We start from the raw sequence: 144,179 nt of genomic DNA, 5'->3' as shown, positions 1-144,179 counted from the left end.
TGTAAAGGGAAACACTTGGAGAGAGAAGGGATGACATTGTCCAAAAACAAATTTACTCATTATTTGACTTATGTAACATAACTCCTCCCTACATCACGTTTTTGCTCTTAAAAAAAGAAAAATTAAAAAGAAATATAAAACAAAATAATATTGAAATTTTACCTGCTGCCAGGCATCAAGGAAACAAACAACAAATGCTAGTGAGAATGTACAGAAACAGGAATCTTCACACTGCTGGTGTGTATACAAATTAGTGCAACAACATTAAAAATATATGTGAATGTTATCCAAAACACTAATAACAATAATAATAATAATAATATGATATGATCCTGTTCTATAACTCCTGAGTATATACCTGAAACAAGCAGGCAACAGAGATACCTAAGCACCCATATTTTTCATTCTACTCTTTACAGGAACTACACTATGGAATCAGTCTTGATGCCCACCAACTGATGAAATGGATAAGGAACATTCAGTATATGTACATTAAGGAATATGATTTTTACCTAAAGAAGAATAAAATAGATAGGTGAACATGATCAAACATGATCAAACTATATTATAGGTACTGTTGGCTCATGATTGTAATCCTAAAAGGATTTGAACCCTGAGGATTAGGAGAAGCAATGTGACTCTTATCTCCAATTAATCACAGAAAAACCTGCAAGTGGAGCTATGGCTCAAATGGTAAAGTGCTAGCCTTTAGAAAAAAGATCTCAAGGACAGAGCCCAGGCTCAGAGTTAGTCTCAGAACTGACAAAAATTAAAATTAAAATAAATTTTAAAAACTTTATATATATCTGCAGAAATTCCTTTTAGAATTAATACACAATGCTTAAAATAGAGGAATGAAATTATGTCACTGGGGGAAAAATGGATGGAAAATGGAGAACATCATACTAAGTGAAACTGACATAAAAGTAACTTAAGTAACAGGTGGACCCATTGCAATGAGATGTACAAAGAGACGTACAAGTCATTATGTCAAAAAATGAACTTTACAACTTTGGTGGAAGGAGGGGAGGATTGGGTTGGGGTGGGGGGAATGAGTATGGGAAGGGATGGGAAGGGGAAACAAAGAGGAGGCAACAATGCTTGATAAAAATGTACTCGTTATCTTGCCCATATAATTGTAACTCCTCTGTACAGTATTCTCACCATCAAAAAAGTAACTTAAATTAGTCCCACAAAGACAACTACCTTACGCTTTATCTCATTTGAAACGAGCAGAAAACAACACACAAAATATACAAAAATAAGGTCGTGAAAACTTAGGGAAATTTTCCTTAGAAGAACAGTATTGGAGGAATATAAGCATCAAACTTCAAGTTTTATTAAAAAGCCATCATAATAAATACAGCTTAGTACTGGCACAAGAATAGACCTGAGGACCAGTGGATCAGCATAGAAGACCAGAAATAAGCCCACCTAATATTTGATAAGGAAGCCGAAAACACAGATTGGAAGAAAGGCAGCCTCTTCAACAAATGGTGCTGGCAAAATTGTATACATGTAGAAAACTAGAGCTAGATATTTATATTACCTTCCACCAGAATCAATTCTAAATGGATTAAAGACCTCAATGTAAATCAGATACCATGAAAATATTATAGGAAGGGATAGGGGAAGTTCTCAAAAACACAACAATCCAATCAATAAATGGGCTAAAGACTTAAAGAGAGATTTCTCTGAGGATGAAGTAAGAATGGCCAATAGATACATGAAAAAGAGTTCAACATCTCTGACAAAAAAGAAATGCATATCAAAATAACATTGAAATTCTACCTCACTCCAGTTAGAATGGCCATTCTCAAGAAAACTAACAACAAATAATGCTGGCAGGGATGTGGCCAAAAGGAAAACTAGCACACTGTTAATGGGGATGTAAACTTGTTCAACCATTGTGAGAAGCAGTATAGAGGTTCCTTAAAAGACTAAACATGGAACTTCCCTATGACCTAGCAATCCAACTCCTGGACATTTATCCAATAGACCACAAACAAGGCCACGCTAAAGCTACCAGCACAACCACATTCAATGCAGCATTATTTACCATAACCAAATCAGGGAATCAATCCAAGTCCCTCAGGGGACAAATGGATTAAGAAAATGTGGTATAGATGCACAATGGAATTGTACTCATCCATCAGAAACTGATATTGTACCATTCATAAGGAAATGGAAAGACCGAAAAAATTTTATGAAGTAAAGTAAGCCAGAGCCAAAGAAACATAAGCTGCATGGTTTGCCTCATTTGTGATCATGAGAATGTGCCTATATATCTACAAGTAAACACACTCAGTGATTAAACACAATGATTAATATATATATAATTAAGTGTAATGTATATATTAATATACACTTTATCATTCAGTATATATATTAATCTTTCATTGTATATATTAGTATACAATATACATTAATCTTTCAGTATATATATATATATTCACATACACTGGGACATAATAAATTATATAGTACTCTAGACATTCACTCACTGAAACCAAAGGAGAATATACTTAGGAGTATTTGACAAAGATTCAATAGCTATGTCAATAAGATCACATAAAACAATATTTTATGAAATGAATTCCAAGAAAATGAAACTAGATTCATTTTTAGTTGCTATTGTTTGTTTTTGGTTTTTTTGTCATGTTAGTTTGCTTATATGTGGGAGCACAAAAAAGGTAGAACAAATGCAACAGTGGTTCTTACTAGACACTACGTAGAAAATGAAGTGTACACCTTTTGGATGGGCATGGAAAAAACTGGGAGAGAGATAGAGGAAATGGAAGATATGGTTCAAAAAGAAGAGTATTTTACTCATTACCTGATTCATGTAACTATAACCGCTATATATCAACCCTACCTGATTCATGTAACTATAACCCCTATATATCAACCCTACAATAACAACGAATAAATTAGCAAAGAGTAATAAAACTTTGATTGAAGTATGAGCAAATATGGCAATATCATGATGAAATATTACAAATTAATATATGCCAGTGAATAATTTAAAAATCTCTCCTTAGTATGATCCATAATCACTCTCTTCAGCTGTTTGTAAACCATAAAATAATATAAATACATTTACCCAGGAATAATAATTTCTACCCTATATAACATCAGACATTACAAGTCATGCATGGAAGAGAATCAGAGACAGATACCGAAACTGAAATCAAGAACAAAGGAAAGGAGGAAACAAGGAAGAATGGAGGAAGGAAGAAAAGGAGGGAGGAACAATAGAAGGAAGGAAGGTAGCAAGGAAGGAGAAAAGAATGAAACTTCTGAGCCTGGCTGTGGTTGAAAAGCTATATGAGCAGGCAGAGGCACTAGTAGAGCAACTGGGGCAGGCCCATCTCTCACTTCTGCTTCCCTGGAAGGGTTTTGTTATGACTTGAATCACTGTGGGCAGATATCCATAATATTTGGAAATAATAAGTTGCAACATCTGCTGCTGCAGGCTGCTGATGGTGAGAGTGAAATCTGTGCAAGAGCCACTGTCACTGAACCTTGGACCCCAGGTTGTAAACTATTTTCAGCACAGATGAAGAGTTAGGGAGTTAGGGGCTTTCCCTAGCTTTTGCTCATAGCTAAATAGTTGCCAGTGAATTCACTGGCCCTGCAAGTGATGGAGACTGTGTCTCCTCAAGATGCAGACAGGAAAGTTGGAGACTGGGTCATCTGGATGACACATCTGGCACTTGGCAGGGAAACACACACACACACACACACACACACACACACACACACACACACACACACACACACACACACACACACACACTATATTTTTTTTGTTTTTACAAGGACTTCCCTAAAGGGGCAGCCAGCATTGATCACACTGAGATGATCAGACTTAGTGTTGTCCTTCCTTACCTGAGAAGCCAGAGCAGTAGGAGCCACAGTAGTTGATAAAGGGGCCTCATGTCCATGCTGTGTGCTGACTGGGATTGGCTCTTGCACAGAATGTAAGCAGCCTATGAAGTGCTCAGAGCAATCCAGTGTGTTGTGCTCTTGGCACATGCAAATCATCAATGCTAGGGCTGGACTGGCACAGCCCCAGAGCTGACTCATAACAGTCATCCAGCAAACGTAGAATCCCAACTCAGATTGACCTTTGGAGAACTTGTTTCTCTATGAAATATATTTTGTGGGGTTTTTTCTTATAGAGATAATTGTCAAAACTAATTTGGACCTAAGGTTAGAGTAATTTTTTTCTTAGTTGGGTTAGGGTTATATAGTGTCTATTGTTTCTATTAATGCTACTTAGTAAGATCTTAGAATATGTAAAATTTATTATACCTTCAACTTCCTGTTATTATTTCCATTGTATGGGAAGGATATGTTTCACTATAATTATGGCATTTCAGTAAGTGTAGTATTGTCTCAATTTTTAAAAAATACAACGGGTTCTTTATGAGACTGCCCTAAATTTATTCAAAATAATTTTTATAATTGTAATTAGGAATGAATACTTTCTATATAATGGGGAAATTTACTGCCTATGGACAGTTCCACCAATTTCAAAAGCTTTAAGTCACTTTATAACATGGACTAAATAGATCCCTTGGTTGAAAGACCTTCCATATTCAGCCCTCTTTCCTGATAATTGATAATGTGTCTCATACACCATTGGTACAAAGTGTGACTAGAGATTCAGACCTGGTAGTTTCAACACAGTCTATTTTGACCTTTGATCCTAGCAGTTTGACTCTCAGGAAAGCAGATGAGTGAGTGCTGAAGCTCTGGAAAAACACAGGTTTTTCAGTCTCTGTAGTGGGAGAGGGTGACTGTTTCTCAATGCTTGACTCCAGTGTGAACTATTAACACTAGATTTCATATTTGTTCCTTTGCAGTGTGTGGGAATATCATCCTGAACCAGACACCAAACACTATTTCTGAATCTCCAAGGGAGACACTCTCCATAGCTTGTCAAGCCAGTTCTAGTGTACATGGAGAGAGAAGTGGGATCTGAATGAAATGCAGACACAGCATTGAACCCCAGATATTTCATGTATTTCTCATGTGTTTCAAGTGTTTCAGCCAGTTTGAGCAAGACATGATAATGGGGATGACGATTATGGGGATCTCACTGATGTGTGGCTGCAGGTGGACTGACTATGGTATTGACTCTAAGCACAAGCTTCCTCCTGCAATCCTGGTGCTTGAACTTCAAGGGACCTTGATTTCAACACACATGCCAAGACCATCAGAGACAGAAGAACCCAGAAGTGATGCTCTGCTCTTCTCAGGGCATCCTGCTAGGAAGGGCATACCCTCATCAGCTCCTCACTGGGACATGCACTTTGAATTTGGAGCCAGGTGGTCTGCCAATTTCTGCTCTCAGAAACTTTTAACTTTTATAATAAAGAAGGATTCTGGATGAAATCATTTGAGAACTAATGGATACACAATTCCATATGAAAAATATTAGTATAAAAGTATGGATGCATCTTTTCCTTAATTGACTGTTATCCTTCAATATCTTCACATTCAAAATCCTCCAGATGTACTGGCTGTTATTCCATTCAGCTTGACTTCTACGTTTTTGGATTAGAATCCCCTCATTCTTTGGACTATTCTGAAGGATAGTTCAGGATGGTTCAGACCCATCTTGCATTTCCCTATTCTCCACAAAGAAATTGACATTTGTTCATTTATTAATAATTATCAAAGGAATAATGGTATTTAGGAATGACAGATGCATATGGACATAGGAGGCTCATATTTCCAGACAAGAGAGAATTATATAGCTACCTGTATTTTTGCATAGAGGTACAATCAAGTCTCTATGTACAAAAAATCTATTCCAAAACCACGGTTCATTTAATTACTCTCCCTTCAAAAAGAATACTCTCATAAGTGAATATTTTGGTTCTAATTACTAATAATGAATGTACATGATAGATATACTTCCCTGTTGGTAACCAACCTACAATAATCACCATCAGCTCCCCTCCCTCCCAGATCCTCCTTTGCAGAGAGTATGTCCTGGTTCAATTTCTGCAGTAATTACCATCCCTGTGCTCCTTCCACAGGTACCTTCCTCAGCCACCCCAGGCTATTCTTACACAGGAAAGCCATGTCAATGTGCGTGCTCATCTTAGCCTACCTCTTAGGTTTGGCAAATTCAACAAGTATCAGCCCTCTTATATAAGGCCGTGCTTTGGATCTCATGGAGGGTTTCTACACTCTCTTACATGTCCCACATTTCACAGAGCTTGAGACATGTAGTCCTAAATCCAGCCATCCACTACTGTTTTCTCTTAGCATGTGGGTCCTTGGAAATGGTATAATAAGTAGATTAAGGGATCATATTAATTCCAAGGCACAAATCATATTTGATAGGGAGGGGAATGCCGCTACTAAAGACAATGGCCTGTGTCAAGAGTGGAGATAGAGCAGCTAAGTACTTTCAAGGCATTCAGGGGATAGCAAGCAAGGATATGTGTGATTTCAAGCAGCGCATGGTGAAAGATTCATACATTTAAAATGGAAAGAGAAAATAATTCATGATGTTCATGTCTACATTGTTTTTCAACTTCATACAAAGGAAGTGACAGGCTGAGAAAAAGAGGAAACTTTCCTGTCCACAGTAATATTGACCTATGTCTCATGAGAGGACTATGCAGTTTCTGGTATTGTATTATAACTCAGCCTCTGTCACAGATGGAATGAGAATAAGGAGAGAAATGTACTAGACCTGGGAGAAATCAAAACTACATTCTCCTTGTGGACAATAGACAGATACTGTCCTTCAGCATCCAGAAAGAAACATGTTTGCTTCAAGCAAACATGCTCTATCCTCAACACTGGGGAATCTTGAAGACCCTGATCCCTAATAAAGGAGTTGATATAAGTCAACCCTGCAGCTGTGCCCAGCCCTGCTCAACCCCTGCTGATGTGCATGTGCCCAGAACACAGTCCACTGCTCTGAACACATCTTAATAGGCTGCTCATACCCTGTGCAAGAATCAGTTCTAGTCAGCACACAGCATGGGCATGAGGGCCCCTGTTCAGCTCCTGGGGCTCCTGCTGCTCTGCCTGCCAGGTAAGGAAGAATAGCACTAGGAATTTGCTCAGCCTAGTGTGGCCAGTGTTGCCACAGGGAAATCCTCTTATAACATGATTGATTGTGTGGATATTTGTTTTTATGTTTCTATCATCAGAGGCCAGATGTGACATCCAGATCACCCAGTCTCCATCTTCCCTGTCTGTATCTCTAGGATATAGAGTCTCCATCCCTTGCTGGGCCAGTGAGGACCTTGGTGTATTCTTACACTGGTAACACCATTTCTGGGGTTCCATTTAGGTCTAAAGACCATGGATATTAGACAGAGCAGAGTTCACTCTCACCATCAGCAAGCTGCAGTCTGAAGATGTTAAGACTTATTACTGTCAACAAGGTTATGATTATCCTCCCACAGTGATACAAATCATAATATAAACCACCATGAAAGCAGAACTAGCAGGCTGGGCTGCTCCAGTTGTTCCTCCTGGTGTCCCTACCTGATCATAGTCTTAGGCTCTGAAGGCCACTGCAATGTTATGGCTGAAGACTACAGGGGGAGTCCTCTATATGCTTGCCCTCTTTTTCTCTTCTTAGGTCAGGAGCATTGGTATGAGAACATCTCTTGTAATTAAGAACAGTAATATACTGAATGCCAGTGATGCACACCTCTAATCCTAGCTAAACAGGAAGCTGAGATCTGAGTATCATGGCTGGAAGCCAGCCTAGGCAAGAGTCTCATCTCCAATTAACCAAAGTGGAAGTGTGGCTCAAGTGGCAGAGCAGTAGTCTAGAGCAAAAAAAGCTCAGGGACAGCACCCAGGCCCTGAGTTCAAGCTCCAGTACTAGTAAAACAACAATAATACAAAAACAACAAAGATTTTCACACCCTTGTAACTTGGTTGTGCCATTATTGAGATTCATACAGTAAAACAGCTTATTCTTTTTTGCATTTCCCTTGTTGTGTACATCTTCCTGTTATAGGTGTAGCATTCTTTTATGTATATTCTCCTGACTTAATGGTGTCTCATTGTTATCAGATCTTTACATTGACCTGGAAGTGCTGATGAGTTCAGGGATTTTGTCTGATTTACTCAGAATACCTATATGCCCAGTAATTTCATAGTCCTATTAGTGTAAAATATTATTATTGTTATTTTGTAGAGGAATAAAATAATGCTCTACTAAGACTTAGGAGTTATACTTTTTCATCTTTACCCTCCACGGGACTTAGATGTATTAATTATAAGGAGGCTTTGGGAGACAGGAGTTATTACTTTAAAAATGGTTGACCTCTTGCCAGGCACAAGTGCCTCATACTCGTAATCCTAGCTACTTAGGAGGCTGAGATCTGAGGATTGCATTTCAAAGCCAGCCCAGAAAGAAAAGTATATGAGACTCCTAACTCTAATATACTGCTCAAAAATAAGCCATAAGCAAGATTAACATCGTGAAAATGGCAATACTTCCCAAGGCTCTCTACAAATTCAACGCGATACCTATCAAAATTCCACCCTCATTCTTCAAGGAAATAGAGGAGGCAATCCAAAAATTCATATGGAACAATAAAAGACCCCGAATAGCAAAAACGCTCCTCAACGGAAAGAACACTGCTGGAGGAATATCAATACCAAATTTCAAACTCTACTATAAAGCCATAGTAATCAAAACAGCTTGGTATTGGCATAAGAACAGACCTCAGGACCAATGGAATAGAATTGAAAACCCAGAAATGAACCTACAGACCTATAGCCACCTAATCTTTGATAAGGAAGCTAAAACAATAGAATGGAAGAAAGACAGCCTCTTCAGTAAATGGTGCTGGCAAAATTGGTTAACTACATGTAGAAAACTAAAGCTAGATCCTTATATATCACCCTGCACCAGAATCAACTCCAAATGGATCAAAGACCTTGAACTCAAAGCAGACACTCTGAAAACATTACAGGATAGAATAGGAGAAACCCTAGGTCTCCTTGGCTCAGGTCGAAATTTTCTGAATAGAGACCCGGAAGCACAACAAATCAAAGAAAGGTTGGACAAATGGGATTGCATAAGATTGCAGAGCTTCTGCAGGGCAAATGACATAGCTGGCAAGATCAATAGAAAGCCCACCGATTGGGAGAAGATCTTTACTAGCCATACAACGGACAAGGGTCTCATATCTAAAATATACTTGGAACTCAAAAAATTAAACCACCCAACAACAAATCCTCAAAGAAACAACTGCCCAATAAATAAGTGGGCGAAAGACTTAAAGAGAAGCTTCTCTGAAGAAGAAAGAAGGATGGCCATTAGACACATGAAGAAATGTTCAACATCCCTAGCCATAAAAGAAATGCAAATCAAAACAACATTGAGATATCACCTCACTCCAGTTAGAACAGCAAAAATCAAGAACTCTAATAACAACAGATGCTGGAGGGGATGTGGACAGAAAGGAACCCTACTTCATTGTTGGTGGGAATGTAAACTTGTTCAACCACTTTGGAAAGCAGTATGGAGGTTCCTCAAAAGACTTCACATAGATCTCCCCTATGATCCAGCAATCCCACTTTTGGGCATTTACCCAAATGTTTACAAACAAGACCACACTAAAGCTACCAGCACAACTATGTTTATTGCAGCATTATTTACCATAGCTAAGATATGGAACCAACCCAGATGCCCCTCAGTAGATGAATGGATCAAGAAAATGTGGTATATATACACAATGGAATTCTATGCCTCCATCAGAAAGAATGACATTTCCCCATTTGTTAGGAAATGGAAAGGTTTGGAAAAAATTATATTAAGTGAAGTAAGCCAGGCCCAAAGAAGCATAGGTCCCATGGTTTCCCTTATTTGCAATATCTAGTATAGGTATGAGTCAAGCGGAAAAGGTCAGATAATGTGATGTTAGGAAAATGAACCCTTAAATATGTATTTTAATGTTTTCGTTTCTTTCATGCATGTATTTCTAATGCATTTATAAGATTATTTCTTTGTTGCTTTGTATGTCCCTCCCCCACAGTGTAACCCCCGTTTTCACTATATTTGATGTCAGTATAACATGTGGAGTAGATGGGGACAAACAAGTCGTTTAAGGATTCAGGTGGACCTGTTGCAACAATGAGAAGTACAAAATGTCATGTCAAAACCAGCTTTACAATGTCAGTGTGGGGGGGGGGGGAGGGGGGTATAGTTGGGTGGGGGGAGGGGGGTAAAATTGGGTGGGGGGAGGGGGGAGGCGGGGAAGGGAAGTGAAGGGTAAACAAAGGAGGAGGCTGCAATGCTTGGTAAGAAATGTATGCATTATCCTGCCCATGTAATTTTAGCCCCTTTGTACAGTATGTTCTCAAATAAAATAAAATACAATTTAAAAAAAAAAAATAAGCCATAAGTAGAGCTGTGGCTCAAGTAGTAGAGTGCTAGACTTGAGCAAAAGAATCCCAGGCACAGCACCCAGGCCCTGTGTTCAAGCCTCAGGACCTGCACAAAGATACAAAAAGGCTGACCTGATGAACAGTGGCAAGGTAATTGTTACCTGCATGCGGATTCATTTCCTGTGATAGTATTTGTGATGAGGAAAGTATCAGAGACTGGTTGGGATGTCTTGAGGTACTTTGGAGTTGTGCAAGAGCAACTTCAAGTATTTACAGATCCAAAGGGAGTCAGAGATAAGAATATTGTGCACTCTGCATGGATCTTTACTGTTACATGAAAGCATTCCATGTATTGACACCGTCTATGTATAACCTAAGAAAGTTATAAATGATAGTTTCATAGTTACAATCTGCCATAAAATTAGTCTGTTTACAACCAGGCCCCAGTGTCTCAGCTTGTAATCCTAACTATATAGGAGGCTGAGATCTGAGACCCAAAATTCCAATTAGCCAGCAAAAAACTTCAGAAGAAGAGTTGTAACTCAAATTACTCAAAGCTGGTAGAGCACCAGCCTTGAGCAGAATAAGCTAAATGACAGTATCCTGGCCCTGAATTCATTCCACAGTACCAACACACACAATAAAAGTAATCTGTTTCTGTTGGCTATAATTAATTAAAGATTTTATTGTCAGTGTAAAAATATTTTGCATGTATAAATTTGTTGAAAAACACTGAATGTTGTAGTTTTGCTCTGCAGGATCCAATGGATCATGCTTTTTTGTTGTTTATCTACTATCTGTCCTCATGCTCACAGCTTATGAAGTTTTACTCCCATTCTTGATGCTTTGCAAAGGATCTGGAGGCTCATTTCTGCTAAGTTATCTATTTATTGAGCTTCCCAAGAGATGTTTCTTGAGTAATTCAGAGTAGTGAAGACAATACGAAGGTGTCACAGCACAAAATCTCCCTAAACCTGGTTCTGGGAGTCTCAAGTTAAAAGTTTTGTTGAGTCACACCTTTACAAAAGTAAAAGCAGATTTTACTATATAGAATGAAAGAAATCACCTAGACCAGAATGGAAATTGTTACCATAGATATTCACTACTTGAGAAACACAGTTTAATATATTGTGAAGCAATGTGTGGTCACATTTCACAATGTTTCATCATGTTTGTGGGTGTCTGGAGAAATCATAGTGATATAGTCTCCATGATCCCGGTCTGTATATGCAGGAGAGATTGTCACCTACAGTTGCATGGCCAGCCAGTCTTTATGAAGATCCAATCCAAAAAACTACTTTAAGCTAATGCCAGAAGAAACTGGACCAGGTTCCTAAATTGTACTTCTGGTATCCCTGACTGATTCTATGGAAGGAGCTGATATCACCCTCACCCTCAGCAGCCTCCAGAAGACCATGTAGCAGATTATTGCTCTCAGCAACATTATGAGATCCATATAACCCTTCAGCCTCCACCACAAAGTTTCCCAGACCATGGACCAGTGATTTTGCTGCATCAGTTGCTTCCTCTCTGCTCAGCCTTGATTCTGCTTCTCTCTTGGATCAATCAAAGACCATGTTGCTAATCATAAAAGAAAGCACAAGTCCCCGGGGAAAAATAGTATTACAATTTGTGCCGAGACTTTCATAATAGAAAATTTTACCATGAAGACTGCACTGACTTATCACGGGTGCTGTTGTATCTAATTTAGGATGTATTGCATTACTGAAACTGATTCCCATACAGATGGAGATGCATTTCTGACATAACTGGGGTTTCAACTGTATCTTGTGGAGACAGGATTTGTGGGCTTCTTTCCTGAAAAAAATGTGCCTTCCCAACTTTTTCCTCCCCTCTCTTCTACTTCTTTTGCTTCATTTCCCTTCCATTCCCTTCTTTCTTTCTTTTTCCTTCCCTCTCTGGTTAAAAGAAAACAGTGAGCCAGGTAAGGGAAAGAAAAATCACCATTGGGAGCCCAGGTCCACTTACTGTGTACAGATGAATGAAGGCCAGTGAATTGGACGTGAAGGAGCTCTTAAGGACAGGAGGAAACAGTGTGGTGGCTTTATCTGTCTGGCAGAAGTCTGGGGCCCTGGGGTGGTAACTCACCAGGTAAGAGGGCAACTAGCACAGTGGCAATTCAGAGCCAGGCTCTAGAGACAGCTCAGATGTTGGGTGGGTGGGATTCACGAAGAGCAAATTCACCTAGATAACACCTGGATCTGAGTCACAGCACCACTGTTGGCCCTGCCAGGGAATCATGCAGACATCCACACACATAGAACAAAGAAAGGTTATTGCCTGCAAAGGGAGGGGGAAGAAAACTTCCTGCAAAATGAGAAGAAGCCCTGGCCAGTATCTGAGGTGACCCTTATAACCTAAAGGACCTAGGAGACAGAGACTTTGGTGTGGATGTATGGTCATCTAGGGACTTCATCATGGCATGCTAGGATTTATGGCAGCTGCCCAAGTAGTAGACAAGGGGTCTGCAGATGCCCTGACTAAAGGTCACTTTAAAGGGACCTTGTTAACTTATATGGTTGTAACTGCCCTAAAGGAGCATCATATCAATGTAAAGGGGAAAGGAGGCCAATAATATGCTGCCTGTACCAAATGAGCCTGATACTCTATTTACTGTCTGCACCAAGTGAGCCTTAGGATGAACTCTTTGGGAAAGGTGCCTGCCAGATCCTAGGAAAGCAGCATAAACTGTGGGAATGGAGCTTAGTAAACTAACAAGCATGGAATCTGATGATGTTACAAATTATTACTGTCAGTAATGCACCTTTAGTTGTCACACATTGTATTACAATATGAAAAAAAAACCTTCACTTTCTGAGTCTGGACTGCTTTCTCTACCAAGGTTAGTGCTTGGTCAGGTATTAAATTAATTACATGTGATGGAGAACACAACAATTTTCCAGCAGAACCATTGCTGGATTCCATTCTAGAGTACTTGTATTCCCTAGAAAAGTAAATTGATTTGCAGAGTGGCCCTGGGATATTGTTACTAATGTGTCCCATTTTTTTCTGACAGCTTGGCCAGAGGAGTCTCTAAGAGCAGACATATAGCCCCCTCAGTTGGACAATTATCCTTAGGGAAGTTTTTTTTAGTCTTTGAACAAGTATACAGGGAATTGTGAGAATTCCTATATACAAAATTGTTTCCCACCTGTTGAGGAATAATCATGAAAAATATGAGCCTTTCGCTGACACCAATTCAGTCTCCAGAGACTGGTCATATTCCCCAGGATGAAGATCTGAAGAAGAGCCAATATCATCTCTATTTGGGTCATGCTGGAGTTATTATCTTTCTTACTGATCCTTTTTAAAAACGTATATCACTGTGAATGTAGCTAGTCTAGCTGGTCCTAACAAACAGAAATTTGTGAAGGTTTTAGAAGTTCCAACTATAACAAAGTGCCATTATTAGCATGTGTGTGTGTGTGTGTGTGTGTGTGTGTGTGTGTGTGTGTGTGTGTGTGTGTGTGTGTGTGTGTGTGTGTGTGTTTATGTGCTTGACTTTGGGCTTGAATTCAGGATCTGGGCACTGACAAACTGTTTTTGCTTAAGATAGCACTCTACCATTTGAACTACACCTCTATTTCCAGGTTTTTGGTAGTTAATTGGAGATAACCATGTCACAGATTTTCCTGCTCAGGCTGGCTTCAAACAATAATCATGATCTAATCAGTCTTCTGAGTAGATAGGATTACAGGTGTAAGCCCCCAGGGCCCAATAGAGGTCTCCTTGTTTTTAATATTTTTTAGTTTTTAGTTTTATTTGATTTTATTTAATTGCTTTTATGGTAGAGTTGATATACAGAGGAGTTACAGTTACATGAAATGGGTAATGAGGACAATTCCTTTTGAACCACGTAATTTTTATTGTAATTATCATGGTGATTTCATGGCTTAAAGTTACATAAGTCAAATATTAAGTACCTTCCTTTTTGGACAATATCAACCTTTCCTTCACTCTCTCTCAGATTTTCACTGCCATCGCCAACCACAAGATTTTTTTAAAATTTTAGCTATTGTAAATATAATGGATGTAGGGTTTACAGTTATATAACTAAGGTCACGAATACATTTTCTTTTAAACAGCTTTATTCCCTCCCTCATTTTCTCTTGTTAAGTCCCTCAACTCCCCTTCTCCCATATAAAGTTCATTTCTAACAGTGTTTAGTGAGCACCACTGCTGTATTAGTTCACCATATATCCCATGCTTTCTGTGATTCCCCTTTCTTTCCCAAACTTATGTAAATATATGTACAAGATACAATGTACAGAAATCAGAAACAGTGACAACAGGGGATAAACCAAAGAAACAAAAAAGAAGGAGAGAAGGAAAGAAAGAGAGAAAAGAAAGAAAGAACTGAAAACAATACACAAAAAAGTTAAAAAAAACTTTTTTCATTTCTTTGAGTTCATTTCTGTATTGTTTTATATTGTTATATAAACATAGCTATTGAACTATTGTGATCCTCTGTTAAACATTTCCTAGATGTATTTTAGTTGTTGCAAATGAGGAAAACGATGCAACTCGTTTCTTTGGGTCTGATTTGCTACTTAATGTAATATTTCTAAGTCATTCTATTTCCTTACCAATGATGTCATTCTTTCTGATGGAGGCATAAAATTTCATTGTGTAAATATATCATATTTTCTTGATCATTCATCTACTGAGGGGCAGCTGGGCTGATTCTATATCAGCTAATCTATATCTATATGGTGAATAATGCCACAATAAACATGGTTGTGCTGATAGTTTTAGTGTGGCCTTGTTTGTGGTCTTTCAGGTAAATGCCCAGGAATGGAATTACTAGGTCATAAGAGAGCTCTATGTTTAAACTTTTGAGAAAACTTCATACTGCCTTCCATAGTGGTTGAACAAGTTTATATTCCCACCAAAAGTACAGTAGTGTTCATTTTTGGCCACTTCCCTTGCAGCATATATTATTATTAGTTTTCATGATAATGACAATTCTAACTAGGGTAAAATATATCCCACTGTTGTTTTGATTTGCATTTCTTTATGGCCATAGATGTTGAACATTTCTTCATGTGTCTATTGGACATTTTAATTTCCTCATCAGAGAAGTTTTTCTTTAAGGCTTTAGCCCACTTTTTAATAGAGTGATAGTTTCTTTGAGGATTTGTTTTGGAGGGGTTTGATTTTTTGAGCTCTAAATATATTTTATATGTGAGTCCCTTGTCTGTTGTATGGCTGGTGAAGATCTTCTCCCAATCTATTTGTCTTGCTAGCTATGTCCTTTGCCATACAGCAGCTCCACAGTGTAATGGAATCCCATTTATCCAACCTTTCTTTGATCTATTGTGTTTCTGTGGCATTATTAATAATTTTTTGAACTTAAGTAGTGTGGTATAAAATTAACCCTCACAAATCAATGGCTGTTCTGAATGCCAACAATGAGAAGAGTGCAGCTGAAGTCAGGAAAGCAACTACTTTTGTAATATTCCACAAAAATAAAATACCTAGGAGTTAACTAAAGAAGTGAAGGAGCTCTATGATGAAAACTATAAAAACCTGAAAATTGAAATTAAGGCAGAATTTAGGAAGTAGAAAAGCCTCCCATGCTCCTGGATTAGCAAGATTAGCATTGTAAAAATGTCAATACTCCCAAAGACTATCTACAAAGTCAATGCAATACCTATCAATATTCCAACTTCATTCTTCAATGAAATAGAAAAAATAAGCCAAAAATTTATATGGAAAAATAAAAGACCCCAAATAGCAAAAACACTTTTTAGCAGAAAGAACAATGCTGGAGGAATATCAATTCCAAGTTTCAAACTCTACTACAAACCCACAATAATCAAAACATCTTGGTACTGGCACAAGAATATGAGGACAAATAGAATAGAACTGAAGACCCAGAATTGAACTCACAGACCTACTTTCTTAATAAAGACCCAGAAACACAACAAATCAAAGAAAGGTTGGACAAATGGGATTGAAGGAAACTGCAGAGCTTCTGCATGGCAAAGGACATAGATACCAAGATCAATAGAAATCCTCCAAACTGGGAGAAGATCTTCACTAGCCATACAATGGACAAGGGTCTCATACCCAAAATATACTTAGAACTCAAAAATTAAATCCTCCAACAACAAATCCTCAAAGAAACAACTGCCCGATTAACAAGTGGGCCAAAGACTTAGAGAAAGACTCCTCTGAAGAGGAAATAAGAATGTCCAATAGACACATGAAGAAAAGTTCAACTTCTCTAGACACAAAAAAATGCAAATGAAGCCAACATTGAGAAACCACCTCACCCCAGTTAGAATGGCTATAATCAAGAAATCTAACAACTTTGGTGGGAGGGGGAGGAGGATTGGTTGGGGGGGCCAGGGAGGGATGGGAAGGGGAAACAAAGGAGGAGGCTACAATGCTTGATAAGAAATGTACTCATTATCTTTCCCATGTAATTGTAACCCCTCTATACAGTATTTTCACAATAAAAATGCAAAAAAATCTAACAACAATAGAAGCTGGAGGGGATGTGGCGAAAAGGGAACACTACCGCATTGTTGGTGGAGTGTAAACTTGTTCAACCACTTTGGAAAGCAGTATGGAGGTTCCTCAAAAGACTCCACATAGAGCCCTGCTATGACCAAGCAATTGTGCTTTTGGGCATTTACCCAAATGATCATGAACAGGGCTCTACTAAAGCAACCAGCACAACTATGTTTATGGCAGCATTATGTACCATAGCTAAGATATGGAACCAACCCATTTGCCCCTCAGTAGATGAATGGATTAAGAAAATATGGTATGTATATAATGGAAATCTATGTCTCCATCAGAGAGAATGATACTGCCCCATTTGTTAGGAAATGGAAAGACTTGGAATGTGTGTGTGTGTGTGTGTGTGTGTGTGTGTGTGTGTGTGTGTGTGTGTTAAGTAAACAAACCCAAAGAAACACAGGTCCCATGGTTTCCCTTATTTGCAATAACTAGTACATGTCTAAGTCAAGCAGAAAAGCTCAAAAGCTATGTACATATGACCATATAAGATGATGCTAAGTGAAATGAACCCCAAGAGAGAGACACAGTAGTTTCATCTTTCTTGCTGTTGTTTTTAATGTACTTATAATGCACCATGTGAATTTTTTGTTTCCTTTGTGTGTTCTTCCCTCATTGTATAACTCGTTTTCACTGTATTTGATTCCGGTGCCCTGAAGGCTGTATATACATTTTTCTAAATTGGGGAAGGGAATGGAAATAACAAAATGCTGAAATAAGAATATAGGTTAACCCATTGTAACAGTGAGATGTCCAAGACACTATGTTGAAAATGAACTTCAGATAGGAAATGTACTCATTACCTTACTCTTGTAACTGCAACCCCTCTGTACAGTATTTTTACAATAAAATATATACAAAAAGTATAACTAAATTGCTACTTAAATAAGAAAAGATAGCATTACACAGCTTGACAACTTATGAATTGGAATATACACAGCCTGAATTTGTAATATAAATGAATCTTTTAGTATGTAGGAAAATATTTGATAGTCACCTAGCAGCTAATGAGGACAAAGGGTCTGAATATTTATAAAGCATACAAAATGAGAAAAGCTTAACTGGTCTTGCACATTAAATTTGCCAAAAGAACCAAACAAGGTGAGAACCAATTCAGTTATTAGTGACACAAAAACTCCAGATGTAAGCAGAATCATGTTTCTAAAATGTATGACAAAGAGCAGACTTATGTATGGGAGCAAGACAAGTAACAGGCAGAACAATAACTTTCTACATACATAGTACTCTACTGAACTGAAAATACAAGAGCAAAGGATATTTGGAGCAACAAACAGCTAAATATTTTGTACTAATAAAATCTGTCCATCTCTGGTGGAGTGCCTCACTTCATATAGGGGTTTGTAGGTTTCCAGACTGAATTAAATCTAAGACGAATAAGGAAGATCCTCAGAAGTAGATTGCCTGGATAGGTTACACCAGTGCAAGTCCCAGTTGTCCTGACAAACTCAAAATAAAAATGTGCATTCCAGGAATGGAGCTATGGCTCAAGTGATAGAGCCTTAGCCTTGAGCTATAAAGCTCAACACAATAAATGCTCTGAGTTCAATGTACATAGAAACACTCTCTTCCTCCCTCTCCTCTTCTCTCTTTCTCTCTCTCTGTCACACATATACACACAAAAAAAAACAACAGAGATTAATATTAGTGGTTAAGATGATCCTGACAATAGGCTAGAATTAAAAGTGGGTAACTATAGAAATAAAAAATTTACTACAAGCTTAGCTCTTAATCCTGAAAACACTGAAAACTCAGTGACAGTTTAGTAGGTTGTCACTCTAGGGATGGGAAGCTCTTCCTTACTGTGAGGTTACTATGGCCTTCCAAACTTGGTTACTCTTGATTCTGTTGCACTGTGATCCTGTGGTCAGGGTTTCTGCCCCAGGTAAGCTAAGTAAATTCTTTGAGGTACCAGAGTTTGGTCTTGTATGCCCCGCTTCCCCTCTGAAAAATCACTCACTCACAGATGCAGATGCTTCATGTGATCAGCTATTGTTGCCATAGTATCTGACAGAAAAGATTACTGTAGTCCAGCCTTGCTGGATGGTTCAGACTGACCTTGAAGAGCCCCTACTGCTCATTTATTTTCTCCTCCATTACTGTCACATTTCACTGTCCCTACCCCCATAGGACATTTGCTACTTTAAAGACAAAATGTTATATTTACATCTGCAATGTCACTCACCTCATATCAGCTATGAACCTCCAAAATATTGACTTGTATGATTCTGTTTCCCTATAGACACTAAGGCATTGGTTTGGTTCCTTGGACTCCTGGTGGTAAAATATGGTTGTTATTATTTTTTCATACAATCTATTTTTTGCACAGGCCTCCATCACTATTGTGGACTCTGCTTACAATTTTAACAAATGGCCTCCTGCTAGGCTGTCTACCCTATACTAAAACCTCTCATGGACTCAGGAATTTCACAGAAGTTGAGGTAAGGGAATACGCTGGTAAGGTCAAGTCTCATGAACTTGACACAATTATTACTGGACTCTAGAATTAGCTAGAATGGAATAAAATTCCTCTTTTTTTTTTTTTAAATTGTATTTTATTTTATTTGACAACATACTGTACAGAGGGGCTACAATTACATGGGCAGGATAATGCATACATTTCTTACCAAGCATTGCAGCCTCCTCCTTTGTTTATACTTCACTTCCCTTCCCTGCCTCCCCCCTCCCCCCACCCAATTTTACCCCCATCCCCCCACCCAATTATACCCCCCTCCCCCCCCCCCACACCGAAATTGTAAAGCTGGTTTTGACATGACATTTTGTACTTCTCATTGTTGCAACAGGTCCACCTGAATCCTTAAACGACTTGTTTGTCCCCATCTCCTCCACATGATATACTGACATCAAATATAGTGAAAGCGGGGGTTACACTGTGGGGGAGGGACATACAAAGCAACAAAGAAATAATCTTATAAATGCATTAGAAACACATGCATGAAAGAAACGAAAACATTAAAATACATATTTAAGGGTTCATTTTCCTAACATCACATTAGCTGGCCTTTTCCGCTTGACTCATACCTATACTAGATATTGCAAATAAGGGAAACCATGGGACCTATGCTTCTTTGGGCCTGGCTTACTTCACTTAATATAATTTTTTCCAAACCTTTCCATTTCCTAACAAATGGGGAAATGTCATTCTTTCTGATGGAGGCATAGAATTCCATTGTGTATATATACCACATTTTCTTGATCCATTCATCTACTGAGGGGCATCTGGGTTGGTTCCATATCTTAGCTATGGTAAATAATGCTGCAATAAACATAGTTGTGCTGGTAGCTTTAGTGTGGTCTTGTTTGTAAACATTTGGGTAAATGCCCAAAAGTGGGATTGCTGGATCATAGGGGAGATCTATGTGAAGTCTTTTGAGGAACCTCCATACTGCTTTCCAAAGTGGTTGAACAAGTTTACATTCCCACCAACAATGAAGTAAGGTTCCTTTCTGTCCACATCCCCTCCAGCATCTGTTGTTATTAGAGTTCTTGAATATAGCCATTCTAACTGGGGTGAGGTGGTATCTCGATGTTGTTTTGATTTGCATTTCTTTTATGGCTAGGGATGTTGAACATTTCTTCATGTGTCTATTGGCCATCCTTCTTTCTTCTTCAGAGAAGCTTCTCTTTAAGTCTTTCGCCCACTTATTTATTGGGCAGTTGTTTCTTTGAGGATTTGTTGTTGGGTGGTTTAATTTTTTGAGTTCCAAGTATATTTTAGATATGAGACCTTTGTCCGTTGTATGGCTAGTAAAGATCTTCTCCCAATCCGTGGGCTTTCTATTGATCTTGCCAGCTATGTCATTTGCCCTGCAGAAGCTCTGCAATCTTATGCAATCCCATTTGTCCAACCTTTCTTTGATTTGTTGTGCTTCCGGGTCTCTATTCAGAAAATTTCGACCTGAGCCAAGGAGACCTAGGGTTTCTCCTATTCCATCTTGTAATGTTTTCAGAGTGTCTGCTTTGAGTTCAAGGTCTTTGATCCATTTGGAGTTGATTCTGGTGCAGGGTGATATATAAGGATCTAGCTTTAGTTTTCTACAAGTAGTTAACCAATTTTGCCAGCACCATTTACTGAAGAGGCTGTCTTTCTTCCATTCTATTGTTTTAGCTTCCTTATCGAAGATTAGATGGCTATAGGTCTGTAGGTTCATTTCTGGGTTTTCAATTCTATTCCATTGGTCCTGAGGTCTGTTCTTATGCCAATACCAAGCTGTTTTGATTACTATGGCTTTATAGTAGAGTTTGAAATTTGGTATTGATATTCCTCCAGCAGTGTTCTTTCCGTTGAGGAGCGTTTTTGCTATTAGGGGTCTTTTATTGTTCCATATGAATTTTTGGATTGCCTCCTCTATTTCCTTGAAGAATGAGGGTGGAATTTTGATAGGTATCGCGTTGAATTTGTAGATAGCCTTGGGAAGTATTGCCATTTTCACGATGTTAATCTTGCCAATCCAGGAGCATGGGAGGTTTTGCCATTTTTTAAGTTCTGTGTTGATTTCCTTTTTCAAGATTTTAAAGTTTTCATCATAGAAGTCCTTCACTTCTTTGGTTAAGTTAATTCCTAGGTATTTTATTTTTTGTGGGGCTATTACAAATGGAGTTGCTTTCCTAATTTTCAGCCACACTTTTCTCATTGTTGGCATATAGAAAAGCCATTGATTTTTGGGGGTTAATTTTATAACCTGCTACTTTGCCAAAGTTTTGAATCAGTTTGAGTAATTTGGGAGTGGAGTCTATGGGATTCTTTAAATACAAGATCATGTCATCTGCAAAGAGGGAAAGTTTTATTTATTCTTTCCCTATTTGGATCCCCTTTATGTCTGCATCTTGCCTTATTGCTGTAGCTAGGCATTCTAATACTAGATTGAAGAGAAGTGGAGAGAGTGGGCATCCTTGTCTTGTTCCTGAGTTAAGAGGAAATGGCTTTAGTTTTTCACCATTGAGTATAATGCTGGCTGTAGGTTTGTCATATACAGCCTTTATTGTATTGAGGAATGTTCCATGGATTCCTAATTTTTCCAGAACCTTCATCATAAAGGGGTGTTGGATCTTGTCAAATGCTTTTTCTGCATCTATTGAGATAACCATGTGGTTCTTGTTCTTGCTCCTGTTGATGTGATGAATAATATTAATTGATTTGCGTATATTGAACCAGCTTTGCATCCCTGAAATGAATCCTGTTTGATCATGGTGCATGATTTTTTGGATGAATTGTTGAAGTCGATTGGCCAAAATTTTGTTGAGAAGTTTTGCATCAATGTTCATCAAAGAAATGGGTCTATAGTTTTCTTTCTTTGATGAGTCCCTGCCTGGTTTTGGGATGAGGGTTATGATGGCTTCATAGAATGTGTTTGGTAGTGAGCTTTCTCTTTCAATTTCATTGAAGAGTTGGAGGAGTATTGGTGTGAGCTCTGCTTTGAAGGCCTTGTAAAATTCCGCTGTAAAACCATCTGGTCCTGGACTTTTCTTAGCTGGGAGGTCTCTTATTGCTGTTTCTATTTCAATGCTTGATATGGGCCTGTTAAGCTGGTTTAACTCATCTTGGTTTAGTTTTGGCATGTCAATATTTGCTAGGAAAAGGTCCATTTCTGTCAAGTTCTCAAACTTATTAGCATAAAGTTTTGAGAAGTATTCCCTTATAATGTTCTGAATCTTGGTTGTTTCCGTGGTGATGTTTCCATTCTCATCTCTGAGTTTATTAATTTGGGTGTGCTCTCTCCTTTTTCTGATAAGGTTTGCTAAGGGTCTGTCAATTTTGTTAAGTTTTTCGAAGAACCAACTCTTTGTTTTGTTGATTCTTTCTATAGTGTTTTTGGATTCTAATTCATTTAATTCTGATTTAATTTTGATTATTTCTTTCCGTCTACTGGATTGGGGTTTATCTTGCTGCTCTTTTTCAAGGAGGTTTAGATGTGTCATTAAATTGTTAGTTTCCGATCTCTCCAATTTGTTGATGTAGGAGCTCAGAGCTATAAACTTGCCTCTGAGTACTGCCTTTGCTGTGTCCCAGAGGAGCTGGTAATTTGTGTGTTCATTTTTGTTGAATAGCATGAACATTTGAATTTCCTTTCTAATCTCTTCCATGACCCACTCATGATTCAGCAGTGTGTTGTTCAGCCTCCATGTGATACCGGACTTTCTTTGGTGGCTTTTGGTGTTGAGTTCTAATTTTATTCCCTTGTGGTCAGAGAGAATGCAAGGTATAACTTCAATGTTTCTGAATTTAGACAAGTTTGCTTTGTGGCCTAAAATGTGGTCTATTTTAGAAAACGTTCCATGTGCTGCTGAGAAGAACGTGTATTCTGATGCTGCTGGGTGAAATGTTCGGTAAATGTCTGTTAAGTCTAGTTGATCTATGCAGCTGTTTAGATCTGCGGTTTCTCTGTTGAGTTTTTGCCGAGTTGATCTATCTAGTGGGGAGAGTGGTGTGTTAAAATCCCCAACGATTAATGTCTTTGGATCTATCTGGGATTTGAGGGAAAGTAGTGTTTCTTTGATAAATTTGGGTGCTCCATTGTTTGGCGAATAGATATTTAGAATTGTAATATCCTCCTGAAGGAGAGATCCTTTAATTAGTATGTAGCGACCTTCTTTATCTCTTCTCACGAATTTTAATTTGAAGTCTATTTTTATCTGATATTAGGATTGCAACTCCCGCCTGTTTATGAGGGCCGTTTGCTTGGTAGATTTTGTTCCAGCCTTTAACCTTGAAAATATGTTTGTTTTTACGGGCAAGATGTGACTCCTGCAGGCAGCAGATAGAAGGGTCTTGTTTTTTAATCCAACTAGACAGTCTATGTCGCTTAATTGGAGAGTTCAGTCCGTTAACGTTAAGAGATAGGACTGAGAGGTATTTGGGAGTTCCTGCCATGTTATCCACCTTCTTGGGGGCTGTGAAAACTGGGTTCTTCCTAAGGTTCTTGGATTCTCAGTTTGTGTGCAGTTTCTTGGCCTTTGTTGCGTTCTTGTTGGTTTTCTATGTGTAGGACATCTTTAAGAATCATTTGCAGGGCTGGTTTGGTGGAGATGTATTGTTTCAATTTTTCTTTGCTATGGAAGGTTTTTATTTGGCCTTCAGTTATGAAGGAGAGTTTAGCTGGGTACAGTATTCTTGGTTGATAGTTGTTTGTTTTTAGGGCATGGCATACGTCATTCCAGGCTCTTCTTGCTTTGATTGTCTCTGCTGAGAATCTGAGGTAATTCTAATTGGTTTCCCTTTATAGGTGATTAATCTTTTCTCCTTGACAGCTTTAAGGATCTTTTCCTTGGTCTGGGTTGATCCTGTGTGGATTATAATGTGACGGTGGGATGTCCTATTCTGGTCTGGTCTATTTGGGGTTCTAAAAGCTTCTTGTATCTGAATAGGCCTATCTTTTTGTATGTTTGGGAAGTTCTCTGCTAGGATCCTGTTAAACAAGTTTCCTAGACCATTAACTTCTGTTTCTAGGTGCTCCTCTACACCCATTATCCTTAAATTGGGCCTTCTGATGGTGTCCTCCAGGTGTTGGATAGACCTATCATATTTCTTGGACTTGTCTTGGATGGTTGTATGTTCTTTCTCTATAATATCTAGGCTGTCTTCAATCCCTGAGATTCGATCTTCTGCATGGTCTAACCTGCTGTCAAGACTCTCTACTTTGTTTTTTATCTCTTTTCCTTCTAATTGGTCAGCTTTGATGGCTTCAAGTTCTTTGTTGAAGCTCTGTTTTAGGTCTTGTATGAATTTCTTTACTTCCTTAATTTGGTGTTCATTGTTTGTTCTCAAATCACTTAGTTGATTGGTTATGGTTTCTTTGGACTCCCATTCCTTCTGTTGGGTTCCATTCAACATTCCCTTTGTGGTCTCCCTGACTTCCTTCAGCTCTTTGTTAATGGATTCCATGAATGTCTTTAGTGATCTTTGTGTATTCTCTACCTGGTCTCTTAATTCGTGAATTACTCTTTGATTAGTTTCCTCCCTTCTGTGGGATTCCTGCAGTTCTCTTTGAGTGTTCTCTGCCTGCTCACGCCATTCCTCCCTTTCTCTTTGAGTATTCTCAAGTTGTTCATGCAAATCCTGTATCAGTTTTTGAGAAGCTTCCTCACGCTTATGATATTCCTGTATAAACTTCTGGGATGCCTCCTCTCTCTCCCTATCACGCTCATATAGAGTCCTTTGTACATTGTCAAACTTCTCATTTATCATGTTTGCTATTAGTGTTTGTAGAGCTATTTGGGAACTCTCCTCAGGGTTATTCTTTATCTGTTCTAATCCCTGATTATCAAGGTTGGGAATTGAGATACCCGAATTTGCCATTTTTCTTGTGTTTTTCCGGCTTACTCGGCCCATTTGAGATAAAGATTGCACCAGTTTTGTGCTAGAACACTATCTTAAGGCAACCATCAACCAAAGTTTGCATTTGTACAGTCAATAGTCTACAGATACAATCTAGTTCAACAGATACATCTATTCAACATCAAACGACTATATGTTAAAGGACTTCGAACCGCAGAAAAGAATTTGGAAAACCAGAAATTATTAGGATTAGGGAGAGATGTGGGTAAAAAATAGGAATAGATTGGTGTGGGGAGGCACAAGGAGAGTTAACTATGTTCTACTCACAGTGCAGGAAATGGGTTGGGTAGGATGCAAGTAGAGAGAGAGAGAAAAAGAAGAGACGGAAAGGGGAATAAAGAGAGACCAGAAAAAGAATAGAAACGTAAAAATTACTGTTATTATAGAGGTTAAAAGACCGTCTATTTAGAGAGGAATGTGAATATGTTCAGAGAAGGGGAGGGACATTGAGGAGATGTGAAAAGCTTTAAGGGAGAAGAAAAGATCAGAAGTTCAGTAGAGCTAGATAAAAAACAAAAAGATAATTAAGAAAGAAAGAAAAAGAGAAAGAAGACAAGAAAAGAAAGGAAAACTCTCATTCACGTAATTCTGAAATAAAAATTATAAGATGAGAAAAAAAAGTTACTGGAAAACAATTATTTTTTCAGAAGAGGCAAAAATTAAAGATTGATAAATGTTTTAGAAGGGAAAAAAATTTATATACATATATATATATATATAAGGTAACAAAAAACAAAAAACAAGCAAAAAAAAAGAAAAGAAGAAGAAGAAAAAAAGAGAAAAAAAAAAGAAAAAAAAAGAAGAAAAAAAAAAAAAGTCTTTTGATTTTTTTTTTTTTTGGGGGGGGAGGAGTGGGAAGAATCCTGTATCTCCCTTTTGTCTGCAACCAGTCTCTTGGAGTCTCTGGTCAGCTTGAGGTCCTGTGGCTTGATTGGTTTCTTAAGTCGGTTGGTTGGAAGAGGCAGAAAAATGCTCTGCTTTACCCAAGATTTTGAGATCCCCCTCCCAGGTTAGTTTTCTGGGAGGGTGGTCTGCTTTGAGAGTCACAAAAGAGGGGGATGTGGTGATGAGGCTAGGTTCTGGGTGGAGTTGAGGCCTTTCAACAAACAGTAGCTTTTCCCTGGGGCTATTTTGTGATAAAGCTCACAGCGCCCAGCCTGGAGCCATTCTCAGGGTTTCTGTTTTTCAATTGATTGTGGTGGCTGCTAGAGGGAGGGGCAGCCTCTGGCTCTGGTTACCCAGTGAGGCTAGGCTGGCGTCTGAGCTGGGTGACTTTTCCCTGGATGTAGCTGAGTCTGGCAGGTCACTTTGGCGTTAAGTTCTTGTGACCTGCTAAATGACTCATTTTATTCCAAGGCCTGAGCTGAAGCTAGCAGCAACTCCGAGCTTTGTCGGTATCCAAGATGGAGATCACCGGTGCTGGGGGGGAGGGGTGGCCTTCCTTCCTCTGCTCCCTGAGGAGTGAGGATGTCGGGCTTGTACTCACGCCGAGTCTTGGGTCCTGGGTCGTCTCTGGTGCCGAGTCTTGGATCCTGGGTCGTCTCTGGTCTGCAAGCTGCAGGGTGAAGATGTCCGCTCTTTGTTGGTTCTTGCTGGTGTTGAGTAGAATCCGCTTGGCCGCTGCGTCTGGCTCCTTCGTCCCGGACTCTCTGTGTGAGCTCTCAGGTATGGCCCCCGGCTGTGGTCTCTGCCGCTTGCGACCCTGTCGGTGCCGCCGCCGCCGTGGCGGCTGCTGGCGACCACTTGCCTTGGCTTCCCCTCTCTTGTCTAACTCTCTGTCCTGTGATGGCACACTTGGTGTGATTCTCTGGCTTAGGACTGTTCACTGGAACTCTAAAGCTGCTTTCTATGCGAGAGTTTTTTCAGATTCCAGCTTCTCCTCCGCCATCTTCCCGGAACTCTCTCTAAAATTCCTCTTGAAATTTAACAAGCATAGTTGTTCAATGGCAACACTAGTTCTTTTTCCCTGAATAGTTTCCCAGGCAATGGAAGCAGACAAACCAATAGACTGGTAAGTGGACCTTTATGATTAGATCCTGGCCCCAGAATATGCTTGATATTTTCATGTTAAGAAAGACCAGTTATCTCCAACTAGAATGATGTCCTTTTTATCCTATACTTCATCTTTACTCCTATACTACTGACCCAAATTGTGGGGACTTAACAAGTCTTGTTGCTACAGGAGCATTCTTCTATCTGTTGGGTCCTCCAATAAATTTTCACCTGGGAAATGGATGGGCCCAGGACAAATCATGTCAAGTAAGGTAAGTCAAATTCAGAGAGACAAATAGTACAAGTTTTCTCTCATATGTGGAAGCTACATCTAAAATACAGCAGTAATGATAAAAAAAAAAACATACAGGACTCTAGGCATTCATACACAGTGAGACCAAAGGAGGAAACACATAGGGGAAGAACACAAAGCTACAATTCCTCTGTGATTTTGCTCATATAAAATAACATTTATCAAAATGAACTCCAGGAAACTGAAGCAAAAGGGATTTTTTTTCTGTTTCTTTTTCTTTTCTTTTTTTTTGTTCTGTTTCGTTGTTTTTCTATTAGAAAGTCAAGAGAGGCACAAAAATGAGGGACATAAGGTTAACAAAGCAGCAGTAATACCTAGAAGAAACTATGTTGAATATGAACTTTATGCAATATATGATTGGGGGTTGGAATTAGAAAACTGGAGAGAATGAGGGAAGTAGTGATAATGTCCAGAAAGAAATGTGTTCATTACCTGACTTATGAAGTGGTAACCTCTCTGTAGATGACCTTTAACAATCCTGAAAAAAACTAATAAAAATTTTTCTTTGTTTTATTCTTCCTTTGGTTTATCCCCTGTTGTCACTGCTTTTGATTTTGTGTCTTGTGTATGTGTACATATTATATATCTCTGATTTGAGGAAGGGAAGGGGAATAACAAAATGGTGAGACAAACATCAAACTGTGAACCAGTAAAACAGTGATTCTCAAGACACTATGTTGGAAATGAACTTTACTACTTGGGGGCAGACAAGTCGAGAGGAGGAGACGAGTGGGGGGAAAATGAGGGAATGCATAGCAATGTTCAACAAGAAATGTATTCATTATCTTCTTTATGTAACTATAACCTCTCTGCATATCACCCTTACAATAAAAAAGTAGAAAAGAATAATGAAAGAAAACAGATACAGAAAGTGGGGACCAGGAAAAACTAAATAACATATACCTAAATAGATTTGAAAGTTGGACTTCCATGGTTTATCTCCAGGATTTGTACAGTAACAGCTGGCTAGCATAGCACATTCCTCTGAATCTTATATTCCTTCCTGTAGTCGTTATAGATTTCTTTGATTCCCATAGACTAACTAAAGATTGATCTGGCCTGCAGATATTAAGTATATATTATTAGTGTTATGGAAGTAATCTACCTGGGGTATGAATCTACATGAAGAGCAAAACAAAATCTTGAAGACTACAAATACTTAAGCCACAACTCTACATTGTCAGGCCCTCCAAAACTGTTCTCAAGCTTCACTAGGCCCAGTATTATTAAAAGAATTTATATCACCAAATAAGTGAAAACAACACTAGAAGACGGTAAATTTGATCTTTCAAGGCCTATGTTATTATCTTCTCACACGTTCTTAGCATTTGTGTGTGACTTGTAAGTACACCAGCACTATCACAGTACTCAGCTAAAATGATCTAAGCATCTCTTTTTTTTAAATTTTATTTTATTTTATTTGAGAACATACTGTACAGAGGGGTTACAATTACATTGGCAGGATAATGCATACATTTCTTACCAAGCATTGCAGCCTCCTCCTTTGTTTACCCTTCACTTCCCTTCCCAGCCTCCCCCCTCCCCCCACCCAATCATACCCCCCTCCCCCCCCCCCACACCGACATTGTAAAGCTTGCTTTGACATGACATTTTGTAATTCTCCTTGTTGCAACAGGTCCACCTGAATCCTTAAACGACTTGTTTGTCCCCATCTCCTCCACATGTTATACTGACATCAAATAAAGTGAAAGCGGGGGTTACACTGTGGGGGAGGGACATACAAAGCAACAAAGAAATAATCTTATCAATGCGTTAGAAACGCATGCATGAAAGAAACGAAAACATTAAAATACATATTTAAGGGTTCGTTTTCCTAACATCACATTATCTGACCTTTTCTGCTTGACTCATACCTATACTAGATATTGCAAATAAGGGAAACCATGGGACCTATGTTTCTTTGGGCCTGGCTTACTTCACTTAATATAATTTTTTCCAAGCCTTTCCATTTCCTAACAAATGGGGAAATGTCATTCTTTCTGATGGAGGCATAGAATTCCATTGTGTATATATACCATATTTTCTTGATCCATTCATCTACTGAGGGGCTTCTGGGTTGGTTCCATGTCTTAGCTATGGTAAATAATGCTGATCTAAGCATCTCTTAAAGTTTACTATAAAAACAAATTTTGTCTATAGATTTCTTAACCTATGAAAGCTTAACCTAGGATAGCTTTTGCTCAGTAACTCAGCCTAACTCAGTTTATCACAGCCCAAAGGAAGTTAGTGAATAGTAAGGAGAGAAGTCACAAGACAAACACCAAACACAGTATAAAAAGGAAAGCAAATGCAGATTGAGCTGTCTTGGCTGCAAAATTTGTTCCTTACCCTTGGGTACACAGCATAATTGACAACACTGAAGTTTCCTGAGCCTTTAATATTAATAAGAAAAACACGGCTGGTCAAATTTGTTCAAGGTTCTTCAAAATAAATAACATCATAGGAAAAAGAAAAATGTTCAATTGGCAGTAGGAGCTGCAAGCTCGAGTGGTAGAAATGATCCAAGAGCAGAAAATGACAAGCAACCATGAGAGAATTTGTTTTAAGCATCAGTACCAAGCTCCTCCAAATAAGAAAACAAAGTTTGCCAGATGCCAATTGCTCAGACCAATAAACATAGATACACAGAAGACTAAGGTCTAAAAACAACAGTTTCAATGCTTTCCCAGCAGGAAAGTCCATGACACTCTTATAAACAAAACTTTCTTTAAAAACACCTTTAAGTAAAACAGATAAGGGTCATTTCCAACCCCTAAGTTCAAACCTGGATATAGGAATTTTAAAAATGCAGTAAATCTGACCAATGTTACATTCCTTAAAAATAACAAGAAAATGGGCAGCTGGAACAGAAACTTTGAAAACCATCAATAATCTACAAACAAATTCAACAATGGCCTGTTTCATGTCAAAAACAAAATGAAAACTCTTAAATATTTTTGTGAGATTGTTTTCCCTTTACTATGCAGAGTTCACAGAAAATTCTGAATAACAATACTGAGGTATAGCATCTGTTAATACAAAATAGGACTAAATTGTCTTGACTTGCTTAACGAAAAAACCTCCACATGGATCTTTCTCCTGTGCTTTCACTTTCCCTCTATTTTGTTCTCAGTGTTTTTCCTTAGCCTTGCTCCAAAGCATACCAGACCCAGAATACAAGAGGCCCAAGATTCCATAGTGGCTGTGAGGAGAAGGAAGCTTCCATAACTGACAAATTGGTTTCACTTACAGAACTGAGAAAATAGCTTCCATGCTTCTAGCAGATGAAAGAACCAGAGGATGGGTGTCTGCATGACCCAAAGAGCCAGGGGGAGCAAATAATGGGCAAAAGAATTGTGCCCCAAATCAGGAAAAAATCTGAAGTCAATTGGGTTTTTCACCTCTCTGGAGTCTTTATAAGACTACATTCCAATGCATCAAAACACTGAAAAGAAGACCCTTAATTAGAGGAGTTGCCATCCAGGAGTATAAGAATGCAAAATCTAAAGGGGCATTAGTGGCTCATAGCTATAATCACAGCTACTCAAGAAACTGAGTTTTGAGAGTCGTAGTTCAAAGCCAGCCAGAAAAGAAATTCCGTAAGATTCTTTTTTTTTTCGGGGGGGAGGGGAGACCCGGTCGTGGGGACTGAACTCTGGGCCTGGGCGCTGTTCCTCAGCTCTTCAGCTCAAGTATAGCGATCTACCACTTGAGCCACAGCGCCACTTCTGGCTTTTTTCTTTTTGCTTATGTGGTGCTGAGGAATCTAATCCAGGGCCTCAGGCATGCAAGGCAAGTGCTCTACCACTGAGCTACCTTCCCAACCCTTCCATAAGATTCTTATGCCCAATTAATCACAAGAAGTGGAGCTATTGCCCAAGTGGTAGAGCGCTAGCCTCCAACTCAAGGCTCAGACACAATATGCTGGCACCCAGTCAAGCCTCAACACCCCCCGAAAAAAAAGAGAATGCAAAATAAAAGTTTCTCAAAGAACCAGTTTCTAACATGATGAACGTAAAGAAAGACTGAACAAGGGATGCAATCCAGTTTGTTCCAGTCCAGCCTAGTCCCAGGAATTCAAAGAGAAGAAACTAGAAGTGCCTTGGATCACATCATTCTTTGCAAGGTACTCTCAAAGAACCTCACCTCACTTGGCAACCAATAACAACAAACTCTTGAATTCTTTTTTTGATGTGTGAAACTTCAAAAGGTTCATTGATCAGACCAACTAAAATGGTTTCAGAATAACTCTCATGGCTAAGCCTCACTGTCCCTATTATTCTTCCCCGAAGTTATTAACTTTATATGTTTATGTCATTATAATAATATTTCTTATCATGTAAAAATGCAAAGCACAATACACAAATGATAAATAAAAATAGTAATACACCCAAAAGACAGAGATGATGTCCTCAACAAAGAGCTTAGAGGAAAGGGGATACCATGTCTGCCACCACATCTGTCTGCTAGGACCTAAGCTCCTCAGAACTCAACCATTCAGCAGGTGCTAGATATCTGACATTCTCTACCCAATCACATTTTCTCGTTCAGAAGCTGGCATTGTGACTGGTTACTTTCTTACCATTTAACTGCCCTGATCTATGACATCATTCTCCCATCAAACCTATCACCACCTAGTAGGATCTTAAGGTTCCCATGGAGTTGTCTGTAAACAAACTTGGGTCATCACAAGTGACCAGTGGCCAGTAGGAAACTTCCAGTGAGCTTTCTACTGGGCATATGTGTTCTTTAGCTTCAGCTACCCACACATCGTCTTGTGTCATTGTCTCATCCCTTGTGTCTCCAAATGCTGTTACCTCTTCTCTCACCATGTCAAGTAAGAAAAGTTTTTAAGATATTCCCTAAGATTACCCCCACTCCCTACACTTAGTACTAGAATGAAAACAGCTTCATGTAATGGGTGCAGATATTAAACTGGCAGTCTAGAGTCTTGATTTCAGTTTTGGCTGTGCTATTTAATGGATGGGTGACTTGACTAGATCTATTATTGTGAGAAACAGAGGCCTGCTGGCTAGTTCATCAGCTACATAAGGACAAGGGACTGCCCAGCCTCTGATCCCTTCTTTTTCCATTACTAAATCTTAAAGGTTATGTGTGTCTGAAGAATGAAGCCATAGATTTCTTCAGTGTCAATTTTAAACTGAAAGAAAATCAGATGGAATAGAAAACTGTACACCAAGGTACTTTATCCACAAAAGTCTCCTTCCAGTAATATTTCCACTTTACTATTTTAAATTTAGTGCTGTTCAAAGAATATTTATGCGTTCCATTTTCCTGTCCAAAATCAGTCAAAAGTGAAATAGGGAGAGAGAAGTTATGACCAGCATTCTAGAAGAAGAAAGTTCAACAGGATCTAGAGTAGGGAGGAAAGATAAAGATAAAGGAGGAGAAAAATAAGAAGAAAGAGATTACAAACACTGATAGATTCTCAAGAACAGAAAGGTGGTTGGGAATGGAATGGTGAAAGGAATCAAAGGTTGTTAAATTAATGTACAGAAAGCATAGAGTGAAATCTACTCAGAACAAAACAAATGAAGTTAGTTTGATCCAAAGCTTAAACAGGCTAGAACAGAGTGTCATTAAAAGCAGTTTCAGAGCAGTTCCTTTAGTTGAGTGTAGTTGTATGTTTGTTTTTCTATGTTTTTTCAGTTGATTCTGAATGAAGAGGGTGACAGAGTTTTGTTTTGTTTTGTTTGGAGCTTTAGTTCAGAAAGCCTTAAACAATGACCCTCCTACCTATGTCTCCCTTGTACTCGGGAACTGAAGAATGATCCACTAATAGGGTTTATTTCATTGAGATGAGGTCTTAATAACATTTAGGCTACACTGTTCTCAAGCCGCAGTCCTGTTCTGTTTTCCAAGTAGTTAGGATTATAGAAGTGGGCACATAACCTTGCCTTGACAGATTTCAATATGAACACTTTAGACATATATTTTAGAAACAATTTTTCCTATATAGACAGTAAGAAATAAGAGTATACAGACGGGTGGGAAACAGTATTTTCCTGTGTTGTATTTCATTCTGACTTTAAAATTCTGTGACCCTTTGTGTGTGTGTGTGTGTGTGTGTGTGTGTGTGTGTGTGTGTGTGTATGTGTGTGTGTGTTGGTACTAGGGTTTGACCTCAGGGCCTGGGTTCTGTTGCTGAGCTTTTCAGCTCAAAGCTAGTGTTCTACCATGAGTCACAGCTCCACTTCCATTCATTTTGGTAGTTAACTTGATATAACAATTTCTCTTACTGTCCTGCCTGAGCTGGCTTTGAACTGCAATCCTCAGTGTGAGTATTGATTATTCAACTTTAGATCCCTTCCTACTAGAGGCTGGCATGACAGATTTAGGCACCAGCTGTGCCCCATAGGTTGTGTTTTGGTTTGTCTTTTTCTTTTTTTAGTGATGTTTTCCAACTTTATCAGAAATAGGTTTCAACTAAAAGCTGCTTTTTATACTTACAATTATTTTCTAGTCAAAGCAGTATACTTACTCAAAGTAACTTTAGACCTTAAAAGTAAAAAACAAATCTGTAAGTAGAAAGCAAAATTTCATCTCCTTATTTGCAGTTTGACATTTAAAACAATTTTGAAGTTTGTTAGGTTTTTAAATAATTAAATGAATTGTATGTGTCTGGGTATGCAGCCCAGTTTCACAGTACATGGTTAATATATACAAGGTCTTGTTTCTATTTCTTGTACAACAATTGAGCTGTTTGATTGAATTCTTATGGTGAACTTTATTTATTATTGATCATAGGAACTAAACTCTGGGCCTGAGTACAGTCCCTCAGCAATTCAGTCCAAGTCTAGCACTCTACAACTTGAGCCATAGCTACATTTCTGGCTTTTTCTGTTTATATGGTTCTGAGGAATCGAGCCCAGGGCCTCATGAATGCAAGGCAAGCACTCTACCACTGAGCACCTGCCCAGCCCCCATTTCTTTGTTTTTAAGCTGTGTTGCCCAAACTAGTCACAAACATCCAACACAATTGATTCTCAACCTCAACATCCTATATGTTATGAATAAAATATGCCCAGCTTCCTACCCATTTTTATTGAAATATTAATCTACATGAATGATGACTTCTGAAATATTGATATTTGCTGAATTTGGTTGTGCTTTACATAATATTAGAGCTAGAGCTTCCTGTCAGTATATTGCCAGAAATTTAATCAAAAACAAGGCAAGTAGAGTGGTTTGGAATTCCAAGCTATTTGGAATTGCAGCTACCCAAAAGTTTGAAGTGGAAGGTTACAGGTTCAATGCCAGCCCTGTCAACCAACAGAAATATGGTCTAAAAACAGTGCTTAGCCAAACCCCAGTGATACATACCTGGAATCCTAACTACTCAGGATGCTGGGACTGAAAATCACAATTTGAGCCAGTCCAGGTAGGAAAATCTGTGACACACTTATCTCTGATTACAAAAGAGCTGCTGGAAGTGGAGCTGCGGCTCAAGTGATACAGATCAGCATCAAGCAAAAAGCTCAGGGATAGCACTTAGCATCTGAGTTCAAGTCCCAGGACCGGCGCACACACAAAAAGTTCTTCATTGAAAATCACCTGCTATTGGGTTTTGCTAGTTTTAGGTTGAAACAAAGTAATATTCTCTTTCAGAATATTGTATTATAAAAACATAACTTCTTTAATACGCTGTGCTTGGATGCCTGACACACTTTTAATTTTTTCATCTGTCGCTTTCTAATTTTCTGTATGTCTTACATTTTAATTTTCTCTACATTTTCAGAACTTACAGTATTTTCCTCCATATCAGTCATGTATAATATGTCACATGTATTCATTATTTCTGGTATTATTTTTATTTTCATTATTATTTTTATCATATCACTGATGAGTAGATGGAAGTTAAGAAAGTTTAACATTTTCATTCCAAAAAGCATGTCTTGAGAAACTTTGTTTGATACACTGTGACTTCGTATCAGACAACAGACCTGAGGAAGGTAAACAAGGTCTTTTATTGAGCATCTTGTCTGGGTTAAAAGTGAAGTCTACAAAATGGTAACAGCAGCACTGTTTCTAATGAACTGGCTTAGATAAAAAAAAATCCATTCCTCCCGATTTCTGCTATTTCCCCAGAGAATGGAGTCCTACCAAAGAAGTCAGGTTTGTAACCAGAAGCAATCTGAGAGTCCTAACAGAAAAAGCCAACCATGAGCAAAAGGCTCTGAGGTCAAGCACCAAAACCCATGCATAGTAAACATATGAAGATAGAAACACACATCTCCTCTACACAGAAGCAGATAAGTGCTCTCTCTCTCTCTCTCTCTCTCTCTCTCTCTCTCTCTCTCTCTCTCTCTCTCTCTCTCTCTCTCTCTCTCTCTCTCTCTCTCTCTCTCAATTCATTATGAGACATATACTCACAGGGTCACGGAATAAATCGACTTTTCTTTATAAAAGTCTAAGGATCACAGTTCCAAGCCAGCCCAGGCAGGAAAAGTACAAGAGAATCTTATCTCCAATAAAGTACTCCAATCAGAAAAAGGCAGAAATAGAACTGCAGGTCAAGTAACAGAGCACTAAGCTATGAACAGATGTGTTTAGGACAGCAATGGAACCCTGAGTTCAAGCCAATACCAGCTGAAAAGAATGGTCATGGACAGCACCCAAGTCCTAAGTGCAAGTCCCAGGACACACACACACACACACACACACACTCACACACACACACACACACACACACACATACACACATACAGATATGAAAATAAATGTTTTTATTGTTCATAGCTTTGAACCCAAATCAAAGAGCATTCTAAGCAAGTATGCTTATGCTGATCCATACCCAAAGTCCAAATCATTTCATACTTTTAAAAAACATCTTAATATTTGTTTCACTTAAATTATGAAATTTAAAGAAAGAATGAGTTTAAATAGCAGTAAAAATGAAAACAGTCACCACCCATTTTCCAACTCTTAATTCTTTACATAGTACTTAAGATCAGCTCTTTGGAAAAGCTTGCCCAGTGTTGAAAGATCCCTAGTTAATTTGTTGGTATGTGGTAGAACATCTCACCTACTAAGGACTAATTTATTCCTCAATTTCTTTTCTTTTTTTGGGTCCGGTCATGGGGCCTGAACTCTAGACCTGGGCGCTGTCCCTCAGCTCTTCAGCTCAAGGCTAGCGCTCTACCACTTGAGCCACAGTGCCACTTCTGGCTTTTTTTCTTTTTTGCTTATGTGGTGCTGAGGAATCGAACCCAGGGCCTCGGGCATGCAAGGCAAGCACTCTACCACTGAGCCACCTTCCCAACCCTTCCTCAATTTCTTCATAATGATAGAAACATCACCGGGAATGAACTCTTCCCTAGAACTACAAATTCCAAGTCAGATGTTCTGTCTGTCAGAAATTCCAGAAAAAGTTAAGTTCAGCAGTAGCATAAATACTGAAACACTTGAAAGAAACATGCTACCTGAGAATGGGACATAATAATAGCTCTAGGGCAAAGTTCTGCTAATCCTTCGGCCTGACTTCTTACTCAAATCCAGAAACAAACAGAATAGCATTCAATGAAAATCAAATGAAGCTTCGATTTTCTGTATGCCTCTTTTTATCTGGATGCCTTCTAGATAACCATAGAAAATCCAGATCATACAATACTCCCTATAGAAATCCCTGTAGGCAGCACAGGTCCACATGGAAACTTTGGGTTAATGGGATAAGTATTATTGAAATAGGGCCAATTTGAAATAGAGCAGCCTGAGTCATGAGGAATAGGGGATGCTTGAAGAAGAATTGGGTGTAGCAATGGTCTGGCAGACACTGCTATGCTGGTGGAGGATATTCACTCTAACCAGATTTTCAATTCAGTGACAGATCCTGAAAACGTGAAAGCTTCCACAATTCAAACCAAAGATATAGGAATCATCAGTGAGATTCACAGGCAGGAAAAATCAAGTGTCACCAATGGTCTCACTGAACAGGTACAAAAGAACAGGCAGGGAGCCTTTGAGATTGTCCATGGAGCTGCTAAGGCCAAAGTCCAGCATTCAAACTCAAAAGACCTTTTGGAGGATGAAGTGATTGTTTGCACTGTCCCAGCCAGTGATAAAGCTTCTGTGAACGCAGCCAAGCATTCTACCGACAAACCACCAATAGCCAAATCCAGCAGGACCAGCAAAATGAAGAACCATGGGCAGAGGGCCAGAAGGTTCCAAATAAAAACACCCTAAGAAAGGTGAAGAAAAGACCCAGTCAGGAAAAAATGTACAAACAGATTCAAAGACAATCATGCTGAAAACAAAGCGTAAAATAAATCTACCAGACCTTAGCCATGAAACCTTCAAACGTCCTTGAACCAAGCTAGAGGTGCATATGTTATGCACTGGGGAGGAAGAATAATTATACTAGGTTGTCTTGCTCCAGAGCCTTGGGAAATGCAAGCACCACCAGAGACACCAAGATTTTCCCAGCCATCAACTCATGGTGGAATAGTCCACTGGAGGATAAGGCTTCTAAGAAAATTCAGTTCAAGAAACCTGGTAGTAGTGCTCTAAATGAGTGTCCACCAACATCCCAGGAAGAGCTGCCTCCACCTTGTTAGGTTAAGTTGGTTCCTTTGCCTTTTCTAAACCCAGAAAAGCCTCAAGATCGACCTATTTCTTACAAGCCAGCCTGGTCTGGCTACCCAGACTGGGCCCACACTAGCTTACCATGCCTGTACCAATTTTAATGTAATTCAGCCCACACTATTCAGCCTATCTCAACCACCTACTGACAACACACATTTGATGAGTCCTAACAAAATATCTCAGCCAATTGAAAATGGTGCAAATCTACAGAGATTGACCAACCCTAACCAGCCTGATGTGTGTCAGTCTGTTATTTCTAGACTTGTACCCTACAAATCATCTGCTGACACTTCTCTCCACCACACTCCTGTTTCTACAGCAAGGGCAAAGCTCCACTCAAAACCCGAGCCTCAAAACCAGTATCTACTGCAAGACTTCAGCTGCGAGACAATTCCTTGGAGAAAACCTGATATTCTTGGGCCAATAGTATCAAATCCCATCACCAAGGAGCAAAAGGCCAATGCGGAAAGCCATGAAAAGGCGGGCTCAGAAAGAGTGAGAGATGCTGCCAAATGCACCACTTTGGAGAAACTGCAGGGTATTGCACAGAGAAAATGAGAAATGGAAATTGCTCAATAATATGGCTATGCAGTGTAAGAGCTGCTCAGATTGTGGGTACTCATTTCAGTACTAGATGTTGTTCCACATATACGTGAAGTTAAATATATATATATATATAAATATATTGATCTGAAATAGGATAGAAAGGCTCCTATTCTGATATATCAAAACTTAATAAAAGTGAATATGGGACATAACAGAATTGATTTGCATATGATAAAGAAGCCATTTGTGTTTAAAATATGGCTTGAGTTTGTGCTGTTTTTTGATAGCTGTGGGGATCAAAATCTGCATTGGAAAAAGAAACAATGTTGGGCATGAAAACAAGGCAGAGGAAGAAGAATTAAAAACAGAGGACAAAATATGGGACAAGTCTAGCCAGGCCAAAAGTGCGAGTATGGTTAGGCTTATTAGAAAATCCATGAAGGGATAAAATTATAGATGTAAAATATGAAGTCTGAGTTTCAAATTGAAAGGACTAGACATAGAAAATGTTCCAATTTTAATCTGCAATACCTGCATGTGCAAACACACACACACACACACACAAACATACACACAGAGATTAATAGTAGTTAAGATGACGCTAGGGCTTCAAGTATAGTGCGTGGAAGAACAGAGTAGAGTAAGAAGAGTTAAGGATAGGGGAATAGAGGAAGAAATATGGTCCAAGAGTAGGTATGCCCAAAAGGAGAGATTTATAGGCTTAAAAGTTTAGCCATGGCTGTACAAAAGGTCAGAATTAATACATAAATTCTAAGGTTGGGATCCAAAGAACAAACAGAAAAATGCTGAAAATGACAGAAGATAAGTCTAGGTTGATGTGAGAAATGTAACTCAATTACTTATACAGAATAGGCTTATAGCTCATAACTCACCCGAAAGCAATACTACGAACCTAGACAGTGGTGCCTTATGCTTGTAATCCTAGAGACACAGGTGGCTGAGAACTGATAGAGATTCTTAGACACCATTGGCAGACAAATACATCATACATTAAGCAACTGAGAGCCAGAAGGAGAGCTGTGGCTCAGGGAATGGCACTTCAGTATAGAATGAAAAACTAAGTAAGAGTTCCCTGCCCCTGAGTTCAGGCCCTGGTACCACCATAATCACATATAAACTCACAACAACCAAAAATAAAAAATATAACTCTGGAAGTAAGACTCAGTATACAAAACAAACAGGTTTGAGCTATATAGGATTACAAATGGAAAAGATAAATACAAAATGCTGGGGTGGGGGGGAGGAATCTACTACAGTACACTCTTAGTGTCCTGGTAATCATGGCTCATGGTCAAGCGACATACCACAGCATGGGGTTCACTCCAAACACTATCTGAACATAAAACACCATTTACTCTACAGCCATGCACAGAGCAGCGAGATAGGCAACTTCAATTAACTTTCAAACATACCACTCCAGAGTCACCATCCTACTTGACTAGTGAGGTTTAGTTGTGGACTGGAATCACAGTATATGCAAAGACTCAAGGCCTTCAAGGAGGCCTGAGTCACTGAAGTGTTCAGAAATTACAAGTACTCTTAGGTGTCTAACCTGACTTTCCAAATACAGAATCCAGAGCTTATGGGTGGACAAGACCAAACACCAAAAGTGCCCTAAATATAAATTGAGGGCCTGTGTGTCCTCATCCTGGTGGATATTGCATCTCTCAACCATTTTCAGCAACAGAACCAAAAGACTACATTCTGATCCAGTTGTCCATTCCCACCCAAGAAGATCAACATTCATGCATGCGCAGTGAGTTCCTGCCAAGTAGAGGTCTGTATCTAATCACAGAGGTAACTCAAGGTATAGCTGGTGGGACAGTGGTTGGTGGGAACTGAGGAGGACAGGAAAGCATTATAGAGCAGGAGAAAGAGTTGGTGGAGCATCATCATTGGAAATTATGAAATTGTATTTATAATTATTTCTTGGGATATAATTCACCAAATTCATGATTTCAAGTATCGAAATGTGAATAAAAAAAACACATTTCACAACAGAAAATACCACTACACTCTCTCTCTCTCTCTCTCTCTCTCTCTCTCTCTCTCTCTCTCTCTCTCTCTCTCTCTCTCTCTCTGTGTGTGTGTGTGTGTGTGTGTGTGTGTGTACAACTTGAACACAGGACCTGGGTATTTAGTGTCCTTTAGCTTTTTCACTTAAGGATAGCACCCTTCCACTTAATCCATAGGGCTACTGCTGGCATTTTGCTAGATTGTTGGAGTTAAAAGTCATGGATTTGTCTGGGCTATTTGGCATGGAATGGTGATCCTCAGATCTCAACATCCTGAAGAGTTAGGACTAGAGGCATGAGCCACCAGCACTTGGCTAGTTTCTAGCTTCTAAATGTACCTCATATTCACTGATCATCATCTTCATACCAATTTTACAACTGGTTAAACTCACAAAACAAATCTTACTTAGGAAATGAATAAAGCAACAAAGGAAAGAGCAAAGACAACTACCTTTAACAATTTCTATATAGTCCTATTCCAACCAATCTTAGATCCACAAACATTTACAATCCTGACATTTTCCCTTAATGAAAAAGGACAATATTAGTAAATTGTGAATTAGAAAAAGAAAGGATAGAATTTGCAAAACACAGTTTGACATCTTATGATTAGGCACATTCAAAGCCTAAATCCTACTATAAATTAGTCTTTTGGAATATAAGAAAATATTTGATAGTGTCAAAATGGTTAAAATTTGCCTGGCACCAGTGGATCATGCCTATAAACCTAGCTATTCAGAAGACTAAGATCTGAGGCTTGCAGTCCAAAGCCAGACCCAGAAGGCAAGTCGGAGAAACTCTTACCTCCAATTAACAGCTAGAAAACCAGAAGTGGAACTGTGGCTCAAAGGGGTAGAACACTAGCCTTGAGCTGAAGAGCTAAGGGACAGAGCCCAGAGGCAGAGTTCAAGCCCCACGACCAATTAGAAAAAAAGACATAAAAGCACAAAAGCTCTGAATGTTTGCAAATGTGACTGAAACATAAAGAATGTGGCATCAATGTACAAAAAACTAGAAAAGCTAAATCAGACTTGAGCTGCAAATTTGATTCAAAGAGCAAAATTATCAATGGTTGACATGAAAAAATCCTGACCTAAACTTGCTTCAGCAGCACATATACTTACAGAGAAGAATCTCTTTGCCCCTGTGCTAGGATGACATATAAATTTGTGAAGGCTTCCACATTTTTTGTACTCTGCTAAATGACCAATCTACATATAATTGGAATAGGTGAAGGAGAATAATTCATTTTTTCCTTTTTGAATTATTTGTTTCTAGTCTAAGATTAACAAATCAAAGTGACACTTTCATGCATACAAAACTTCAAAGTACCCTATTTTCCTCAAATATATTTTAGAGGCTTATTTTTCAACTAATATACTAAATTTATTTTTTAGGATTTTTTTATCTTTAAGGAATTGTACAAGAAATTGTCATTTACCAAGTCAGATTATGAATATACTATATCTTGATCAATGTCACCACTTCCAAAAGTCTCACCCACCCCTTCCAACGCTCCTCTTATCGTCATTTTAGGAATATGTATTGATTTTTTGCCATTTACCAAAGCAGTTTATATGTACAATGCATCTGGATCTGTGTCATTACTTCCTCATCTTCATCCACTCTTAGACCAACCCCATCCCCTCTATTGATCATTTCTGTGGTACACATAATGAATTCCTGCCTTCATTTTCCCTCCTTCACCTCTTCATTCTTGGCAGAAGAATTTAAAACTAAAGGCCTTGGGAACTTATTCAACAAAATAGTGACAGAAAACTCCCAAGATTCTCAAGAATGAGAATCTCACCCATCTGGCAGATGAGTGAGAAATCTTAATCAGACAAGACCAGAGAAGACACATTCACACTGTTGTGAGATTTCTAGACTTACAACATAAGAAGTTAGTGATAAAGACAGCACAATCAATGAGGGAACTTTATTTCAATGGAAAGAAACTTAGAAAAACTGTGTATTTCTCAACAAAAACTGTGACTACAAGGAGAACCTGTATATATAATTCAAGCTGTGAATGACAACTGTCAGCCTAAATTAGGGTCATCAACAAAGCTATTCATAATGGATGAAGAAACTAAAACCTTCCATGATAAAAAAAGAATTCATGAATGCTAAAGCAGCACTACAAAGGATACTAAAGGAAAAAATACTATTAGAAGAAGAATATCTGGGGCTGGGAAGGTGGCTCAGTGGTAGAGTGCTTGCCTTGCATGCATGAGGCCCTGGGTTCGATTCTTCAGCACCACATAAGCAAACAGACAAAAGCCGAAAGTGGCACTGTGGCTCAAGTGGTAGAGCGCTAGCCTTGAGCTGAAGAGCTGAGGGACAGCGCCCAGGCCCAGAGTTCAGGCCCCATGACCAGACCAAAAAAAAAAAAAAAAAAAGAAGAAGAAGAAGAATATCTGTATTAAAGAAATACATTAATGAATAAATCTACTAGAGGATTCATTTAGTAAAAGAGAAGAAGAAAGAAGTAATGAAGACAAAAACAGGAATTTACAGAAAATATGGCATTTATCCTCATGATAAATATGTTAAATGATTAAATAAAAAAGTCAACAGTCTCCATTATTCAATCATAGATATAGAGCAGCAGCCTTCATCAACAAACAAAATCCAACCACTTGTCTTCTTAGAAACACATCTCTCTCTCAAAGAGAAGCACAAATTCTGAGCGAAGAGAAGGAAAAAGGTATTCCAAAGCAAATGCATCTTCAAGCAGGTAGAAGTAGCCATATTGATATCTGATAAACTAGATTTCACATTAAAATCAATAAGAAGAAATGAAGAAGGCCATTACATATTAATAGAGGGAATGGTCCATGAAGAAGAAATTACAGTGGTCAATATAGATGCACCAAAGAGTGGAGCATCCAAAAACATTAAACAAGCAATCTTAAACTTAAACTTAAACTAAAAACTGACAGATCCAAATGCAATAATAGTGGGGGATTTTAACACCATGATCTCACCAAAAGACAGATCAACCAAACAAAAACCAGAAAGACACTTCTGAATTAATTGAAACCATAACCCAAATGGACTTAATGGACATCTACAAAGTCTTTCACCCAGCAACCACACAATTCACAGTCTACTCAGGAGCCCATAGAACCTTGTCCAAAATAGATCTTACCCTAGGATACACATCAAACTTGAGCAAATATAAAAAATTATATAACTTCCTATATACTAGCTGATCACAATATAAATAAACTAGAACTCAGCAGCAAAAGATACAACAGAAAATACTCAAACAACATGGAAATGTAGCAACATACATCTTAATAACCACTGGGTTACAGAAGAAATAAAGGTAGAAATCAGAATGATCCTGCAATCCATTGAAAATAAGTAGACATTTTATCAGTACCTCTGGAATACAGCAAAATCAATGTTAAAAATAAAACTCATAGATCTAAACATCCACTTAAAGACAACAGACCTTGCTCAATTAAATACTTCATGATACAACTAAAGCTTCTTTTTTAAAAAAAGGGAACAAACCACACTCAAACCTTCTAGATGGAGAGTGATAATAAAGATCAGGGGAAAAAGTAGAATCAAAAAACCAAAACTGGTTCTTTGAAAAAAAACTAATAAATTGACAACTCTAGCTTATTTCATCAAAAAGAAAAAAGGAAAAAAAACAAAATCAACAAACTTACAGATGATAAAGAATGAAAAGACCCAAAAGATTATGAAGGATTACGTTCAAAACCTGTGTTGAAATAAGATGGGAATTTAATAGAAACAGATAAAATCCTAGAGACATATGATCTGCCCAAGCTGAACTAAGAAGATACAAATCATTTAAACAGAGCCATGATAAGCAATGAGATTAAGGAAGAAATACTGAGTGTTAAAAAAGGAAAAAGTCCAAAGTTGTTATGTTAAAAACAAACTTTACAACTTTGGTGGTGGGGAGGGGGAGAGGAGGATTGAGGGGGGGCCGGTGGGAGGATGGGAAGGGATGGGAAGGGGAAACAAAGGAGAAGGCTACAATGCTTGATAGGAAATGTACTCATTATCTTGCCCATGTAATTGTAAGCCCTCTGTACAGTATTTTCACAATAAAATAGTAAAAATAAAAATAAAGGTAAAGTCCAGTTCCTGATGGATTCACAGTTGAATTTTTTAAGACTTCAAAGTACTAACACTAAAACTAGCACTCCTCAAACTTTTCCATGAAATTTCAATGAAAACTGTGGACCAATCTCTCTGGTGAACACAGATGAAAAGCTCCTTAATAAAATACTTGCTAACAGAATTCAACAACTAAGAAAGAAAATCATTCATTACAATCAAGTCCAGGTCTTTATGTGTGCCAGTCCTGGGGCTTGAACTGAGGGTCTGGGTGATGTCCTTGAGCTATCTTGGCTCAAGGTTAGCAGTCTACCAATTGAGCCACAGCTTCACTTCCAGCCTTTTAGTGCCTAACTGCTTATAAGAGTCTCATGGACTTTTCTGCCCAGGCTGGATTCAAACTACAATCCTCAGATCTCAGCCTCCTAGGCAACCAGGATTATAGATGTGAGCCACTGGTGCCTAGTGACCAAGTTGGTTTTATCCCAGATATATAAAGCTGGTTTAATGTATATGAATAAATGTAAAAACCATATTAGGAGAGCCAAAGACAAGAATCACACGCTCATCTTAATTGGTACTGCAAAGGCCTTCAACAAAATCCAATATCCATTTGTAATAAAAGCTCTGGAGAAATAGATGAAAAATTCCTCAACCTAATATATACTATATATGACAGACATAAAGCCAACATCATACTAAATAGTAAAAAAACCATTTCCTGTAAAATCAGGAAGAGCACAAGGATGCCCACACTCTCCACATCTTAATATAATACTGGAATTTTAGCCAGAACAAGAAGGTAGGAGAAAGAGATGAGAGAGATTCAAACAGGGAAAGAAGAATTCAAACTCTCCCTTTTTGCAGATACATGATCCTATACCTAAAGTACTAGAGATTCCATCCCTAGGCTTCAATAGCTTTTCAATAACTTTGGCAAAGTAGCAGAATAAAAATCTAAACTAAAAACTCAACAGATTTTTCTGAACACTAAAAGTTTGCAGAGAGAAAAATTAGGAAAACAATTCCATGTCCAATAGTCTCAAAAATTAGGAATACATCCTTTGTACAACTATTAATACTATTATATGCACTGAGGAAAGAAAATCTCATCAACAAGAAGTGCTCAAGAAATGCTGTGAACTCTAGAAATCCACATGAACAAGATTAAATCTCAAACGCTACTTTCCCCTTACACAAAAGGGATAGTGGGAGAACAATAAAGGGGTGGGTAACAATGGTCAACAAGAATTGTACTCATTAACTTATTTATGTAACTGTAATCCCTCTGTACAACACCTTTAAAATAAAATTAAAAATTGAAAAAATAACTCAAAATGTATTGCAGAAATTAAAATAGTCAAACACATCAAACTCTATTAAAAGGAAATGACTTTCTATTCAGAACTATTTCTGAATAGCTATTTCTAATAGTTCCATAAATAAATGACTCAATAAATAAAAAGAATTAGAAAATGAGAATGTATCATGCTTTGATTTCTGGTAAAGAAACCAGGTGTGCTCTAAAGACACATAACCAAATGAAGAAGAAGGGGTGACATTCACCAAGTAACGTTATAGTCAAAACCTGACTTAGAATTGTAATCTGTTTATACTATTGCATAATAATAGTAATAATAATAATACACTTCACCTTTAACAAAAATTATTGTGCTGAAACTTGACAAGATCAAAAGAAGATAGTCCTTAAATGCCTGTGGGTCAAAAAACATTTTACATTTTACATTTTTGATCAGAACAAAATTATAGCTGTTCACCTATCAACTCTGTCATACATCCATTACTGTAGATAATCTTTGAGATTTATCTAGAGTTTTTAGTGGAAACTACCGTACTCTAATGACCTCTTCCATCCAGACACATAATAACTACTTTCAATCAGAAAATGAGCTCTTTTTAAAAACTTAAAAAAAAATCTTCAAAGTGGCATCTTGTTGCAACTATGATTTTATATTAAAATATTATTAATTTTATATGAATATATTTTATATATTCATTGGCTATTTTATGTCATCTTTTTAGAAATATCTGCTTTCTGTTTTCTAATTTTAAATAGAATTATTTTTGTTAGTGTGCTTTTTAAAATTTTATTTTATTGTAAAGGTGCTGTACAGAGGGGCTAGTTACATAAGTAAGGGAAATTTCTTATTGAACATTGTTCATTTTTACCCACACCATTGTTGTCCTCTCACTATCTTTCTCTCCCCACCCCCTCTCCTCTCTGTCCTCAAAGTTGTAAAGTTCATTTCTGACATGTGGTGTCTTGTGAGTATCATTGTTGCAATGGGTCATCCTTTCTTCATTCTTCTTGCATCATTTTGTTATTTCCCTTCCCTTCCCCAAGCCAAATAAAGATGGAAGGTACCAGAATCTAAGAAAGAGATTGCCAGGAATATACCAATGGAAAAGGAAAAGTGAAATAAAATGAGAGAACTAGATATCATAAGTTTCTTATATATTCTAGTTATCATCTCCTTGTCAGATATGTAGTTTGCAACTACTTTCTACAATTATATGGGATGTCAATCACTCTGTTTGTTTTCTTTGATGTGCAGATTTTGTAATCTAGTATAGTTTCATTTGTCTTTTTGCTTTTGTATTCTCTGTTTCTTATGTTTTGTACCCAGTTCCTTACCAATTTCAGTGTCCTAAAATATACCCTCTATTTTCTTCCATAGTATCACAGTGTTAGCTCTTACACTTAATGCTTTAATACATTTGAATTGATCACTGTAACACGTGAAAGATGAGAATCCAATCTTATTCTGCTGCATCCAGCCACCATTTATTGCTAAGCTTGCCCTTTTTCCAATGAACATTCTTTTCCAAAAATAAATTGTTTATAAATATGTGGTTTTTGATCATATTCCATTGGTCTATGCTTCTGTTTTTATACTAATGCCATATATGTTGATGAATTTGTAGTCAGGTAGTGCAATGACCTCTTTTATTCTGCTCAACCCAAGATTGTTTTAAATATTTGAAATTATTTGTAATTTCATGCAAATTTTGAGATTTTTTTCTACTTCTGTAAGAAATGTCATTGGCATATTGGGCAGCCTGTAGATAATTTGGAGTAGTGTGGAGTTGTTCATGATACTGAGATTGGTTTAACCCATGGACAAGTGTTAGTTTTCCAGTTTTGTGTTTTTAATTTAATTTTATTTTAAAGATGTTGAACAGTACATGGTTACATGGGAAAATTAGAGTTACATGGGAAAAGTATTGAGTACATTTCTTCTCGAGCATTTTTACCCCCTCCTTTGTTGTTCTCCCATTACCCCTTCCCTCTCCTTTTAAAGTTTTACATCAATGTTTCAATTTTTTTTAATTTAATTTTATTTTATTTGTGAACATACTGTACAGAGGGGTTACAATTACATAGGCAGGATAATGCGTACATTTCTTACCAAGCATTGCAGCCTCCTCCTTTGGTTTACCATTCTCATCCCTTCCCAGCCTCCCCCCTCCCCCCCAATCCCAATCCTTCTCCTTCCCCTCCCTCCCCCCACCCCACCCCCCCACACCGACGTAAAGCTCGTTTTGGACATGACAACTTGTACTTCTCATTGTTGCAACAGGTCCACCTGTATCCTTAAACAACTGGTTTTTCCCCATCTCCTCATCCAAGTTATACTGACTTCAAATATAGTGAAAGCAGGGACATACAAAGCAACAAAGAGATAATCTTATAAATGCATTAGAAACACATGCATGAAAGAAAAAAACATTAAAATACTTATCTAATGGTTCATTTTCATGACCTCACATTATCTGACCTTTTCCGCTTGACTCATACATATACTAGATATTGCAAATAAGGGAAACCATGGGACCTATGTTTCTTTGGGCCTGGCTTACTTCACTTAATAAAATTTTTTCCAAGATTTTCCATTTCCTAACAAATGGGGCAATGTCATTCTTTCTGATGGAGGCATAGAAGTCCATTGTGTATATATACCACATTTTCTTGATCCATTCATCTGCTGAGGGACATCTGGGTTGGTTCCATATCTTAGCTATGGTAAATAATGATGCAATAAACATTGTTGTGCTGGTAGCTTTAGTGTGGTCTTGTTTGTAAACATTTGGGTAAATGCCCAAAAGTGGGATTGCTGGGTCATAGGGGAGTTCAAAGTCTTTTGAGGAACCTCCATACTGCTTTCCAAAGTGGTTGAACAAGTTTACATTCCCACCAACAATGAAGTAAGGTTCCTCTCTGTCCACATCCCCTCCAGCACCTGTTGTTAGAGTTCTTGATTTTTGCCGTTCTAACTGGGGTGAGGTGATATCTCAATGTTGTTTTGATTTGCATTTCTTTTATGGCTAGGGATGTTGAACATTTCTTCATGTGTCTATTGGCCATCCTTCTTTCTTCTTCAGAGAAGTTTCTCTTTAAGTCTTTCGCCCACTTATTTATTGGGCAGTTGTTTCTTTGAGGATTTCTTGTTGTGGGGTTTAATTTTTTGAGTTCCAAGTATATTTTAGATATGAGACCCTTGTTCTTTGTATGGCTAGTAAAGATCTTCTCCCAATCCGTGGGCTTTCTATTGATCTTACTAGCTATGTCATTTGCCATGCAGAAGCTCTGCAACTTTATGCAATCCCATTTGTCCAACCTTTCTTTGATTTGTTGTGTTTCCGGGTCTCTATTCAGAAAGTTTCGGCCTGAGCCAAGGAGACCTAGGGTTTCTCCTATTCCATCCTGTAATGTTTTCAGAGTGTCTGCTTTGACTTCAAGGTCTTTGATCCATTTGGAGTTGATTCTGGTGCAGGGTGATATATAAGGATCTAGCTTTAGTTTTCTACATGTAGTTAACCAATTTTGCCAGCACCATTTACTGAAGAGGCTGTCTTTCTTCCATTCTATTGTTTTAGCTCCCTTATCAAAGATTAGATGGCTATAGGTCTGTAGGTTCATTTCTCGGTTTTCAATTCTATTCCATTGGTCCTGAGGTCTGTTCTTATGCCAATACCAAGCTGTTTTGATTACTATGGCTTTATAGTAGAGTTTGACATTTGGTATTGATATTCCTCCAGCAGTGTTCTTTCAGTTGAGGAGCGTTTTTGCTATTCTGGGTCTTTTATTGTTCCATATCAATTTTTGGATTGCCTCTTCTATATCCTTGAAGAATGAGGTTGGAATTTTGATAGGTATTGCGTTGAATTTGTAGATAGCCTTGGGAAGTATTGCCATTTTCACGATGTTAATCTTTCCAATCCAGGAGCATGGGAGGCTTTGCCATATTTTTAGTTCTGTGTTGATTTCCTTTTTCAAGATTTTAAAGTTTTCATCATAGAGGTCCTTCACTTCTTTAGTTAAGTTAATTCCTAGGTATTTTATTTTTTGAGGGGCTATTACAAATGGAGTTGCTTTCCTAATTTCAGCCCCACTTTTCTCATTGTTGGCATACAGAAAAGCCATTGATTTTTAGGGGTTATTTTTATAACCTGCTACTTTGCCAAAGTTTTGAATCAGCTTGAGTAATTTGGGAGTGGAGTCTATGGGATTCTTTAAATACAAGATCATATCATCTGCAAAGAGCGTGAGTTTTATTTCTTCTTTCCCTATTTGGATCCCCTTTATGTCTGCATCTTGTCTTATTGCTGTAGCTAGGCATTCTAATACTAGATTGAAGAGAAGTGGAGAGAGTGGGCATCCTTGTCTTGTTCCTGAGTTAAGAGGAAATGGCTTTACTTTTTCACCATTGAGTATAATGCTGGCTGTAGGTTTGTCATATACAGCCTTTATTGTATTGAGGAATGTTCCATGGATTCCTAATTTTTCCAAAACCTTCGTCATGAAGGGGTGTTGGATCTTGTCGAATGCTTTTTCTGCATCTATTGAGATAACCATGTGGTTCTTATCCTTGCTCCTGTTGATGTGATGAATAATATTAATTGATTTGCGTATATTGAACCAGCTTTGCATCCCTGAAATGAATCCTGTTTGATCATGGTGTATGATTTTTTGGATGAATTGTTGAAGTCAATTGGCCAAAATTTTGTTGAGAAGTTTTGCATCAATGTTCATCAAAGAAATGGGTCTATAGTTCTCTTTCTTTGATGAGTCCCTGCCTGGTTTTGGGATGAGGGTTATGATGGCTTCATAGAATGTGTTTGGTAGTGAGCTTTCTCTTTCAATTTCATTGAAGAGTTGGAGGAGTATTGGTGTGAGCTCTGCTTTGAAGGCCTTGTAAAATTCCGCTGTAAAACCATCTGGTCCTGGACTTTTCTTAGCTGGGAGGTCTCTTATTGCTGTTTCTATTTCAGTGCTTGATATGGGCCTGTTAAAATAGTTTAACTCATCTTGGTTTAGTTTTGGCATGTCACTATTTGCTAGGAAAAGATCCATTTCTGTCAAGTTCTCAAACTTATTAGCATAAAGTTTTGAGAAGTATTCCCTTATAATGTTCTGAATCTTGGTTGTTTCCGTGATGATGTTTCCATTCTCATCTCTGAGTTTATTTATGTGGGTGTGTTCTCTTCTTTTTCTTATAAGATTTGCTAAGGGTCTGTCAATTTTGTTAATTTTTTCGAAGAACCAACTCTTTGCTTTGTTGATTCTTTCTATAGTTTTTTTTTGATTCTAATTCATTTAATTCTGATTTAATTTTGATTATTTCTTTCCGTCTACTGGATTGGGGTTTATCTTGCTGCTCTTTTTCAAGGAGGTTTAGATGTGTCATTAAATTGTTACTTTCAGATCTCTCCAATTTGTTGATGTAGGAGCTCAGAGCTATAAACTTGCCTCTGAGTACTGCCTTTGCTCTGTCCCAGAGGAGCTGGTTGTTTCAAAATTTTTATTGTAATGACTTTCCCCCTTTTGTTAAACTTATTGTTAGGAATTTTATTTTTAAGAGTTGGTGGAAAAGAGTTGATACACATGTTTGCATATTAATATTTTCTCCTATAATATTCATGTATGTATATACTTAACTTAATCAGCCTGCAACTTCCTATATGTTCCCTCTTTTGGTGAGGTTGGATGAATTGTAGTTTCAAAATAAATCTAAATATGAAGCAAGTTATTGTTCCTAATTTGTATTTCTGGCTTTATTGTGCCAAATAGAAATATTGTTACCATAGATAATGAAGTTGCTCAACTTCTCTGGTACTTAATCTACTTTTCACACATGGAAGACATTTCTAACAGGAGGGTACTGAAAAGCTGGAAGCGATTTTAGACATGACACATTGCCTTCTGTCACTTACACAAGAAGACATAAATGATGCCTCTCAGATCTTCACTTTCTTTCCAAAGCATCTCGTGGAATTCTCTTAATGGCTTGTTGCTTCTAACACTAGCTCTTTCTTACTCTACAAACCGCTCAGTACAGGCTTGTACAACCACCAGAGCCTCTTGGGTTCACAGAAATACAGAGCAGACTGACTTCAGTATGAAGTGATCCCCAAGGTCTTTGCTGGACTATGATGATATTATGGAAGCTAAGGGACAAAGTCCAAAACATGTTTTTCCAAAGTGTTTTTTTACCATGATGGAGGGTGGCAGGTGCTGAGCCTTCGGGCAGAGAATCCCTGAGCTTCTGACTGGAATTGAAGCTCAGAAGACAAAGCAGGAAAGACAGAACTGAACACAGTGCTATCAAGCATGAGGTCTCAGCACCATGTCTCCCTTAAAAATAACTCACCTTTGCTTTTAGCAGTACCTTTTCCTAATATGCCAGCACACCAGTCATATATACTCTATCCATATGTCAATAGTGGCATATGTCAATAGTGGGTGCCCACAGTATATGAATATATATTCTTCCTTTAGAATCCTGAAGCTTGGAGCTACTATCCACCCTCACCTCCTCAGCTTAGCCTAGATGCAGGATTTGGATTCCATGTTGGGCTGAATGTGACATGTCTTTGTCTCTGGTTTTTTCCTTCCTGTTCCTGCAATTTTCACATACATCACAGCATGTGGATATTCCAAGCTATTTAAAACACTTAAAGCCAAGTGTCTTCAGAGATGGAGACTTGGTATTGGGTGGGTTTTTACCCCTTTACCACTTGGCCCAAGAAGCCTCCGTATCCCCGCGACCTTTTACACTCCCTGAATATTATACAAAAGTACCTCAAAGGTAAGTTCTATGTTGGATACATTTGTTATGGTAATGACTGTATTTTCATATGTGTTTACTCTCCTTTGACACTGGAAAACATGCCCATAAAATGGACAAACTAGCAATCAATAAGGTCTAACGTTCTCTTCCTTCTTAATGCATTCACAACTCTTTTTTTTTTGCCTTTTGCTTTCCACTCCTAGAGAGGTAGAAAAGAGAAATCAATGTCCTTATGCCTACATCATGAGCCTACTCATCATAATCGGGCATTAGGGGAGGGATATTTCAGAATGTGTGTGACTGTTGGACCCCTTCCACTCTACTATCAAGACAGATGCACTTGGCCACAAAGGAATTTGAACCACTGAACCCTGACTTGAGGTCAATGTTAGAGTCAAGGAGCTCATGCTGTCTTGCCCACTGCTGTGAAAGGCATTTTAAAACAAGTTAAGAAAGGAGTATCTAGTCTACAAAGGATAATAATGAAATCATACCATGTAAGAAGTTTTTGATGCTAAAAGTCAACAGAAGAAAAGTCTTTTGTAGGGGTGATGATGCTCTTTGTTTCAATCTTGGTAACTTCAGAAAAAAATTTCATTGATTGGCTTCAGGAAAATAGGGTGCGTACATCTCTGATTGTTGAGTTAAAACACTGATGCTTAATGACAGCTCACCAGCAGACAGCTTGTGCTATGTGAGTGGTGCACTGATTGCAATGAATTAAATCATTCTTCTACAACATTCAATACATCAGTAGTCCCATATCCACAGATAACATTTAGGCAATATGGAATTCATTTTCGTGAATATCATTCCCCTCATTGGATCTTTTTATTACAATTTAACATATTATTTTTACATGAGGTCTTGAAAGTACCAGGAGTGGTAGGCTAATGATCTTTGAGCTTGATTTTCAGCCTTGTCTTTCATTTGTAGGAGGATTTGCATCCTCAACACCTTCCCCTCCTATCTATTATGACTTTAATTCTCTGTGTCTTTACCATTCACTGGAATATAAAATGAGATATTTTATGGCAATAACTTCATACATGTGAATCAGAGGTTAGGAATTCACTGCTGATTGATCATACTCTACCCAAATAGAGAAAAAAACACAAGCTTATCTGAGGATGAAGGGCTCTCTAACCTCAGATCCAATGTAAGAAACTCCTTTCTTCATGAGACAAGTTTCAGGAGATGGATGATAGAATTCAACTCATTTCACAAACCTAGATGTCAGACTGCAGTCTCCCTTCTATGGTTCTGCTAGAAATGTTTCAGGCCACCTTTATTTTTGGCAGTAAAGGGCCATGTATCATGTGATTTTTCAGTTTCATCCTGCAAGCGGGTTTCTTATACCTAACAATTTAACATGAACTTGTTTTCCTGTAAAGAATGCATTATTCCCTTGCCTACTAAGTGTCATCTGACATGGATGCACTACACATGCTCACCCACTGCTGCACATTCAAGATATGACTCAGGTTGTGTGATTGTTACACTGAGGTGATCAGTCCCTTATAACAAATTTTTTATATTACACTAAGATAAATGGAAGGAAATTAATAACAGATGGGGAGATAGGCTCATTCATAAACTCTTGGAGCTTATTTCCAAGTAGCTGGAAAGCCAGTGTGTTTTCATGTTCCCATTCCCCTTGTATCTGATTGCATTTTCTCTGATTCTTTTTTTTATTCTTATCTTCCTCTAGCTTTAGCAAGCAATAATCTGATTTGTGTCTCCCTGGATTATTAATCTGACTATTTTGTATTTACAAACCTATATAATTTATGATCATTTTTGAATGTCTAATTTTACATTATGCAATGTTTTCCAGTTTAATTCATGGGGGTAACATACACCAATCCATTGTCTGCTTTTTTCTTGTACTATTTGAACATTAATCTCTTAAGTGCAATATGCTACTTATTCAGAATAAGATGCAATGTATTCTATTTCATTTAGACCCAAATTGTAGGCCTGAAGTTATCTCAAACCTAAGGGTTTGCCAAAATTTCTGAATAAAACAGTCACATATTTTTTGAGGATTTTCTCTTTTTTTAACTTTTATTATAAAGGTTAATAAGGTTACATATTACAATGGTTACATAAGTAAGGTAATGAATACATTTCTTTTTGAACATCATATATTTTAAGGCTTTATATTCTCAAATTAATCATTCCTTATCATAAAGTTTTCTCTTTTTTGCCAGTTGTAGGGCTTAAAGTCAAGACCAGGGCACAAACTCAGGACCAGGGCACTGTCCCTGAACATTTTTACTCAAGGTTAGCACTCTTCCACTTAAGCCACAACCCAAGTTCCAGTTTTTTCAATCAATTCAAATTCCTTTTCCTTCTTTTTTCATATTTAAGTTTGTTAATTGTTATTATAGAGATGATACACAGATGGGTTACACTTGCACAAGTGAAGTAAAGATGACATTTCGTTTTGGACAATGTCATTCTTTCCCTCACTCTCTCCCAGGTTCTCCTTCCCAGCCTCACTCACAAGTTACATGATAATTTTCTTTTTTTAATATTATTTTTTGTAAAGGTGCTGTACAGAGAATTACAGTTATACGAGTAAGGTAATGAGTACATTTCTTTGTTGAGCATTGTTACCCCCTCCTTTATTTTCTTCCACACGATCCCTTCCCTCACACACCTCCCTCACTCCTTCCCCCTGAAGTTGTGAAGTTCATTTCCAACATAGTGTCTTGTGAGTATAATTGTTACAATAGATTGACCTGTATCCTTGTTTCAGCATTTTGTTATTCCCTTTCCCTTCCACAAATTAGAAAAATTTGCATACAAGATGCAGGTGATATACCACAGAGGGAAGAACATACAAAGGAAACAAAAACAATCACATAGTACATTTAAAACAACAACAACAAAGCAAGAACTCTTGTGTCCATATCTTGGGGTTCATTTCACTTAGCATCATCTTATATGTTCTTATGTACACAGCTTTTGAGCTATTCTGCTTATCTGCTAAAATTATCCTAGACATATACTAATTATTGCAAATGAGGGAAACTGTGTGACCTATATTTTGGGGTCTGGCTTACTTCACTTAATATGATTTTTCCAAGTCTTTCCATTTCCTAAAAAATGGGGCAATGTCATTCTTTCTAATGGAGGCATAGAATTCCATGGTGTGTGTGTGTGTGTGTGTGTGTGTGTGTGTGTGTGTGTGTGTGTGTTGTATATATATATATGTATATATATGTATATATATATATATATATATATATATATATACTATATTTTCTTGATCCATATCTACTGAGGGGCATCTGGATTGTTTCCATATTTTAGTTATGGTGAATAATGCTGCAAAAACATAATTGTGCTGGTAGCTTTAGAATTGTCTTGTTTGTGATCTTTGGGATAAATGCCCAAAAGTGAGATTACTGGGTCAGAGGGGATCTCTAGATGGAGTCTTTTGCAGAATCTCCATATAACTTTCCAGAGTGGTTGAACAAGTTTACATTCCCACCAACAATGCAGTAGGTTCCCTTTTGGTCACATCCACTCCAGCATCTGTTGTTATTAGATTTCTTGATTATAGCCATTCTAACTAGGGTGAGGTGGAATCTCAATGTTGTTTTGATTTGCAGTTATTTTATGGCCAGAGAAGTTGAACATTTGTTCATGTATCTATTAGCCATTCTTATTTCTTCTTCAGAAAAATCTCTCTAAGTCTTTGGCCCACGTATTAAGGGGATGGTTGTTTCTTTGAGGATTTGTTTTTGAAGGATTAATTTTTTAATTCTAAGTATATTGTAGATATGAGAACCTTGTCTGTTGTATAGCTACTGAAGATCTCCTAATCCATGGGCTTTCTATATTGATATTATTAGCTATGTCATTTGCCATGCAGAAGCTCTGCAGTTTCATGCATTCCCATTTGTCCAACTTTTTTTTTACTTGTTGTGTTTCTGGGTCTTTTTAAGAAAATTTCAGCATGTGCGAAGGAGTCCTAGTGTTTCTCCTGTTCCTTCCTATAATGTTTACAGGGCATCTGCTTTGACTTTGAGGTCTTTGATCCATTTGATATTGATTTTGGTGCATGGTGATATCTAAGGAGCTAGCTTTAGTTTTCTACAGGTTTTTAACCAATTTTGCCAGCACCATATACTGAAGAGGCTGTCTTCTTTCCATTCTATTTTTTTAACTCCCTTATTGAAGATTAGGTGGCTATAGGTCTGGGGTTCATTTCTGGGTTTTCAGTTCTATTCCATTGGTCCTGAGGTCTGTTCTTGTGCCAGTACCAAGCTGTTTTGATTACTATGGCTTTTTAGTAGAGTTGGAAATTTGGTATTGGTATTCCTCCAGCACTGTTCTTTCTGCTAAGGATTGTTTTTGCTATTTGGAGTCTTTTATTGTTCCATATGAAGTTTTGGGTTGCGTTTTCTATTTCATTGAAGAATGAAATTGGGATATTGATGGGTATTACATTGAATTTATAGTCTTTGGCAGTTTTATCGTTTTCTTGATGTTAATCCTCCCAATCCAGGATTGTGGGAGGTTTTTCCATTACTTTAGTTCTCCTTTCATTTCCTGTTTCAGGTTTTCAAGTTTTGATCAAAGAGTTCTTTCACTTGTTTGGTTTATTTTCTGTGGGTCTATTATAAAAGGAGTTGCTTTCCTAATTTCAACTACGCTCTTGTCATTATTGACATACTGGAAAACCATTGATTTTTGAGAGTTAATTTTATACCCTGCTAATTTGCCAAAGTTTTCGATCAGCTCAGGTCACTTGGAAGCAGAGTCCATGGAGTTCTTTAAATATAAGATCATGTCATCTGCAAAAAGGGACAGTTTTGCTTCATCTTTCCCTATTTGGATCCCCATTATGTTTGCATCTTTTCTTATTGCTCTAGCTAGGCATTCTAATACTAAATTGAAGCTGAATGGAGAGAGTGGACATCCTTGTCTCATTCCTATTTAGAGAAAATGGCTTTAGCTTTTTGCCATTAAGTATAACGCTGGCTGTAAGTTTGTCATACACAGCCTTTATTACATTGAGCAATGTTCCATGAATTCCTAGTTTCTCCAGATCTTTCATCATAAAGGGGTGTTGGATCTTCTCAAATGTTTCTTATACATCTATTGATATAATCATGTTTTTTTTATCCTTGCTCTTGTTGATGCAATGAATTATATCAATTAATTTATTTGTATATATTGAACCAGATTTGCATCCCACAAATGAATCCTGTTTGATCATGATGTACAATTTTTTGGCGACTTTTTGAAATCAATTGGCCAGAATTTTGTAGAGAAGTTTTGCATCCATGTTCATCAAAGGCATTGGCATATAGTTCTCTTTCTTTGATGAGTCACTGTCTGGTTTTGAAACGAGGGTTATGATGGCATCATAGAAAGAGTTTAGTAGGGAACTTTCACGTGCAATTTCATTGGCGAGTTGGAGGAGTGTTGGTTTAAGTTCTGCTTTGAAGGCCTTGTAGAATTCAGCAGTGAACCCATTTGTCTGGGTTTTTCTTAGATGGCAGGTATCTTACTGCCGTTTCTATTTTGATGCTTGCTATGGGTCTGTTAAGTTGGTTTAAATCATGGTTCTAGTCTAGTGACACTATGTTGAATAGTATTGAATAGCACAGCTACTTTTGTTCACCCTTTGTCCTTCCATTTCTGTGCCTCCATTTACCATCCCAAATACAGATAAATGAACAAAGAATAAAAAGGAAAAGCAACAAAGAAACAAACAAAGAAACCTCTTGTTTCTGTTTCCTGGGGTTCAATTTGATAAATATTATTTCATACGTTCAGAGACACATAAGGATTGCACCTTTGTATTCTTCTCCTAAGAATATGGTCCCTTGGTCTCACTGTGTGTGAATGCCTAACATCCTGTATAATTTAACATGCTTCAGCATACATTAGGTTTAGCTTCCACATATGAGAAAAAACATGTGCTGTTTGTCTCTCTGAGCTTGGCCTACCTCTCTCTACATGATTTGTTCTATGTCCATTCATTTCCCTGTAAATAACATAATATTAATTTTTCTTAAGACTGTGCAAAATCCCCTTGTATATATGTGCCACATATTTTGGATCTACGTATCTATTGTAGGACATCAGGTCTGTTTCTATTACTGGGCTATTGTGGATAGTGCAGCAATGAACATGGATGTATAAGTAATTTTATGGTATTCTGGCTTGTGATGTTCTGGGTAGATGCCAGGAATGGTGTAGCTGGATTGTAGGAACTCTAAGTTTTCAGTAACCTTCAGAATGCTGTCCAGACTGGTTGTACTAGTCCACATTCTCACCAACCCTGCAATAGAGTTTTTTATCCCCACATGCCCACCAACATTTGAATTCATGATTTTGGCCAATCTAACTGGGGTGAGATGGAATCTAACAGTTGTTTTGGTTTGCATTTCCTTTATGACCATGATTGATGACTATTTCTTCAGGTGATTATTTGCTATTGTTACATCTTCTCCTGAGAAGTTCTTCCTTAGCTACTTTTCCCATATAGTTATTGGTTTATTAGCTTTGGGAAGGGTTGGTTCCTTGAACTATTTGTGCATTTCACTTCCAGCGTTTTGGTGGTTAATTTGAGATAAAAGTCTCCCATACTTTTCTGATGAGGCCAGCTTTAAATCACAATCCTCAGATCTCAGCCTCCTAAATGGCCAGGATTACAGATGTGAACCACTGATAGCTGGCTTTTGAAATGGTATTAAGTGACACTGGCTTCTGTTCATTGTTGAATTTAGATTCATATATGGATTAAAATAAATATGTATGTACATGAATATATATTCTAAATTTATATCAGGTTCATTAGAGGTTCATCAATTTAGAGAACTTGTTGTGTTCTCTGCTTCAGACTTTATTAGTGACCTTTGATATATATAAGAGTAGTAAAGAACATTGGAAAACAATCCATAACTGGGGCTGTGAGTGCCATGGAGTAACAAGCTTGCAATATAACTTTGCTGTGCATGAGCTTCCCCAATGCCTACCAATTTTATAGAGAGTTAAGAACTTAATCACTGTTAGATCTGGGGTTTTGGTGGGGGAGGGTTGAAGATAATTCAGCTAGTCGACTTGAAGCTGACACCAGCTATTACAAACACCATAGTGCTGAATAAGCAATTCACTACCTAAAGGAAGATCATAGGAAATATGCAATGCTAATTGTAACTCCTCAGTATTTTCACAATAAAAAGGTTAATCTAAAAAACAAAAAGAAAGAATCTTCAATTAACATTTCTTAATTTAAAATAATTCAAGTAGACACAAACATTAGACAGGTATTGATAACACAATCAATATAACAGGTACCTTTGGCATATACCAAATTGTTCCTCTACATGAACTGTAAACATTTTTCTTTCAAGTACTTGTTGCAAACTAACCAAATGGGACATTTTTTAGGTAATGAAAGAAAATTTCAAATTCCATCAATAGGAGTGATATGAACAAAATCGCTGAACACAATGGGAAATACATTTCAATTAAAAGTAAAACATTACCCTTTAGGAAATATTTCAAAATGTTTTACAGATATTTGTATATATTGAGTATCTGTGGCAAAAAAAACATTCATAAAAAACATTCAAGCCCAAGTATCAGCACACACACACACACACACACACACACACACACACACACACACACACACGCTCACACACAAACACAAACATTTTTTGTTAAAGCATTACTAAAAAATGGTATAGCTTATTACATAGATAACAATACTGAGAGAAAAGAAAAAATAAAACCAACTAAAGCTACAATAAACATGGTTGTGTTGGTGGCTTTTGTGCAAACTGGTTTCTGGTCATTTGGATAAATGCCCACAGGTAGGATTGCTGGGTCATAGGGAAGTTCTATGTTTAGTCTTTGAGGAACCTCCATACTGCTTTCCAGGGTAGTTGAACCAAGAACAGTGTAGTAGCTTTCTCCACTAGCATGTTATTACTAATGCTCTTGATAATGGCCATTTTAACTGAGGTGAGGTGGAATCTCAATGTTGTTTTGACATTTCTCCCTTTGTCAATTGGTCAGCATTGTTTACCATAGCTAAGACATGGAATCAACCCTGATGCCTCTCAGTGGATTTTTGGACCAATAAAATTGCATATATACATACATACACACACACATACACACACACAAATGGAAATCTATAATTCCATAAGAAAGAATGAAATTATCCCATTCATAAGGAAATAGAAACCTTTGGAAAAAAATCTATTATGGAACATAGGCTCCATGATTTCCCTCATTTGTAATAATTGGAATGTGCCTACAAATCTGCCAGTTAATCTAATGGATAGTAAAAGATTAAAAAATTGCAGTTGGACATTATTAGTTATACAGCACTCTAAATATTCACACAGTGAGAACAAGGAAGATATTCTTAGGAGAGGATCTCAAGGGCTCAATAGCTATGTGCATATAATCATATAAAATGATGTTTTTGAAATGAACTCCAAGAAATGGAAACAGGCAGTTTTTTTGTTTGTTTGTTTTTTGTTTGGGGTTGTTTTATTTATTTATTTAGTCAGTCGTGGGGTTTGAATTCTGAGCCTGGGCACTGTCCCTCAGCTCTTTAGCTCAAGGGTAGTGCTCTACTATTTGAGCCACAGTGCCTCTTCTGGTTTTCTGGTGGCTTATTGGAGATATGAGTCTCACAGACTTTCCTGTCCGGGCTGATTTTGAACCACTATCCTAAGATCTCAGCCTCATGAGTAGCTATGATTAAAGACATGAGCCACTGGTGCCCAGCTCAGGCAGTTTTTAATTGCACTGTTTTCAGTTATTGTTTTTCCTTCTGTTTACTCCCTTTTGTCACTGTTTTTGATTTCTGTACATTTTTGCTTGTATACAGGTTTGGGGAAAGGAAGGAGAACAACAAAAATAATGGGACAAAAGGTGAACCAATTCAGCAGTGATACTCACTGGATACTATGTTGGAAATGAACTATACAACTTGTGGTTTGGGGGTCAGAAGAGGGAAAAACTGGGAGAAAAATGATGGAGTAATGCTATTCAAAAAGAAATGTACTTATTACCTGACTTAGGTAACTATAACCCCTCTGTACATCAATATTACAATAAAATTTAAATTAAAGAAAAGAAAACAACTAAAGGATAAAAATGAAAGTTGATACTCAAGTGTAGAAATTTTTAGAAAGGGCACACTAAAAATACTTCTGGTATATATAGTTAAGAGAAAATAATCCACCTGAAATGTTAGAATACCTGGTAAGTTGGATGCTATTTAGGCTATTCCAGAAAACAAAGGTAAAAGTTATTTGCATCTTGGCCTCTGCCTCCGAGATTAGAAATAAGATGATATGTTTTGATTTACTAATGACTTAGCAAATGGCATATAGAAATGAGTGCATAGTCCATTCTCATCTCCCTCAAGAACGATGCATTGTTGATTTGTCCATAGACTGATGTGTTACCAGCTGAAAGACTTTAAAAGCATATGTCTCCAGTAATCAGATAAATAATTTAAATAAGTGCTATCAGACACCATTCACAATGCCTTAAATATCTAACATTGGTTTGTAAGCAGATTACTTCATAACAGGCTGAGACTCCTTAAAAAAATCCTCTGAAGATTTTGGAAACTTTTTCACCATCTCCATAGGCCAAAAGAGGAGAATCTCGGAATGGAAGCCTCAGGACAACATCCTGCCTTGTCTAAAGAGTTGCCATTGCATTGCATTTTTGATCATTCCTACTAACACAGCTTTCTCTGTTTAGATGGTTTTGGAAGAACTACCAGTATGCTCTAGCCTTTCACTTTGCCATTGAGGAGATCAATAAGGACTCTCATCTACTCCCCAATCTATCCTTGGGTTATCATATCTACAATGCCTTTCACAATAATCGAAGAACCTTAGAAAACTCTCTGATGTGGCTGTCTGGGGGTAATGAGATTCTCCCTAACTACAAATGCACTATGCAAGACAAATCAGTTGCCATCATTGCAGGAACCACATCGGCATTCTCAGTTGAAACTGAAGCACTTTTAGAGCTCTACAAAACCCCACATGTAAGTGGATCATGAATTCTGGGTAGAATTGTTAAGATCTCCAACAATACTATTTCCTTGCATATAACCAAAGGGAAATGTAGTTGAGAAAACATATCCTATGAGGGTTAAAATCTGGCCTCTGTGAATAGCCTGGATTCTGAGATTATCAATAGTGGAAAGAGAGGACAGAGAAAGCAGTGGATGCTGAGAATCTCAACCAATATTGCTTTCTAGAGCCAAAGTATCCATTAGCTAACACTGACTGCTAGCATCTGTGTGGCTCAGAGAAAATGTCCACATCACAAAAAAATACCCATTCTAGGATGTAACTAGCTCACGTGTACCCTGACACTACTGATTGTCACATGGGGAGAGAATAACACCTGGACATCTGGTTTGTTTGGTAAAATACTGAGGGTCACCACAGTTCCAGTGACCCCTGGGAATGATAGAAACTCAGATCTACATGCTTTGTTTTGCCTGCTCCTTCTGTCCAAACTCTTGCTCATATCTACCCAAGTAGATCTCAAAAGCACTCCCAGTGAACTTTCCCCACTGAACTCTCCAGATCACAGGCTTTTCCCAGAGGATCAATAATAATGCTAATACTACCCTATGAGAGTTCATTTCTTTTTTTAGTGGTTATTTTTAATAAGTTGCATTTTTACAGTTGCATGAGCAAGGTAATGAGTGCATTTCTTATCAAGCATTGTTGCGTCCTCCTTTGTTTTTTCCCTAACATCCCTTCTCTCCCACCTCCACAACTATACTCCCCCTGCCCTGCCTAAATTGTAAAGTTGGTTTTTCAACCTAGTGTCTTGTACATCTCATTGTTACAATGGGTCAACCTGTATCTCTATTTAAACACTTTGTTTTTTTCCCTTCCCCTCCTCAAATTATACTGACATCAAATATAGTGAAAAAAGGGGTTATACCATGGGGAAGGAACATGCAAAGCAACAAAAAAAATCACATGGTACCTTATAAATAGGTTAGAAACAATAGCAAGAAAGAAAACATCTTTTGTGTCCCTATCTTGGGGTTCATTTTCCTTAACTTCATCTTTTCTGATCATATGTACATAGCTTTTGACCTTTTCTACTTGCCCCAGACATATACTAGTTATTGCAAATAAGGGAAACCATGGGACCTATGTTTCTTTCAGCCTGGCTCACTTCACTTATATAATTTTTTCCAAGACTTTCCATTTCCTAACAAATGGGGTGATGTCATTCCTTCTGATGTAGGCATAGAATTCCATTATATATATATATATATATATATATATATTATATATATATATATAATATATATATATATATATATATATATATATAACATTTTCCTGATCCATTCACCTACTGAAAGGCATCAGGGTTGGTTCCATATCTTAACTATGGTAAATAATGCTACAATAAACATAGTTGTGGTGGTAGTTTAGTATGATCTTGTTCGTGATCATTTGGGTAAATGGCCAAAAGTGGATTGCTGGGTCATAGAGGAGCTCTGTGTGGAGTCTTTTGAGGAACCTCCATGCTACTTGCCAAAGTGATTGAACAGAGAGTTCATTTCAAGAAAAAATTAATATTTCAAAAATTAGAGAGTGTAAGAATGACAATGCAGGATGTTATGAAAATAAATTAAAACTACCAAACAACTCATAGAATAAAAAGTTATTGATGTTTGTTTTTAATGATATTGACATACCAGCTTAATTGTGGAGATATGTCTCTACACTATACGCCACAGGGTCAATGAGGCAAATACCACTATCTTGGTAATAAGTCATTCCAAGTTGATGTCTTCTCATATTTCTACTGCAAGAGATGAGGAACCAATGAGATTTCACACATTTTCTTCCATGTGTTGCTCAGGAAACCAGAAATTTTTTTTTTTTTTTTTTTTTTTTTTTTTTTGTCGGTCGTGGGCTTGAACTCTGGGCCTGAGCGCTGTCCCTCAGCTCTTCAGCTCAAGGCGAGCGCTCTACCACTTGAGCTACAGCGCCACTTCCGGTTTTCTGGTGGTTTATTGGAGATAGGAGTTTCACGGTCTCTTCTGCCCGGGCTGGCTTTGAACCGCGATCCTCAGATCTCAGCCTCCTGAGTAGCTAGGATTACAGGCGTGAGCCACCAGCGCCCGGCCAGAAATATTTTTTTTGAAAACAATGGTACTGTGAAACGTGGTCTTCTGTGTGCTCAGAATGAGAGAAGCTGAAAATCTTTGCAGCAGCCCTTTCCTTACTGAAAAGTATTTTTTTTCAAATAATCCTTGTGCTTTTCTCCTCCAGGAGAGAAAACTCAGAATCCTTCTAAGCTCAGAATTGTATTTTTTCTTTCTTTATTCAGATTACATATGGACCTTTTGATCCCATGCTGAATGACAAAGACCAGTTTCCATCACTTTACCAGCTGGCTGCTAAAGACAACTTTCTTGCTCATGCAATGATCTCATTATTGCTTCATTTTGGTTGGACTTGGGTGTCCCTTTATATTTCTGATGACATGAAAGGGGAGCAATTCCTTCAGATTCTTAAAGCAGAGATGGTAAAGGAAAGTATTTGTGTGGCCCTAACAGAAAAGCTGCCTACCACTAGGACAATATATGTACCGAGAGAAATCACTTCCATGACTAGGATCAGAGTTTCATCTGCAAATGTTCATATACTGTATGGTGAAGTAGGGAGTCTCATAATCATTGACATTTTGGCAGAACACTTTTTAGTCATGGGAAAAGTGTGGATAATGACATCAAAGTGGGATATTGTTGTGTATGAGATGGACCACATGCTACACTCCTTCCATGGAAGTTTTTCACTGTCACCTCATAAGAAAGAAATTCCTGGCTTCAAACATTTTCTCAAGACAGTTAAGCCTTCCCAATACCCAGAGGATTTTTACTTTAGCATTTTGTGGCTTTATAGTTTTGATTGTCTTCCAGCTGTGTCACTTTTTGGAAAAGTTGGAGTCTGCCATCCAAATGCTTCCTTAGAGTTTATGCCAGGAAATATTGACATCATGAAGATATCTGACTCCAGCCATCACATCTATAATGCTGTCTACACAGTGGCCCATGTCCTTCATGAAATGCTTCTACAGAAAATAGAAATGGGATCTCCAGGAACTTCTGACCAGACTAAGGTTCTTCCCTGGCAGGTAAATCTTCTGCAACAAGACAGACATTGAGCACCCAATGACATATACAACCATTTCACTTAGGTACAACACTGTGATTATTTTACAACAGGCAAAGTATTTTCTTTTCACTAGTTATAGGGACATGTGTAATTTTTCACTGTATTTGAAGAATTCTGCTCCTAAGGATTTCCATTTTTAACTACTAAAATAAAAGTAAATCATAAAAGTAATTTCCATTTTAAGATAAAATGTTGTAAAATGCCCAACTACAACTCATAGTAAAGCAAAGGAAATTCAAAACATAATCAGATTTATATTTTGCTTTGGAATGAGTCCAATACCAAAAAATATAGAGACACAAATGACTGTATATATAATTCTAGGTATTTCAGACACAAACTATTTATGTGGTGGCTCATCCCCTACATGACCTACTTTTAGTAAAAGTAGCAATAGATTCTCTGAAATGTCCTGAAGTGACTATAGTAGATGAATAACTTAGGCATCCCAGTTCTCCCCAAACCTGCAATAATCACGGAAAAATAGCCTGTGTTCTCATTTTGCAATGCAAGGATACTAATGATCCATATACGTTTATGATAGTCAGCTGGGTTTGATAAGATTACAAGTGATTAAGAGTTCTTCAAGTGACTGAATAGTTAAACAAACATTGTCTAAACATTATAAGATTATTTCCCACAACTGTCTCAAAAAGTGAGAAAGTAAAATATGCTTTGTTAGAAACTTCATTGGATCCATATTTTTAAATATGTTTTTACTGTAAAAATAGTATACAGCACGGTTACAGTTACATGAGTAAGGTAATGAATACATTTCCTATCAAGCATTACCTCCTTCTTTGTTTTTCCCCTACCATCCCTTTCTTCCCCACCTCCCCAACTCCTTCCTTCCTCCCTACCACAAGTTGTAATTCATATGCCGCTTAGATGTTGAGGTTTTACCATCACCACAGCACAGTAAGCTACTAGAAGTCTTAAAACAAAGGAAAGCTTCTAAGAAGTTTCAAACAGTCTTAGTTTTCTATGATAACTCATGCCAATGCCACTCAGATGGCAAAATTATAGAACGTTTTCAATCTGGATTCACTTACTACCCTTACTGTTCTTCCTGAGAAAGAAGAAGAGGTCGTTTTCCTTTGACTAAGCAAATTTAACTCTCTGTCTTGAAATGTACTCCTCATTTGTAAATTATGTACCTCCTCCAGCTTCATCCATTTCTGAGGAAAATTCAGTTTACAAGCAGTGCTGGGGAACACATATCCTTAGATGAGAAGATAAACTCTGTTGTACAGTATGATGTTCAAAACATTGTGAATTTTCCTGCTGGTCTTGGGTTGATGATTAAAGTCGGAGAATTTGTCTGTAGGAGTCCATTTAATCAAGACTTGATCATCAAAAAGGAGATGATAGAATGGCCTATTGGATTCATACAGGTATGATTTCACTTCCGTATTGAGTTAATATGGAGGGAGCTAATTGGAGTCCTGAGATGAGATGAAATAGGATGTCTTTAACTTTGCACTAAATTCACCCTCTCCATCTTGACTTTGCTCTTGATTTTTCCATAATCTTGGCTAACACCTATAAAAATAGTAAGTCTGTAGAAGTAATTTTTATAAGTTTGAGTACATTTATTTAGGCAACAGTTAATAAAATATAACAATGTCAACAAATCGAGGTACAAATGAAAATATGCATAAATAAATATAAGCTTTCATATATCCTAAAACCTTTAATCACATGTGTTCAGTATCACTTTTATATTCTGATATATTATAAACATACTCTATATACATACAGTATGATTCTCATTTTTCTAAGGAATTTTTGGATACCACTTAGTTTTTTATACTTGTTCATATGTATTATATAGACCCTGGGTTAAATATCTCAGGAAATGTTGTAGATGATTCCTATTACAATTATTCCCTATATCTATAGCATGTTCTATTTTCTGCAAGAAAATGTCCCACCATGTCTTAAGAAATTCACACCTGGATTAATCACTATCTGTGATTTATAACTCTTTCTTAGTGTTATCCATTACTGTCAGTAGTGTCCCTGTTAATCATAAAGTTACTTTTGTACAGACTAAAGTCCTATTCTCAACTTTTAGTTAACTTTCCATTACTACAAACAAGCATATGAAAAATAAAATTAACTCTATAAAGATCAAAGACTTATACCACTCTCAGTTTTGAAGTTCTCCGTCCAAATTGAGTAGCCCAAATCTTTTCACCTCTGGTGACTTTAACACACCATGGAGGGACCAAAACCAGAGCAAACTAGTGATGACCAATGAAGAAAGAGAGAGGTAAAGAAAACAGATGAATCCAAAAATCCCCTTCACAGAGACATCCCCAATGACCTAAAAGACTTCTAATTAAATCTACCTTCTAATAATACTTCAATAACACCTCTCAAGAACACTTTGTGTATTTGTTTTTGTTGGATTTAGGTTATTTTTGCATTCTAAGTATATTTTAGATATGAGACCCTTGTCCGTTGTATGACTAGTGAAGATCTCCCAATCCATGGGCTTTCTATTGATCTTGCTAGCTATGTCCTTTACCAGGCAGAAACTGCATTTTCATTCAATCCCATTTGTCCAAGCTTTCTTTGACTTGTTGTGTTTCTGGGTCTTTTTAAGAAAATTTCAGCATGTGCCAAGGAGCCTTAGAGTTTCTCCTATTCCTTCCTATAATGTTTTCAGGGTGTCTGCTTTGACTTCAAGGTCTTTGATTCATTTAGAGTTGATTTTGGTGCGGGTTGATATAAGGATCTAGCTTTAGTTTTCTATGGGTTTTTAACCAATTTTGCCAGCACCATTTACCAAAGAGGCTGTCTTTCTTCCATTCTAATTTTTTAGCTCCCTTATCAAAGATTAGGTGGCTAAAGGTCTGTGGGTTCATTTCTGGGTCTTCAGTTCTATTCCATTGGTCTTCAAGTTTGTTCTTGTGCCAGTACCAAGCTATTTTGTAGTAGAGTTTGAAATTTGATATTGATATTCCTCCAGCACGGTTCTTTCTAATAATGATTGTTTTTGTTATTTGGGATCTTTTATTTTTCCATATGAATTTTTGGATTGCCTCTTCTATTTCATTGAAGAAAGAGGTTGGAATATTGATAGGTATCACACTGAATTTATAGGTAGCCTTTGGCAGTATTGCTATTTTCATATTAATCCTCCCGATCCAGGAGCATGGGAGGTTTTTCCACTTCCTAAGTTCTGCTTTTATTTACTTGTTTAAGATTTTAAAGTTTTCATCATAGAGGTCCTTCACTTCTTTAGTTAACTCCTAGGTATTTTATTTTTTGTGGGACTCTTACAAAAGGAGTTGCTTTCCTGATTTCAGCTGCGTTCATCTCATTGTTGACATACAGAAAAGTCATTGATTTTTGAGGGTTAATTTTATACCCTGCTGCTTTGCCCAAGTTTTATATTAGCTTGAGTAATTTGGGAGTGGAATCCATGGGATTCTTTAAATACAAGATCATGTCATCTGCAAAAAAGGGGAGTTTGCCTTCATCTTTCCCTATTTGTAGCCCCTTTATATTTGCATCTTTTCTTATTGCTGTAGCTAGGCATTCTGATACCAGATTGACACATAAATAAATGCTCAAATTCTCTAGCTATAAAAGAAATGCAAATCAAAACAACATTGAGATTCCACCTCACCCCAGTTAGAATGACTAGAATCAAGAAATCTAATAACAACAGATTCTGGAGATGATATGGTCAAAAGGAAACCTTACTGCATTGTTGGTGGGAGTGTAAATTTGTTCAATTACTATGGAAAGCAGCATGTAGGTTCTTCAGAAGACTACACATAGAGCTCCCCTATGACCCAGCAATCCTACTTTTGGGCATACAAGACCACACTAAAGATACCAGCACAACTATGTTTATCACAGCATTATTTACCATAGCTAGATATGGAACCAACCCAGATCAAGAAAATGTGATATATATATATATATATATATATATATACATATATATGTATATATATACATATATATATACATATATATATACATATATATATATATATATATATATCGGAATTCTATGCCTCCATCAGAAAGAATGACATCAGCCCATTTGTTAGGAAATGGAAAGACTAGAAAAATATTATATAAGTGAAGTAAGCCAGGCCCAAAGAAACATAGGTCCCATGGTTTCCCTTATTTGCAATAACTAGTATATGTCTGGGGAAAGTAGAAAAGGTCAAAAGCTATTACATATGATCAGAAAAGATGAAGTTAAGCAAAATGAACCCCAAGATAGGGACACAAGTGTTGTTTTCTTTCTTACTATTGTTTCTAACATATTTATGAGTTGATTTTTTTTGTTGTTTTGTATGTCCCTCCCCCACGGTATAACCCATGTTTTCACTGTATTTGATGTTGGTATAATTTGGGGAGGGGAAGGGAAAAAATTGTTTAAATAGGGATTCGGGGGACCCTCTGCAATAATGAAATGTACAAGATGCTATGTCAAAAAATTAACTTTACAACTTTGGTGGGGGGTGAGGATGGAGAGATGGGAGAGCAAGAATGGTAAGGGGAAACAAAGGAGGAGGCAAAATGCTTGATAAGAAATGTACTCATTACCTTGCTCATGTAATTACATTCCCTCTGTACAATATTTTCACAATAAAAAATTATTTAAAAATAATTTTTAAAAATGCAGAACCATGGTCAACATTTTTCTTTTGTCTCTCAGACTCCTCAATCTGTGTGTAGCCAGAGTTGTGGCCCAGGATTCTGGAAAATTCCACAGGAAGGAAGACCTGTATGCTGCTTCATTTGTAACCTTTGTCCAGAAGGATACATTTCCAATCTGACAGGTAAAAATCATAAGCCCACTCTAAAGTAATTCTTCCCCTTGTTTCTCACTAACAAGAAACCACAGATATTAGCAACTCTCTATTCATAATCCACCCATCCTCTCAATCCATTTTGCTTATTTATTTTTCACTTCTGGGTTTGAACTCAGGGCCTAGGTTCTCTCCCTAAGCGTCTTTGGCTCAAGGCTAATGTACAACTTAAGCCACAGCTCTACTTCTGAACTTTTTTTAAAAAATATGTTTTTATTGTAAAAATAGTGTACAGAGAGGTTACAGTTACACGAATAATGTAATGAGTACATTTCCTATTGAGCATTGTTACCTCCTCCTTTGTTTCTCTCCTACCATCCCTTCCCTCCCCACCTCCTTAACTCTTCACCCCCTCCCCCCCACAAGTAGTAAAGCTATGTATATATGACCATATAAGATGATGTTTAGTGAAATGAACCCCAAGACAGGGTCATAAGTGTTTTTTCTTCCTTGCTATTTTTTTAACTTACTTATAATGTATTATGTGATTTTTTTTGTTTCTTTTGTATGTTCTTCCTCCCTGGTATAACCCCTGTTTTCACTGTATTTATTTCTGGTGCCCTGAATCTTGTATATACACTTTTCTAATTTGGGGAGGGGAAAGGAAAAAACAAAATGCTTAAATAGAGATACAGGTTGATCCACTGTAACAAGACACTATGTTGACAACGAACTTCTGACCTTTTTCAAGTAGTTTACTCAAAATAAGTGTTTCATAGACTTACTTTCTGGGCTGGCTTCCAACTATGATCCTCAGACTTCAGCCCCCTGAAGAGCTAGGATTACAAGTATGTGCCACTGAAGCCTCATTATATATCCATTTCTAAGATAACCATTATGCACCTGTTAGGTAAAATGTTTTCTTGGGAATGACTCATAATATTAAGTTCAATTGTAGAACTGGTTCCATTGACCACATTTGTTCACCATGCAGAGCTGAGTACAAGTCTCAGTGTGATAGTTCACTATGGTAAATATACTCATGAAATGTAAGAGATATATAACCCTCACAGCTACCTGTAGGTTGTCAATAATAAGCACCGAGCATGTACTCCTAATTTGCCATATAAATATTTTATTATAATTTGGCCCATGTCCGAAATATAGTACAACATCTTAAGTCCAAATAATTAATATAAAATCCTGATATTTTAAATATTATGGTATAATAACCAAAAGCATAAATGCATGAGGACACATTATTTTAATAAATGGTGCTATCTAGTATCCCTAAAAGTAGTATTTACTCAAGATCTGTAAAGAGTTACATATCAAAATAAAATGTGTTATTGACAAACCAAAGTACTGGTAACCTATTAAAATTTACTTTGCTTTTCAAAATATAAAAAATGATGATTGGAATACCTGCATAAATACTATATAATTTTTGTCATTTTAGCAGTTGTAATCATTTGGTGAAAATTCTATCTTCAGGTATGTATAAATGAACAAAATAATACCCACCTTGTGTGTGAAAGACATGAATCACCTAACAATGTGTAGAACAACTGAGAGAAAGAAAAGGCTGTGGTGCCAATAGCTCATGCCTGTAACCCTAGCTACTCAGAAGATCTTCAGATCTCAGTCTGAAGCCTGCCTTGGTAGAAAAGTCTGTGAGACTCTCATGTCCAGTTAGCCACCAAAAAGCCAGAAGTTGTGCTTCAAGTGGTAAACTTGAACCAAAAAGCATACCATATTCCTAACCTGCCACTTGATAAAGGGTTAACAACCCAGGATTTGGGTTATACAGGAATAGGAAACTTGAAAATATAATCAATTCTTAATTTTTAAATTAAAACATCTATTATGAAAACAGTTAATTATGTCACCAGGCAACATGGCTCATACCTGTAATCCTACCTAGTAAGGAGGCTGAGATTAGGAGGATGGTAGTTCAAGAACAATCTGAAAAAAAGTTCCTGAGAGCCCATCTCAATCAATAAAAGCCTGAACATGATGGTGTATATCTGTTGTACCAGCTACACAAAAATGGAAAATAAGAAGACTGCTATCCAGACTGGCATAGGCAAAAAAATGAGAACCTACTCAAAAAAATAATAAATATTAGTGGGCATCAGGATAGGCTCAAGTAGTAGAGCATTTTTCTAGAAAGTTCAACATCCTGTGTTCAAATCCCAGTGCTGCCAAAGAAAATTAACACCAATTCAACCACATTCAAAACGAAAATATTTTTGATTCAACCAAACTAATTTCCATACTTATTTGGAAATATTCACAAGTATAGTCTCAAGAAGAAAGATATAGAGTATTGAAAAACACACTCTACTACATATCAAATTATATAAGAGGTAACAATGCTCAATAGGAAATGTACTCATTACCTTGCTCATGTAGCTGTAACCCCTCTGTACAGCATTTTAACAATAAAAATTACAAAAAAAAGAAATACAAACCAATACAAAGTTCAGAGGTCCCAAAAGGTTTAGAAATTTTAATTTCAATTATTTGGATAAATATTAGAAGTATGGCCTTAGAACAGTCATAATGAGAAAGAAAATGGGGAGAATAAAGGATTAGGATGAATACACATCCTGGGTAATACCACTGAGACATAGGTTAAGGAAATTGAGAACACCGAGATCCCAAAGATTCCTCTGGTATGGGTCTAGTATCATCTGTAGCTGAAGAATATAGAAACTCCCTCTAGGGTGTCTCAGAAAACATCACAAATGGTCTTTGTTTGCAATGACAATAGAGATGACCATTTTATTCAAAATGGCAACAAGGAAAATTTTGTTATATTCAAATACTGATTTATTTATTTTTTCCTCTCCAGATACAGTGCAATGTATTCAGTGTCCCACACATGAGTACCCAAGCAATGAGAAAAATCACTGCCTCCCAAAAGTCATAACCTTTCTGGCATTTGAGGATTCTGTGGGTATGGCTCTCACCTGCGCAGCTCTGGGCTTCTCGCTCATCACAGCTGCCATATTAGGAGTTTTTGTGAAGCACCGTGACACTCCCATAGTCAAAGCCAATAACCGCACTCTCAGCTACATCCTGCTCATCTCCCTCCTCCTGTGCTTCCTTTGCTCCTTGCTCTTCATTGGCCATCCTAACACAACCACCTGTACCCTCCAGCAAACCATGTTTGCACTTGTATTCACTATGGCAGTTTCCACCATTTTGGCGAAAACCATTACTGTCATACTTGCCTTCAAAGCTGTGAAACCAGGAAGAACAATGAGGTGGTTTCTGATCTCAGGAGCTTCTAACTCTATCATTCCCATTTGCTCCTTCATCCAACTTATTCTTTGTGGAATTTGGCTGGGAACTTTTCCTCCCTTTATTGACAAGGATGCACATATGGAACATGGCCACATCATCATCACCTGCAACACAGGCTCTGTCACTGCCTTCTACTCTGTCCTTGGATACCTGGGTTCCTTGGCCCTCACAAGCTTCATTGTGGCTTTCCTAGCCAGGAAGCTGCCTGACACATTCAATGAGGCCAAGTTCTTGACATTTAGCATGGTGGTGTTCTGTAGTGTCTGGCTCACTTTCCTCCCTGTCTACCAAAGTACCAAGGGGAAGATCATGGTGGCTGTGGAAGTCTTCTCCATCTTGGCCTCCAGTGCAGGACTCCTAGGCTGCATCTTTACCCCCAAGTGCTATATTATTCTTATAAGACCTGATAAAAACTCTTGGAAAGGTTCAAAGAACACAATAGCATCTAGAGAAAATAGACATACTGAGGGTCTAACTCATAAATCTTTATCACGTATTTGCCACTACTAAAACACCTCCAGTTTACATTTCAATATCGTAAGTAAAACCAATGTACCATTTTAGATCTACCTACTTGTTTTTAAGCTCCATCGTGTGGATCTCAAAAAGAATTGCATTAAGTAAGCCAGGCATAGAGAGGCAAAAGGTAAATGCTTTCTGTAGTATGTGGAAGTTAGACTTAAAATACAAACCTACATGATAACATATACAGGATTATATGCATAAATAAACAAATGAATTGACTAAAGGCCTGCGTACTTAGCGGATCAGTGCAAGAGTATAACTTGCTTTAAACAACTAATGAACCATTTAACCAAATGAATACCAAGAGATAAAGCACGTTTGGGTGGGAGGGCAACAAGATGGGTGTACACAAATGAAGGGAGGAAGGGTGAGTAAATATGTTCATTATATTCAACATATATTATGTAAAAGTCAAACTTGAGGATAGGTTTGGGAGGGGGAAAGTTGGGGGAAGAACAATTGAAAGGGTACAATTGATCAAGATACATTGTACTCAAAACCTGACTTCTGGAATTGAAACTCATTTGCATAACTACTAAATAAGAATAAATAAATATTTTAAAAGGAGAAGAGAAATATGAACTGTGTAAAACCAACATTAACTACTCATTAAGTTATTATGCAAATATGAATACTACCAACCTGATCTAGTGTTCGTGTTTGGATAATAGTTGTAGTTAATTCATCAAGGTAATGAAATTATATATGTTGAATTAATTTTAATTTTGTTAATATGTTGACTGACAGCTTTAAGTATGCATTTTGATAAAGTATACAATTTAGATATTCTGTCTTCCCTGGAGTCTCCTAGACCACGTTACCTTATCATTATATTGTATATAGAAATTTGTGATAAGTAAATTAACTAATTATCAAGTTAATGTTTATATATGTATGCTTTATTGACAATTGTCTTACTCATTATCCATCTATTTTGAAATCTTCCATTTTTTGAATTTTCAGCAAATTCAGTAAAACTTTTTCTAGAATACAAGAACAGATTTGCCTAGGGTAGAGTGTAATGATAGTTATTTTTAGAAAGTCAATGATTTCATCTTGGCAAAAACATCATGTTGAAGGAAAAGGTTGCTCTGAAGTATTAATTAAAAATGGAAGCTAGGTTTTACTGTTCTCTCCTGAAATACATATAAAGTTAAAATCATCTACACCTATGCCAGATCCAATCAGAAATTCTTTATCTCATTCCTGGATAATTTCAATGTATACATAAAACAAATTGTAAAAATCACATGCTGTAATAAGTTACTGGGATTTGTTTTGCCTTTGCTTGAACTTTTCTTCTTTTTAAATTACACCTGAGAGATAACTTTCTTCTTTTGAAGTGAAATTCATACAAAAAATATGAACCATCGTTTGTGTTTGTGCCAGTCCTGTAGCTTGAATTGAGGGCCTACCTGGGCATTGTCCCTGAGCTTTTGATCTCAAGACTAATGTTCTACTTCCAGTTTTTTTTTTTTGATAGTTAATTAGAGATTAGAGTTTCACAGCCTTTTTTGCCCAGGCTGGATTCATGAACCATTTTAATACAAAAACAAAAACAAGTGGCATCTATTACATTTACATTATGCAGAACACATTCATAAAGTTGTGTCCTCATTATTTCTATGCAGTTCCAAAATATTGTTATCACCTCATAGTCAAACTCTGTACCAATTAGTCAGGAACTAATCCTCTTTACCTCAGATTATACAAATATCTATCTCCTGTATTTCTAAGGATTTTCTTGATAAGTCATCAAAGTAAAATCATATAGTGATCTATTGTGTCTGCCATCTTTCATAGAGCAGCTATTGTGTTTTCATGACTGAATAACATTCCATTACATAACTGTTTTCCCATTCATGTAAAGATGGATATTTGGGTTTATTCCATCTTTTTTTCTTGTGACAGTATCTCTAATTATTTGTATACAAATATTTGTTTGGATACATTAAAGGGCTGGTGGGTTTTGTTTCTTTGTTTTTATTTTGTTTTGTGTTTTGGCAGTCATAGAGCTTGAACTCAGGGCTTGGGTGCTATCCCTGGACTTTAGTAGTCAAGGCTACTGCTCTACCACTTTAAGCCAAAACCCCACTTCCTGTTTGGGGGTGATTAATTGGAGATAAGAGTCTCTTGGACTTTTCTGCCCAGTCTGGCTTTGAAATGTGATCCTCAGTTCTCAACCTCCTGAATCGCTAGGATTACATGTTTGAGCCACCAGGGCATGACTGGATACAAGATTTTGTTTGTTTTGTTTTGTTTAGTTTTGGTTGGTTGTGGGGCCTGAACTCTGGGCCTGGGTACTGTCCCTTAGCTCTTCAGCTCAAGGCTAGCACTCTACCATTTGTGCCACAGTGCCACTTCTGGCTTTTTCTGTTTATGTGGTGCTGAAGAATCAAACCCAGGGCTTAATGTATGCAAGCAAGCACTCTACCAGTGAGCCACCCTCCCAGCCCCGAGGATATGAACTTTTTATTCTTCTCTGTTTAGAGCACGGTGAGGAAGGTCTGGTCCTGTGGAAATTCTGTCAGGGTTTCTTTCTTTTTTTTTTTTTTTTTTTTGGTTGGTCGCCTGAACTCTGGGACTGCGGACTGTCCCTCAGCTCTTCAGCTCAAGACTACAGCCCTACCACTTGTGCCACTGTGCCACTTCTGGCTTTTTCTAATTATGTAGTGCTGAGAAATTGAGCCCAGGGCCTCATGCATGTGAGGCAAGCACTCTACCACCGAGCCAACTTCCCAGCCAAATTCTGTCAGGTTCTGAAGAAGCACTGAAGTTTCTCCCAAGGCAGCTGTTTCATTACACATTCACACACACACACACACACACACACACACACACACACACACACACACACACACACACACACAGAACACTATTAAAATACATTTATAAAACAGTTGGCAAACATGAAATAGATGTGGATGTGGATGGGCTATGTAGTATATCTTTGTTTGTAAATAATACATAGTAAATGTTAGATCATGGGAATATCTGGCCTTAAATTGACTTTCAAATGTTATAGACCAGTAAGGAAACAATTTTGCACTCTACATATAACATTTCTGTGGGTGAAAAGTGTTTCTTTTTTTAAAAAAATTATTCCAGGATGTTCAAAATCTCCAAATAACCAGCAGAAACCTGGAACCAGAGCTTCCAGTGATAGAACACCAATAATGAGCAAAAAATCTGGGTGAGAGTATAAGGCCTAGAGTTCAAACCTCAGTAGTGACACAAAAGAAAAAAGAAACAGAATTAAAACAAACTGCAACTTGATCGGACTTCAAGCTGTCTCGGACTCTTTTAGCTTGGACATTGAGAGCCCCAAGAAATACATCATAGACTAGGAACCTGAGAACCTACCTGGTACCTGGCCCTAAACTGCTAACGCTTTAACTCTGCAGATGACAGTAGGGCTTTCTACTGGAGATTAACACAAGTTAGTTCATTTGTGTCAATATAAATTTTTCTGTTATACTTGAGATTTAAAATCAAACAGAAATAACACTTTGTAATCTAAACTGTACTATTGACTCCCCTGTAGTGCCAAGATAATTATTTTACAATTCACCACAATTATTCTTTCATATTTTTATCCTCCCATCTTTGAATTTTATTTACTTTCTTTTTTATATACTAAATTAGAAGTTGAAATTATGGCTTTGAGAAATGCAAACTAAAACAACATTGAAATTCCACCTCACGCCAGTTAGAATCACCATTATGAAGAAAATTAAAATTAACAGATGTTAGCAGGGATGTGACCAAAAGGCAACACTACTACATTGTTGGTACAGTGTACACTTGGTCAGCCACTCTGGAAAGCATTATAGAAGTTCCTCAAAACACTAAACATAAATCTTCTCTAAGGCCCAGCAATCCCATTCCTATCTATCCAATAGACCACAAACAAGGTCTTCCTGAAGCAACCAGTACAATAATGTTCACTGCAGTATTGTTTACCATCACCAACAGAGTCAATTCCATATCCATATGGAATCAACCCAGATGCCCCTCATAAGATGAATGGACCAAGAAAATGTTTCATATATCATCAATGGAATTCTATGCTTTCATTAGAAAGAATGATGTAATACCATTCATAAGGAAATGGATAGACTTGGGAAAAATTATATTATGCAAAGCAAGCCAGACCTAGAGAAATATAAGTTTCATGGTTTCCTTCATTTGGAGTATTTAGAGAGTGACTATAAATCTACAAGTAAACACAATGGACAGTAAAATTTGACTTGAAAATGTTAAATTAAACAGGACTCTAACATTCACACAGTGAAACCAAACCATATATTCATAGGGGAGGACCACAAAGCCTCAACAGCTATGTGCATATGATCATATATAATGATGTGTCTCAAACATGAACTCCAAGAAAGGGATACAAGAGGTTAGTTGTTATATTGCTTTTTGTTTTCTCCTTTGTCACTGTTTTTAAAATTATAAAGATTCTGTACAGAGGGGTTACAGTTACATGAGTAAGGTAATGAGTACATTTCTTGTTACACAATATTACCCACTCCTTTGTTGTTCTCCCACTATTCCTTCCCTCCCCCACTACTCCCCCCTCCCAAAGCTGTAAAGTTCATTTGCAACATAGTGTCTTGTGAGTATCATTGTTGCAATGGGTCATCCTTTGTCCTTCTTTCGGCATTTTGTTATTCCCCATCCCTTCCCCAAATCAGATAATTGTATATACAAGATGGACCAGAATCAAAGACAGTGATTGCCAGGTATAAACCAATGGAAAAAGAAAACTGAAATAAAATAAGGAAAGAAGAATAGATACAGTAAATTGGAAACCTGGGCATTTATCCAAATGAGCATAAGCTAGGCCACACTGAAGCTACCAGCACAACCATGTTTGTTGCAACATTATTTACCATAGCTAAGATATGGAACTAACCCAGATGCCCTCAATAGGTGAATGGATCAAGAAAATGTGATATATATACACCATGGAATTTTATGTTTCTATCAGAAAAAAAATGGTGTTGCCTTTTTTGTAAGGAAATGGAAAAACTTGGGGAAAAAATCATATTAAGTGAAGTTAGCCAGACCCAAAGAAACATATGCTCTATGGTTTCCCTCATTTGCAATAATTAGTATATGCCTAGGATAGTCCTAGCAGAGAATCATAATAGCTCAATAGCTATATACATATGACCATACAAAAAGATGCTAATTGAAATGAACTCCAAGACATGGAAAAAGCGGGCCTTTATTTTGGTAGTTGACCTTGTTGTCACTGTTTTTGATTCCTGTATCTTTTTTCTTAAATGTAAGTTTGTTTGGGGAGGGTAAGAGAGAGCATAGAAATAATGAGACTAAGGATGAAGAGATGCACTGATTCATAGACATTATGTTGAAAATGAACTATATTACTTGTTAAAAGTGAACTGTACAACTTGTGGGAGAAGGGGCTCAGAAGAGAAAAAATTGTGGAGAGAAGACGTAACAGAACAATGTGCAAAAAGACATGCAAGAAAGGAAATTCAAATGTTCATGATATTCAACAAAAATGAACACACAAATTACCAGCTCCTCTGGGACAAAGCAAAGGCAGTACTCAGAGGCAAGTTTATAGCTCTGAGTTCCTACATCAACAAATAGGAAAGACCTGAAACCAACAATTTAATGAGACATCTGAACCTCCTTGAAAAGGAGCAGGAAGGAAAACCCCAATCCATTTACTGGATTTAGAATTTTAAAAAATAGAATCAACAAAAATAGTTGGTTCTTCAAAAAGCTTAACAAAATTGACTAACCCTAACAAATCTTAACAGAAAAAGAAGAGAACACACCCAAATAAACTCAGAGATGAGAATGGAATATCACTACAAAAACAACCAAGATTCAAAACATTGTAAGGGAATACTTCTCAAAACTTTATGCTAGTAAGTTTGAGAATCTGGAAGAAATGGACAACTTCCTAGCAAATATCCATATGTCAAAACTAAACCAAGATGATTTAAACCAACTTAACAGACTCATATCAAGCATTGAAATAAAAAGAGTAATAGGAGACCTCCCATCTAAGAAAAGCCCGGCCCTGACAGATTTACAGCGGAAATCTACAAAGCCTTCATAGCAAAACTCACGCCAATGCTCCTCTGAATCTTCAATGAAATTGAAAGAGAATGTTCACTACCGAACTCATTCTATGAAGCCATCATAATGCTTATCCCAAAAAAACACAGGGAAACACAAAGAGAATTATAGACCCATTTCTTTGATGAACATTAATGCAAAACTTCATAACAAAAAATGTTTTATTGTGAACATACTGTACAGAGGAGTTACATATGGGGGTAGCGGGGGGAGGATGGATAGGGATGGGAAGGGGAAACAAAGGAGGAGGCTACAATGCTTGATAAGGAATGTACTCGTTATCTTACCCATGTAATTGTAACCCCTCTGTTCAGTATTTTCACAATAAAAAAATGAATAAAAATTAAAAAAAAACAATTACATGGGCAAGATAATGAGTACATTTCTTTTCAAGCATTGTAGCCTCCTCCTTTGTTTCCTCTTCCCACCGCTTCCCCCACCCTTCCCAAAGCTGCCGCCACTTTCAACATAAAAACTTGTACATCTCATTGTTGCAATGGGTCCACCTGTATCCTTATTTAAATGATTTGTTTCTTCCATTCCCCTCCACAAATTATACCAACATCAAATACAGTGAAAGCATGCGTTATACCGTGGGGGAGGGTCATACAAAGCAACACAGAAATAATCTTATAAATGAAAGAAAAAAAAACATTTGAATACATATCTAAGGATTCATTTCTCTAACACCAACTTATCTGACCATTTCTGCTTGACTCAGACATAGACTAGTTAGTACAAATAAGGGAAACCATGGGACCTATGTTTCTTTGGGCCTGGCTTACTTGACTTAATATAACTGTTTCCAAGTCTTTCCATTTCTTAACAAATGGGGCAATGTCATTCTTTCTGATGGAGGCATAGAATTCCATTGTGTATATAGCACCTTTTCTTGATCCATTCATCTACTGAGGGGCATCTGGGTTGGTACCATATCTTAGCTATGGTAAATAATACTACAATAAAGATCGTTGTGGTAGCAGCTTTAGTGCCGTCTTGTTTGTGATCATTTGGGTAAAGGCCCGAAAGTGGGATTGCTGGGTTATAGGGGAGCTCTATGTGGAGTCTTTTGAGGAACCTCCATACTGCTTTCCAAAGTGGTTGAACAAGTTTACACTCTCACCAAGAATGCAGTAAGGTTCCTTTCCGTCCACATCCCCTCCAGCATCTGCTGTTTTTAGAATTCTTGATTTTAGCCATTCTAACTGGAGTAAGGTGGTATCTCAAGGTTGTTTTGATTTGCATTTCTTTTATGGCTAGGGAGGTTAAGCATTTCTTCATGTGTCTATTGGCCATCCTTCTTTCCTCTTAAGAGAAGTTTCTCTTTAAGTCTTTCGCCCACTTATTTATTGGGCAGTTGTTTCTTTGAAGATTTGTTGTTGGATGTAATTTTTTGAGTTCCAAGTATATTTTAGATATGACATCCGTGTCAGTTGTATGGCTAGTGAAGATCTCCCAATCCGTGGGCTTTCTTTTGATCCTGCTAGCTATGTCCTTTGCCATGCAGAAGCTCTGCAACTTCATGCAATCCCATTTGTCCAACCTTTCTTTGATTTGTTGTGTTTCCGGGTCTCTATTCAGAAAATTTCAGCCTTTGCCAAGGAGACCTAGGGTTTCTCCTGTTCCATCCTGTAATGTTTTCAGAGGGTCTGCTTTGACTCTGAGGTCTTTGATCCATTTGGAGTTGATTCTGGTGCAGGGTGATATATAAGGATCTAGCTTTAGTTTTCTACAAGTAGTTAAGCAATTTTGCCAACACCATTTACTGAAGAGGCTGTCTATCTTCCATTCTATTTTTTTACCTCCCTTATCAAAGATTAGATGGCTATATGTCTGTAGGTTCATTTCTGGGTTTTCAATTCTATTCCATTGGTTCTGAGGGCTTTTCTTGTGCCAGTACCAAGATGTTTTGATTACTATGGCTTTATAGTAGAGTTTGAAATTTGGTATTGATATTCCTCCAGCACTGTTCTTTCCTTTGAGGAGCGTTTTTGCTATTAGGGGTCTTTTATTGTTCCATATGAATTTTTGGATTGCCTATTCTATTTCCTTGAAGAATGAGTTTGGAATTTTGATAGGTATCGCATTGAATTTGTAGAAAGCCTTGGGAAGTATTGCCCATTTTCTCGATGTTAATCTTTCCAGACCCAGAGGATGGGAGTTTTTCCCATTTTATAAGTTCTGTGTTGATTTCCTTTTTCAAGTTTTTAAAGTTTTCATCATAGAGATCCTTCACTTTTTTAAATTTAATTTTATTTTATTTGTGAACATAATGTACAGAGGAGTTACAATTACATGGGCAGGATAATGCGTACATTTCTTACCAAGCATTGCAGGCTCCTCCTTTGTTTACCCTTCACATCCTTTCCCAGCCTCCCCCCTCCCCCTATCCCAATCCTATTCCTTCACCCGCTAACCCCCTCCCCCACCGACGTTGTAAAGCTCGTTATGGACATACAACTTGTACTTCTCATTGTTGCAAACAGGTCCACCTGTATCCTTATAGAAATGGTTTTTTCCCATCTCCTCCACAAGTTATACTGAAATCAAATATAGTGAAAGCAGGGGTTATACTGTGGGGGAGGGACATACAAAGCAACAAAGAGATAATCTTATAAATGCGTTAGAAACACATGCATGAAAGAAAAAAAACATTAAAATACACATCTAAGGGTTCATTTTCCTGACATCACATTATCTGACCTTTTCCGCTTGACTCATACCTATACTAGATATTACAAATAAGGGAAACCATGGGACCTATGTTGCTTTGGGCCTGGCTTACTTCACTTAATATAATTTTTTCCAAGTTTTTCCATTTCCTAACAAATGGGGCAATGTCATTCTTTCTGATGGAGGCATAGAATTCCATTGTGTATATATACCACATTTTCTTGATCCATTCATCTACTCAGGGGCATCTGGGTTGGTTCCAAAACTTAGCTATGGTAAATAATGCTGCAATAAACATAGTTGTGCTGGTAGCTTTAGTGTGGTCTTGTTTGTAAACATTTGGGTAAATGCCCAAAAGTGGGGTTGCTGGGTCATAGGGGAGTTCTATGTGAAGTCTTTTGAGGAACCTCCATACTGCTTTCCAAAGTGGTTGAACAAGTTTACATTCCCACCAACAATGAAGTAAGGTTCCTTTCTGTCCACATCCCCTCCAGCATCTGTTGTTGTTAGAGTTCTTGATTTTTGCCGTTCTAACTGGAGTGAGGTGATATCTCAATGTTGTTTTGATTTGCATTTCTTTTATGGCTAGGGATATTGAACATTTCTTCATGTGTCTATTAGCCATCCTTCTTTCTTCTTCAGAGAAGTTTCTCTTTAAGTCTTTCGCCCACTTATTTATTGGGCAGTTGTTTCTTTGAGGATTTGTTGTTGGGGGGTTTAATTTTTTGAGTTCCAAGTATATTTTAGATATGAGAACCTTGTCGGTTGTATGGCTAGTAAAGATCTTCTCCCAATCCGTGGTTTTTCTATTGATCTTGCTAGCTATGTCATTTGCCATGCAGAAGCTCTGCAACTTTATGCAATCCCATTTGTCCAACTTTTCTTTGATTTGTTGTGCTTCCGGGTCTCTATTCAGAAAATTTTGGCCTGAGCCAAGGAGTCCTAGGGTTTCTCCTATTCCATCCTGTAATGTTTTCAGAGTGTCTGCTTTGACTTCGAGGTCTTTGATCCATTTGGAGTTGATTCTGGTGCAGGGAGATATATAAGGATCTAGCTTAAGTTTTCTACATGTAGTTAACCAATTTTGCCAGCACCATTTACTGAAGAGGTTGTCTTTCTTCCATTCTATTGTTTTAGCTCCCTTATCGAAGATTAGATGGCTATAGGTCTGTAGGTTAATTTCTGGGTTTTCAATTCTATTCCATTGGTCCTGAGGTCTGTTCTTATGCCAAGACCAAGCTGTTTTGTTTACTATGGATTTATAGTAGAGTTTGAAGTTTGGTATTGCTATTCCTCCAGCAGTGTTCATTCCGTTGAGGAGCGTTTTTGCTATTCGGGGTCTTTTATTGTTCCATATGAATTTTTGGATTGCCTCTTCTATTTCCTTGAAAAATGAGTTTGGAATTTTGATAGGAATTGCGTTGAATTTGTAGATAGCCTTGGGAAGAATTGCCATTTTCATGATGTTAATCTTTCCAATCCAGGAGCATGGGAGGTTTTGCCATTTTTTAAGTTCTGTGTTGATTTCCTTTTTTAAGATTTTAAAGATTTCATCATAGAGGTCATTCACTTCTTTAGTTAAGTTAATTCCTAGGTATTTTATTTTTTTGTGGGGCTATTTCACATGGAGTTGCTTTCCTAATTTCAGCCACACTTTTCTCATTGTTGGCATAGAGAAAAACCATTGCTTTTGGGGGGTTAATTTTATAACTTGCTACTTTGCCAAAGTTTTGAATCAGCTTGAGGAATTTGGGAGTGGAATGTATGGGATTCTTTAAATACAAGATCATGTCATCTGCAAAGAGGGAGAGTTTTAATTCTCCTTTCCCTATTTGGATCCCCTTTATGTCTGTATCTTGTCTTATTGCTGTAGCTAGGTATTCTAATAATAAATTGAAGAGAAGTGGAGAGAGTGGACATCCTTGTCTTGTTCCTGAGTTAAGAGGAAATGGCTTTATTTTTTCACCATTGAGGATAATGCTGGCTGTAGGTTTGTCATAAACAGCCTTTATTGTATTGAGGAATGTTCCATGGATTCCTAATTTTTCCAAAACCTTCATCATAAAGGGGTGTTGGATCTTGTCGAATGCTTTTTCTGCATCTATTGAAATAACCCTGTGGTTCTTATTCTTGCTCCTGATGATGTGATGAATAATATTAATTGATTTGCGTATATTGAACCAGCTTTGCATCCCTGAAATGAATCCTGTTTGATCATGGTGTATGATTTTTTGGATGATATGTTGAAGTCGATTAGCCAAAATTTTGTTGAGAAGTTTTGCATCAATGTTCATCAAAGAAATGGGTCTATAGTTCTCTTTCTTTGATGAGTCCCTGCCTGGTTTTGGGATGAGGGTTATGATGGCTTCATAGAATGTGTTTGGTAGTGAGCTTTCTCTTTCAATTTCATTGAAGAGTTGGAGGAGTATTGGTGTGAGCTCTCCTTTGAAGACCTTGTAAAATTCCTCTGTAAAACCATCTGGTCCTGGACTTTTCTTAGCTGGGACGTCTCTTATTTCTGTTTCTATTTCAATGCTTGATATGGGCCTGTTGAGCTGGTTTAACTCATCTTGGTTTAGTTTTGGCATGTCAATATTTGCTAGGAAAAGGTCCATTTCTGTCAAGTTCTCAAACTTATTAGCACAAAGTTTTGAGAAGTATTCCGTTATAATGTTCTGAATCTTGGTTGTTTCCGTGGTGATGTTTCCATTCTCATCTCTGAGTTTATTAATTTGGGTGTGTTCTCTCCTTTTTCTGATAAGATTTGCTAAGTGTCTATCAATTTTGTTAAGTTTTTCGAAGAACCCACTCTTTGTTTTGTTGATTTTTTCTATAGTTTTTTGGATTCTAATTCATTTAATTCTGATTTAATTTTGATTATTTCTTTCCGTCTAGTGCATTGGGGTTTATCTTGCTGCTCTTTTTCAAGGAGGTTTAGATGTGTCATTAAATTGCTAGTTTCAGATCTCTCCAATTTGTTGATGTAGGAGCTCAGAGCTATAAACTTGCCTCTGAGTACTGCCTTTGCTGTGTCCCAGAGGAGCTGGTAATTTGTGTGCTCATTTTTGTTGAAAAGCATGAACATTTGAATTTCCTTTCTAATCTCTTCCATGACCCACTCTTGATTCAGCAGTGTGTTGTTCAGCCTCCATGTGATACCTGACTTTCTTTGGTCGCTTTTGGTGTTGAGTTCTAATTTTATTCCCTTGTGGTCAGAGAGAATGCAAGGTATAACTTCAATGTTTCTGAATTTAGACAAGTTTGCTTTGTGGCCTAAAATGTGGTCTATTTTAGAAAACGTTCCATGTGCTGCTGAGAAAAATGTGTATTCTGATGCTGCTGGGTGAAATGTTCGGTAGATGTCTGTTAAGTCTAGTTGATCTATGCAGCTGTTTAGATCTGCGGTTTCTCTGTTGAGTTTTTGCCGAGTTGATCTATCTAGTGGGGATAGCGGTGTGTTAAAATCCCCAACAATTAATGTCTTTGGATCTATATGGGATTTGAGGGAAAGTAGTGTTTCTTGGATAAATTTGGGTGCTCCATTGTTTGGCAAATAGATATTTAGAATTGTAATATCCTCCTGAAGGAGACATCCTTTAATTAGTATGTAGCGACCTTCTTTATCTCTTCTCACGAATTTTAATTTGAAGTCTATTTTATCTGATATTAGGATTGCACCTCCTGCCTGTTTATGGGGGCCGTTTGCTTGGTAGATTTTGTTCCAGCCTTTAACATTGAAAATGTGTTTGTTTTTCGGGCAAGATGTGACTACTGCAGGCAGCAGATAGAAGGGTCTTGTTTTTTAATCCAACTAGACAATCTATGTCGCTTAATTGGAGAGTTCTGTCCGTTAACGTTAAGAGATAGGACTGAGAGGTATTTGGGAGATCCTGCTATGTTACCACCTTCTTGGGGGTTGCAAACACTGGGTTCTTCCTATGGTTCTTCGATTCTCAGTTTGCGTGCAGTTTCTTGGCCTTTGTTGCGGTCTTGTTGGTTTTCTATGTGTAGGACATCTTTAAGAATCTTTTGTAGGGCTGGTTTGGTGGAGATGTTTTGTTTCAATTTTTCTTTGCTATAGAACGTTTTTATTTGGCCTTCAATTATGAAGGAGAGTTTAGCTGGGTACCGTATTCTTGGTTGATAGTTGTTTGTTTTTAGGGCATGGCATACATCATTCCAGGCTCTTCTTGCTTTGATTGTCTCTGCTGAGAAATCTGAGGTGATTCTAATTGGTTTCCCTTTATAGGTGATTAATCTTTTCTCCTTGACAGCTTTAAAGATCTTTTCCTTGGACTGAGTTGATCCTGTGTGGATTATAATGTGATGGTGGGATGTCCTATTCTTGTCTGGTCTATTTGGGTTTCTAAAAGCTTCTTGTACCTGAATAGGCCTATCTTTTTGTATGTTTGGGAAGTTCTCTGCTAGGATCCTGTTAAACAAATTTCCTAGACCATTAACTTCTGTTTCTAGGTGCTCCTCTACACCCATTATCCTTAGATTAGGCCTTCTGATGGTGTCTTCCAGGTGTTGGATAGCTCTATCATATTTCTTGTACTTGTCTTGGATGGTTGTATGTTCTTTCTCTATAATATCTAGGCTGTCTTCAATCCCTGAGATTCGATCTTCTGCATGGTCTAACCTGCTGTCAAGACTCTCTACTTTGTTTTTTATCTCTTTTCCTTCTAATTGGTCAGGTTTGATGGCTTCAAGTTCTTTGTTGAAGCTCTGTTTTAGGTCTTGTATGAATTTCTTTACTTCCTTAATTTGGTGTTCAGTGTTTGTTCTCAAATCACTTAGTTGATTGGTTATGGTTTCTTTGGACTCCCATTCTTTCTCTTGGTTTCCATTCAGCATTCCCTTTGTGGTCTCCCTGACTTCCTTCAGCTCTTTGTTGATGGAATCCATGAATGCCTTTAGTGATCTTTGTGTATTCTCGACCTGGTCTCTCAATTCCTGAATTACTCTTTGATTAGCTTCCTCCCGTCTGTGGGATTCCTGCAGTTCTCTTTCTTCCCATTCGTGGGATTCCTGCAGTTCTCTTTGAGTGTTCTCAGCCTGCTCACGCCATTCCTCCCTTTCTCTTTGAGTATTCTCAAGTTGTTCATGAAAATCCTGTATCAGTTTTTGAGTAGCTTCCTCATGCTTATGATATTCCTGTATAAACTTTTGGGATGCCTCCTCTCTCTCCCTATCACGCTCATACAGAGTCCTTTGTAAGTTGTCAAACTTCTTATTTATCATGTTTGCCTCCAGTGTTTGTAGGGCTATTTGGGAACTCTCCTCTGGGTTGTTCATTATCTGATCTGACCCCTGATTATCAAGATTGGGGATTGAGATACCCGGATTTGCCATTTTTCTTGTGTTTTTCCGGCTTACTCTGCCCATTTGAGATGAAAATAGCACCAGTTTTGTGCTAGAACACTATCTTAAGGCAACCATCAACCAACGTTTGCATTTATACAGTCAATAGTCTACAGATACAGTTCAACAGATACATCTATTCAACATCAAACAACTATATGTTAATGGGTTTCGAACCACAGAGAAGAATTTGGAAAACCAGAAATTTTTAGGGTTAGGGAGAGATGTGGGTAAAAAATAGGAATAGATTGGTGTGGGGAGGCACAGGGAGAGTTAACTATGTCCTAATCTCAATGCAGGAAATAGGTTGGGTAGGATGCAAGTAAAGAGAGAGAGAAAAGGAAGAGATGGAAAGGGGAATGAAAAGAGACCAGAAAAAAATAGAAACGTAAAAATTAATATTATTATGGAGGTTAAAAGACCATCTATTTAGAGAGGAATGTGAGTATATTAATAGAAGGGTAGGGACATAGAGGAGAAGTGAAAAACTTAAGAAAATGCTTAAAATATTTTATAGGTATAAAGAGGTAGTACTGCTATTAATGAATTTAAGCCTCAGAGGTTTTGAATTGACTAATAAGTTTGTGGATTAAGTGTGTAAACAATGGGGGATAGGGTCTACTAGTTAACTACGGGTTTATCTGAGGATGTGCAGGACAATAGTTAAGTCACATACAGAAGATCAAAAGAGAGGAAAAGGTGAAAAGGATTAGAAAGGGAGAGAAAAAGTTCAGAAGTTCAGTAGAGCTAGACAAAAAAACAAAAAGATAGTTAAGAAAGAAAGAAAAAGAGAAAGAAGACAAGAAAAGAAAGGAAAACGCACATTCATGTATTCCTAAAATAAAAATTATAAGAGGAAAAAAAAAGTTACTGGAAAACAATTATTTTTTCAAAAAAGGCAAAAATTAAAGATTAATAAAATTTTTAGAAAATAAAAAAAATTATATATATATATAAGTACCAAAAAAAAAGAAAAAAAAAAAGAAAAAGAAAAAAGAAAAGAAGACAAAGAGAAGAAAAAAAAAAGTTCTTTGATTTTTTTTTTATTTTTTGAGAGGGGTGGGAAGAATCCTGTATCTCCCTTTTGTCTGTAAACAGCCTCTTGTTGGAGTCTCTGGTCAGCTTGAGGTCCTGTGGCTTGATTGGTTTCTTAAGTCAGTTTGTTCGAACAGGCAGAAAAATGCTCTGCTTTACCCAAGATTTTGAGATCCCCCTCCCAGATTAGTTTACTGGGAGGGTGATCTGCTTTGAGAATCACAAAAGAGGGGGATGCAGTGGTAAGGCTAGGTTCTGGGTAGAGTTCAGGCCTTTCAACAATCAGTAGCTTTTTCCTGGGGCTATTTTGTGAAAAAAAAAAAAAAAAAAAAAAAAAAAAAAAAAAACAACTCACAGAGCCCAGCCTGGAGCCCTTCTCTGGGTTTCTGTATTTCAATTGATTGTTGAGGCTGCTAGAGGGAGGGGCAGCCTCTGGCTCTTGTTACCCAGTGAGGAAAGCCACTCCAATGGCTGGTGCCTGAGCTGGGTGACTTTTCCCTGGATGGAGCCGAGTCTGGCAGGTCACTTCACCGCTGTTAAGTTCTTGTGACCTACTAAATGACTCGTTTTATTTCAAGGCCTGGGTTGGAGCTGGCAGCTCCTCCGAGCTTTGTCGGTATCCAAGATGGAGATCACCGGTGCTGGGGGGGGAGGGGTGGCCTTCCCTCCTCTGTTCCCTGAGAAGGAGTGAGGATGTCGGGCTTCTATTCACGTCGAGTCTTGGATCCTGGGTCGTCTCTGGTCTGCACACTGCAGGATGAAGATATCCGCTCCTTGTCAGTTCTTGCTGGTGTTGAGTAGGATCTGCTCGCCCGCTGCATCTGGCTCCTTCGTCCTGGACTCTCTGTGTAAGCGCTCAATTATGGCCCTGGCTGCCTTTTCCGCCGCAACCCTGCCGCCGCCACAGCGGCAGCTGCTGTCAGGCACTCAGATGTGTCTTTTTGCCTTGGCTTCCCCTCTCTTGTCTAACTCTCTGTCCTGTGATGGCACACTTGGTGTGATTCTCTGGCTTAGGACTGTTCACTGGAATTCTAAAACTACTTTCTATGCAAGAGCTTTTTCAGATTCCAGCTTCTCCTCCGCCATCTTCCGGAAGTCCCCCCTTCACTTCTTTCCTTACATTAATTCATGGTATTTTATTTTTTGTGAGGCTATTTCAAATGGAGTTGCTTTCCTAATTTCAGCCCCACTTTTCTCATTGTTGGCATACAGAAAAGCCATTGATTTTTGAGGGTTAATTTGATAACCTGCTACTTTGCTAAATTTTTGAATCAGCTTGAGTATTTTGGGAGTGGAGTCTATGGGATTCTTTAAAAACAAGATCATGTCATCTGCAAAGAGGGAGAGTTTTATTTCTTCTTTCCCTATGTGGATCCCCTTTATGTCTGCATCTTGTCTTATTGCTGTAGCTAGGCATTCTAATACTAGATTGAAGAGAAGTGGAGAGAGTGGACATCCTTGTCTTGTTCCTGAGTTAAGAGGAAATGGCTTTAGTTTTTCACCATTGAGGATAATGCTGGCTGTGGGTTTGTCATATACAGCCTTTATTGTATTGAGGAATGTTCCTTGGATTCCTAATTTTTCCAAAACCTTCATCATAAATGGGTGTTGGATCTTCTTGAATGCTTTTTCTGCATCTATTGAGATAACCATGTGGTTCTTACCCTTGCTCCTGTTGATGTGATGAATAATATTAATTGATTTGCGTATATTGAACCAGCTTTGCATCCCTGAAATGAATCCTGTTTGATCGTGGTGTATGATTTTTTGGATGAATTGTTGAAGTCGATTGGTCAAAATTTTGTTGAGAAGATTTGCATCAATATTCATCAAAGAAATGGGTCTATAGTTCTCTTTCTTTGATGAGTCCCTGCCTGGTTTTGGGATGAGGGTTATGATGGCTTCATAGAATGTGTTTGGCAGTGAACTTTCATTTTCAATTTCATTGAAGAGTTGGAGGAGTATTGGTGTGAGCTCTCCTTTGAAGGCCTTGAAGAATTCTGCTGTAAAACCATCTGGTCCTGGACTTTTCTTAGCTGGGAGGTCTCTTATTTCTGTTTCTATTTCAATGCTTGATATGGGCCTGTTAAGATGGTTTAACTCATCTTGGTTTAGTTTTGGCATGTCAATATTTGCTAGGAAAAAGGTCCATTTCTGCCAAGTTCTCAAACTTATTAGCATAAAGTTTTGAGAAGTATTCCCTTAAAATGTTCTGAATCTTGGTTGTTTCTGTGGTGATGTTTCCATTCTCATCTCTGAGTTTATTTATTTGGATGTGTTCTCTTCTTTTTCTGAGAAGATTTGCTAAGGTTTGTCAATTTTGATAATTTTTTCGAAGAACCAACACTTTTTTTTTTATTCTAACTATAGTTTTTTTGGATTCTAATTCATTTAATTCTGATTTAATTTTAATTATTTCTTTCCCTCTACTGGATTGGGGTTTATCTTGCTTCTCTTTTTCAAGGAGGTTCAGATGTCTCAGTAAATTGTTGGTTTCAGATCTCTCCAATTTGTTGATGTAGAAAATCAGTCCTATAACCTTGCCTCTGAGTACTGCCTTTCCTGTGTCCCAGAGGAGCTGGTAATTTGTGTGCTCATTTTTGTTGAATAGCATGAACATTTGAGTTTCCTTTCTAATCTCTTCCTTGACCCACTCGTGATTCAGCAGTGTGTTTTTCAGCCTCCATGTGTTACTGGACTTTCTTTGGTGGCTTTTGGTGTTGAGTTCTAATTTTATTCACTTGTGGTCTGAGAGAATGCAAGGTATAACTTCAACGTTTCTGAATTTGGACAAGTTTGCTTTATGGCCTAAAATGTGGTCTATTTTAGAAAATATTCCGTGTGCTGCTGAGAAAAACGTGTATTCTGATGCTGTTGGGTGAAATATTCAGTAGATGTCTGTTAAATCTAGTTGATCTATGCAGTTGTTTAGATCTGTGTTTTCTCTGTTGAGTTTTTGCCGAGTTGATCTGTCTAGTGGGGAGAGTGGTGTGTTAAAATCCCCAACAATTGGATCTATGTGGGATTTGAGGGAAAGTAGTGTTTCTTGGATAAATTTGGGTGCTCCCTTGTTTGGGGAATAGATATTTAGAATTGTAATATCCTCTTGAAGGAGGGATACCAAAATTAGCATGTAGCGCCCTTCTTTATCTCTTCTCACAAATTTTAATTTGAAGTCTATTTTATGTGATATTAGGATTGCAACTCCTGCCTGTTTATGGAGCCGTTTGCTTGGTAGATTTTGCTCCAGCCTTTAACATTGAAAATGTGTTTGATTTTACAGGCAAGATGTGACTCCTGAAGGCAGCAGATAGAAGGATCTGGTTTTTTAATCCAACTAGACACTCTATGTTGCTTAATTGGAGAATTAAGTCCGTTAATGTTGATAGATAGGACTGAGAGGTGTTTGGGTGTTACTGCCATGTTATTCACATTCTTGGGGGCTGCGAAAACTGGTTTCTTCCTATGGTTCTTGGATTGTCAGTTTGAGTGCAGTTTCTTGGCCTTTATTATGGTCTTGTTGGTTTTCTATGTGTAGGACATCTTTATGAATCTTATGTAGGACTGTTTTGGTGGAGATGTATTGTTTCAATTTTTCTTTGCTATGGAAGTTTTTTATTTGACCTTCAGTTATGCAGGAGAGTTTAGCCGGGTTACAGTATTGTTGGTTGATAGTTGTTTGTTTTTAGGGCATGGCATACATCATTCAAGGTTCTTCTTGCTTTGATTGTCTCTGCTGAGAAATCTGAGGTGATTCTAATTGGTTTCCCTTTATAGGTGATTAATCTTTTCTCCTTGACATCTTTAGGATCTTTTCCTTGGTCTGAATTGATCCTGTGTGGATTATAACGTGACCTTGGGATGTCATATTCTGGTCTGGTCTATTTGGAGTTCTAAAAGCTTCTTGTATTTGAATAGGCCTATCTTTTTGCATGTTTGGGAAATTCTCTGCTAGGACCCTTTCAACAAATTTCCTAGACCATTAAGTTCTGTTTCTAGGTGCTCCTCTACACCCATTATCCTTAGATTAGACCTTCTGATGGTGTCTTCCAAGTGTTGAATAGATATATCATATTTCTTGGATTTGTCTTGGATGGTTGTATGTTCTTTCTCTATAATATCTAGGCTGTCTTCAATTCCCGAGATTCAGTCTTCTGCATGGTCTAACTTGCTGTTGAGACTTTCTAGTTTGTTTTTTATTTCTTTTCCTTCTAGTTGGTCAACTCTGATGGCTTCAAATTTTGTTGAAGCTTTGTTTTAGATCTTGTATGAACTTCTTTACTTCCTTAATCACTTAGTTGATTGGTTCATATTTCCTTAGACTCCCATTCCTTCTGTTGCGTTCCATTCAGCATTCCCTTTTTGTCTCCCTGACTTCCTTCAGCACTTTGTTAATGGATTCCATGAATGCCTTTAGTGATCTTTGTGTATTCTCATCCTGCTCTCTCAATTACTGTATTACTCTTTGATTAGCTTCGTCCAGTTCATGGGATTCCTGTAGTTCTCTTTAAGTGTTCTCAGCCTGCTCACGCCATTCCTGCCTTTCTCTTTGAGTATTCTCAAGCTGCTCACTCAAATCCTGTATCAGTTGTTGAGTAGCTTCCTCACACTTATGATATTCCTGTATAAACTTTTGGATTGCCTCCTCTCTCTCCCTATCACGCTCATACTGAGTCCTTTGTATGTTTTCAATCTTTTCATTTATCATGTTTGCCAGCAGTGTTTGTAGAGCTATTTGGGAACTCTCCTCTGGATTATTCATTATCTGTTCTGTCCCCTGATTATCATGAGTGGGAGTTGATATACCCGGATTTGCCATTTTTCTTGTGTTTTTCTGGCTTACTTTGCCTATTTGGGATGAAATGGACACCAGTTTTGTGCTAGAACACTATTTTAAGCCAAGCATCAACCAAAGTCTGTATTTGCACAGTCAATAGTCTGCAGATACAATCTAGTTCAACAAATACATCTATTCAACATCAAACAACTATATATTACTGGGCTACGAACCGCAAAGTAGAATTTGGTAAACCAGAAATTATTAGATTTAGGAAGAGATGTGGGTAAAAAATACGAATAAAGTGATGTGGGAAGGCACAGGGAGTGTTAAGTAAGTCCTAATCTCAAGGCAGGAAATAGGTTAGATATGATGAAAGTAGACAGAGAAAGAAAAAAAGAGGAAAGAGAAAGGGAACAAAAAGAGACCAGAAAAAATAGAAAGGTAAAAATTAAAAATATTATACAGGTTCAAAACAAACTATTTAGAGAAGAACATGAACATAATGAGAGAAGGGGAAGGATATAAAGGAGATGTGAAAAGTTAAAAATACTTAAAATATTATATAGGTATAAAGAGGTAGTACTGCTATTAAGGAATTTAAGTCTAAGAGGTTTTGAATTGAGTAATAAATGTGTGGATTAAGTGTGTACACAATGGGGGATAAGGTCTAATAATCAACTACGGGTTTATCTGAGGATGTGCAGAACAGCAATTAAGTCACATAAAGAAGAACGAAATAAGAACAGGTGAAAAGGATAAGAAAGAAAAAAGATCAGAAGTTCAGTAGAGCTAAACAAAAAACAGAACAAAACAAAAAAAAAAAAGAAAGAAAAACGCACACACACTTATACTACTAAAATAAAATTCTAAGAGAAAAAAATTACTAGAAAACAATTTTTTAAAAAGGTAAAAGTTAAAGATTAAAAAAAATTTTAGAAAAAAATTTTTTTATAAAAGGTACAACAAAAAAAAGTTCTTTGATTTTTTTTGGGAGTGGTGGGAAAAATCCTGTATCTCCCTTGTGTCCATAACCAGCCTCTTGGAGTTTCTGTTCTGCTTGTGTTCCTGTGGCTTGGTTGGTTACTTAAGTCAGTTTCTTTGAACAGGCAGAAAAATGCTCTTCGATCCTCCTCCCAGGTTAGTTCAATGGGAGGGAGATCTGCTTTGAGTGTCACAAAGGAAGGAGATGGCTTTGAGTTTGGAGATGCTGTGATGAGCTAGGTTCTGTGTAGAGTTGAGGCTTTCAGCAAACAGTAGCTTTTCCCGGGGGCTGGTTTGTGAGAAACTCACAGAGCCCAGCCTGGAGCCACTCTCAGGGTTTCTGTTTACTGAACATCAATTGATTGTCGAGGCTGCTAAAGGGAGGGGCAGCCTCTGGCTCTGATTACCAGGTGCAGAAAGCCACTCCTGGGCCTGGCGCCTGAGCTGGGTGACTTTTCCCTGGGTGGAGCTGAGTCTGGCAGGTCAGGTTAGGCTCTTGTGACCTGCCAAATGACTCTAGAATTATTCCAAGGCCTGAGTTGGAGCTAGCAGTTCCACCAAGCTTTGTCATCCAAGATAGAGATCTCTGGTAATGGGGGCGGGAGGGGTGGCCTTCTCTCCTCTGCTCCCTAAGAAGGAGTGAGGACGTTAGGCTTCTACTCACACCGTGTCTTGGTTCCTGGGTTGTCTCTGGTCTACGAACTGCAGGATGAAGATGTCTGCTCCTTGTCAGTTCTTGCTGGTGTTGAGTAGAATCTGCTCACCCGCCGCGTCTGGCTCCTTTGTCCTGGACTGTCTGTGATTCGGGTATGGCGACTGCAGTCGCCGCTGCCACTGCTGGCGCTGGTGCGGCAGCTGCTGGCAAGTGCTCAGGGTGGTCTCCTTGCCTGTATTTTCTCTCTCTCTGGCCTAACTCTCTGTCCTGTGAAGGCACACGGTGTGATTCTCTGGCTTAGGACTGTTCACTGGAACTCTAAAACTGCTTTCTATGCGAGAACTTTTTAGCCTCCCGCTTCTCCTCCGCCATCTTCCTGGAACTTTCTGTTTCCAATTTTCTTTGCTATGGAGGATTTTTATTTGACCTTTGGTTATGAAGGAGAGTTTGGCTAGGTACAGTATTCTTGGTTGATAGTTATATGTCTTTCGGACATGGCATACATTATTCCAGGCTCTTCTTGCTTTGATTGTCTCTGCTGAGAAATCTGAGGTGATTCTAATTGGTTTCCCTTTAAATGTCAATGATCTTTTCCCACTGACAGGGTTAAGGATCTTTTCCTTGGTCTGAATTGATCCTGTGTTGATCATAATGTGATGGTGGGATGGCCTGTTCTGGTCTGGTATATTTGGAGTTCTAAAAGCTTCTTGTATCTGAATAGGCCTATCTTTTTGCATGTTTGGGAAATTCTCTGCTAGGGTCCTGTTAAACAAATTTCCTAGACCATTAACTTCTGTTTCTAGGTCCTCCTCTACACCACTTTTCCTCAGATTAGGCCTTCTGATGGTGTCTTCCAAGTGTTGAATAGATCTATCATATTTCTTGGATTTGTCTTGGATGGTTGTATATTCTTTCTGTATAATATCTAGACTGTCTTCAAAACCCAAGATTCGATCCTCTGTATGGTCTAACCTACTATCAAGGCTTTCTACTTTGTTTTTTGTTTCTTTTCCTTCTAATGGGTCGCCTTTGATGGCTTCAAATTCTTTGTTGGAGCTTCATTTTAGATCTTGTATGAACTTCTTTACTTCCTTAATTTGGTGTTCAGTGTTTATTCTCAAATCACTTAGTTGATTGGTTATGGCTTACTTGGACTGCCATTCCTTCTGTTGGGTTGCATTCAGCATTCTCTTTGTGGTCTCCCTGACTTCTTTCAGCTCTCTCTTTATGGATTCCATGATTGCCGTTAGTGATCTTTTTCTGTTCTCATCCCGCTCTCTCAATTCCTGTATTACTCTTTGATTAGCTTCCTCATGTTCATGCAATTCCTGTAGTTCTCTTTGAATGTTCTCAGCCTACTCATGCCATTCCTGACTTTCTCGTTGTTTGTTCTCAGCCAGTGCATGCAATTCCTGTCTATCTATTTTACTGATCTCGTCCTGCTCACGTCATTCCTTTATTTCTCTTTGAGTGTTCTCAAGCTGCTAACACAATTCCTGTATCAGTCTTTGAGTAGCTTCCTCACACTCATGAGACTCTTGTATTGACCTTTGGTTTGCCTCTTCTCTCTTCCTATCATGCTGACACTGAGTCCTTTGAAGATTTTCCATCTTTTCATTTACTATGTTTACCAGTAGTGTTTGTAGAGCTTTTTGGAGCTCTCCTCTGGATTATTCATTATCTGTTCTGCCCGCTGTTTATCATGAGTTGGAGTTGAGATACCTGGACTTGCCATTTTTCTGGTGTTTTTCTGGCTTGTTCTGCCCATTTGGGATGAATATAACACCAGTATTGTGCTAGAAGACTATCTTAAGCCAAGCATCAACCAAACTCTGTAGTTGCACAGCCAAAAGTCTGCAGATACAATCTAGTTCAACAGATATATCTATTCAACATCAAACAACTATGTATTAATGGGCTACAAACAGTAAAGAAGAATTTGGCAAACCAAAAATTATTAGTTTTAGGGAGAGATATGGGTAAAAATAGGAATAGAGGGATGTGAAAAGGTAGAGGGAAGGTTAAATTAATTAAGTCCTAATCTCAAAGCAGGAAATAGATTGGATAGAATGATAGTAGAGAGAGAAAAGAAGAAAGAAATAAAAAAACAGACAAGAAAAAAATAGAAAAACAAAAATTAAAAATTAAAAAGTGAAACACTTAAAAGTTATGCAAATTTAAAAAGGGAATATACAGAATAGAACGGGGATAGGATACGAAAAGGGGAGGGATAGAAAGGTGATGTGAAAAACTTAAAAATGCTTAAAATATTATACAGGTATAAAGAGGTAGTAGTGCTATTAAGGAGTTTAAGTCTAAGAGGTTTTTAATTGACTAATAATTTTCTGGATTAAGTGTGTACACAATGTGGGATAAGGTCTAATAATCATAAACGGGTATGTCTGAGGATGAGAAGAGAAGCAATTAAATCACGCAAAGAAGAACAAAAGAGAGGAAAATATGAAAAGAATGAGAAAGAACAAAAAAAAGATAAAAAGGTCAGTAGTGCTAAACAAAAGAGAAAAAAAGAAAAAAAGTACACATATATATATATACCACTCAAAAATTATAAGAAGAAGAAAAAAAGTTAATAGAAAACAATTTTAAGTTAAAAATTAAAAATTAGAAAAAATTAGAAAAGTATAAAAAAAAGAGTTCTTTGATTTTTTTTTGGGGGGGGGGGAATGGGAAGATCTTCTGTCTCCCTTGTGTCCATAACCAGTCTCTTGGTGGAGTCTCTGTTCTGCTTGTGGTGTTTGATTTTCTTGTGACTTGGTTGACTTCTTATGTCAGTTTGTTTGAGCAAGCAGAAAAATGCTCTGCTTTACCCAGGATTTTGTGATCCTCCTCCCAGGCTAGTTCAATGTGAGGGAGATCTGCTTGGAGTACCACAAAAGAGGGAGATGGCTGTTTCCTCTCATTTGGAACCCACAGACTTAAAGGGAGCTTAAAAATATAATGGAAGAAAGACAGCCTCTTCAGTAAATGATGTGAGAAAAATTGGTTAATCACCTGTAGAAAACTAAAGCTAGATCCTTATATATCACCCTGCACACTGAAAACATTACAGGACAGAATAGGAGAAACGCTAGGTCTACTGAGTAGTTTAACAACTTTACCCTAGGTCTCCTTGGCACAGGCCAAAATTTTCTTAATAGAGACTCAGAAGATTTGACAAGTGGGATTGCATGAAGGTACAGAGGTTCTGCATGGCAAAGACCATAGCTAGCAAGACCAACAGTATTTGTTATTGTTGTTATTGAGTCACAATTTTTATGGTTAATAAGAGATAAGAGTCTTAGCTGGGTTCTGGAGGCTAATGCCTGTAATCCTAGAAACTAAGGAGGCTGAGATCTGAGGTTCCTGGTTCAAAGCCAACTTGGGCAGGGAAGTCCTTGAGACTCTTATCTCCAATAAACCACTAGAAAACCGGAAGTGGTGCTGTGGCTTAAGCGGTAGAGCACTCACCTTGAACTGAACAGTACAGGTACAGCACCCAAGCCCAGAGCTCAAGCCACACGACTGACCAAAAATAAAAATAAAAATAAATAAAACTTCTTACTTCCTCCTCCCATTCTCATGTCATTCCATCCTTTGGTAAGTCAGTCAAGTAAGTCAACATTAGTGATAGAAACAAGACTTAACACTGGGAAAACCACAAAATTCACCTGGAACCAAGTCTTGACCAGTCTTTGCTTGCTAAGTCCTATTATGTTGATCCTAATGCTTCAACATCCAGTTAAACGTAAGTCAGTGCAATTGTTACAATGGTCCTACATAGGAATCAGCTGATGGACACAGCCTTTAAAGAAAGGAGGTAGTGTTGAAAGCAAAGATGTGCATCAGTTTCCCAGCTAATTGGCTCGCTTTCTCAGCACCAGGAGGCAATGAGTGGTATGGAAGAATGGTTTCTGTGATGCAGAGCATGAGGCTGGATTGAAAACCTGGGACAGAGCCCTACATGTGCCATTGTACCCTTCAGTGTCACTCAGGACTCCCTCCTCTTTACCAAAATTGCACGTCAGTTGTATCATAGGAAACACAGATCTTAGGGCACTAACCACCCTGTAGCAAATCAATACTCAGAATTCATAGTGAACTTGTAGGTTTTTTCTTGAGCTGTTAGAAAATGTCTGAGGTGAGGAGACATTTAAATTTCTTACTGAACCCGGCCTTGAAACAGATAGAAGAGAACCAGGTTTGTGAATATAAGAGAAAAGATTCACTATCTAGACACTGGTATGCCAAACTCAAAATCCTATAGCTTGCAATGTCACAAGGAGGCCACCAGAGGGCAAGCAAAGCTCACAATCAGCAAAGCTGAGTCCATATCTTGAAAGGCACTGAGAGCAGGAGTGATGGTCCCTCCCTGTCAACAGGAACCTCAGGCTAGTAAGTTCCCAGCACAGCTGTCATGCTGCACATGAACCTGAGGCTCACACTGCCATGATTCTCCATGTGTGTGTTTCTGAGTATTTTCTAATTTTCGTGATCTGTAATTTTCTTGATCTGCACACCCTGACAATGATGTTCCTTTTCACCAGGTTTCTGGAAATGGAGTGAAAACGCCAGTTCAAAGGTGGACACAGATATGTGAGAATAAGTGCTGTACTCTGAGGGGCAACAAGCCATGTGTGCACAGTCAGCAGGACTTGGCCTTGAGAATTCTCAGTAAGACAGAACACGATGAAGGCCCCACCTTCTAAGAGATTCAGATAAGAGATAATTGTGTGTACATGGAAAGAATTGGTGATGAAAAGACTGGAATTCCTGTGGTATCATAGAACCTGTTTCCCCGAAGCCTCAACAAAGAGCAAGACACACAATAGATGTAAAATTACAACCTGATCCACATGTCCTCCTTATGTGTCTAAGGAGAAGGCACGTTGGCTGGGAGGAGACTGAATGAGTGACAGTTGCAAATCTCTGAGCTCCGAATAATTCAGACTCTCAACCTACTCATGGCCTCTTTTCTAAGTTCAATTTCAGTGAGTGGTGAGCATTTTCCTTCATTGAATCCAAGGCCACCACAGGACAGGGCCTTTGTCACCCACCCCCATGTTCTCAGCTCCATCACTCTGGAGGATGACTGCTTCTTTTATTGCCCAGAGAAAGAGTGTCAGCCCTGGACAGAGGCTCCTGAGCCAAATCTCTCCATTTTATTTCAAAGCCTGAAAATTTAAGTCAGCTTTCACATCTTAAAACTTGAAGAAACCAAATGAATAATTACAAAAATGATTTCATAGTCACCTTTTGGTCCTGACTTTTTACTACCTCACCACAGTAAGATGTCCATGGCATCTGCCTTCTTTGTCCTCCTTAGATGCATTGTGATGCATCACAAAGACTCTTCAAATTCCTGGACTCTGGGGTGTGCATGATGATGGTTCTTATTGCTGTGAAACTGGGCTGGGGTGTCTAAGGAAAAGGTTTGATGTGATATCTGATTGATCAAATTTCTATCCATGCTTTATCCAAACCCAAGATGTTTCTTCAGTGACACCTTTCTGGCACTTGAGAAGAGATTAAGACTGACCCTCTTTTTCTGTCTCTATCTATGTCTCTGTCTCTATCTGTCTCTGTCTCTCTGCCTCATTCTCTCTTTGTCTGTCTGTCTGTCTCTCTGTCTCTGTCTCTCTGTGTCTCTGACTGTCTCTGTCTCTCCCTCTCCCTCTCCCTCTCCCTCTGTCTCTCTGTCTCTCTGTCTCTGTCTCTGTCTCTCTCTCTCTCTCTCTCTCTCTCTCTCTCTCTCTCTCTCTCTCTCTCTCTCTCTCTCTCTCTCTCTCTCTCTCTCTCTCTCTCTCTCTCTCTCTCTCTCTCTCCCCTAGAAATGCCAACAGCAATAGCAGTATCTGGGAAGACATGACTTTCCCACTCATTGGGAAAGTACAAAGAAAGACTCGTGTGTGGTTTGGTACCAGTGATTTTTTTTTAAGTGATCATATCCAGTATCAACACTTACCATTTCATCCTGATGTCCTGTGAGAAGTAATACCAAATGATACAAAAGTAGCAAAATATAAGAGGTCTCAGATTAGGAAAAAGTACAGTCTATTTAGATACTAGGGATAGAAGACACCTGAAGTATCAATGCAGGCAAACTTGTGAGTCATTGTTGAGAAATCAAAGTAAAACAGCATCTACAAAAATTTGCCTCAACTTATATTGTAAAGGTAGTGACTAAAAGTACCACAAAATACTCTTCAATACATTCAGTGTAGGGGACACTACTACACTGTTGGCTAGGATGCAAAGTTTTTAAACCACTCAGGAAAGTGTATGGACTATCCTTAAAAGACTAAAAATGACAGAAGAGATTAACAGTGCTTAAAAAGGAATGTACTCATTACAATCCTATGTAACTGTAAATCCCACTCCATTCATCCCCTTTACAATAATTTTTATTTAAAATAAATAAATAAATAAAACATTACTAAGTTAAGAAATGGAAAAAAAACTTCTCTATAACATACAAATCCCACTCCTGGGCATTTATCAAAATGACCACAAACCAGACCATTATCACAATCATGTTCACCATATCTAAAAATATGGAATTAACCCAGATGCTCCTCAGTGGATAAATGTATCAAGGCAATGTGGCATGTAAACGGAATGGAATTCTAGGCTTCTATAAGAAAGAATCGCATTGCCCCAGTCATAAGGAAATGGAAAGACGGAAAAAATGTTAAGCAAAGTAATCCAGACCCACAGTAAAATAGGCTGCATGTTTTCCCTCATTTGTAATAATTAGAATGTGCCTACAAATCTTCAAGTAAGCCCAACACATAGTAAAAGACAAAAAATACGCTATGTACATGATTAATTCAACAGGAGTATAAATATTCACAGAATAAGACCAAAGGAGGATATTCTTAGGAGAGAATCACCAGGGCACGAGAGAAATGTGCAAATAATTCTATAAAATGCTGCTTAGCAAGGTAATCCTAGCTACTCAAGAGGCTGAGATCTGAGGACTGCAGTTCATAGACATCCTGAGGGTCTGCAAAGGTGACTCAGTGGTAGAGCGCTTGCCTTGCATGCATGAGGCCCTGGGTTCGATTCCTCAGCACCACATAAGCTAAAAGAAAAAAAAGTCAGAAGTAGCGGTGTGGCTCCAGTGGTAGTGTGCTAACCTTAGAGCTGAGGGACAGTGCCCAGGCCCAGAGTTCAAGCCCCATGACTGACTGAAAAAATAAATAAATAAATGACACTTGTGAAATCAACATGAGCAAATGGCAACGAGGTTTTTTATTGTACTGTTTTCTGTTCTTTTTTTCTATTGTTCTTCATTTTTTTCCCTTTTGTAACTGTTTTTGATTCATGACCCCCTTGTCTTCTATATGCTTCTCTGATTTGGGGAAGGGAAAGGGACACACAGAAACAGTGGTACAAAGGGTAAACTAACTTAGCAGTGATATTCACTAGACACTACCTTGGAAAAGAACTATATAACTTGTGGAAAAGGATCTGGTGGGGGAAGGGTGACACTGTTCAAAAAGAAATGTACTTTCTGACTTATGTAACTGTAAGGCCTCTGTACTTCCATTTTTGATCAAAACAATAATTTTTAAAAAGATATTAAACAATTGGGCACCCATTCCTCATGGTTGTAACACTAAATACTCAGTAGGCTGAGATCCAAGGATTGCAATTTGAAGCCAGCACATGCAGGAAAGTCTATGAGACTCTTATTCTCAAGTAACCATGCAAAATCTGGAAGTAGAGCCATGCCCAAAGTGGTATAGCAGAGTCCTAACCTTGCGCACAAAAATCTAAGGAACAGCACCCAGGCCCTGTGTTCATATCCCAGGATTAATACACAGAGAGGTGGGGGATATAAGCTAGGTGCGGATGGCTATTACCTTTCAATTGATCTCCTTGTGAGTGTGAGGTACGAGAATGGTTGTTCAAAGATAGCCTGCACAAGAAATTCCATGAGAATATTATCTCCAATTAACCACCAAAAAGCCATAAATGGAAGTGTGGTTCATATGGTAGAACATTAACCTTCAGGGAAACAGCAAACAGATAACACCAAGACCCTGAGTTGAAGAACAGGTACAAAAACAAAACTGAAATGGAAGAAGCAAGCAAGGAAGGAAGGGGAGAAGGAAGGAAGGAAGGAAGGAAGGACAGAGGGAGGAAGGGGGAGGGAGGGAGGGAGGAAGAAAGAGAAAAAGAAAGAAAGAGAGAGAGAGAAAGAGAAAGAAAGAAAGAAAGAAAGAAAGAAAGAAAGAAAGAAAGAAAGAAAGAAAGAAAGAAAGAAAGAAAGAAAGAAAGAAAGAAAGAAAGAAGAAAGAAAGAAAGAAAGAAAAATAATTTTCTAAGTATAAGTACTTGGTAAAGAGAACACAAAGTGAATTTTTTCCAGGAAGAATTATTTAGAGTGAATAAAAGATCTAAGAAGAAACAAGAATATATATCAATATATTTATGAAATACCCTGTTAGACCACTTGCTTCTGTGCATTATACATTTCAAAAAGTCATAAAACTGTCATCTACAGTCAAATGGTCTCCAGGGACAAACACATTCTCTGCAGGCACTTTATTTTTCTGTCCTCTGGGACATCTGTGGATACAAGGCCTGTGGTGATTCACTGAGTTGAGCCAATCCTGCAGCTGTGCCCAGCTCTGCCCTCCCCTGCAGATTTCCATGTGTCTAGAGCACAGCCCACTGCCCTGAGCACTTATTCATGGGCTGCTCACACCCTGTGCAGCAGTCAGTCCCAGCATGGACATGAGGACCGCTGCCCAGCTCCTGGGGCTCCTGCTGCTCTACTTCCCAAGTAAGGAAGGACAATGCCGGAGATTAACTCAGCCTAGTATAGTCAGGGCTATCTGGTAATTAAGGGAAGCCTCTTGTACCATGATTATCAAGGTGGAAATTTGTTTTTATGTTTCTACTGCCAGGTGTTAGATGTGACATCCAGATGACCCACACTCCATCCTCTCTTTCTGCAACTCCAGGAGACAGAGTCTCCATCAATTGCGAGGCTAGTCAGGACATTAACAGTTGGTTATAATGGTATCAGCAGAAACCAGGGAAAGCTCCCAAACTCCTGATATACAAAGCATCTAATTTAGGATCAGGTGTCCCATCCAGGTTCAGTGGCAGTGGATCTGGGACAGATTATTCTCTCACCATCAGCAACCTGCAGCCTGAAGATTTTGCCACATATTACGGTCTACAGTTTAAGAGTTACCCACCCACAGTGATACAAGTTACAACATAAACCTTCCAGGGAAGCAGAAGTGAGAGGCTGGGCTGCCCCAGCTGCTCCTCTTGGTGCCTCCATCTGCTGACAAAGATGCTCAGATGCAGACAGACTATGAAGGTCACTCGAAGATTTTCGTAGAAGCGGCTGGGCAGCATTCTCTCTATTCTGGCTCTCTATGCAGTAGTATCTCTTAAATTTTTGTTCATAAGGCTAGGTCTCTGCTATATCACTTGGGACATAGCTGTACTTCCAGATTTTGCATGGTTTATTGGGAATAAGAGTACCATGGACTATCTATGCCTGGGTTGGCTTCCAATTGCAATCTTTGGATCTCAGTGTACTGAGTAGCTAGAAGTAAAGCAGGGGGCCTGCATGCCAAATTGTTTAATTCCTTTTTAAAAGAAATTATTTTAGATATGAGACCCTGTCTGTTGTATGGCTAGTGAAGATCTTCTCCCAATCTGTGGGCTTTCTATTGTTCTTGCTAGCTATGTCTTTTGCTATGCAGAAATTCTGCAGCTTCATGCAACCACATTTGTCCAACCTTTTTTTGTTTGTTGTGTTTCTGGGTCTCTATTGAGAAAATCTCAGCCTGTGTCTAGGAGACCTAGGGTTTCTCCTATTCCATGGTGTAATGTTTTCAGCTGTCTGCTTTTTCTTTGAGGTCTTTGATCCATTTGGAGTTGATTTTGGTGCAGGGTGATATATAAGGATATAACTGTAGTTTTCTACAGGTGATTAACCAATTTTGCCAGCACCATTTACTGAAGAGGCTTTCTTCCATTCTATTTTTTAGCTCACTTGTCAAAGATTAAGTGGCTATAAGTCTGTGGGTTCATTTCTGGGTATTCAGTTGTATTCCCTTGGTTCTCAGGTCTGTTCTTGTGCCAGTATCAAGCTGTTTTGATTACTATGGCTTTGTAGTAGAGTTTGAAATTTGGTATTGATATTCCTCCATCATTATTCTTTCTGCTAAGGATTATTTTTGCCATTCGGGTTTCTATTGTTCCATATGAATTTTTGGATTGTTTCTTCTATTTCATTGAAGAATGAGGTTGGAATGTTGATAGGTATCGCATTGAATTTGTAGATAGCCTTGGGAAGTATTGCCATTTTTACCATGTTGATCCTTCCACAAGATCAATAGAAAGCCCACGGATTGGGAGAAGATCTTCACTAGCCATACAACAGATATATCTAAAATATACTTAGAACTCAAAAAATTAAATCCCACATTTTCTTGATCCATTCATCTACTGAGGGGCATGTGGTATATAAACACAATGGAATTCTATGCCTCCATCAGAAAGAATGACATTGCCCCAGTTGTTAGGAAATGGAAAGACTTGGAGAAAATTATATTAAGTGAAGTAAGCCAGGCCCAAAGAAATGTAGGCCCCATGATTTTCCTTACTTGCAATCACTAGTATATGTCTGAGACAAGCAGAAAAGGTCAGATAAGTTGATGATAGGTGAAACAAATGCCAAGATAAGTATACAAATGTGTTTTCTTTCTTGTGAATGTTTCTGACATATTTATAAGATGATTTCATGGTTGCTTTGTATGTCCCTCCTCCATGGTGTGACCCTTGCTTTCACGGTATTTGATGTTGGTATAATTTGTGGAGGGGAAAGGAAAAAATCATTTAAATAGGGATACATGTGGACCCATTGCAACAATAAGATGTACAAGTCGTTGGTGGTGGGGGATAGGAAGGGATAGGAAGGAGAAACAAAGGAGGAGGTAACAATGCTTGATAAGAAATGTACTCATTATCTTTCCATGTAATTGTAACTCCTCTGTATGGTATTTTCACAATAAAAAGAATAAATACCACAACAACAAATCCTCAAATAAACAACTGCCCAATAAATAAGTGGCGAAAGACATAAAGGGAAACTTCTCTGAAGAGGAAAGAAGGATGGCCAATAGACACATGAAGAAATGCTCAATCTCTCTAGCCATAAAAGAAATGCAAATTAAAACAACATTGAGATACCACCTCACCCTGTTAGAATGGCTATAATCAAGAAATCTAGTAACAACAAATTCTGGAGGGGATGTGGCCAGATGGAACCATACTTCATTGTTGGTGGGAGTGTAAACTTGTTCAACCACTTTGGAAAGTATGAAGGTTCCTCAAAAGACTCCACATAGAGCTCCCCATGACCCAGCAATCCCACTTTTGGGCATTTGCCCAAATGATCATCTACTGAGGGGCATGTGGTATATATACACAATGGAATTCTATGCCTCCATCAGAAAGAATGACATTGCCCCATTTATTAGGAAATGGAACGATGTGGAGAAAATTATATTAAGTGGACATGTTCAGGACCCACCAGGGACCACAGAGCCTCAAGCATCCCAAGGCTCCCAGAACACTCCCAAGAGCCAGTGCCAACCCAGAGTATACAAACAGAAAACTTGAAATGCAGAACCAGCACGAAAACCACCACCATGGGGCAGCACCTTGGCCAGGCTGGCATAACAAAAGACATAGCTAGCAAGATCAATAGAAAGCCCACAGATTGGGAGAAGCTCTTCACTAGACATACAACAGACAAGGGTCTCATATCTTATTTGCAATAATTAATATATGTTTGAGACAAGCAGTAAAGGTCAGATAAGGTGATGTTAGGGAAATGAACCCTAAGATATGAATTCAACTTTTTTTTCTTTCATGCGATTGTTTCTAACGCATTTATAAGATTATTACTTTGTTGCTTTGTATGTCCGTCCCCCACAGTATAACCCTTGCTTTCACTGTATTTGTTGTTGGTATAATTTGTGGAGGGAAGGGGAAAAACAATTCATTTTAATAAGGATACAGGTGGACCAGTTGCAACAATGAGAAGTACAAGTCGTTATGTCGAAAATGAACTTTACAACTTTGGTGGGAGGGGCAGGGAGGATTGGGTGGGAGGGCTGGAAATTTTCTCAATAAAGACCCAGAAACACAACAAATCAAAAAAAGGTTGGACCAATGGGGTTGCATGAAGCTTCCAATTGCAATCCTTGGATCTCAATGTACTGATTGCTAGAAGTAGAGCAGGGGGCCAACCCAGGCATAGATTGTCCATGGCACTCTTATTCCCAATAAACCATGCAAAATCTGGAAGTACAGCTATGTCCCAAGTGATATAGCAGAGAGCTAGCCTTATGAACAAAAATTTAAGAAATAGAACCCTGTCCCTGAGTTCATGCCCCAGGATGAGGACACAGAAATGTGGGATGGCATATTAGCTAGGTACTCATATCAAATACCTTTCAATCAACCTACACATGAATGTGAGATATGAAAATGGTTGCTCAAAGACAGGTTGCACAGAAATTCGATGAGACTCTTATCTCCAATTAACCACCAAAAAGCCAGAAATGGAAGTGTGGTTCATTTGTTAGGGCATTAAAATTCAGGGGAAAAGTTAAGAGACAGTACCCAGCCCCTGATTTGAAGCTCCAAGTCCAAAAACTAAACTGAAATGGAAGAAGAAAGAAAGAAAGAAACAAACAAACAAAGAGAGAGAGAGAGAGAGAGGGAGGAAGAGAGGGAGGAGGGAGGGAGGGAGATAGAGGGAGGAAGGAAAGGAAGAAGGAAGGAAGAAAGAAAGAAAGAAAGAAAGAAAGAAAGAAAGAAAGAAAGAAAGAAAGAAAGAAAGAAAGAAAGAAAGAAAGAAAGAAAGAAAGAACAAAAGAGAGAAAGAGACAGGGGCGGGAAGGGAAGGGAAGGGAAGGGAAGGGAAGGGAAGGGAAGGGAAGGGAAGGGAAGGGAAGGGAAGGGAAGGGAAAGAGGAGGCAACAATGCTTGATAAGAAATGTACTCATTACCTGGTTCATGGAATTGTAACCCCTTTGTACGGTATTTTCACAATTAAACAAAGATGAAATTTTCCTTTCTTAAAATTAATGTTGACAATTTGAGCAGGTGAAAAAAGTTGGTCTGAGAAAATTGTTGTCAAGTAAGCTGAAATAAGATGCAAAGACAAGTGAGAAGTAAAACAACAGGACTATAATCAACCATGACCACAGATGAAAAAGGCTTGAAACTCACAGGAATATACTGTGAAACTGGTCAATTTGGTAGCACTGGGATTGGAACTCAGGCCTTGAGCTCACTAGGGTGGCATTCTCCCACTTGAGCTGCACTCTCACATCAGTAATTTATTCTAACAGTTACACAGATGAGGACACTGAGGGAAAGACAGGCTAAGGAACTGGATCGGCCCACACAGTCACTAAGCACATAGGTCATGATCCTAACCCAGCTTTCAGTTAGGCCCTGCATGATAACAGGTGGACTGTGATTAGGAATAAAGTCCTTTATCTTGAGTGTGCAAAGAAGTTACTGGAATTGAAATAGTACAAATAAAGTTTTATGGAGGTAAATAAAGCAGATGTAAAGCAAAGGAGGAATGATATCCAGAGCTACAGGCAAAGTGCTGCTCTGAGTGCACATGAAAATGACCTTGGACAACGCATGGATACCCAATTACCACAATTTGGAGGAGCAAGAAAATACAGCCTGGATTCCTCATGGACCAGGACAATTAATGTGGTTCTCTAAATATTATGGAATAGAATACCTGAATCTAGAATTATAGATAATGATAGTGCCATTTACTCTGGGGTCAGATAAGGCCCACTTCTTCTATGCTACTGTAACACACACACACACACACACACGACACACACACACAAATTGTTGTGGCCAATAGAGTGATGATTTTTCCCAATTCTATTAACAAATGAGGCAGTTTCAAGGCCCTCGTGAAAGATCACTCAGCAGCAAATGTAAGATGGCTGTGCAGTATTAACTTCTGGGCCGTTCTTAGTTTGAACCTCATCCAATCAAGCACTAAACACCTGGAAGTCTTGGTGTTAGAAGTAGAGAAAAAGACTATCATCATTTATACTCCTCTCCACAGATTATGTTAAATAGTTTCTGGCTGATTCTAGTTGATAGATGAGTTAGGAGATCACAGGGACTAAAGTATGCAGTCAGGCTGAGGTGAGGTATTTTCTCCCATGACTACTTGGTGTTGAGTAACTCTGCTGAAACAAAGAAGAAGCAAATGGCTCTGAATCTGGAAAATAAGCTTGACCCTTTCCTGATGCCTTGCATGCTCTTCCCATTCTGTCATGCTGTCAAGACCTCATATCAATGCGAAGGCCAAGGTCTAGGGCAGATCTATGTCATGTAGGATCCATGGCCTTTCACCTGGGTTCAATTCCAGTGAGTGGTGAGCATTTTCCTTCATGGAATCCAAGACCACCACATGGCAGAGCCTTTGTTACCCAGGTTCTCAGCTCCATCACTCTGGAGGGAATCTATTTATTTTATAGCCCAGAGCAAGAATGTCAGACCTGGATAGAAGTTCCTGATCCCAATCCCTCTATTTAATCCAGTGTCTGAAAGTTGAGGTTGGACTTCACATCCCACATTCACTGAAACCACATGAATAATTAGAAAAATGATTTCATACTCACATGACCAACCTCATCACAGCAAGATGTCCATGACATCTGCCTTCGCCATCCTACTTAGATGTATTGTGATATATCACCAAGACTCTCAGAATTCCTAGAATCTGGGATGTGCATGATGAAAGGAAAAATGGCTCCTCATGCTTTTAAACTGCTCTGAGTGTCCAAGGAAAAAGCAAGATATAATATTGGATTTATCAAATTTCTACCCTCCAGATCCAAGGTGTTCCTTCCAGCACATCTTTACTGGCTTGAGAAGAGACCAAGACTGACAGGTACTCTTTCTGTATCTGTTTGACTGACTCTCTCTCTCTCTCCCTCTCCCCTTCTCCTACCTCCTCTCTCCTTTCTCCTCACGCTTTCTGCTCACTGGGAAAGGATAAAATACAAAGGCATGTATGGTTGGGTAGCAGTGATTTTTTTTGAAAGAATCGTGTCCAGCAACAAAACTTAGCACTTCATGCTAAGAAGTAATATCAAATGGTACAAAGGTGACAAAATATGAGGGGTCTCAGATTAAGAAAAAGTACAGTTTATTTAGAAACTAAAGTTTCAATCTTAGCAATTTGTCAGTCATTATTAAAGTTCAAAGTAACACTGTATTTGCAAAAAAATGCTTCAACTTATATTGTAATTGATGTGACTAAAACTACCACACAATACTTTTCAATGCATTCAATATGTTTTATATTATCTCCTTTTTCTTGCTATTGTTTCTAACATATTTATAAGATGATTTCTTTGTTGCTTTGAATGTCCCTTCCCCATGGTATAACCCATGTTTTCACTGTATTGGATGTTGGTATAATTTGTGGAGGGGAGGGGAAAAACAAATTGTTAAATTTGCAAATATGAGATGTACAAGACGTTATGTCGAAAAATGAACATTACAACTTTGACATGGGGAGGGTGGGGGGGTTGGGGATGGGGAAATGGGAAAGGATGGGAAGTGGAAACAAAGGAGGAGGCAACAATGCTTGATAAGAAATGAACTCATTATCTTGCCCATGTAATTGTAACCCCTCTATACAGTATTTTCACAATAATAAACAAACAAACAAACAAATAAAAATAAAAATAAATAGAAATTCATGGTCTTTTCTGCCCAGATTGGTTTGAATCATGATTCTCAGATCTCAGACTCTTAGTAGGTAGGATTACAGGGGTGATCCACGGGTGTGAGTCACTGGAGCCTGGCAGAAATTGTTTTAATACAGGAAATGAGTCTAATCACTACCTTCTTAATTCCTGACTAGAGGTCATGCTGCTTATGTGAAGCAATAATAAATTCTCTCCTATTTTCCAAATCTTATAGAAAGTCCTGTAATGACACAATCCTGCAGCAAACTAGAGAAGGAAACGAGATTTCAAAAATGGGCTTCCAAAAATATCATAAAGGATGGATCATAAAGATGGATTGAGATAGCTGACAGCCCAGGATGGTCCCTTTTACCTAAACTCTAAAAATATTCCCCTGAAGTCATGGCACTAGAATTCACTTAAATTTGAATCTCAGTTTTGTCTAACAATCTGGGATCATACAAAAAAATTTCATTTAAGTTTTGGAGGAAACTATAAGAAGCTGGAAATTGTATGAAACATCACAAGTTGTTTGTAATGCGACACAGCAACAAACAGTTGAAAGAACTTTCTTAATAAAACAAATTAGATGCAAAACAATACTACAGCACATAAAAATTGAAAATAAATTATGTGGTGTAAAAATTATTTTCCTGCTGTGTGCCCACAACTCAAGCCTATAATCCTAGCTACTCAGGAAGTTGAGATCTGAGGATAAAAGTTTGAAGCCAGCCTGGGCAGGAAATCCTGTGGGACACTTCTTTCCAATTATCTACCAAAACCCAGAAGTAGAACTTGGCTAAAAGGATAGAGCACTAGCCTGGAGCAAAATGAAGATCAGAGACAGCATCCAAGCCTTGAGTTCATGTCCCACTTCTTGCATATATATACTTATATACGTATATACTTACAAATATTATATATTTATGTATACATTTACATATATACACTTATCAATATTATATGTATTTCTCTACAAATAGAAACATTTAAATTTGATCCAGTTCCTTGTATCATTTCTTCCCCTTATTTCCTGGGCAACAGGAGTACTGTTTATAAATAATTACCTGTGCCCTTTTCTTCAAGGATTTACCTATCATAGTTGCAAAGTATCACATCTCACATTCGTATCTTTGATACACTTTGGATTAATTTTTGTAATGGTAAGATTAGGGAAGTAGATTCCATCTTCTATATGTACATTCCCAGTGAATTAATCACCAGTTTTTGAACAGACTCTCTTTACTCCAGTGTATGTTTGACTCTGGTAAAATTCAGATGGCTATAGCTATGCGGGTTTATTCCTGGGTATTCTTTACTTTTCCTCTGGTCTGCATGTAGCCCAAACTTGCCTGCAAATGACATTCTGGTGAAATGAATCCCAGTGAAATGACTCTTTCCAGGTGCCCTTCTATGAGCATGTTACATGGAGGAGATCTTTTCTCAAGGGAAAGTTTTCCACATAAGTTCACACCTTTAAGAACTTCCAACCTTTTGATGAGTGTTTAGCCAATGCCTGAGATGCTCTCAGGGTATCTTTCCCATTGCTCTGGTACAAAACTTCATGTCAATGGTGCTAATCTATGAAACGGATCTCAAATTGTCATCCTTCATATCTCTATTGATCAAAGGAGTTGGGCTTATGAGTCACTACACCAACATAAACCCCATGTTTTTAAGATACCAAAGTATGAAGCATCATTATACATAACATTGAGTTTGATTTCCATTCTTTCCTTTCCTCCCTAGCATAAACCTTTCATGATCTGCCTCTAGGAACATTCCAGAAAAATATTTCCATATTCAAGTTGACCACAAGTTTCAGAAACTTCTTCCCAAAAAGCCCTTTAGTTAAGGTCTATTAAATATTATTTTTCCTCCTCCTGTTCTGAGGTCATAGTATCTTTTTTAATAATTCAGACAAATATATTAATGTGAGTGATATAAACAAGTTCTGCTACTGGAAAAAAATCACAAAATTCAGCTGGAACCAAGTTTTGACCAGTCTTTGCTTCCTGAATACCACTATGTGATACAAATTTTGCAAACTCCACTTCAAATGCAAGTCAAGGCAACTGCTACAATTGTTCCATAGAGGAAAGAGATGGTTAAGACAACCTATAATGGAAGGATATAGTGTTGAAAACAAAGATACGTGTGTGTTCCCACCTAATTGGTTCCCTTTGTCAGCACCATGACACAGTGAGAAGAGGAATGGTTTCTGTGACATAAGGGGGGATTGTAAGACTTGAGGCAGAGCCATCAGCCCATCAGTGTACCCTTCAGTGGCACTCAGAACCCCCTCCTCTTTATCAAAATCACATCTTAGAAATGGCATAAGAAACACACATCCTGATCCACCAACTACACTGTGGCCATTCAATACTCAGAATTCATGGTGAACTTAAATTTTTTTTTCTTGAACTTCTGTAAAATGTGTGAGGACAGGACTCACTTGAATTCTCTATGGAACCAGGCCTTGAAACAGATGGAATAGGACCAATTTAGTGAATATTGGAGGAAAGATTCACAGTGTAGACACTGGTTTGCCAAACTGAAAATCCTGGATATTGCTCTGTCAGAAGTCAGCCACCAGAGGGCAGGCCAATCTCACAATCAGCAGAGTCCTAGAGTCCAGATCTTGAGAGACATGGAGAGGAGGAGTAATGCTTGCCTGAGGCTGACAAGTTTGCTGCACAGCTATCATGGTGCACATGTACCAGAAATACTACTCACACTGCCAGAATTCTCCATGTGTGGGTTTCTGAATATTTTCTTTTTTTTTTATATGATTCTCTTATTCTCTTTTTTTTTTTTAATTGTATTTTATTTTATTTGGGAACATACTGTACAGAGGGGCTACAATTACATGGGCAGGATAATGCATACTTTTCTTACCAAGCATTGCAGCCTCCTCCTTTGTTTACCCTTCACTTCCCTTCCCCGCCTCCCCCCTCCCCCCACCCAATTTTACCCCCCTCCCCCCCCCAATTATACCCCCCTCCCCCCCCACACCGACATTGTAAAGCTGGTTTTGACATGACATTTTGTACTTCTCATTGTTGCAACAGGTCCACCTGAATCCTTAAACGACTTGTTTGTCCCCATCTCCTCCACATGTTATACTGACATCAAATATAGTGAAAGCGGGGGTTAAACTGTGGGGAAGGGACATACAAAGCAACAAAGAAATAATCTTGTAGATGCGTTAGAAACACATGCATGAAAGAAACGAAAACATTAAAATACATATTTAAGGGTTCCTTTTCCTAACATCACATTATCTGACCTTTTCCGCTTGACTCATACCTATACTAGATATTGCAAATAAGGGAAACCATGGGACCTATGCTTCTTTGGGCCTGGCTTACTTCACTTAATATAATTTTTTCCAAACCTTTCCATTTCCTAACAAATGGGGAAATGTCATTCTTTCTGATGGAGGCATAGAATTCCATTGTGTATATATACCACATTTTCTTGATCCATTCATCTACTGAGGGGCATCTAGGTTGGTTCCATATCTTAGCTATGGTAAATAATACTGCAATAAACATAGTTGTGCTGGTAGCTTTAGTGTGGTCTTCTTTGTAAACATTTGGGTAAATGCCCAAAAGTGGGATTGCTGGATCATAGGGGAGATCTATGTGAAGTCTTTTGAGGAACCTCCATACTGCTTTCCAAAGTGGTTGAACAAGTTTACATTCCCACCAACAATGAAGTAAGGTTCCTTTCTGTCCACATCCCCTCAAGCATCTGTTGTTGTTAGAGTTCTTGATTTTTGCTGTTCTAACTGGAGTGAGGTGATATCTCAATGTTGTTTTGATTTGCATTTCTTTTATGGCTAGGGATGTTGAACATTTCTTCATGTGTCTATTGGCCATCCTTCTTTCTTCTTCAGAGAAGCTTCTCTTTAAGTCTTTCGCCCACTTATTTATTGGGCAGTTGTTTCTTTGAGGATTTGTTGTTGGGTGGTTTAATTTTTTGAGTTCCAAGTATATTTTAGATATGAGACCCTTGTCCGTTGTATGGCTAGTAAAGATCTTCTCCCAATCGGTGGGCTTTCTATTGATCTTGCCAGCTATGTCATTTGCCCTGCAGAAGCTCTGCAATCTTATGCAATCCCATTTGTCCAACCTTTCTTTGATTTGTTGTGTTCCGGGTCTCTATTCAGAAAATTTCGACCTGAGCCAAGGAGACCTAGGGTTTCTCCTATTCCATCCTGTAATGTTTTCAGAGTGTCTGCTTTGAGTTCAAGGTCTTTGATCCATTTGGAGTTGATTCTGGTGCAGGGTGATACATAAGGATCTAGCTTTAGTTTTCTACATGTAGTTAACCAATTTTGCCAGCACCATTTACTGAAGAGGCTGTCTTTCTTCCATTCTATTGTTTTAGCTTCCTTATCGAAGATTAGATGGCTATAGGTCTGTAGGTTCATTTCTGGGTTTTCAATTCTATTCCATTGGTCCTGAGGTCTGTTCTTATGCCAATACCAAGCTGTTTTGATTACTATGGCTTTATAGTAGAGTTTGAAATTTGGTATTGATATTCCTCCAGCAGTGTTCTTTCCGTTGAGGAGCGTTTTTGGTATTCGGGGTCTTTTATTGTTCCATATGAATTTTTGGATTGCCTCCTCTATTTCCTTGAAGAATGAGGGTGGAATTTTGATAGGTATCACGTTGAATTTGTAGATAGCCTTGGGAAGTATTGCCATTTTCACGATGTTAATCTTGCCAATCCAGGAGCATGGGAGGTTTTGCCATTTTTTAAGTTCTGTGTTGATTTCCTTTTTCAAGATTTTAAAGTTTTCATCATAGAGGTCCTTCACTTCTTTGGTTAAGTTAATTCCTAGGTATTTTATTTTTTGTGGGGCTATTACAAATGGAGTTGCTTTCCTAATTTCAGCCACACTTTTCTAATTGTTGGCATATAGAAAAGCCATTGATTTTTGGGGGTTAATTCTATAACCTGCTACTTTGCCAAAGTTTTGAATCAGCTTGAGTAATTTGGGAGTGGAGTCTATGGGATTCTTTAAATACAAGATCATGTCATCTGCAAAGAGGGAGAGTTTTATTTCTTCTTTCCCTATTTGGATCCCCTTTATGTCTGCATCTTGTCTTATTGCTGTAGCTAGGCATTCTAATACTAGATTGAAGAGAAGTGGAGAGAGTGGGCATACTTGTCTTCTTCCTGAGTTAAGAGGAAATGGCTTTAGTTTTTCAACATTGAGTATAATGCTGGCTGTAGGTTTGTCATATACAGCCTTTATTGTATTGAGGAATGTTCCATGGATTCCTAATTTTTCCAGAACCTTCATCATAAAGGGGTGTTAGATCTTGTCATATGATTTTCTGCATCTATTGAGATAACCATGTGGTTCTTATTCTTGCTCCTGTTGATGTGAAGAATAATATTAATTGATTTGCGTATATTGAACCAGCTTTGCATCCCTGAAATGAATCCTGTTTGATCATGGTGTATGATTTTTTGGATGAATTGTTGAAGTCGATTGGCCAAAATTTTGTTGAGAAGTTTTGCATCAATGTTCATCAAAGAAATGGGTCTGTAGTTCTCTTTCTTTGATGAGTCCCTGCCTGGTTTTGGGATGAGGGTTATGATGGCTTCATAGAATGTGTTCGGTAGTGAGCTTTCTCTTTCAATTTCATTGAAGAGTTGGAGGAGTATTGGTGTGAGCTCTGCTTTGAAGGCCTTGTAAAATTCCGCTGTAAAACCATCTGGTCCTGGACTTTTCTTAGCTGGGAGGTCTCTTATTGCTGTTTCTATTTCAATGCTTGATATGGGCCTGTTAAGCTGGTTTAACTCATCTTGGTTTAGTTTTGGCATGTCAATATTTGCTAGGAAAAGGTCCATTTCTGTCAAGTTCTCAAACTTATTAGCATAAAGTTTTGAGAAGTAATCCCTTATAATGTTCTGAATCTTGGTTGTTTCCGTGGTGATGTTTCCATTCTCATCTCTGAGTTTATTAATTTGGGTGTGTTCTCTCCTTTTTCTGATAAGGTTTGCTAAGGGTCTGTCAATTTTGTTAAGTTTTTCAAAGAACAAACTCTTTGTTTGGTTGATTCTTTCTATAGTTTTTTTGGATTCTAATTCATTTAATTCTGATTTAATTTTGATTATTTCTTTCCGTCTACTGGATTGGGGTTTATCTTGCTGCTCTTTTTCAAGGAGGTTTAGATGTGTCATTAAATTGTTAGTTTCCAATCTCTCCAATTTGTTGATGTAGGAGCTCAGAGCTATAAACTTGCCTCTGAGTACTGCCTTTGCTGTGTCCCAGAGGAGCTGGTAATTTGTGTGTTCATTTTTGTTGAATAGCATGAACATTTGAATTTCCTTTCTAATCTCTTCCATGACCCACTCATGATTCAGCAGTGTGTTGTTCAGCCTCCATGTGATACTGGACTTTCTTTGGTGGCTTTTGGTGTTGAGATCTAATTTTATTCCCTTGTGGTCAGAGAGAATGCAAGGTATAACTTCAATGTTTCTGAATTTAGACAAGTTTGCTTTGTGGCCTAAAATGTGGTCTATTTTAGAAAACGTTCCATGTGCTGCTGAGAAGAACGTGTATTCTGTTGCTGCTGGGTGAAATGTTCGGTAAATGTCTGTTAAGTCTAGTTGATCTATGCAGCTGTTTAGATCTGCGGTTTCTCTGTTGAGTTTTTGCCGAGTTGATCTATCTGGTGGGGAGAGTGGTGTGTTAAAATCCCCAACAATTAATGTCTTTGGATCTATTGGGATTTGAGGGAAAGTAGTGTTTCTTTGATAAATTTGGGTGCTCCATTGTTTGGCGAATAGATATTTAGAATTGTAATATCCTCCTGAAGGAGAGATCCTTTAATTAGTATGTAGCGACCTTCTTTATCTCTTCTCACGAATTTTAGTTTGAAGTCTATTTTATCTGATATTAGGATTGCAACTCCCGCCTGTTTATGAGGGCCGTTTGCTTGGTAGATTTTGTTCCACCCTTTAACCTTGAAAATATGTTTGTTTTTACGGGCAAAATGTGACTACTGCAGGCAGCAGATAGAAGGGTCTTGTTTTTTAATCCAACTAGATAGTCTATGTCGCTTAATTGGAGAGTTCAGTCCGTTTACGTTAAGAGATAGGACTGAGAGGTATTTGGGGGTTCCTGCCATGTTATCCACCTTCTTGGGGGCTGTGAAAACTGGGTTCTTCCTAAGGTTCTTGGATTCTCAGTTTGGGTGCAGTTTCTTGGCTTTTGTTGCGTTCTTGTTGGTTTTCTAAGTGTAGGACATCTTTAAGAATCTTTTGCAGGGCTGGTTTGGTGGAGATGTATTGTTTCAATTTTTCTTTGCTATGGAAGGTTTTTATTTGGCCTTCAGTTATGAAGGAGAGTTTAGCTGGGTATAGTATTTTTGGTTGATAGTTGTTTGTTTTTAGGGCATGGCATACGTCATTCCAGGCTCTTCTTGCTTTGATTGTCTCTGCTGAGAAATCTGAGGTGATTCTAATTGGTTTCCCTTTATAGGTGATTAACCTTTTCTCCTTGACAGCTTTAAGGATCTTTTCCTTGGTCTGGGATGATCCTGTGTGGATTATAATGTGATGGTGGGATGTCCTATTCTGGTCTGGTCTATTTGGGGTTCTAAAAGCTTCTTGTATCTGAATAGGCCTATCTTTTTGTATGTTTGGGAAGTTCTCTGCTAGGATCCTGTTAAACAAGTTTCCTAGACCATTAACTTCTGTTTCTAGGTGCTCCTCTACACCCACTATCCTTAGATTGGGCCTTCTGATGGTGTCTTCCAGGTGTTGGATAGACCTATCATATTTCTTGGACTTGTCTTGGATGGTTGTATGTTCTTTCTCTATAATATCTAGGCTGTCTTCAATCCCTGAGATTCGATCTTCTGCATGGTCTAACCTGCTGTCAAGACTCTCTACTTTGTTTTTTATCTCTTTTCCTTCTAATTGGTCAGCTTTGATGGCTTCAAGTTCTTTGTTGCAGCTCTGTTTTAGGTCTTGTATGAATTTCTTTACTTCCTTAATTTGGTGTTCAGTGTTTGTTCTCAAATCACTTAGTTGATTGGTTATGGTTTCTTTGGACTCCCATTCCTTCTGTTGGGTTCCATTCAGCATTCCCTTTGTGGTCTCCCTGACTTCCTTCAGCTCTTTGTTAATGGATTCCATGAATGCCTTTAGTGATCTTTGTGTATTCTCTACCTGGTCTCTTAATTCGTGAATTACTCTTTGATTAGTTTCCTCCCTTCTGTGGGATTCCTGCAGTTCTCTTTGAGTGTTCTCTGCCTGCTCACGCCATTCCTCCCTTTCTCTTTGAGTATTCTCAAGTTGTTCACGCAAATCCTGTATCAGTTTTTGAGAAGCTTCCTCACGCTTATGATATTCCTGTATAAACTTCTGGGATGCCTCCTCTCTCTCCCTATCACGCTCATACAGAGTCCTTTGTACATTGTCAAACTTCTCATTTATCATGTTTGCTATTAGTGTTTGTAGAGCTATTTGGGAACTCTCCTCTGGATTATTCTTTATCTGTTCTAATCCCTGATTATCAAGGTTGGGAATTGAGATACCCGAATTTGCCATTTTTCTTGTGTTTTTCCGGCTTACTCGGCCCATTTGAGATGAAGATTGCACCAGTTTTGTGCTAGAACACTATCTTAAGGCAACCATCAACCAAAGTTTGCTTTTGTACAGTCAATAGTCTACGGATACAATCTAGTTCAACAGATACATCTATTCAACATCAAACAACTATATGTTAAAGGACTTCGAACCGCAGAAAAGAATTTGGAAAACCAGAAATTATTAGGATTAGGGAGAGATGTGGGTAAAAAATAGGAATAGATTGGTGTGGGGAGGCACAGGGAGAGTTAACTATGTCCTAATCACAATGCAGGAAATGAGTTGGGTAGGATGCAAGTAGAGAGAGAGAGAAAAAGAAGAGACGGAAAGGGGAATAAAGAGAGACCAGAAAAACAATAGAAACATAAAAATTAATGTTATTATAGAGGTTAAAAGACCGTCTATTTAGAGAGGAATGTGAATATGTTCAGAGAAGGGGAGGGACATAGAGGAGATGTGAAAAGCTTTAAGGATGGGAATGGGAGAAGAAAAGATCAGAAGTTCAGTAGAGCTAGATAAAAAACAAAAAGATAATTAAGAAAGAAAGAAAAAGAGAAAGAAGACAAGAAAAGAAAGGAAAACTCTCATTCACGTATTCCTAAAATAAAAATTATAAGATGAGAAAAAAAAAGTTACTGGAAAACAATTATTTTTTCAGAAGAGGCAAAAATTAAAGATTAATAAAAGTTTTAGAAGGGGAAAAATTTATATATATATATATATATATATATATATATATATATATGGTAACAAAAAACAAAAAACAAGCAAAAAAAAAAAGAAAAGAAGAAGAAGAAAAAAAAAAGAGAAAAAAAAAAGAAAAAAAAGTCTTTTGATTTTTTTTTTGGGGGGGGGAGGAGTGGGAAGAATCCTGTATCTCCCTTTTGTCTGCAACCAGTCTCTTGTTGGAGTCTCTGGTCAGCTTGAGGTCCTGTGGCTTGATTGGTTTCTTAGGTCGGTTGGTTGGAAGAGGCAGAAAAATGCTCTGCTTTACCCAAGATTTTGAGATCCCCCTCCCAGGTTAGTTTTCTGGGAGGGTGGTCTGCTTTGAGAGTCACAAAAGAGGGGGATGTGGTGATGAGGCTAGGTTCTGGGTAGAGTTGAGGCCTTTCAACAAACAGTAGCTTTTCCCTGGGGCTATTTTGTGATAAAGCTCACAGCGCCCAGCCTGGAGCCATTCTCCGGGTTTCTGTTTTTCAATTGATTGTGGTGGCTGCTAGAGGGAGGGGCAGCTTCTGGCTCTGGTTACCCAGTGAGGGAAGGCACTCTGGTGGCTGGCGCCTGAGCTGGGTGACTTTTCCCTGGATGGAGCTGAGTCTGGCAGGTCACTTCGCCGTTAAGTTCTTGTGACCTGCTAAATGACTCATTTTATTCCAAGGCCTGAGCTGGAGCTAGCAGCAACTCCGAGCTTTGTCGGTATCCAAGATGAAGATCACTGGTGCTGGGGGGGGAGGGGTGGCCTTCCCTCCTCTGCTCCCTGAGGAGTGAGGATGTCGGGCTTGTACTCACGCCGAGTCTTGGATCCTGGGTCGTCTCTGGTCTGCAAACAGCAGGATGAAGATGTTCGCTCCTTGTCGGTTCTTGTTGGTGTTGATTAGAATCTGCTCGTCCGCTGCGTCTGGCTCCTTTGTCCCCGACTCTCTGTGTCTCAGGTATGACTCCGCGGTCGCCGCCGCGGCCCCGCCGCCGCCGGAGCGGCAGCTGGTGCGTTTCCTTGGTTTCCCCTCTCTTGTCTAACTCTCTGTCCTGTGATGACACACTTGGTGTGATTCTCTGGCTTAGGACTGTTCACTGGAACTCTAAAACTCCTTTCTATGCGAGAGCTTGTTCAGATTCCAGCTTCTCCTCCGCCATCTTCCCGGAACTTTTCTGAATATTTCCTACTTTAATTGATCTGTAATAAGCACACCTTGACAATGACGCTCCTTTTTACGAGGATTCTGGGAATGGAGTAAAAATTCCAGTTCAATGGGAGACCAAATGTGTAAGAACAAGTGCAGCCCTCTGGGGTATTACAAGCCACATGTGCACAGTCAGCATGAACTGGCCTTGTGGATCCTCAGTAGGACAGAACACACTGAAGTCCCCACCTTCTAAGAGATTCAGGAAAGAGATATTTGAGTATATGTGGAAGAAACTGGAAATGGAAAAACTTTGAAATTTTAGTGCTATCCCAGAACCTGTTTTTTCAGAATCCTCAGCAAAGAGCAAGACACACAATAGATGTAAATTTTACAACCTGATCAACACGTCCTCCTGATGTGTCTAAGCAGAAGACATGTTGGTTGAGAGGAGACTCTACAAGAGGGACATTTGCACATTTTCCTTATGATTGGTGAGAACAGTAGGGAAGTCAGACAGTCCCACAGAGCAGGCAAATCTCTGAGCTCCTGATGACTCAGTCTCTCAACCTGGTCATGGCCTTTCAGCTGGGTTCAATTCCAGTGAGTGATGAGCATTTTCCTTCACTGAATCCAAGGCGACCACATGGAAGAAACTTTGTAACCCCAGATTCTCAGCTCCATCACTCTGGAGGGTGACTGCTTCTTCTATAGCCCAGAGCAAGAATGACAGAGGCTCCTGATCCAAATCTCCACTTTCTTCCAGTACCTGAAAGTTTAGCTCAGCCTTAACATCTCCACACTCGCAAAAACTACACCAACAATTATAACAATTTCATAGTTACATCTTGGTCCTGACTTGTTCCAACCTCACCACAGTAAGTTGTCCATGGCATCTGCCTACTTCACGCTACTTAGATGATATTGATGCACCACTAAGACTCTCAGAATTCCTAGACTGTGGGGTGTGCATGATAAAGGCAAAGATGGTTTCTCTTGCTGTGAAACGGGACTGACGTGTCCCAGGAAAAGGCATGACATTGATCAAATTTCTCTTTATGTTTTATCCAGATCCAAGATGTTTCTTCACAGATATTTTGCCATGACATTGTTATGTTTTTTGTTTGCCAGAAGTCACATGTTCAGGTGATCAGAGCTGGACTCGTTTAAAAAAAATCTTTGTTTATTTTAATGTTGATGAACCTGGACATTACAGTTACATAAGTAAGATAGTACATTTCTTTTTAAACTCTTACCCCCTCCCTCCCTCATTTTCTTCCACTTATCCATCCCCACTATTCCACCCAAATTGTAGAGTTCATTTCCAAAAAAGTGTCCAGTGAATATCATTGATGCTTTAGTTCATCCTTTGTCCTCTTATGTCATATATGCAGTTATTTCTATTTTTTCCCTGTTTTGCTTTATGCACCCTTAGTCTTCTATATGAGTTTATCTGATCCATGAAAAGGGACATTCTCCATCTTTGTCTCTGTCTCTCTCTCTTTCTCTTCCTCTGTCTCTGTCTGTCTCTCTGCCTCTCTCTGTGTCTGTCTGTCTTTGTCTGTCCCCCTCTCTCTCCTAGATATGTGAACTTTCCTCTTCCCTCCCCTCCCGTTCCCCCCCCCCGTCCTAGAGATGTGAACTTTCTCCTAGAGATGCAAGCAGCCATACTGGTATCTGAGCAGGCATGGTGTTTCCACTCAGTGGGAGAGGATAACGACAGAGACATGTATGGTTGGGTAGCAGTGATTTTCACTGAAATATTCATGCCCAGAATCAACACATCACTTCATGCTGATGAACTGTGAGAGGTAATGTCAAATGGCACAAAGGTGACAAAATATGAAAAGTCTTAGAATAGGATAAAATACTGTCTATTTAGTACTGAGGATAGAAGACAACTAAAGTTTCAATGGTGGCAAATTTGTGAGTCATTATTGAGAAATCAGGGTAAAAATGTATCTGCAAAAATTGCTTCAACGTACATTGTCATGGCCGTGACTAAAGCTACCACAAAATGCTTTTCAATACATTCAGTATGTCTCATACTATCTCCTTAGTTAAAGAACTTAGACCACTGAGCACTATGTCTCATGCTTGATATCCTAGCTACTGAACAGGCTGAGTTGCCAGGATTGCAATTTGAAGACAGCCCAGGCAGGAAAGTCCATAAGATTTTACTACCAATTAACCATCCAAAATGTGCAAGTGGAGCTGTGGCTAAAGTGGTATAGCAGAGTGCTAGATATGGGCACAATGTCTAAGGGATGGCACCCAGTCCTGAGTTCATGCCCCAGGAACAGTATATAGATAGATAGATAGGTAAGAGAGAGAGAGAGAGAGAGAGAGAGAGAGAGAGAGAGAGAGAGAGAGAGAGAGAGAGAGAGAGAGAGAGGAAAAGAGATAAATCTTTATAAGCCAATGGATAATACCTATCAACCAGCCTATTCTTGAGCATGAGCTATGAGAATGGTTGCTCAAAGTCATCCTGCATAAGAAAATCTATGATTCTTACATCCAATTAATAACTAAAAAGACAAAATGGAAATGTGCCTCATGTGTTAGAACATTAACCTTAAAGTATATAGCTAAAATACAGGACCAAGACCCTGAGTTCAATACCCATGGACAAAAATCTAAACTAGAAGGAAGGAAGGAAGGAAGGAAGGAAGGGAGGGAGAGAGGGGGAGAGGGAGGAAGGGAGAAAGGGAGAGAGGGAAGAAGGAAGAAAAGAAGGAGGGAAGGGAGGGAGGGAGGGAGAGAGAAGAGAAGAGAACAGAAGAGAACAGAAGAGAAGAGAAGAGAAGGAAAGGAAGGAAACGGAAAAGAAAGAAAAACTATTGTCAATGTATAAGTACTTCATATAGAGAACACAAAGTGGGTTTTTGTCCAGGCAGAATTATTGAGAGTAAATAAAACATCTAAGTAGAAACAAGAATATGTTTCAATATATTTATGAAATACTTGGTTACATCAGTTGTTTCTGTGTATTATGTTTTGAAAATAAAGTTAAAAATGTCTTCTAGAGCCAAATGTTCCCTGAGGACAAACATGTTCTCTTCAGGCAATTTTATGTTTCTCTTGTTTGGTCTGGGACACCTGTAGATTCAAGGCATGTGGTGACTCATTCAGTTGAGGAAATCCTGCAGCTGCGCCCAGCCCTGCCCACAACCAGCGGATTTCCATGTGCTCAGAGCACAACCCACTTCCCTGAGCACTTCTTCATAGGCTGCTCACACCCTGTGCAACAGACAGTCCCAGTCAGCACACAGCATGGACATGAGGACCCCTGCTCAGCTACTGGGGCTCCTGCTGCTCTGCTTCCCAGGTAAAGAAGGACAGTACTGGGGAATAATTCAGCCTACTACAGTTGGGGCTGTCTCCTAATTCAGGGAAGGCTCTTGTTCCATGATTATCAAGGTCGATATTTTTTTTGTTTCCATGGCCAGGTGACAAATGTGACATCCAGATGACCCAGACTCCATCCTCCTTGTTTGCCACTCCAGGAGACACAGTCACCATCAATTGCAGGGCCAGTCAGAACATTAACAAGAATTTAGCCTGGTTTCAGCAGAAACCAGGGAAATCTCCTAAGCGGCTGATCTATTACACATCTAGTTTGGACTCTGGGGTCCCATCCAGGTTCAGTGGCAGTGGATCTGGGACAGATTACTCTCTCACCATCAGCAGTCTACAGCCTGAAGATGTTGCCACTTATTACTGTCTGCAGTATAATAAATTTCCTCACACAGAGATACAAGTCATAACATAAACCTCCCAGGGAAGCAGAAGTGAGAGGCTGGGCTGCCTCCACCTGCTGACATAGCTTCTCAGATCGTCTCTGGGGATCACTGCAATATTTGGTGATTGGACAGAATTCTCTCTAGTCTGGCTGTTTGCAGCATTGCAAACATGGCATTGCCTCTCCTGATTCAAAGGAGCACATAAATCACAGCATAGGAGGGGTCTGTGAGAGCATTAGTTGAGGTTCATTTGTAAAGTAGGAAGATGCTAGCTAATCCAAGTTGGTTATATCTAATACAAGAAATTTATTCTAAGCTACTGTCATTCAAAGATTGGGTTACATTACTGAGTAAAGCTAAATACAGAAATAGAGTATTCTCTGCTATTCCTTCAGACTCCAGATCATCTACCTTTGAAACTGGAAGCCTCCTCACCTAGGTCCTTGCCTTGCCCAGTCTAGAAGCACAGGGGTAGGTAACAATGCTCTCAACTGCTTGTAGATCCAGACAGGTGACCTCAATCTTCCCCTCCACCCTAGTGTCTGCCTGCAAGTTTCAGGCAGATATTCTAAAGCAAACTCTAACTTTCCATCTTTGTGAAGACTCCTCAAGCAGAAACTCTCCAGGAAATACTGGTGAAAATGGCTTCCAGAAGTAAATGATGAGAGAAGTTGCACATACACACAAAAAAACAATGATTACAACAAGCTCATGCCCACTCTATTGTTTTGTTAGAAATCACCTTGTTGTGCACTGCTAAGTCCTTTGCCTGATCTGTTTGTGTGTGTGTGTTCGTCAGGGCCTAGGTGCTGTCCTGAGCTTTTTGTATTCAAGGCTAGCACTGTACCACTCCAGCCACAGCTTACTTGTTTTTTTTTGGAGGGGTGCTTAATTGCATATAGAGTCTTATAGACTTTCCTACCCATGCTGACATCAAATATCAGTCCTCAGATCTCAACCTCCTGAATAGCTAGGATTAGAGGAGTCAGCCATTTGGTCCTTAGCTCCTGACTTTTTTTTTTCATTATTGAGGAGTTGTACATAAAAGTTATAACTCCATGAGTAAGATCATTTGTATTTGCTCACTTTTTATGCTGTCACTTGACTATTTTATGTTTGCACCTACTTCCAGTACACTGATTGAACTATGGTAGCTTTAAAGCAAAGAAGGAAAAGAAAGTCAGAAGACATAATACCAGATTTCTGAACTTAAAGACATTCTGGGCTATCCTGAGTCTGTTGAATTGCCATGTAAATTATACTTTAAATATTCCTTTGGGGATTTTTGCTTTTGCATTGTGTTAATTCTATATTTTAAATTATAGAAAAATAAAAATGATGTTGTATTCCATTTATGTATATGGAAATATTCTCAAGTAGCTATGTCTCCCTCAATCTAACTGGGGTAGTTCTCTATTCACTGTGTTTCCACAGACTTTACACAGTTTTTATTATTTCCATTAATTTATTTTTATACTCCTTATTAGCAAATGAAGATACTTTGCTACTTTCTCAATTTAATGTCTTCTTTTATTTTTTGCTTTATAGAATTTGGAGGAAGACATCCTGTATAATTTGTATGTAAAGGAGTGATAGTAAGCATTTCAGCATTTAATACAATCTGATGGGGAAAAGGTCAAACAATACTATGTATGATATGTGTCATAATTTTTTTTTTTTTTGGGTCCGGTCGTGGGCCTGAACTCTGGGCCTGGGCGCTGTCCCTCAGCTCTTCAGCTCAAGGCTAGCGCTCTACCACTTGAGCCACAGCGCCACTTCCAGGTTTTTTCTTTTTGCTTATGTGGTGCTGAGGAATCGAACCCAGGGCCTCATGCATGCAAGGCAAGCACTCTACCACTGAGCCATCTTCCCAGCCCCAAATTTTTATATATACTTTAAACCACTAAGGTGTTTTTCCATTATTTCTCTCCTCCTTAAACATGAAAAGCTTTTGAATGATCATGAATAGTTTTAGAATTTTAAAATATTTTTAACTACTATACAACTATTTTCTTGTTCCTAATCTTGTAGAATGGTAAATTCAATGGACCAACAGATTATTTTTAAATCATCTAATTTTACAGTGGCTTTCTATTTGTGTAATATATTTAACTTGCTCAAAATGGAGTCATTGAGAGAAGGAAGAGGCAGAAACTGAAGAGGAAGAAGAGAACAAAATGAAATTCTCCCTTTTATAAGATAATTTTTGACAATGTGAGGAGAAAAAAGCTGAGGCATCTAGGTATGCATGGTCAAAGTCAGAGGAGATTGTTGTGAACTGTCCTGAAATGAGATTCGAAGACATGTGAGACAGTGAAAACACAGGAGTGAAATCTGCCATAGCCATAGATGAAGAGACTTGAAACTCATACAAATACACTGTGAAGTGGAACAATTTGGTGGTACTTGGGTTGGAACTAGGGCATAAACAGCCCAGCCCAGCCCTGAGCGGCAACCAACAAGAGCAGAGGCAGCAGCAGCGTTGACGGTGGCAGCAGTGATGAAAGGCCCCAGATGTCCAGCACACTGCCTCTCCACATCTGTCTGTGGGAACAGGCCAGCCCAGCCTGGAGAAGAGGGCACAGCAGTGGCAGCAACAAACAACCCCAGGCTCCCTGCCTGACACACCACCTTTCTGCACCAGCCCTCCTAAGCATTGGGCCCAGCCCTGGGCCACCCCAGATTTGCTGCAGAGCACAGTGCCTCCCTGCACCAGCCTGCACAATTGGCCCAGCCCAGCGTGGGGTGGCAGTGTCAGCCAAGCTGGGAAAGCTGCAGAAGCAGCAGCAGCAGCAAGCACCCTAGACTGCTGACCCTGCATCTTTCTCCCCTGACATGCAGAAGCAGCCCAACTAAATTCCAGGCTGCAGTGACTGTGTTGGTAGTAGCAAAGGACCCCAGACCTGCAGTGTTGCGCGTGCCTTTCTGCACCAGCCCTTGTAACCACCTGGGCCCAGCCCAGGGTGACCTCAGACTCCCTTCACAGGCCTGCATAAGCAGTCCCACTCGGCCTGGGGTCACAGGGCAGCTGAAACTACTACAGGACAGAGTAGGAGAGACACTTGAACTTATAGGCACAGGCAAGAACTTCCTGAACAGAGTCCCAGGGTCACAACAAATTGGAGAGAGACTGGACAAATGGGCCTACTTTAAAATAAATCGTTTTTGCACAGACAAAGAAATAGCAACCAAACTAGAAAGACAGCCAACTAATTGGGAAAAATACTTACCAGCAAAATATCAGACAATGGTCTAATATCCATTATATACACGGAACTCAAGAAACTAACCCCTCACAAATCTAACAAACCAATCATGAAATGGGCAAGGGAACTAAAGAGAGACTTCTCAGAAGAAGAGATAAACATGGCAAGGAAACACATGAGGAAACGTTCATCATCCCTGGCTGTAAAGGAAATGCAAAGAAAAACAACACTGAGATACCACCTTACCCCAGTCAGAATGGCTCACATCCTAAAGTCAGCCAATGACAAATGCTGGAGGGGATGCGGAGAAAGAGGAACCCTACTGCATTACTGGTGGGAATGTATACTAATACAATTACTTTGGAAAACAGTCTGGAGATACCTCAGGAAGCTAAATATAGACTTTGTCTATGACCCAACCATACCACTCCTAGGCATCTACTCTGAGCAACAGGAACCAGTATACAAAGACACATACACCTCCATGTTTATTACAGCACTGTTCACAATAGTCAAGATTTGGAAACAACCCAGATGCCCCACTCCTGATGAGCGGATCCAAAAATTGTGGTACCTATATACAATAGAATATTATGCAGCTATTATAAAGGACAAAAAAATGGCATTTTCAGGGAAATGGATGGAAATAGAGCTGAATATTTTGAGCGAAGTGAGCCAAAAACAGAGACAAATGGCCCATGGTCTCCCTGATATATGGGTGCTAAAGCCAAAATACAAGAAGATATGGCAAACAGGACTCAAGAAACAAAAGGTAGCCACCCATTTTGTCCTATCATTGCTAAATGACCCCATATTCTGGACCATATATATGGTAAATATATGCATTCAACAGAGGAAATCCAGGAGAAGGAACAGAATAAGTGGGAACAGCCCACACAAAGCAAAAGGAAAGAAATGTAAACATCACCTGATGTGGAAAAAATAACTTGTAATGTCAAAGTTCATAGAATTCACAAACTGTATAGATCATAATAATGACAATTTGCGAAAACTAAATGACAATTTGTGAAAACTAAAATGTGTTTTTGATTCTAAATATCACTATTCCGCAATACTGCGAAATATGTGAGATTTATGTAATCATCTAATCTCAATTAAAGAAAAAAAAGTGAGAGAAGGGATGAATTAAGAGAGATGGGTAACAATGTTGTCAGACACTTTGTACTCATATACTGTTTTGTAGAATGGGAACTTCTATGTACAACAACTTAAAGATCTTTTTTTATTGTGAAAATACCATACAGAGAGGTTACAATTACATAGGCAAGGTAATGAGTACATTTCTATCAAGCATTATTGCCTCCTCCTTTGTTTCCCCTTCCTATCCCTTCCCTTCCCCCCCTACCCCACCCCTTCCCGGCCAAAGTTGTAAAGTTTATTTTTAACGTAAGGACTTATACATCTCATTCTTGCAATGAGTCCACCTGTATCACTATTTAAATGATTTTTTTCCTTCCCCTCCCCAAGCTAGAGAAATGTACATACAAGATGCAGAGCATCAAATACAGTGAAAACAGAGGTTATACCGTGGGGGAGGAACATACAAAAAAAGAAAAAAAATCACATCACATGATTCATTATAAATAGGTTAGGAACAATAGTAAGAAAGAAAAAAACCACTTGTGTCCCTATCTTGGGGTTCATTTCACTTAACATGATCTTATATGGGCATATGTACATAGCTTTTTACCTTTTTTGTTTGTCCCAGATATATACTAGTTATTGCAAATAAGAGAAACCAGAGGACCAATGTTCCTTTGGGCCTGGCTTACTTCATTTAATATAATTTTTCTAAGCCTTTCCATTTCCTAACAAATGAGGTAATGTCATTCTTTCTGATGGAGGCATAGAATTCCATTATACATACGTGTGTGTATACATATATATATATATATATATATATATATATATATATATATATACACACACACACGTATATTACATTTTCTTGATCCATTTATCGACTGAGGGGCATCTGGGTTGGTTCCATGTCTTAGCTATGGTAAATAATGCTGCAATAAACATAGTTGTGCTGGTAGTTATAGGATGGTCTTGTTTGTGATCATTTGGGTAAATGCCCACAAGTGGGATTGCTGGGTCATAGGGGAGCTCTATGTGGAATCTTTTGAGGAACCTTCATACTTTCCAAAGTGGTTGAACAAGTTTACATTCCCACAACAATGAAGTATGGTTCCCTTCAGGCCACATCCCCTCCAGCATTTGTTGTTACTAGATTTCTGCATTATAGATAGCCATTCTAACTGGGGTGAGGTGGTATCTCAATGTTGTTTTGATTTGCATTTCTTTTATGACTAGAGATCATTTCTTCATGTCTCTATTGACCATTCTTATTTCCTCTTCAGAGAAGTTTCTCTTTAAGACTTTAACCACTTATTTACTGGGCTGTTGTTTCTTTGAGGATTTGTTGTTGGGTGATTTAATTTTTTTTACTGTCAAAATGCAGTACAGAGGAGTTACAATTACATGGTAAGATAATGAGTACATTTCTTATCAATCATTGTAGCCTCCTCCTTTTTTCCCCTTCCTACCCCTTCCCATCCCCCCCACCAAAGTTTGTTTTTTGACATAACAATTTGTACATCTCTTTGTTGCAATGGGTCCATCTGTATCCCTATTGAAATGATTGTTTCCCCTTCCCCTCCACAAATTATATCAACATCAAATACAGTGAAAGCAAAGGATATACCATGGGGGAGGGACATACAAAGCAACAAAGAAATCATCTTATAAATATGTTAGAAACAATCGAATGAAAGAAAAAAAACTTTGAATACTTATCTTGGGGTTCATTTTACCTAACATCAACTTATCTGACCTTTTCTGCTTGATTCAGTCATATACTAGTTATTGCAAATAAGGAAAAAACCATGGAGCCTATGTTTCTTGGGCCTGGCTTATTTCACTTAATATAATTTTTTCCAAGTCTTTTCATTTCCTAACAAATGGGACAATGTCATTCTTTCTGATGGAGGCATAGAATTCCATTGTTTATATATACCACATGCCCGTCAGTAGATGAAAGGATCAAGAAAATATGGGATTTAATTTTTTGAGTTCTAAGTATATTTTAGATATATCTGTTGTATGGCTAGTGAAGATCTTCTCCCAATCCGTGGGCTTTCTATTGATCTTGTGGAAGAATCAACATGGTGAAAATGACAATACTTCCCCAGGCTATCTACAAATTCAATGCAATACCTATCAACATTCCAACCTCATTCATCAATGAAATAGAAGAAACAATCCAAAAATTCATATGGAACAATAAAAGACCCGAATGGCAAAAACAATCCTTTGCAGAGTGAATAATGCTCGAATACCAATTTCAAACTTTACTACAAAGCCATAGTAATCAAAACAGCTTAGTACTGGCACAAGAACAAACCTGAGAACCAAGGGAATGGAAATGAATACCTAGAAATGAACCCACAGACCTATAGCCACCTAATCTTAGGTAAGGGAGCTTAAAAAATATAATGGAAGAAAGACAGCCTTTTCAGTAAATGGTGCTGGCAAAATTGGTTAATCACCTGTAGAAAACTACAGTTATATCATTTTATATCACCCTGCACCAAAATCAACTACAAATGGATCAAAGACCTCAGAGTCAAAGCAGACACTCTGAAAACATTACAGGAAGGACAAGGAGAAACCATAGGTCTTCTAGACACAAGCCGAAATTTTCTCAATACAGACCAAGTTTGGACAAATAGAATTGCATGAAGCTGCAGAGTTTCTGTATGGCAAAAAACATAGCCTTCAAGATCAATAGAAAGTCCATGGATTGAGAGAAGATCTTCACTATCTATGAAACATACAAGGGTCACATATCTAAAATATTTTTTAAAAAAGAAATTAAATAATTCTGCATGCAGACCCCATGCTTTACTTCTAGCTACTCAGTATGCTGAGATCCAAAGATTGCAATTTGAAGCCAACCCAGGCAAAGATAGTCCATGGGACTCTTATTCCCAATAAACCATGCAAAGTCTGGAAGTACTACTATGCCCCCACATGATATAGCAGAGAGGTAGCCTTGTGAACAAAAATTTAAGAAATAGAACTTGTCCCTGACTTCATGCCCCAGGGTGAGTACACAGAAAAAAGGGGGGGCATATTAGGTAGGTGCTCATATCAAATACCTTTCAATCAACCTACACATGAATGTGAGATATGAAAATGGTTGCTTGAAGACAGGTTGCACAGAAATTCCATAAAACTCTTATCTCCAATTAGCCACCAAAAAGCCAGAAATGGAAGTGTGGTTCATTTGGTAGGGCATTAAACTTCAGAGGAAAAGTTAAGATACCCAGAACCTTATTTGAAGCCCCAAGTCCAAAATCTAAACTGAAATGGAAGAAGAAATGATGAAAGAAAGAAAGAAAGAAAGAAAGAAAGAAAGAAAGAAAGAAAGAAAGAAAGAAAGAAAGAAAGAAAGAAAGAAAGAAAGAAAGGAAGGAAGGAAGGAAGGAAGGAAGGAAGGAAGGAAGGAAGGAAGGAAGGAAGGAAGGAAGGAAGGAAGGAAGGACAAAGAGAAGAGAAGGGAAGGGAAGGCAAAAGAAGGGAAGGGAAGGGAGGAAACAATTTTCAAAGTATAACAGCTTGGTTAAGAAAACACAAAGTGATTTTTATCCAGGAAGAATTACTGAGAGTGAATAAAAGATCTAAGAAGAAACAAGATTATGTTTCTATATATTTATGAAATACCCTTATTACATCAGTTGTCTCTGTGCATTATACATTTTGAAAATAGAACTAAAACTGTCTTCTACAGTCAAATTGTCTCCATAAAGAAACACATTTTTTGCAAACAATGTTATGTTTCTCTCCTCTGGGACATCTGTGAATGCAAGGCCTGTGGTGACTCACTGAGTTGAGCCAATCCTGCAGCTGTGCCCAACCCTGCCCACCCTCTGCTGATTTGCTTGTGCTCAGAGCACAGCCCACTGCTCTTAGCACTTATTCATAGGTACCCCATACTGTGCAGTAGTCATTCCCAGTCAGCACACAGCATGGACATGAGGACCCCTGCTCAGCTTCTGGGGCTCCTGCTGCTCTGCCTCCGAGGTAAGGACGGACAATGCTGGAGATTAACACAGCCTTGTATAGTCAGCGCTGTCTGGTACTTAAGGGAAGCCTCTTGTACCATGATTATCAAGCTAGATATTTGTTTTTATGTTTCCACTGCCAGGTACCAGATGTGACATCCAGATGACCCAGACTCCATCCTCCCTGTCTGCATCTCCAGGAGACACAGTCACCATCAATTGCCAGGCCAGTCAGGACATTAGCAGTTGGTTATACTGGTATCAGCAGAAACCAGGGAAAGCTCCAAAACTGCTGATATACCAAGCATCTTCAGGTGTCCCAGCCAGGTTCAGTGGCAGTGGATCTGGGACAGATTACTCTCTTGCCATCAGCAGCCTGCAGCATGAAGATGCTGCCTCTTATTTCTGTCAACAGTATGATGAGTTTCCTCCCACAGTGACACAGGTCAAAACAAAAACCTCTCAGTGAAGCAGAAGTGAGAGGTTGGGCTGTCTCAGTGACCTCTTCTGTTTCCTCCACCTGCTAACAAAGCTTCTCAGACACAGAAGGACTCTGAAGGTCACCTGAAGATTTAGGTAGAGGTGGCTCGGCAGAATTCTCTCTACTCTGGCTCTCTCTACAGCAGTACAAACACGACAATACCTCTCCTCATTCAATAGAGCACACACATCACAGCATGGTAGGAGTCTGTCCAAGCATTATTTAGGGTTCATTTGGGTTTGTTTTGTTTTGATTTGATTTGGTTTTTTTTGGTATGGGGATTAAACTCTGGACCTGGGAGCAGTCCCTCAGCTATTCAGCTCAAGGAAAGCATTCTACCACTTGAACTACAGCACCACTTATTTAGGTTTCATTTGTAATGAATGCTAGTTAATCCAAGTAGTTGTTTTATTTTCTAATAAGATAAATTTATATAAGCTACAACCAAATCGAGACTGGGGTTATGTTACTGAGTAAAGCTAAACAATGAACTGGAGCCTTCTCTGGTGCTCCTCAGACTCAGATCATCTACCTGTGAAACCGTAGGCCTCCTCACCTAGGTCCTTCTCCTGTCTAGACACTCAGGGGTGAGTGCTAATGCTCCCAACTGCTTGTAGTTCCTGACAGGTGACCTCCAACCCCCCTTCCACCTTAGTGTCTGCCCACAGGTGTCAGTGCATTCTAAAGCAAACTCTTCTTTCTCAGCTTTTCCTTCTCAGCTCTTTCCTAGCTCTCTTAGCTCTTTTTCCCAGCTCTCTATTTCCCTGATATCTTTCCCAGCTCTTTCCCACCTCTTTTCCCAGCTCTCTCTCTTTCTCAGGTCTTTCCCAGGCCTTTCCCAGCCATGTGGAGTGCCAACCTGGACTGGTCCCAGCAGGTCTACTGAATAAACCTACCCCATACCTGAATACCATGTGCTTGGTGTTTTTCTTACTTGGCTACCTCTTTTTAAAACCTAACATAAATGGTGCCGTGACTCAGATAAAAGCCTTCAAGTCAGGATAGGTGGTATTCCTCTCCGGTTTTTTTCCTCTTTATTCTTTTTTTGTTTGTTTTTCTCTTTTTGCTCTAAGGAATACCCGCAGTTCTGATGGCCTTTTTTGAACCCATCTGTCTGCTGCGGACACAGAACATCGATATTATTGCTGGCCTTCACATCCACGTCCACACAACTTTTCTACTCTGGTGAGTGAAACTACTCTCTATGGTTCTCTGTTGCTCAGTCTCTGGCCAGACGCGGTGCCACGCCAGAAAGCTCCTATGGCCTTTAGCTGAAAGGCTGGTCTACTCTGAAGCTGATGACGCTTGGTTTGGGGGGCTTGGCCATTTCTCTCTAGAGGGCTCTGGGGGAAGTCAGGACGCCGCTTCTGCCTGGTCAGCTCTCCTTCACTCACCAGACTGACTCTCCTACACATTTAATGGGGTGCTGTGAATGACATCCAAGCAGTGAGACCCCTTTGAAATGCCTCCTGCACTTCCTGGAAAGCCAGAGCACCTAATTTTTATGCCCATTCTCAGATGTAGACAATTTTTGCCACTGCAATGGTAAATGCTCAGAAGTCTGTTTACTTTCAAGCTCTCTTTGCTCTCTCTCTGCCAGTCATGTCCAACTTTCCCTATCTCTCCCTTTCTCTTTTCTACATTTTGGCTTGTGCCCTGAAGAGTGTGATACAGGCTGGGTCCCTGGGATCCCCCCATCTAGGTCCCTCTCAAAGGCTAGCCAATGTAAGCTTGATCTATTTGTTCAGGGTTTCTTTGCATTCTTTCAGAAATTCGCCATCTTGAGTTCACCATCTTGGCCACATGGTAGGTTAAGAGTTTGGCCCCATCTGACCATTAACCTTCCACCAAGCTTACCACTCCATCCATCTATTCTAAGCTGCCTTGCTAACAAGTTGCTCTTTTCACAGGCCCTGGTAAGGGAGACCCAACCATCTGATGTGCTTTGTTAGCAAAGATGTTTACACATTGTTGTCAAAAATTTTAGGTTTTGAGTTTTGTCTTTTTTGTTTTGTGTTGTGTATTCTACTACTGACTATGTGGTTCTAAATTTCTGGGCTTATGTGCTAAAATTCTCATCACATCTAACAAGATTTGTCATTGCAGAATATTTGTTGGTCAATTCTTGATAAGGACCAGGTAAGCTCTATTCTATTTTATCTCCTTGTTGCTTTAATTGGAAATAATAAAGGGCTTTTGTGGCAAAGGTTGCAGTTCAAAGCCAGCCTGGGCCAAAAAATCCCTAAGACTCCATCTCCCAATTAACCTGCAAAGAGCCAGGCTGGAAGCATGGCTCAAGACTCTTATCTCTAACCAGCCAAACACTGGAAATGGTACTGAAACTCAATATAGTAGAGCACTAGCCTTGAGCAGAAGTGCTCAGGGACAGGGCCCAGGCCTTGAGTTAATCCTCCTTAAATACCAACTGGGACAAGCCATCCCAGCAACAAGCACCTAGACTCAGCCACTCTGGGGAACAAAGGACCATGGAGAGGAGTAAGAAGAGATGATATCACATCAGCAACTTTGTGCCTGCCCTTTCAAAATTAACCAGAGTCAGGAGGTCAATAGAAGTAAGAAGCCTGCCCATCTAATGTCCATACCAGTCTACCTTTTAACTGGACAAGAATTTATATTCTTGCCTTTGTTACCTGACTTCTCCTCTACCTAGTCACCAGATGTCAGAAGCAGCTAGGGACATTTCTACCAACATTTTTCAGCCCCAAGTCCTTCCTCTTGACATTTATTTGCTCTGTAGTATTTTTCAGCCCCTCAATGCCTCATGAGAATTCTCCAGACTTCATCTAAGGACTCACGCCACCACGGGACAGCTGCTGCTCACTGTCTTCTCTGGGAGGGGACCAAATTCCAGCCTTTTACCCCTAATGTCAGTGCCACTTGTCAGCAGGAAGTAGCCAAAGAGAATCTGCACCCTATTTCATGATTATTAAAAGGCAGGAATGTAAGGTCTGCTCCTGGATGGCAAGAAGACTCCACACTCCTTGCATCAAAGTCTCTGCTCAATACCTGCATTACCTAGGCAACTGGCATACCTGGAAGAGGTCACATCTGCATCCACTGAGGTCACATCTGAATTTGAAGTGGTCACACCTTTCTCTGCCCATACCCTAGAAAAGGCCTAGCTCAGGTCCAAATCCTCTTTCTCTGCTCTTTCCTTCTCAGCTCTTTCCTAGCTCTCTTAGCTCTTTTTCCCAGCTCTCTCTCTTTCCCAGGTCTTTCCCAGGCCTTTCCCAGCAACGTGGAGTGCCAACCTGGCCTGGTCCCAGCAGGTCTACTGAATAGACCTATACCTTACCTGAAAAATAAATAAATAAATAAAAATAAAACAAATTCTTGTAACTTTCCATCTTGCAGAGGACTCCTCATACAGAAACTCTACCGGAAACATTGGTGAAAATGACTTCCAGAAGTATGTGATGAAAATAAGTCATGCGAACACACAGAAAAACAATTATTACAATAATCTACTCTTCACTCGGTTGCTTTGTTAGAAATCTCTATTCACTATGTTTGCACAGACTTTACAAAGTTATTATTTTCAATAATTTATTTTTATACTCCTTAGTATTTTGTTACAAAATTCATCAGCTACTTCATTTCTCAATTTAATGTTTTCTTTTTTTCTTGATTTATAGAATTTAGAGGAGGACAACCTGCATAATTTTGTATGTAAGGAAGTGATAATAAACATTTCATCATTTAATACAGTCTGATGGGAAAATTGTAAAATATACTATGACTAAGTATAATATTTGTCATAGATTTTTATATATGCTTTAAACAACTATGGTGTTTTCCCATTATACATGTTTTCCTTAGACATCTATAGCTTTTGAATTAACATGCATAGCTGTTGACTTTTAGAAATATTTTCAACTACAATATTCATATTATATTGTTCCTAATCTTGTTTGAATGGTGAAGCATATAGATCATCATAGATTATTTTGAAAATATCTAATTGTAAAATGACTTTCCATTTATGCAATATATTTAACTGCTCAAAATGGAGTCCTTGAGAGAAGGAGGTAGGAGAAAAGAAGGAGGAGGAAAACAAGATGAAATTTCCCTCCCTTAAGATGAACGTTGTCAATCTGAGGAGAAAAAAAAGTTGGTCAGAGGAAGTTGTCAAGTAAGCTGAAATAAGATTCACAAACATGTGAGACAGTTCAACCACAGGATTGTAATCAACCATGACCATAGATGAAAAAGTTTTGAAACACATACAAATATACTGTGAAACTGGTCAATTTGGTGGTACTGGGATTGGAAATCAGGGGCTTGAGCTCACTAGGTTGGCATTCTCCCACTTGAGCTGCAGTCTCATATCAGTAAAATTACTCTAACAGTTACACAGATAAGGACACTGGGGGAAAGAGAAGCTAAGGAACTGGATTGGCACCACACACTCACTAAGCACATGGGGTCATGTCCCTAAACCAGCTTCAATTAGGCCTTGCATGAAAACAGCTGGACTCTCTTTATAAATGAAGTCCTTTATCCTGAGTGTGCAAAGACATTTCTGGAATTGAAATAGTACAAATAAAGCTTTATGGGATTATATAAAACAGATGTAAAGTAAAAGGAGTCTCACTGCCATAGGGAAACCTGTGATTTAAAGGAATGATGTCCAGAGCCACAGACAATAGGCAAAGTGCTGCTCTGGCTTCACATGGGATATCCGTGGGCAAACATGACTACCCACTTACCACAATTTGGAGCAGGAAGAAAATACAGCTTGGACTCCTTCTGGGCCAGGACAGTGAACATGATTCCCTAAGTACTGTGGATTAAAAAACCTGGATCTAGAGTAGTGGACAATGACATCTTCAGGTAGATGGTATAGGTAGATAAGGCCCACTTCTTCTGTGCTATTGAAACACAAACACACACACACACACACACACACACACACACACACACACACAGCTGTGGCCAATAGAGTGATGCTTTTTACTAATTCTGTTAAAGAATGGGACAGTTTCAAGGCCCTCATGCAAGATTACTCAGAAGCAAAAGTAAGATAGGTCTGCAGTATTCACTTCTGCTCAATTTTTAGTTTGAACCTCATCCAATCAAGCACTAAAGAAACACCTGGCAGCCTTGCTGTTAGAAGTAGAGAAATAAGACTACTACCATTTATTCTACTCTCCACAGTTTATATCAAATACTCTCTGACTGATTCAACCTGACAGATGTATTAGGGGTTCACTGGGAGTAAAGTCTGCCATCAGGCTGAGGCAAGGTATTTTCTCACATAACTACTTGAACATGCATCATTGTAGTGCAACAAAGAAGAGGCAAATGGCTCTGAAGCTGGAAGATTAGCTTGACCCTTTCCTTCTTCATGCTCCTCCCATTCTGTCCTCCTGTCACAATGTCATATCAAAGCAAAGTAGAGGTTTGGGTAGCTCTGCCTCAGGCAGAACCCATGGTCTTTCACTTGGGTTCAATTCCAGTGAGTGGTGAGCATTTTCCTTCACCGAATCCAAGACCACCACAGGGCAGGGCCGTTGTTATCCCCAGGTTCTCAGCTAGATCACTCTGGAGGGTGACTGTTTCTTTTATAGCTCAGAGCAAGAATGTCAGCCCTGGACAGAGGCCCCTGATCCAAATCTCACCAGTTTCTTCCAGTACCTGAAAGTTGAGGTTAGACTTCACATCTCCACACTCACTGAAACAACCTGAATAATTACAAAAAATGACTTCATAGACACCTTTTGGACCTGACATGTTCCAACCTAATCATAGTAAGGTTTCCATGGTATCTACCTTCTTCATCCTTACTTAGATGCATTGTGGGAAATCACTAAGACTCTAAGAATTCCTAGACTCTGGGATCTGCAAGTCGAAGGCCAAGATAGCTCCCCTTCCAATGAAACTGGGCTGGGGTGTCCATGGAAAGGGCATTGTATGACATTTGATCAAATGTCTATCCTCCAGATCCAAGATGTTTCTTCAAGTACATCTTTACTTGCTGGAGAAGAGACCAAGAAGGACATACTCTTTCTGTGTCTCTGTCTCTATCTCTGTCTCTGTTTAGTGTTTTTTCCCCCTCCCACTTCTCCTCTCTCCTTTCTCCTCAGTCTTTCTCCTCAAAGGGAAAGTATAAAAGACAGTGGCATGCATGGTTGAGTAACAGAGAAAGAGAGAGAAAAGGAAGAAAGAAAAAAGAAAGAAGGAAGGAATGGAAGGAAAGAAAGGAAAGAAAGAAGGAAGGAAGGAAGGAAGGAAGGAAGGAAGGAAGGAAGGAAGGGAAAGGGAGGGAGGGAGGGAAGAAGAGAGGGAGGGAAGGAGGAAGGGAAAAAACAATTATGAATGTGCACTTATTTGATAAAGACAACACCAAGTGTTTTTTTCAGTAAGAATATTTGAAAATGAATAAAATATATAAGAAAAAACAAGAATGTGTATCAATATATTTATGAAATATCCTGTTTCATCAATTGTTTCTGTGCATTATACATTTTGAAAATTGTCTTTAAAAATATTCTTTCGTCAAATGTTGTCCAAAGAGAAACACATTCTTTTCAGGCCTTTTTGCCGGCAATAAAATGTGTTGATAAGATTGCCATCCAAGTTCAACCACATCTTTGTGGAGTTTTTCCATGGAGGCCAGGCCCGGGCTCTGGGAGCCCACCTTCTGCACTTATGTAGAGTTTCCAGTTCATATATTGGGGATTGAGCTCAGGGTCTCACATTCCTCTGCTTGCTTACTTGCTTGGCTGGCAGGCTAGCATTTGATCCACAACTCCAGCCTGATTTTTTTTTGCTGGTTATTATCAAAAAAAGAAGAAGAATTTTCTGTGTGGCACAAATTTAAAGCTTGACCTTCTGGATCTCAGCTTCCTTTGGGTAGTGAGGATGATAGGCATAAGCCACTGCTGCCCCATGGATGTGGACAGATACATACTTAAGACTTGAATTCCAAACACTTAATAGTCATTTATTCTCTGAGTCCCATGAATGATTTGCATGACTTTCTAGGTGTGAGCACCCTGAGAGGAGTTGTACTCAAGATTAAATTTGGACACAGAGAGAACAATTCAAATCTCTTTAGTATAACCCATAATGAGCTCACCCTCTTAGAAGACTTTATAGGAAATAAATGGAACAACAAAGAGGCATACGTGGAAGGCCACACAGCACTGTGGTACATGCTCCACACCCCAATGTCAACATGGCCAGCATGGGGTCAGTGGTCAAGGATGACTTCAGGAAAGACAAGGATGTGATCTATAGGAAACCATTGTTTCCTCTGTGAGCTCTGGTCTTTGAGAAGTGCAAGCTTCCCCTGCACTCCAGGGGAACCTGGCATGGACAACAACGACACCTGCTCCTCCCACTCCTTCAATGAGGAAATCATAATCTACACCAAGCAGCTCTACACCAAACAGCCCCTTTTTTCATCAAGCACAGAGATGGATAATTTGATGGTACAGGATTACAAGAATGAAGGTTTCAGCTTTTGGACCTTTTATAAAAGGTCCATGAACTGTGTGACAATTTCTGTCACTGGTATAGTAGTTACTGGTATAGTAGTTGAAGGAGAAAATGCCCATCGATCTGCTCACTGATGAGAGAGATAGCAGCTCAAAGTCACACCATGAAGAACTTTCAATGCTTGATATGGACCTGTTAAGATAGTTTAACTCATCTTGGTTTAGTTTCGGCATGTCGATATTTACTAGGTAAAGGTCCATTTCTCCCACGTTCTCAAATTTGTTAGCATAAAGTTTTGAGTATTCCCTTATAATGTTCTGAATCTTGGTTGTTTCTGGGGTGATGTTTCCATTCTCATCTCTGAGTTTATTTATTTGGGTGCGTTCTCTTCTTTTTCTGATAAGATTTGCTAAGGTTCTGTCTATTTTGTTAATTTTTTCAAAGAACCAACTCTTTGTTTTGTTGATTCTTTCTATGGTTTTTTATTTTAATTCATTTAATTCTGATTTAATTTTAAGTATTTCTTTCTGTCTACTGGATTGGGGTTTATCTTACTGCGCTTTTTCAAGGAGGCTTAGATGTCTCATTAAATTGTTGATTTCAGATCTCTCCAATTTGTTGATGTAGGAACTCAGAGCTATAAACTTACCTCTGAGTACTGCCTTTGTTGTGTCCCAGAGGAGCTGGTAGTTTGTGTGCTCATAGACCCTCTTAACAGGTGCATATCAAGCATTGAAATAGAAACAGCAATAAGAGACCTCCCCTCAAATAAAGCCCAGGACCAGATGGTTTTACAGCGGAATTCTACAAGGTCTTCAAAGCAGAACTCACTCCAATACTCCTTCAACTCTTCAATGAAATTGAAAGAGAAAGTTCACTACGAAATTCATTCTATGAAGCTATAATAACCCTCATCCCAAAACCAGGCAGGAACTCATCAAAGAAAGAGAACCATAGACCCATATCTTTGATGAACATTGATGCAAAACTTCTCAACAAAATTTTGGCCAATCAACTTCAACAATTCATCCAAAAAATCATATACCACGATCAAACAGGATTCATTTCAGGGATGCAAAGCTGGTTCAATGAGGAGGCAACAACACTTGATAAGAAATGTACTCGTTATCTTGCCCATGTAATTCTAACTCCTCTGTACAGTATTCTCACAATAAAAAAAATAAAAAAAAAGAACTTTCAGTCTCCTCCACAAATTTCACTGGCCATAGCCCATAACCTCTTGACTTTCTCAAATTAGAAAATGCACAGTCTATTTAGCTGCTGGTTATAGAAGACAACTAAAGTTTCAGTGATGGCAAATTTGTGTCATTGTTGAGAAATCAGAGTAAATATGTACCTTCATCTACATAATTTCCTCCAGCTTTTATTACAATGTCTATGACCAAAACTACCACAAAATACTTTTCAGTACATTCAGGAAATACTGGTGAAAATGGTTTCCAGAAGTAAATGATGAGAAGT

General features: G+C 38.5%; 1 protein-coding gene, 2 pseudogenes and 2 gene segments (V, D, J or C); all 5 read left to right on the top strand.

The window, feature by feature from the left end:
- The first annotated feature begins 37,415 nt into the window (after positions 1–37,415).
- On the top strand, positions 37,416–101,171 carry LOC138825194 (vomeronasal type-2 receptor 116-like). The gene is made up of 14 exons (XM_070019577.1): positions 37,416–37,790; positions 38,226–38,757; positions 39,053–39,180; positions 52,853–53,016; positions 62,764–63,055; positions 65,383–66,189; positions 67,397–67,624; positions 70,921–71,044; positions 73,872–74,819; positions 77,960–78,044; positions 90,851–90,972; positions 92,572–92,630; positions 96,564–96,671; positions 101,010–101,171. Exons 1-14 carry the CDS (start codon positions 37,416–37,418, stop codon positions 101,169–101,171), a joined length of 4,134 nt encoding a protein of 1,377 aa, XP_069875678.1.
- LOC138825245 (U6 spliceosomal RNA) lies at positions 41,901–41,990 on the top strand (annotated as a pseudogene).
- A 4,030-nt stretch (positions 101,172–105,201) lies between the features above and the next one.
- LOC138825193 (immunoglobulin kappa variable 1-17-like) lies at positions 105,202–105,703 on the top strand. The segment is given in 3 exon segments: positions 105,202–105,256; positions 105,381–105,482; positions 105,555–105,703. Coding segments are annotated over 3 exon segments (306 nt in total).
- Positions 105,704–134,704: 29,001 nt separating this feature from the next.
- On the top strand, positions 134,705–135,221 carry LOC138825188 (immunoglobulin kappa variable 1D-33-like). The segment is given in 2 exon segments: positions 134,705–134,771; positions 134,896–135,221. Coding segments are annotated over 2 exon segments (381 nt in total).
- A 7,213-nt stretch (positions 135,222–142,434) lies between these two features.
- Positions 142,435–144,179, top strand: part of LOC138825187 (homeobox protein Meis2-like) — a 66,995-nt pseudogene continuing 65,250 nt past the window's right edge.

The sequence above is a fragment of the Dipodomys merriami genome, unplaced genomic scaffold (assembly GCF_024711535.1).
Source record: "Dipodomys merriami isolate MVZ:Mamm:240054 unplaced genomic scaffold, mDipMer1.0.p SCAF_136, whole genome shotgun sequence".
Lineage (NCBI taxonomy): Eukaryota > Metazoa > Chordata > Mammalia > Rodentia > Heteromyidae > Dipodomys > Dipodomys merriami.
The sequence above is the reverse complement of the archived record's forward strand: the minus strand, read 5'-3'. Positions and strand labels throughout refer to the sequence as shown.

What these genes read in the sequence shown, in the direction of transcription:
- LOC138825194 (XM_070019577.1), top strand. Translation starts at nt 37,416, where the DNA reads ATGCTGGTGGAGGATATTCACTCTAACCAGATTTTCAATTCAGTGACA. An exon ending in TATACAAAAGTACCTCAAAG is followed by an intron (nt 53,017 to 62,763) that starts GTAAGTTCTATG and finishes TTCTCTGTTTAG; the next exon opens with ATGGTTTTGGAAGAACTACC. An exon ending in CGCTGGTGCGGCAGCTGCTG is followed by an intron (nt 96,672 to 101,009) that starts GCAAGTGCTCAG and finishes CCTTTTCACCAG; the next exon opens with GTTTCTGGAAATGGAGTGAA.